This window comes from Gymnodraco acuticeps, unplaced genomic scaffold (assembly GCF_902827175.1).
Source record: "Gymnodraco acuticeps unplaced genomic scaffold, fGymAcu1.1, whole genome shotgun sequence".
Classification (NCBI taxonomy): Eukaryota; Metazoa; Chordata; class Actinopteri; order Perciformes; family Bathydraconidae; genus Gymnodraco; species Gymnodraco acuticeps.
The window spans coordinates 2499901-2614172 of record NW_022990558.1 but is presented as its reverse complement, the minus strand read 5'-3'; the positions used below and the strand labels follow the sequence as shown (position 1 = coordinate 2614172).

Below are 114272 nucleotides of genomic sequence, written 5' to 3'. Positions count from 1 at the left end.
CACATGAAAATACTTTTGGTCCTATAAACATTAAAGTGGGGCAATAGAAAAACAATGGGGTATATTCTTCAACTTTAAGAACGCCATCTGAACTCAGAGCTGTTAAACAGTCAGTTTTCTATGTCCTTCGGGTGCTTAATTCCTGTACTTGAGACCTTTTCTCACCTTTTTTGTTGTGCTCTCTATCTCTGTTTCTTATCCTACATTTTCACCCTGGACTAGAGGGAAAGCCTTTTCAGCTCTGTTTCTTACTATATTCTTCCTACCCCGTTTACCTTGAACTATTCTAGGAGAGTGTGTTGACGTTGACTCGTTGGGCCTTTCCTCCTGTACTTGTTTGTTCCCCAGTTCTTTCCTTTAACTGAATCTAGGAGAGGGCATTTAGGCCTCTCTACTTCCTTCTTTTGATTAGTTTTAGTTTTTCACCCCCTTTCCCTTGAACTAATTTATACGGGAGAGTGCATTTACGTAGTCACGTTGTGCCTCTCGGCGTATACTTTGACTTTCTGTCTCTTTGGAGAGTGCTAGTACGTTGGATACGTTGGGCTTTTTCACTGTTGTCCCTCTTCACTAGTATCCCGTGTCCCGTCTTCATAATTTGGGTCTTCATAATTTCCACCCTATTCTAAGGGGAAGCATGATGGTGCCTTTTCTTTTCAATTTCTGGCTTTGTGTTTCTTCACCTCTTACTCGTTTAATATTTAGGAGAGTGCATTTACGTAGTCACGTTGTGCCTCTCTTCCTCTGTTTCTGGCTGTTCTTTTCATACCCTTGTTTATCTGAGAAGAGAATAAATACTATTCTAAAAGGAGCTGACACATGGTGTCTCTTCACTTGTACACTTGAGGGGTCAGAGTTTATATGGTGAGGGATTCCATGAGCGATATGCGCCGGCCTGTGCCTTTACCTTGAACTTCTAATAAAACTGCTCGGGTCTTGATAGATTGAGTGGGGAAGTTCATGAGATCTTTCTAGAGGGTTATCAAGAATAACTTTTATCCAATGACCTTTTCCCTCTCTGTCTGTGTCTGTGTATTCTCTTGTTCCGATTAACCCAGCCAAATCTTTTTTCTTGTTCTGTATCTATATCTACGCCGGGATCCGGAGTCGAGGCTGATCCTCTTGCTGTAGTCCTGTGTCTTGGATCCTCTATCCTGAGTTCTGGATTAAGTCGTGGAGTTCGGGTCGTGGCTGAACCTGTCTCTGCGGTCCTGCCTTGGGTCTTGTCTTGCTGCTTCCCTGATGGCTTCCTCAGGATTGTAGCTGACATCCTCGTGGATTCATCTTCTTATTACAGACACATGCATTTCCTAACATTCGGTATATATGCTGTAAAATGTATTATCTCTTCGATTTACACACGGCATCTATTGCACGTCTGTCCGTCCTGGGAGAGGGATCCCTCCTCTGTTGCTCTCCCTGAGGTTTCTCCCATTTTTTCCCCTTAAACTGTGGGTTATCTCTGGAAGTTTTTCCTTGTACGATGTGAGGGTCTAAGGACAGAGGGTGTCGTTTTTCTCATACTGATATTCTGAACAATCTGTGCTGTTGTATTTGCTGTAAAATGTCTCTACTGTAGGCTAATTTTATTATATGTACAGCACTTTGGCTCGACCAAAAATCGTTTATAAATGTGCTATATAAATAAAACTTGATTTGATTTGATTCTCATTGTTGTACCAACTTTAAAATGTTAGGATTAGGTTACTTTTAAATCAATCAATCAATGTTTATTGTAGGGCTGTCAAACGATTAAAAATGTTAATCAGATTAATCACAGTTTAAACATTTATTAATCATGATTAATCACCATTCGAACTATGTCCAAAATATGCCATTTATTTATGTATATTGTTGTGGGAATGGAAAGATAAATGAAAGAAGGCGGATATATCCATTTAACACAGTATCTATGTTTATTATAACATTTTTCTGCGTGTCAAAATGAAAGACAACCCACACACCTATCAATCATCAAACCGTGGGGTCTTAATTCATTACGTGTTGATTTCTATCAACGGGGGAGTACTTCAGGAAAGTCGACAGAGGGGGGGGGGGGGGCGGCGGCGGCTAGTGGAGTACTTCGTGACCACAGAGTGTGAACGTTGTGATCAGCTGTTTTAGCTCAGTTCTCCAGTGAAGGGGGGGGGGAGTCTCCCTCCGCAGCCGGTTGGCGTAGTTTTGGCACAATTCCGTTGTACAGACCGACGTTAACAGCAGCCCTGTCTGTGCACACGGAGACCGACTCTGTCGTCCGGTGATCTAACCGCCTTCTGGAAAAGCTTCACAAGTACGTCGGTACGCAAATGCGCTTTGTGACACAAGTGACGGTACGCATTTCAGATTACGCACATAACCTGCGTACCAGTTATGTGCACCCCTGTACTACAGCAAAAGTAACAACACCACGCCGTTATCAAAGATGTTCTATTGAGAAGACGATCACTACGTGACAAAAGTTTTCAAAACCGTGGCTACTGAAATCAATCTTACTAACTGCTGTCTGTGCAATTTACTCCGCGAGTTGGCAGACTTTATTTTGCTTACTTTAACATCATTTTTCATGGTGGGGCTAAGCCATTTCTTGGTATGGCTGTAGCCTACCCCAGCCATACCCTGGCGCTGCCACTGGTGGCACGTATGGGGCGGGCCATTCTGCACATGCGTTAAATGCGTTAAATATTTTAACGCAATTAATTCAAAAAATTAATTACCGCCGTTAACGCGATAATTTTGACAGCACTAGTTTATTGATATAGCCCAATATCACAAATGTTACATTTGTCTCAGCGGACTTCACAGTGTGTACAGAATATCAGTATGACAATACGACACCCTCTGTCCTTAGACCAGGGGTGGGGAACCTCCGGCCCCCGGGCCGTATACGGCCCGCGAGACCATTTGGTGTGGCGGTAATTTATAAACACACGCAAAAAAGAAAAAAATTAAAGAAATCTAGACCGCAAAATAATTAAACATGTGAGTGCCTGTTTTTCCTGGCCAAGCTCAGGGTCCTTGAACACAACACAAGCCTAACGTGTCATCACGTGGTATATGCAGGGCTGCACATAACTGGCGCACCTCCGCCAAAAAAAGAGCACCGGGTCATTTGAAACAAAGCGCATTTGCGTACCAACATTGAGAGAGGGGGAGAGAGAGAAGGGAAAAGAGAAAATAGAGAGAGAGAGATATGAACTCAGGGCCGGCCCATAGCACTGGCAAGATGTTCGCCTAGGGCGCCAGATCTGGGGAGGCGCTGCGCTGGCAGTTCTGGGAGGGAAAACAATATTTTGACCGTTGGGGCTCATCCTAATTTTTGGCCTTGATGTAACAATATTCATAATTAAGTAAATGTAACACCCTTTTCACCCCGGTTACACGTTTCATTTGCCCTGTACGCGCTGTAAGTGATGAAAATGGGGGATGTTGGCTTATCTGGCGCCCGCAGCTCACAGCCAAAGCAAGTGAGCGAGGGAGAGAGGGAGGGTGCACCGGTACCAGCGCTGTTGTTATTAGAATCTGGTGCCGTGCTAGCTGCTCTAACGGATATAAGAAGAAGATGTTTCTACAATAATGTGGAGGGAGAGTCCTCTCCAGTCAGACTGAGAGGCTGATACTACAGCTCAGTGAGGTAAAGGACTCTTGAGTGTTTAGATAGTTCACTTTAGTCTAAGTCAGTGGTTCTCAAACTTTTTCTGTCAGGCCCCCCCTTTGGAGAAAAAAAAAAAGTCGGGCCCCCCCAACACACATAGTCAGGCTCAGTGGCGGCGCCAGAGACTTCTTTTGGGGGTGCTGTGGGGTAGCTTGACGTTTCATAGAGGGTGCTCAAACATTTAGGGTTTCCCATTAATGTACCGGTCGCTACAGTGGAATTTTCTACTGCAACACTCTCCACACGCACATACACAGTGTTCCCGCAACTATTACAACGAAGGCTCGATAATCAGCTCACGGCATATAAGTGTAAGCAGGGGTAAAGTGCTATTTTTATAGGTGGTGTGTGGACACATTGAGAGCAAAATGAAGAGATCTATGGATACCTCTCAACACCCAGATGAAACGGAACTGTAAACAGATGTACTTTTTCTTTATGGATATTTTACAAATCACCCTTTTAAACGTTATTCTTTTTTTAATATCATATAGTATTTCATACCTGTTTTTCATTTATTCTCTTATTTTTGTATAACTATAATGATCATATAAATGTGTGCCTCGGAAATAATTGTTTACATTAATGGTGACCAAAACGTTTGAGACCCACTGAGATAACAATGAAAGAGTCCTTTAGTTCACTGAGTCTCTCAGTCTGACAGGAGAGGACTCTCCTCCACTTTGTTGTTGAAAAAACTCCTTATATCCGTTAGCGTAGCTCGCTAGCACCAGAAGCTAAGAACAACGATCTCCGGTACCGGTGCGCTCTCTCTCTCTCGCGCGCACACAAAATGGCTCTTTCCACACACACAGAGACCCAGACGTAATAGTACAGTACTGTATCATATTATTTTCGAATCAATAATTTTTCAAATTATGATTTTTCTTTTTTTTGTAATCTTTTTTTTTTGTTATATAACCATTTTTCCTCCTGGTCTTTCGCGCCCCCCCTGGCATGCCTCTGCGCCCCCCAGGGGGGACGCGCCCCACACTTTGAGAACCACTGGTCTAAGTTCAAACGGTTTGGTCACAATTTATGTAAACAAATATTTCCAAGGCACTGCTTTATAATTATTGGGATAAACAGGTGTGAAATCATTCCAATGTATACTATAGGACAGTAACCAAAAATATCCTTTAAAACTGGAGAGATCAAAAAAAATGCATAAATAAATAAATGTTAAGGTAAAATAAGATATGAATGAACAACATAAATAAAATAAGTTACATTCATTTGTTATTGGCTATGGTAGGTTATTGGTTATGTTCACATACTTATTTGATTACATCCACTTGTCTAAGATGACAACAGAGACTTTCAACCCAAAACCAGCTGTTGACTTGTGGATGCAAGCAGCTAATCACAGACTCAACCAGAGAGAAAGTAGTAGGCCTACATCATCAGCTACCATGTCTGACAGAGAGGAAGACAGTGAGGAGAACAGTCAGGAGGGTAGTGATGACAGCTTGTAGGATTACTGGTCATGCTAATGTTGTCTTGTGTTCACCTCTGCATGTGTGTTCTGTGTTCCCCTCTGCATGTGTGTTCAGTCAGTGCCGTGTGTCTGGCAAATAAAGACCCCCTCAAAAGTTACGGTTTATTTCATTTTAAGGATGAGCACCAAGCAACATCTCCAGGTGCTCCTTTGAGAACCAGGGCAAAAAAGTGATGTGCTCCCCTGGGTATATGTCTCGTCTGACAGGGGTGTAGTTCTGACGGAGAGCACCAGAACGTCGCTCCGCTCCGGCACTTCCAAAAATTGCAGTACTCATAAGGAGCCGTACACATGCTGCAGTTTTTGCGTGGCTGTGTCTTAGTTGTAAGCCCAGTGGCGATCTGTCATACTGATCATACAGTCAATAACTTTGTTGTTATTAGCATCTGGTTAGCTAGCTATGCTAACGAATATAAGAAGCTTTTTCTACAACCAGTGAGGTAAAGGCACATCTTTATATGATCATTATAGTTATAAAACAAGTAAGAGAATAAAGTAAACAGGTATAAAATACTATATGACAGTAAAAAAAAGTTGTGGAGAGTGATTTGTAAAATACCCATAAAGAAAAATAAAATCTTCTTACAGTTCTGTTTCATCTGGATGTTGAGAGATGTATCCATAGATCTCCTAATGTTGCTCTCAAAGTGCACCAGATTGATGCTTTTAACTTCAACATTTAAAAAAACAAATCTTCCCGGGGAGCATGCCCCCCGGACCCCCCTAGAGGAGGTTAGGAGTGATTTTAGTATTTTTAAGCAGAGGTCAATAATTTGTACGGCCCTCGGAGGATGTTGAAAACATTGAAATGGCCCTTGAGAGGAAAAAGGTTCCCCACCCCTGCCTTAGACCCTCTATCCTTAGACCCTCTGTCCTTAGACCCTCACATCGTACAAGGAAAAACTTCCAGAGAAAACCCACAGTTTAAAGGGAAAAATGGGAGAAACCTCAGGGAGAGCAACAGAGGAGGGATCCCTCTCCCAGGACGGACAGACGTGCAATAGATGCCGTGTGTAAATTGAAAAGATAATACATTTACAATATAGTTTGGAAATGGATGTGTCTATAATAAGAAGATGAATCCACGAGGATGTCAACAATCCTGTGGGAGCCATCAGGGAAGTAGTATGGTGAGAGTCTGGCAGGACCGCAGAGACATGTTCAGCCACGACTCGAAGTCCAGGACTTGTTTTGACTGATGCCTCCCAGTAATGTTCTTGGGTCACTGTGGGTGTTACATAATGCATTGAACCCTTACATATCAAAGTTGTAACTACAGCAGACAACAGCTGGTGAAATTTGACTTGACACCACTCGTCTTTGTCCCTGTGAAATAGATTCTGGAGTTTTACTGTAACTCTCTGTAGCCTATGGCACATGCATTGGCACATGCATTACACATTCTCTATTTCTACTTCCTTCATACCTTATCCTTCCTTCCTTCTACCTCATTTTATTCTTTCCTCCTTCCGCTCCTCCCTGCTACCTACCTTCCTTCCTCCTTCCTTCTGGTTTTACTCCTTCCTTGCTTCCTTCATATCACCTTCCTTTCTTCCTCCTTTTTTAAATTCCTCACTTAGGATTTAAAAATGTGAAATTCCACTCAGGTCTTTATATCTTAAACTATTTATGTCATAGATCACAACCAGTTTTCCATATCTCATATTCTTTTAAAAGTAGGATCTTAGTTGAGTTTTTAATATTATATAAGAAAATTACAGCAGTTTTATTTGAGAATAAAACATGTACAGTTTCTACGGGGTCTACCATTTAGCTCCCATAATTCCTTTCAGTTTCAAAACTGACTGACAACTGTTCCACTGCTGCTCGGTTTGTCAAGCCAGAGTGAGACAGCACACAGGTGAAAGCAATGCCCAGTAATGATGTCAAACCAAGAAAAGGGACAAGTGAGTAGCCTATACATTATTATCTCGGGTTAGTCGGCTTGGTTTAGTTTTACTGAAGCTTTGACACTGTACATGAAACAGCTGGGTCAATGAAAACATATCCTGACTGAATTTAACAATAGTCTTACCTTGAACTAATAACTAAAATAGTTGTGCGTTTATTAATCTCCATCTGGTGTATTTGTATTTCTTCTACCTTTTTATTTCAAATAAAAAAGATAACCACTGAAACGCATCACTTATAGTTTTATTATGAAAGGGTCATCCGGAAGTTTGAGATTATAGTCTAAACAATTTGACACTGCTGGTATCAGAGTAGTGTGTTCCTGGAAAGTGTGTGTAGCTTTATTTAATTTGGAGCTTTGTATCTTCGTAGCCTTATGAGGATGTGTTACAGTACATGGGTTTTTGAAAGAGATGCCGGGTGGGAATAATTCTTAACTGGACGTTTTTCCCTCCCGTCCGGGTAAGTTCCGATCCCAGCACATTACTACCTCCGCTCTGTCTTTGTTTCAGGCAGCCGGCCGGGCCTTACCCTGATGTGTACCGTGCTCGTTAATGGAGAGGACGTGTAGCCAAACCCTACGAATAGTGATCTGCATTTTAATAAAACCTGGCTTATCTTTGTTTTTTTAAATCTATCAGAAAGCAAAACATACTTTTTCAATCAACTAAAATACAATTGTCCGTTCGGCATTAATCTGATACAGCAGAGGACATCATTTAAAACACTATTTTACATTTTATTACATCAGTTTGGCAGTTACATTGTAACAAAGTTACTTCGAGGCGTAGTGTGCAATGACGAACAATGTGGACCACTAAGCTATAAAAGTTGTCATGCTTTCGTAATAAAGAGCTTTATTGGAATAAAGACCTCACCGAAATAAAAAGGTATCGCTATCGATCAGTTGAAAATATAAAGTAAAATTCTGTGGCGTATGACTTCGTTTCTTTAATGGAAATAGCTTTAAGATGTACAATATTGTATGTAGTTCTGCTTACGGCAACGCAGCCGGAGCTAAACCGGGCCTAGCTAGCTAACGCTAGCTGTTGCTAAGCTAACTATGTAGCAACCCTGACCTGTCAACGTTGGTGGTTAAAAAAAAGTCAGCAGTTGGTCTAACAAAGACAATATCCACATAACCTATTCACTTTTATATTATGAACATTCAAAACATTTTATGTAAAATTGGAAATGAGCCAACAACGTTAATAGTCAGTTATTCTATGGTCACCAACGTTATTAAAATTCGAATTTTCAAGCTAATGTAAACGTTATGAATGTGAACGTTAGCTGTAATAGACATTTTTGTTATTGGATGACACAACAACAAAGGGAAACCCAAAGGAGGTCAAAAGTTGTTTAACTATGACCTCAAGTTCCTGAAAAATATCAAATAATCTCATTTCGGTTAAATAAAAATAGTTGTTGACTAAACTGAAAACAGTTATATTTAAATGTTATGCTTCCTCCTAAATCATTCTTATAAGCTGCACCACTTTATTTTCTCCTCTCCATCTATTGCAGTTGTTATGGAGCAGCCACCTGGGAGCATAGATGACCTACAGCCTCAAGACCTCTCCTGGCACCCCAACTTGGCCACCAGCAACCCTGGATTACCCTTCTCAGAGACCGGCTCCTCGGACACCACTCACCAATCAGGGGATCAACTCCAACCAGACAATGCCTTCTCCCACACTACAGTCACCCTCTCCTATGTGAGCAGGTCTCATATGTTCTCCTCTCACAACTCCCTGCCTCTGCATTCAGCGCTCTATGATGTACAGCCTATTAGCAAATTGTCCTTCCACCCTCCTGACACGGATGAAGGGCTTGGGGAGACTGGCTATGCACTCAACCAGCATTATTTGGAGCAGGTGGATGGGCCTGTGGACCTCGCCACTCAGACAGAACTTTTTCAGTCATTGTCTCAGGCACATGTGGGACCAGAGAACAATGGGGGAGTGATTTCAAGCAACTGGGACAAGGATAAGCATGGAAAAGGTGAAAAGGAACACAGCCATTCTGTGGAAATGAGTCGGGGTTCTCACAACGGAAATGGGGATAGCTGTTTTAGTTCAGGAGTTTGTGCTGAGTCACCGGAGACCCTCACCCCTGCCACAGTGGAGGATGAGGAGAGGAGCGACTCTGAGGTGCTCTTTCTTATGTCTAAGAAACAGGACCCAGCTGTGAGACTGTGTTCACTAAGCAAGGAGTACATCAGTCATCTGGAGGACCCAGTCTCCCCGGCTGCTACCTCACTGGACAATGTAGAGGATATGTTCACCCTGCCTCAGGCCTCCAGCTCACCCAGCGGCGATAACTCTTACCCAGACACCAGTGAAGAGGCTGCGTGGGATGTATTGAAGACAGAGGGGGCCATTCAGGAAGGCTTTGGCATCAGCAATAGTACCACAAAGTTAGATTCAAGGGCTGAAAATAGGCAGCCTGTGCACAAACGGAAGGCAGTGCTGGAGCCTGTGATTAACTTGACAGATGACGTTTGTGTGTCAGATGTTTCTGAAAACAAGACTATTCCTCACATGAACGGTAATGCAAAGGCATCACAGAGAACTTTAACAAAAAAGAAACTGCCAGTGCGGCCGGGCAGAGGGACGCGGTTAGAGGCTATAGTAATGGACATTAACTCCAGCAGGTATAAAGTGTCAGGACGCATACGCACCAATAAGAAAGCAAAGGCGAGTCAAGTTTCTGAGGAAACCAATCCTCAGAAAACGGATATCCTGTCAGGAGGGAAAAAGAAAAGCAGAGCAAAAGCGCCTGTCTCGCTGAAAACAATGAAACAAAAAGCAATGAAAAGAGGTAAAACTAATAACATGAAAACTGACAATTGCAATGAATCTACCTCTGATTCTGAAATCAATAATTCTACTAATTCTAACGGCTGCACACCTCCAAAAGGCTCTCGGTTAGCTGTGCAAAATAAGTTGAAGAAGGAGCCAGAGGATGTTTCACACACGGCACATTCACCACAGACTAGCCATATGAATGCAAAGAGGAAACCCTCATCACAATCCAGTCCTCTGCACAGAAAGCTACCAGAGCCAGAGAATGTCTGTCACTCTGACCCCTCAGTGGAAAGATGTTCCCCTGCACTGTCATCCACATCTCCAAAGAAAAGCCAAGGCAAAGCCAAAGGCAAGGCTACAGGTAGCAAAACATCTGCCAAGCCGAAGAGGGCCCGCACTCCCAGGAGGAGGCAAAAGAAACAGACATGGATTCAGTCGACTTCCATGTTCTCCCCCAGAGAGCCAGAGATCAAGTTGAAGTATGTCAACTACAAGGAGGAGAAAAGGCACTTTAGGGTGGACAATTTCTCTCCGTTCGTCCGTGTGGAGAGTAAGTCATTGCCATCACTGTACACCGTGATCAACTACCCCGAGGAGGTGACGACACAACTCAAGAAAGGCTCCCAGCAGCAGGCCCAGAACTGTGGCTTTGTCTCTGCTGTGGTACCGAGCACTTCCTGTCTGCAGCTGGGCCGGGCCTCCCTGCAGAGCCAGCACCAGCGCGCTCTGGTCTGCTGCCTGTGCGGGGGGGCGGCTAACGCCATGGACCTGGGGGACCTCCACGGGCCCTATTATCCAGAAAAGTACCGGCCCAACACCAAAGCAACAGCCAGGGTGTCGGACCTCAAACAGGAAGCAGACAGTGATTCAGACTCCTCATCCTGTGACATCAGAGGCAGGGGGGGGAAGCGGGCCGTTCCATCCAAACCACGGCCCCTCAGGCCAGGAGCCAAGTTAAAGCAGAAGGGCCTCCTGGAGAGCCAGCGGTGGGCAGCGGACGGCCCCGGCAGCCCTGCAGCTAAGCGGGCCCGGACAGACCCTGGCTCTGCTGCTGATGTGGAGGACTGGTACAGCCCCCCTGTGCTCCCTATGGAGCTCTGTGAGTACTGGCTCCACGAAGACTGCGGCATCTGGGCCGCAGGCGTGTTCCTGGTGAAGGGCAGAGTGTACGGGCTGGAGGAGGCTGTGAAGGTGGCGCAGGAGACGGTAGGCTGCACTTAATCTGAATAAATGATTCCACTTTTCCACAGGGAGAGGTGGTTGGTATAGAGCTGTAACTGAACAGATGATTAGGCATGATGATGTTAGCAGTCTGCCTGTTTACTTACTGGTTTTTCCCTTCTCTAGGTATTGAATGTGTTATCAAATAAAAGCTTGATAACTGAGGCCAATGTCAGTTAGGAAATGATTCATGCATGCAAGCAAAACATGTTTACAAGATGTCACATGTTGCATTGCTTGAAGGTCTAGTTTATTGTGCATTTCAATAAGAACTGCTCTTTTAAAGATAATTATAGGACATTATTGTCAATCTCATACCTCACAGCTGATGTAGTTATAGTGCTGCTAACGATTTAAATCACTTGAATAAAAACGTCTGTGGCTTTCTATGGTGATAATGAACCTCTCATGCCAGATGCAGCCCAAAGTGCTTCACAGAGCAAGATACATACACAAATAACAATGGTGAATGCAGCCTTGAGATTTTACCATTAGATTTAAGTAATACATGTCTTATTTTTAAAAAAAATGTGAGTAAAGATGTTGTGTAAGATATATCAGATAAATATTGTAACTAAGCATGTTGTTCGCAGACATGTAGAAGATGTCCTTGTTTGACCTTGTCTCTTGTGTATTGTAGATGTGTTCGGCGTGCAGTGAACCCGGTGCTACTCTGGGCTGCTTCTTCAAAGGCTGTCCCAACAAATACCACTACCGCTGTGCCCTGCAGTCAGGTGAGTGCTGCCCTCCAGCTGCACTCAAAACATGTTATCCCTATTATCTCTCATCTGCAAATAAGCTGACGTGTGCCTGTGGCAGTAGCCGACGTTTAGCTGGGCCATTTGACTTATTACTGTTACTGCAGAGCTCTCATTAGCCACATGTAAATAAATAATAACTGATCAAATCTGGAAGCTGTCATCTTGAAAGACTAGAACACTGACTCAGGGCACTCTACCGTAACTTAAAGGATTGCGGACGCCGGGGTCTCCCCTCCCCTGTGAGGAGCGGCATCACTCTCACATGCTGCAGGATTTTGTTAACCGAAGAATCTGTAAAGACGGTTAATATTCAATACATTCCATTTTTCCCTTAACCAAAAGTGGAATAAAAGACAATGAAATAAACAGAAATCATCAGCATTGGCAAAATTGTTATTTTCAGTTTCGGCTAAGAAATGTGCACTTGGTGCATCCCTAGTGTGGGGGGGGGGAAACTGCTGTGTAGCAATGCAGCAGGAGGAGTCACGGGGAGAGCTGGAGCTCTGATGGCAAACACTCAGGGGTTATTTGGAGCTTCGGCCGGAGGATTCACAAAACAAGTCCAAGAGCCAGAGGTTCTGACTTCACGGTAGAGTTGCCACGTTAATTCTGAAGAACTCTACCCCAGACCCATGTGTTTAGTTCAGAGAGAATCATCCACATGCAAGATAGAATCATAACACCTCTATCAGCTGACGCCAACAGGCAGGAACAGGGAGACAGAACACTGAGAGCACAGCAGCCAAGGCTACAGGTGCCTGTGCTCAGTCAGGACAGCATGAACTCATACACTGGGTCAAAGTTATGGGCCTTGGAAAATATCTCCCCAACACCTAGTCAAATGTTTCTACTGGTAGAGATTCTGCAATAACACACTAGCTATTCCCGTAATTCTCAATATATTTTGACCTTGCATATCCAGCTGCCTCACAAGGTCACCTGATTTGAGCAGAGGAGGACAGGGACATTGTAAGATCAGGACGAGGAAGAGTGGGTGAAGTGTGGCATCTTTAACTCCTGTAATGTTCTCGTTGACAGATGGTGAACTCATTGAAGAAAACCTTTCCATGAAGTGTAAAAAGCACAAGGTGAGCAGAAATAACTACAACAACATGTCTCAATGTGTATGCTATATGAGACCCACCTATCCACTATTTCAAAGATATGTTTGACTGTATCATTAGCCTGATATTTTCCTCCTCCAACCCCAGAACAAAAGATTAAAAGCCCCTCCAGGGAACCGAAGGGATGACAGGTGACAGCGGGAGCAGGAACATCACCAGGTAAGATGATATAGAATATAATCCTTTGTTGACTTTATATAGGTACAATGAGATGAGTAGAGCTTCATGTCTCCTGGAGCAACACGTTTAGGAAACATTACTCAGAGGATCGGAGACCTCAAAGAATCCAGCATTACATTTAACACAGCTTTTTAAGTTCCCAAACTGTATGTAGTACAATACTGAAGTTATTTATTAAGCATATATAATATAAAGAGAAATGTACCATTGGTTTCTATTCAGGGCATTCTGTTACCAAAGTGATGAATCTTTTGATCTGAAACCTCATCCTACGTTTCTTGGAGAACTTCTATGTTGCTGTAAAATAACTGTCCCAAAATGAGCATTTGAACACTTTCCCTCTCTCACCAAATAGCATTAACCTTTACAGCATGTCAGGTTTCATGAAGTGATGTAGTCTTTACAAACAATACTTTTAACCCAATTGTATGGTGCAACTCCAACACTATGTTCAAACTAAGCTTTTATGAATGTCTGTGCAACTATCTGATTGTGATGTCGTTTGTTTATAGCCTAATGTTAGCTTATTACTTCTAGAGATTGCATTTACTGATTACAAATCACAAAGAAGTGCTGATTGTCAAACAAAACATGTGAGCATCATAAATGTTTGTTTGCCAGAGAGATTATTTTCTGCAATATAATCAAATCAACCAAATCCCATTGCATTTTGTGGATAAAGCCCTTGTGATGCTAACTTCCTGGTCGGCCTAATACGAGCACGTCACTGTCACGTCACTGTCACGTCACTGTCACTGTCACGTCACTGTCACGTCACTGTCACGTCACTGTCACGTCACTGTCACGTCACTGTCACGTCACTGTCACGTCACTGTCACGTCACTGTCACGTCACTGTCACTGTCACTGGCACGTCACGTCACGTCACTGTCACGTCACTGTCACTGTCACGTCACTGTCACGTCACTGTCACGTCACTGTCACGTCACTGTCACTGTCACGTCACTGTCACGTCACTGTCACGTCACTGTCACGTCACTGTCACGTCACTGTCACGTCACTGTCACGTCACTGTCACTGTCACTGTCACGTCACTGTCACGTCACTGTCACGTCACTGTCACCACGTCACTGTCACGTCCTGTCACGTCACTGTCACGTCACTGGTCACTGTCACGTCACTGTCCGTCACTGTCACGTCACTGTCACGTCACTGTCACTGTCACTGTCACGTCACTGTCACGTCACTGTCACGTCACTGTCACGTCACTGTCACGTCACTGTCACGTCACTGTCACGTCACTGTCACGTCACTGTCACGTCACTGTCACTCACTGTCACGGTCACTGTCACTGTCACTGTCACGTCACTGTCACGTCACTGTCACGTCACTGTCACGTCACTGTCACTGTCACGTCACGTCACTGTCACGTCACTGTCACGTCACTGTGACGTCACTGTCACGTCACTGTCACGTCACTGTCACTGTCACGTCACTGTCACGTCACTGTCACGTCACTGTCACGTCACTGTCACTGTCACTGTCACGTCACGTCACTGTCACGTCACTGTCACTGTGACGTCACTGTGACGTCACTGTCACGTCACTGTCACGTCACTGTCACGTCACTGTCACGTCACTGTCACGTCACTGTCACGTCACTGTCACGTCACCGTCACGTCACCGTCACGTCACTGCACCACTCTTATCCCCGCATTATTTTCATCAGAACAAGAAAAACATGTCAATTCTTGACTTTGAAATATTTCTTTCTTTTTATTCATGCAGACATTCACACGCAACATCCTGCAGGGCCTCTCCTTCCTGTTCTGCTGGTAACCACGGCAACAGTGGACCAGGGTATCTTCTGACTGACAGCTAGCACCTGTAAACCTTAACTCCACCCTCTGACTGTTGACCCCCAGGAAACAGGAGACAGGAAACCCACCCTTGCATAGAATTTGTCATTTGTGTTCTCAAGCTTTAGCTATTTATATGGATTTGTTCTGTTCTGGACTAAATATGGATACAATCAAAGATATTTCATTTTTTTAAAAGACTTTTTAAGTATCTGCTAATATTTGTTTATATTTATTCCTGGACTTTTCTCTGGTCGAAGAGGTATGATTGTGTGATTTTTAAGTTATTGGTAAGGGAGATGCTGCTCAATCGAGATGAGACACTCTCAGAACAAGGTACCTGATTGGACGCTCTCAAAACAACAGGGTTCCATATTATTTAACGGGAGAGCTTTCTGGATCATAGCACATGGTTTCGTTTCCAACAACACTTGCACTAAACGTTGGGCCCAGATGAAGTTATCCAGGAGACCGAACAGTTAGTGTTTGAATGTATTCTCATGGAGGGTTTATTTAGCAGAAAGCACTTTGTCTGGTCTTCTGCTACGGCTGCAGTACTACCTTAGACGATGCCCCCCCCCCCCCCCCCCACCCCTTACTGTGTCATATATCATTTGCTTCAGGCTCTCTCGTGTGGCTCTTTGAGGTTTAAAGGTTCTTCCAGCCATCAGGATGAGACCTTGTGATTTTTATTTGGCTCAAAGCACTTTGGCCTCCCCCTTCAGACAGGGAGAATGTAAGTCTGCCCGTGTTGTGTTTATAGAAACGGCTAGTAAATCCGTTTCCCAAATCAATGGAACTTCCGTATGATTTGTGAGGGTTTCGTTCATGAAAGCAGGCCTACATTTGTTGCTGGATTTCTTTCAGTTAAAGTCATCCGCTGTTTACTTTGGGGTTTTTGCACTCATGGGGAGGAATCAGTTTCATTTTCTGATTTGTGTAGCACAGCATTCACATAGTGTACCTCAACATTCTTCTGGGATGAAAAGACCATAACTGTATCTGTGTTAAGATGGTGCTGTGCATACTCCTAAACTGACATGCTTGGTGTACATCATTCTTTATTTTAATCTGAATGCATGTGTTAGTGTAAAGGTTCCTGATCCTCTTCTGCAATGTATGTCTTCACTTGGTCCTAAATGGTGAATTCCCACCAGAACCTGAAAAAGCCTTATCTGGACAGGAAGTAGTTTCTCCTATTCTCACTTGCTTGTGGTGCAATGACAAATCAGCGGATGTAAATCACCTCTCTATGGACACGTTGAGGACTAAAGGCAGCGTTCATGCACTTTTCTTCTGCAGACTTCATGTTAGTGATCCCAGAACACGGTAGAGCGGTTCCTAATGAACTCTGGGACACGTTGAACCCATGCACTGTGATGAGTATTATCAGGTGCTGCGAGCCTGCCTCTTCTTTTTAGAGAAACGTCTCCATGTGATCAGTGTTGGTGTTTGTCTATGTACTTCTGCATAGCGCCCATAGGGGGCAGCAGTGTGCTGTCTAAGACAAGTGAGCCCCTTTTTTAAAGCACGACACACCCCAATCTCCTCATCCTGGAACAAGTCTGTTTTATTTGTGCCATCCTTGTGATTTGTGTATTTTATAGGTTTTTTTTTGCAATATTTTTTCAATGACATTAAATTGTTTGCATTGTACCAAATACAGATTTTGGAATATGTTTTACAAAATGTTTGGATTTCAAAAATGATTTTGTGTGTGTGTTAATCTCAGGGCTGAATCTCAGATATTCTAATAATAATTTAATCTTTTCAGTTTTTCTGGGCTCGTTGTGTTGACCCCACATTGACTGAAGCATTAATACATGTAGCAGGATGTGGTCATATGTCCTGGTACACACTTCTCATCACATTCCAGCGCCTCCTCCATGTGTGTGTCTGTGCTGTGTGTTTAAATTCAACATGGGACTAGGACTGCCAACTCGTGTCACTTTTTTCATGCTTTTTATTTTATTGGAATCTTTTGTACCATCTTGCTCACCTCTTGGAGCAGCAGAGGTCATGTAATTGTCCAAAATAAATATTTTGTTTAGCGTTGTGGTTTTATAAGAGATTTTTGTCTTTGGATGACTGGTTTCAAAATGTTACATTTCATAAAACATTTGCTTAAATGCGTTTTTTTGATAATATAGTCCAAATTAACCAATTAACAACATTTTTGAAAGTAAGTAAACATTCATTGTATTAAACATAAGAATGTATGAAACAGTTAATTATTAAATAATTTAATTGCATCTCAGAACTAGAACTCATAAGTTATTTTATACAAAATTAAATAACACTGTATAGGTCCCAAAGGACTGTAGTTAGCTCTGGAGTGGAAGTGTGACCACCAATTAAAAATTAACAAATGTTTTATAATTACAAATGTTATTTATTTAATATTCATCAATTCACAGCTGAATAAATTAAGATTAATTCATTTCGTTTTTTTCCACTTAATTCTTACATTAATACAGACATACAAAAGAAAATATACACAATTAATTCTAAAAGTCTCTGATGTCAACATGCCACTCAATTCATTTTATTCTAACTACTGGGATGTGACAAACTTGTATTAATCAACTGAGCCTGTATGTCTTGCTTTTTCCTTATTCATCGAATGCGAGTCCTGGGGGAAATAACCAGAGACCAAAGATTTAACTCCAACAGCAATTCTCATTTTATTGACTAAATCTCATTTTACAGGAAGACAGTTGTATTGCAAAGACAGAACCGGATACGAGTCCTAGAGCTGTGGTCATCTACTGACTAAAACTCTACCAACACATAAAGCTTCGGAACAGGTCACTGTACAGAAAGACACAGGAGCTCCATTACAACACATGACGATATGATGAAGAGAGGAGGCATCTGCCACGGATGCAGGCGTCCCAGTGAAGAAAAGGATCACGGTTCGAGTTTGGAGTGACTGCAGCGGATACTGGGGCTGATCATAACATTAATAAGTTGTGTAGCTATTCCAAAATATCCATTCCAACCATTTGTGGTCTAATTGTTGCTTCATGCAAACATCTACTAGGGTGAAATTATGCAAACATTTGACTATAATCAAATTTAGCCTGCATTTTCTTCATATAGTCTAAGTCTTTACATTGTGGCCGAGTCAAATACATATTTCAAGTAAATAAATCTGTATTGCACCAAGTGAAGGCAACAGTTTTCCTACTGTAACCAAATACATTTGGCACATATTCAGATTTTCCTGTATGGCTCAGTGTCATAGTCGCTATTTTGGATCATTCTTTTTTTGTTCACACACTCAAAAACCAAACTTACAGTACACCATTAGAGATCATATTTAATAGGCTTTTCAGATGTTTGAAGATTACCCAAATTTGACTAAAATAAGCAGTCTTGTGGGCCTAAACATTGTAAATTCAATTTCAGAACACACTAACATACATTCGATATGCAAACATTTTGTGCTTCCTAATTAAAGGTAACATGTGGAGCATTTGACCATTATCTATGAGCAATGTTTTCTTCAGTCGGTGACCATTTGCCTAGTAGCACAATTCACATCCTGTCATGGTTTTAGCCTCTTCCGCGGACAATAAGTGCCAGTAACACATCAAGAAATGTAGCCATGTACCAACATAACATCATATTTGTTTTCACGAAAACTCCACAGAGCACTTTTAATCTTGGACAACAAAGGAGAATGTAAGCTAGCTATTAGCTTTAAAGGTCCTCTGAAGACAAAAACAAAGAGTGATGGCCTATGGGGCGGCTAGGCTTTAGTCTTCATGTTGGTCCCTGGGTCTGTCACTTTTAATTACAAATTTGAAATGCCATTTGAACACAAAAACAAATGTATATTCAATTTGGAATAATTTGCCTGAATTGAAACTTCTCTGAATTAGCACAGAAGCTAAATACATTCGCTCTGATATTTCGCCTGCCCTGTTTCCCTCAGTGAACTTCACAGTTGTTTGCTACCGTGAAATGAAGAAAACAAAGAGCTGTACACAAGCTAATTTACATAGTAATATGTGGAAGGCTCTTGGATTTGACACCAGTATACTGCCTTTTATACTACATTTTAAAATACAAACAACGTTAGCATACAAATGCCAACATTTAGCATTACAACAGAGTCAAATACTAGCAGTCAAATTTTAGCTTGACTTTAAATAGGGCAATGGAGGCTCAGCATTTTATGATAAAACTACAGCATGTAGGGTATGTTTCATATCATTTTTAAAAAAAAACACATATTCTGATTGGTGCCTGTGACAGACCTAGAGGCCATCTCCGGCCAACCCTTATTAACCCAGACACTGCCAGCTTTACAGGATTTCTCACTTTACTTTTTGGGAAATTAAATAGTTTGCTAGGATGAATGATTCAGTGTAAACATATCTGGGAAGTGCTAAGGAGCCGTACAAGGGGTTTTTAGGGGGGCAATAATGACATTATGAGGTCATGTACAGGCCCATGTAATCTCTTCTTCATACAGTCATGTGATGTGCTGGAGCTCACACAGTAAATGCTGAAGAGCTCGTTCAGCTTGCAGCTGGCTGATGGAGAGCTAAAGAACAGCTCGGCTACAGATTCTGTATCAGGACTGTCCTTTGTTCGGAGTCAGAAGGCTGCCAATGAGGTCAGAGATTGTCACAAGATGTAGTCATCTGCATCATGCTATCTGATCAGCTTCGACGAACATGATCCAAACGATTTCGTTAAACTGAGTTTAGCTGATCCTCGTTCAGGCAGATCCAAGCTGAGGCTACTGACTCACCAGATAAAGAAACATGTTGTTGTTGTTGCAGCAGCTATACTACACCAGCTTGTGACAGGAGAAACACTGAGCCGGTTTTCACAATAGAGCTTTAGCACATACAAGTTCATGCAGAATATATGTCTGGAAAGCAACACACAAAACACCCATTCCTATGCATAATCCAATGTTATTTTTCTTCATTTTTTTTTGTCAAAGAAAGGAATGGATTACTTTTTTTCAGTTCATTTCAACTTGGTAGAAAACCAACGCCGCACTACTTGACTAAAGGTGGCAATTTAGATCTGTGTTTAAATTCTATGTCCTCATGCTTTGTTTTTTTTCTTCGGTTCCTTGATTTGGTGAGATGAGTACACGGCATTTATAGCAATACAAATACAACACACAGAATCAAAACTATTATTGTTCAGATTTTGTAGCCCTAGGATGTCTCAAGAGATCATGACGGCAATATTCACCCGAGGAACATTATGCAAGAAATTGTGCTACGGCAAAAAATCCACATCACAACATTTTACGTTTCTTTTTGTAAATCTTTCAAGTACATTTTCATAAAGCCGCTTCAAATTCTTCATAAAGGTACGTTTGAGCTACTCGTCATGCAATTTATAAAAAGGTAATTTTTTTTTTTTCCTCCTTCAGATTGAATTGAAAATGCTAAGTCATCATAACTCTTTCCTTTTTCAGGCAATTAATTTTGCTTAAAGTTTCAAATAAAATACAAACAATACAAACTGAATTAAAAAGAATCAAAGGAAACGGAAGCTTTACAAATATAGTTTTGGGAGGAAGTAGAAAAAAAGTCTTTCAACAATGAAGAAGATATGTTTGAATTGAAGAACAAAGACATCAGAGGCTTCCGCTCGTGGACGTACTGAATTACAATAGTCAAAACTTATACAGTCGTATTATTCCAATGTGAACAGCAGCCAACCAAATGGATTTGGCACAGCTATGCCAGAATACAACGTGAAGTTAAACATTACAAAAATAACCAAACAATACAAAAAAGTAGTCTATTTAAATTCAAATAAATAATTAAATTCTCAAAGTAAAATAAATCCACAATAATACACACAACAAATTCACTCACACTTTTCCGACACATAAAACATTTAAAACCACTGCTTGCTCCTTTTTTATCTTACATGTATTTCCTTGAACTCTGTTATAGTCTTCTTCAAAAATACAAATCCTTTGTCCCTTGGCTTCGTTCAGAAGCGATCCTACAGCAGTCTGCCACATGGTCTCTATTTGCCTTTTTTTTGCTGGAAGTATTGCTTTTAGAAATACATTTTGGTCTTCTTTTCGGATGGTGAAGGAAGCAATTTTTTATTTTCCTCTGGGCTTAAAAAAAAGGCATTTGCACACTGACATTAAAGAGTAGAGTGGGCTTCTTTTGGAGTCCAAAAAGCCTACCTTATGAGGAATGTATGCATTCTACAAATACTCTCTGTCTTCTGTATGTGCTCTGCCTTTCCCAAGATGTTTAGATCAGGATACGTGTTAGTACATTGTCCGTTTGTTTCCATGCATGTGGTTGGATGAGAGGTATAAATTGGCACCAGTGAGTCTGTGACAACATCAATGTTCTGACGCACTCAGACGCAGATTTCTATGGGCGTGGCCACCAGCATGCGTCCTCCCGGGGAACTGTTTTCCCGCGGCATTCGGTCGTAACTGTTGGTGGACGACACAGAGCTGTTGGTGGAGACGGACACAAAATGGTGGCCTCCGCCTGGCTCCATCCCCCCGCCCTTGGCCCCGCCGCCGCTCCCCCTCTCCACCGCCACCAGAGACGTGGGAGAGAGAGGAGAGAGCGGGGAGAGAGGAGATAAAGTCTGCTGCTTCATCCTCTCCACAAGCAGCTCCTCGTCTTCCTCCCCAGAAGAAGATGAGGAGATGGTGGCGTTCCCCTCTCCCCGCGCACCTCCTCTCTCCCCGCCACCAGCGCCAACCCTCTCTCCACCACTTGCGCTGTTGCTGTTGGTGTTGGTGTTGCTGTTGCCGTTGCTGTTTCCGTTGCTGTTGCCGTTCCCATTGTTGTTGTTGTTCTCCGCGTCCAGCATCCAGGAGTGGCTGAAGTACCCGAACACCTCTTTGACGGAGCAGCGGCGGTCCTGTTCCACGGAGAGCAGGCGGCGGAACATGCGCAGGGCCTGCTCCGTGAAGCGCCTCCACTGGGAGGGGACCGTGTTGGTCCTCCTCCTCTGCCAGCGGATGAACTCCTGGTAGAAGGAGTCGGAGGGCAGCGCTTTCTCCCATGGGAAGTTTCCGGTCAGCATGCAGAAGAGCAGCACCCCGAAGGCCCAGACGTCCGTGCTGTAGTCCACGCAGAAGCCCTCGTGACGGGACACATCGCAGAGCTCCGGGGCCGTGTAGGGGATGGTGCCACTCACCTGCAGGGAAGACAGGTCAACACCACACTGGATAAAGGACTTTGAGTGGTTCAAGACACTAGTACTGGAATACTGTGCTGCAAAACATCAGGCGCTTCCTACATCCACAACACGATTACACCATGCACTCCAGCATATGCACTTCGCTCTGCATCAACCAATCGGCTTGTTACCCCCTTAATGTGAGTTGGACCCACATACCCCTAAAAAAAAACACACCTTTTCACAATCCTGGATCCAAAATGGGGAAACAAGCTTCCTTGATGTCACGACAGCAGAAAGGTTACACATCTTCTGCCACAGACTGAAAACCCTAACCTGTTCCGACTGCACCTTGGACAATAATATATATATTTAATTTCACTTCTGTACGTAGCAATGAATGGTTAGGCCTATTTGAAGTCAATGCAGTTGCACTTGATGAAAGCTAATGTACTTCCGATAAGAGCTTCAGCTAAATGAAATGCATTGGAATGTAAGATCAGACACAGAAACATTACTCACTCGTTTCACTGGTGAGCCAGCTCGGCGGGTCATGCCGAAATCTGACAGCTTGACCTTGCGGCACTCTCGGTCAAAAATGAGGATATTTTCAGGCTTGATGTCCCTGTGGACCAGCTTCTTACAGTGCAGGTAGTCCAGAGCGATGGCTACTTGGTGCACACAGCGCTTTGCCACTGCCTCGGGAAGACCAATCTGAAGAAATGGAAAGAGGGAGATTAGAGTGCTACACACAATACATATGGTATATTCAACAATAAAACGTGGACTAAAAACAAATCTGTCTTCTTAAAATAATACTTCACCCACAAAAATATACGTTGGATATCAATTATTAAACCCACTGTTACGTTGAATTCTTGAAAAACTTGTCATATACCTCCATGGTCAATGAAAAATCGAAATGAGAGAAAAGTCTACATGAATTGAAGTCAATGGGGTCCATATTTAACAGCTGTTTACAAACTATTACATAAATCCTTCCGTATGATACAAGTTTTATTAATCCAGTCTTATGCTCAAAATTGACTTCTCTTCTCAGTTTTTTTAATTCATTGTTTATCTTGGAGGCATTTGAGAACGGTTTTCTTTGAGAATTTAAGACAAAATGGGGTGAGTAAATGACCTACAAATGTTAACTTCGGATGCAAAGTCCTAATTTAAGAACTTGTCAAGATGGATATTTTTTTGCTTAAGTCCTTGACCCAGAAGCAGTGATATGCAGAGTAACCAGAATGAAGATGGAGCACCTGTGGGGGAATGATATCGAAGAGGTCCCCTGCCAGCGCGTACTCCTGGGCGAACACGTAGTAGTCGTCCGTCTCAAAGGCGATGCCGAACATGTTGATGATGAAGGGGCAGGGGGACAGGTACAGAGAGATGCTGTACTCCCGCAGGAACGACTTCAGCTTGGTAGTCTTCTTCTTCAGGAACTTCAGAGCCATTTTTGTACCTTATTGGGCGAAATATGAGAAAAATAGGCATATAAACGTTTTGCCTATTTAGAGCAGCAGGATTTTGTACGTGTGCATTCGTGCCCCCTCACCTCTGATCTTGTGGATGACCAGGTCCACCTTGCCGTACGTGCCCTTGCCCAGCTCCCGGATCACCTCGTAGTATTTGTTGACCTCCAGCCTCTCCAGGTTCTGGGCTGCGATCAGCTGCAGCTCGTCCAGGATGTCCATGTTGGCTCGAGACACCAGCGGAGAGGAACTCATGCTAGGGACTGCTATAGGGGACGGACCACGGGACAGAACTGGGGAGCAGACGCTCAGGTGGGACAGCTAACAGCTGCAGTCACTACGCAGGAATGAGAGAGGAAACACATTTTTACGTTGGAGTTTAAAGTACATTTTTATTCCTATCTTTTTTAAATATTTTAATTATTACGATTAAATATAAGAAGAAGGATTATTGTAGTTATTTAAAAATTGCAGTAGAATATTTGACAATAGACAACACCTTTGTATTAATACAAAGCATATAAGCCTATAAGCATTAAACCTTAATTATACAATATAATTATAAATGATCTGCATTATAACATACTAAACAAATAAAAGTTTTAAATAAAAGTAAATGACTAATATAAATGGATAAAATACATAAATACAATTCAATTAATGGTTGGATGTTAGTATTTTACATCTGAAACATATATTACATCAAAATGTATCCTGTGGAAAACTTCCATGTTCAATTTATTGTGGTATTACATTTGATGTGCATAACAATATAAATATATAAAAATAGTTAAATGCTGATAAATTCACACTTAGCCTTATGTTTTTCCGTAGTATCCCCTTTGCATTAAAACAGTTGTCTCTTAAGGCCCCATGGGAGAAACAGACAACACGGTGTGCTGTTCTACTCTTTTACATCAATAGGAGAGTGTGTTTGTGATATTTTCTGCTGGGTTTCAAGGTCATTAGCGAACAAGACGCGTTTGATTCTGCAGCTCACTGCTGGCTGCTCTGATCTGCAGTGATAGTCACTGAAAATGCTAATTATCTGCAGTGAAGGCTTAAGTCATTCTAAATGCTGCACGCCAAGGGGAAAGCCAAAGCTGGGCTGTGAGCTGAGTCACACACACACACACACACGCGCACACACACGCGCGCACACACACACACACCCACACACACACACACACACACACACACGTGCGTGCGCGCACACACACACACACACACACACCCGCGCACACACACACACACGCGCACACACACACACGCGCACACACGCACACACACACGCGCACACACGCGCGCACACACACACACACGCGCGCACACACACGCGCACACACACACACGTGCACACACACACGCGCACACACACACACACGCGCACACACACACACACACACACACACACACACACACATGCACGCAGCCAAAAGCAGTCCTTTCTAGCAAATCCATTCCTTGCTGCAGTGTGATTATTCTTAGTGATTGCTTTCTCTTTTTCTTCCTGAGCAGCAATACCTGCCAAATCCTGACCCCCACACACACACACACACACACACACACACACACACACCACACACACACACACACACACACACACACACACACACACACACACACACACACACCACACACACACACACACAACATTATATAAGCGCTCTCCATCTGAGTAGTCTTGTGTATCTGCCTTACTGTTATGGCTCTGAGGAAACTAGCAGTATTCTTATGTTTATCTCCTTTGTTACGTCTGCTGTCATCACCTGCTTTATCACCTGTTCGGTCACCAGCTATGTGATAACACACACACACACACACACACACACACACACACACACACACACACACACACACATACACACACACACACACACAACTAGTGTAAGTACCTTGTCACCCCCTACATAGGCCTCTGTGTGTGTCATGTTATTTGTGTGAGAGCATTTGGCACCAGCAGGTGAGGAGGGGTGAGTCAGTTTGGATGATAAATGGCAGTGCAGAGAGGATGTACTGTACCTGTCCCTGCCTAAAAAAAACTTGTACACATGCGATAAAAGCACACACACACACATATACACACATGCACAGGAGGGAGGCTGGGGTGTTGTGAACAGATAAGGCCATGTGTTTCTGTCGAGGTTCAGCAGTGCTTATTTGCAGGATACATGGAGTGTGTGTGTGTGTGTGTGCGTGTGTGTGTGTGGTGTGTGTGTGTGTGGTGTGTGTGGTGTGTGTGTGTGTGTGTGTGTGTGTGTGTGTGTGTGTGTGTGTGGTGTGTGTGTGTGTGTTGCATCTGCAGGGGTATACAGTCAATAGTACAATCCGCAATGTATTGTTGAATTTATGTTCATGTTTCAAAATTAATATTCCTTGGTTTAAAGTGTGAAAATTTCCTTTTAATTTTACATGCATTATTTCAATATTTTTTGTATTGAGCTTATCTTTTTTATCTTTCCAGTGATGTTTAATAAGACCATGCTGTTTTGTTTATATCTACAGTAGTAGCCTTGTCTTGTAGAATTGTATAGTTTTAACAGTTTGAAGGGGTCCTATTATTTATTTTCAGGTGTATATCAGTATGTAGTGTCTCTACTTTAAAGAGTCCTCTCCCTGCTGATGTTCAGGTGTGTATCAGTATGTAGTGTCTCTACTTTAAAGAGTCCTCTCCTCTGATGTCCAGGTGTATATCAGTATGGTAAGTGTCTCTACTTTAAAGGAGTCCTCTCCTGCTGATGTTCAGGTGTATATCAGTATGTAGTGTCTCTACTTTAAAGAGTCCTTCCCTGCTGATGTTCAGGTGTATAGCAGTATGTAGTGTCTCTACTTTAAAGAGTCCTCTCCTGCTGATGTTTCAGGTGTATATCAGTAGTTAGTGGTCTCTTACTTTAAAGAGGTCCTCTCCTGCTGATGTTCAGGTGTATATCAGTATGTAGTGTCTCTACTTTAAAGGAGTCCTCTCCTGCTGATGTTCAGGTGTATATCAGTATGTAGTGTCTCTACTTTAAAGAGTCCTCTCCTGCTGATGTTCAGGTGTATATCATGTATGTAGTGTCTCTGCTTTAAAGAGTCCTCTCCTGCTGATGTTCAGGTGTATATCAGTATGTAGTGTCTCTACTTTAAAGAGTCCTCTCCTGCTGATGTTCAGGTGTATATCAGTATGTAGTGTCTCTACTTTAGAGAGTCCTCTCCTGCTGATGTTCAGGTGTATATCAGTATGTAGTGTCTCTACTTTAAAGAGTCCTCTCCTGCTGATGTTCAGGTGTATATCAGTATGTAGTGTCTCTACTTTAAAGAGTCCTCTCCTGCTGATGTTCAGGTGTATATCAGTATGTAGTGTCTCTACTTTAAAGAGTCCTCTCCTGCTGATGTTCAGGTGTATATCAGTATGTAGTGTCTCTACTTTAAAGAGTCCTCTCCTGCTGATGTTCAGGTGTATATCAGTATGTAGTGTCTCTACTTTAAAGAGTCCTCTCCTGCTGATGTTCAGGTGTATATCAGTATGTAGTGTCTCTGATTTAAAGAGTCCTCTCCTGCTGATGTTCAGGTGTATATCAGTATGTAGTGTCTCTACTTTAAAGAGTCCTCTCCTGCTGATGTTCAGGTGTATATCAGTATGTAGTGTCCTCTACTTTAAAGAGTCCTCTCCTGCTGATGTTCAGGTGTATATCAGTATGTAGTGTCTCGACTTTAAAGAGTCCCTCCTGCTGATGTTCAGGGTGTATATCAGTATGTAGTGTCTCTACTTTAGAAAGAGTCCCTCTCCTGCTGATTGTTCAGGGTGTATATCAGTATGTAGTGTCTCTACTTTAAAGAGTCCTCTCCTGCTGATGTTCAGGTGTGTAATCAGTATGTAGTGTCTCTGCTTTAAAGAGTCTCTCCTGCTGATGTTCAGGTGTATATCAGTATGTAGTGTCGCTACTTAAAGAGTCCTCTCCTGCTGATGTTCAGGGTGTGTATCAGTATGTAGTGTCCTCTACTTTAAAAGAGTCCTCTCCTGCTGATGTTCAGGTGTATATCAGTATGTAGTGTCTCTACTTTAAAGAGTCCTCTCCTGCTGATGTTCAGGTGTAATCAGTATGTTAGTGTCTCTAGCTTTAAAGAGTCCTCTCCTGGCTGATGTTCAGGTGGTTATCAGTAATGTAGGTGTCCTCTACTTTAAAGAGTCCTCTCCTGCTGATGTTCAGGTGTATATCAGTATGTTAGTGTCTCTACTTAAAGAGTCCTCTCCTGCTGATGTTCAGGTTGGGGGGTATATCAGTATGTAGTGTCTCTACTTTAAAGAGTCCTCTCCTGCTGATGTTCAGGTGTATATCAGTATGTAGTGTCTCTGCTTTAAAGAGTCCTCTCCTGCTGATGTTCAGGTGTATATCAGTATGTAGTGTCTCTACTTTAAAGAGTCCTCTCCTGCTGATGTTCAGGTGTATATCAGTATGTAGTGTCTCTACTTATAAAGAGTCCCTCTCCTGCTGATGTTCAGGTGTATATCAGTATGTAGTGTCTCTACTTTAGAGAGACCCTCTCTTGCTGATGTCAGGTGTATATCAGTATGTAGTGTCTCTACTTTAAAGAGTCCTCTCCTGCTGATGTTCAGGTGTATATCAGTATGTAGTGTCTCTACTTTAAAGAGTCCTCTCCTGCTGATGTTCAGGTGTATATCAGTATGTAGTGTCTCTACTTTAAGAGATCCTCTCCTGCTGATGTTCAGGTGTATATCAGTATGTAGGTGTCTCTACTTTAAAGAGGTCCTCTCCTGCTGATGTTCAGGTGTATATCAGTATGTAGTGTCTCTGCTTAAAGAGTCCTCTCCTGCTTGATGTTCAGGTGTATATCAGTATGTAGTGTCTCTACTTTAAAGGAGTCCTCTCCTGCATGATGTTCAGGTGTAATATCAGTATGTAGGTCTCTACTTAAAGAGTCCTCTCCTGCTGATGGTCCAGGTGTATATCAGTAATGTAGTGTCTCTACTTAAAAAGAGTCCTGTCGCTGCTGGCTGATGTTCATGTGTATATCAGTATGTAAGCTGTCTCTACTTAAAGAGTCCTCCTCCCTGCGGATGTTTCAGGGTGTATATCAGGATGTAGTCGTCTCGACTTAAAGAGTCCTCTTCCTGCTGATGTTCAGGTGTTGTATCAGTATGTAAGTGTCTCTGCTTTAAAGAGTCCTCCTCCTCGCTGATGTTCAGGTGTATATCAGTATGTAGTGTCTCTACTTTAAAGAGTCCTCTCCGCTGATGTTCAGGTGTATATCAGTATGTAGTGTCTCTACTTTAAAGAGTCCTCTCTCTGCTGATGTTCAGGTGGTATATCAGTATGTAGTGTCTCTACTTTAAAGAGTCCTCTCCTGCTGATGTTCAGGTGTATATCAGTATGTAGTGTCTCTACTTTAAAGAGTACGCTCCTGCTGATGTTCAGGTGTGTATCAGTATGTAGTGTCTCTGCTTAAAGAGTCCTCTCCTGCTGATGTTCAGGTGTATATCAGTATGTAGTGTCTCTACTTTAAAAGAGTCCTCTCCTGCTGATGTTCAGGTGTATATCAGTATGTAGTGTCATCTACTTTAAAAGAGTCCTCTCCTGCTGATGTTCAGGTGTATATCAGTATGTAGTTGTCTCTACTTTAAAAGAGTCCTCTCCTGCTGAGGTTCAGCTGTATATCAGTATGTAGTGTCTCTGACTTTAAAGAGTCCTCTCCTGCTGATGTTCAGGTGTGTATCAGTATGTAGTGTCTCTGCTTAAAGAGTCCTCTCCTGGATGTTCAGGTGTAATCAGTATGTAGTGTCTCTACTTTAAAGAGTCCTCTCCTGCTGATGTTCAGGTGTATATCTCAGTATGTAGTGTCTCTGCTTTAAAGAGTCCTCTCCTGCTGATTCAGTGTGTATCAGTATGTAGTTCTCTGCTTTAAAGAGTCTCTCCTGCTGATGTTCAGGTGTGTATCAGTATGTAGTGTCTCTGCTTTAAGAGTCCTCTCCTGCTGATGTTCAGGGTATATCAGTATGTATGTCTCTACTTTTAAAGAGTCCTCTCCTGCTGATGTTCAGGTGTATATCAGTATGTAGTGTCTCTACTTTAAAGAGTCCTCTCCTGCTGATGTTCAGGTGTATATCAGTATGTAGTGTCTCTGCTTTAAAGAGTCCTCTCCTGCTGATGTTCATGTGTATATCAGTATATAGTGTCTCTACTTTAAAGAGTCCTCTCCTGCTGATGTTCAGGTGTATATCAGTATGTAGTGTCTCTTCTTTAAAGAGTCCTCTCCTGCTGATGTTCAGGGTGTATATCAGTAATGTAGTGTCTCTAGCTTTAAAGAGTCCTCTCCTGCTGATGTTCAGGTGTATATCAGTATGTAGTGTCTCTACTTTAAAGAGTCCTCTCCTGCTGATGTTCAGGTGTATATCAGTATGTAGTGTCTCTACTTTAAAGAGTCCTCTCCTGCTGATGTTCAGGTGTATATCAGTATGTAGTGTCTCTACTTTAAAGAGTCCTCTCCTGCTGATGTTCAGGTGTATATCAGTAATGTAGTGTCTCTACTTTAAAGAGTCCTCTCCTGCTGATGTTCAGGTGTATATCAGTATGTAGTGTCTCTACTTTAAAGAGTCCTCTCCTGCTGATGTTCAGGTGTTATTCAGTATGTAGTGTCTCTACTTTAAAGAGTCCTCTCCTGCTGATGTTCAGGTGTATATCAGTATGTAGTGTCTCTACTTTAAAGAGTCCTCTCCTGCTGATGTTCAGGTGTATATCAGTATGTAGTGTCTCTACTTTAAAGAGTCCTCTCCTGCTGATGTTCAGGTGTATATCAGTATGTAGTGTCTCTACTTTAAAGAGTCCTCTCCTGCTGATGTTCAGGTGTATATCAGTATGTAGTGTCTCTACTTTAAAGAGTCCCTCTCCTGCTGATGTTCAGGTGTATATCAGTATGTAGTGTCCTCTACTTTAAAGAGTCCTCTCCTGCTGATGTTCAGGTTGTATATCAGTATGTAGTGTCTCTACTTTAAAGAGTCCTCTCCTGCTGATGTTCAGGTGTATATCAGTATGTAGTGTCTCTACTTTAAAGAGTCCTCTCCTGCTGATGTTCAGGTGTATATCAGTATGTAGTGTCTCTACTTTAAGAGTCCTCTCCTGCTGATGTTCAGGTGTATATCAGTATGTAGTGTCTCTACTTTAAAGAGTCCTCTCCTGCTGATGTTCAGGTGTATATCAGTATGTAGTGTCTCTACTTTAAAGAGTCCTCTCCTGCTGATGTTCAGGTGTATATCAGTATGTAGTGTCTCTACTTTAAAGAGTCCTCTCCTGCTGATGTTCAGGTGTATATCAGTATGTAGTGTCTCTGCTTTTAAAGAGTCCTCTCCTGCTGATGTTCAGGTGTATATCAGTATGTAGTGTCTCTACTTTAAAGAGTCCTCTCCTGCTGATGTTCAGGTGTATATCAGTATGTAGTGTCTCTGCTTAAAGAGTCCTCTCCTGCTGATGTTCAGGTGTATATCAGTATGTAGTGTCTCTACTTTAAAGAGTCCTCTCCTGCTGATGTTCAGGTGTATATCAGTATGTAGTGTCTCTACTTTAAAGAGTCCTCTCCTGCATGATGTTCAGGTGTATATCCAGTATGTAGTGTCTCTGCTTTAAAAGAGTCCTCTCCTGCTGATGTAGTTGTTAGCTTCAGCTGGATGTTCAGGTGTAGTATCAGTATGTAGTGTCTCTACTTTAAAGAGTCCTCTCCCTGCTGATGTTCAGGTGTATATCAGTATGTAGTGTCTCTACTTTAAAGAGTCCTCTCCTGCTGATGTTCAGGTGTATATCAGTATGTAGTGTCTCTACTTTAAAGAGGTCCTCTCCTGCTGATGTTCAGGTGTATATCAGTATGTAGTGTCTCTACTTTAAAGAGTCCTCTCCTGCTGATGTTCAGGTGTATATCAGTATGTAGTGTCTCTACTTTAAAGAGTCCTCTCCTGCTGATGTTTCAGGTGTATATCAGTATGTAGTGTCTCTACTTTAAAGAGTCCTCTCCTGCTGATGTTCAGGTGTATATCAGTATGTAGTGTCTCTACTTTAAAGAGTCCTCATCCTGCTGATGTTCAGGTGTATATCAGTATGTAAGTGTCTCTACTTTAAAGAGTCCTCTCCTGCTGATGTTCAGGTGTATATCAGTATGTAGTGTCCTCTACTTTAAAGAGTCCTCTCCTGCTGATGTTCAGGTGTGTATATCAGTATGTAGTGTCTCTACTTTAAAGAGTCCTCTCCTGCTGATGTTCAGGTGTATATCAGTATGTAGTGTCTCTACTTTAAAGAGTCCTCTCCTGCTGATGTTCAGGTGTATATCAGTATGTAGTGTCTCTACTTTAAAGAGTCCTCTCCTGCTGATGTTCAGGTGTATATCAGTATGTAGTGTCTCTACTTTAAAGAGTCCTCTCCTGCTGATGTTCAGGTGTATATCAGTATGTAGTGTCTCTACTTTAAAGAGTCCTCTCCTGCTGATGTTCAGGTGTATATCAGTATGTAGTGTCTCTACTTTAAAGAGTCCTCTCCTGCTGATGTTCAGGTGTATATCAGTATGTAGTGTCTCTACTTTAAAGAGTCCTCTCCTGCTGATGTTCAGGTGTATATCAGTATGTAGTGTCTCTACTTTAAAGAGTCCTCTCCTGCTGATGTTCAGGTGTATATCAGTATGTAGTGTCTCTACTTTAAAGAGTCCTCTCCTGCTGATGTTCAGGTGTATATCAGTATGTAGTGTCTCTACTTTAAAGAGTCCTCTCCTGCTGATGTTCAGGTGTATATCAGTATGTAGTGTCTCTACTTTAAAGAGTCCTCTCCTGCTGATGTTCAGGTGTATATCAGTATGTAGTGTCTCTACTTTAAAGAGTCCTCTCCTGCTGATGTTCAGGTGTATATCAGTATGTAGTGTCTCTACTTTAAAGAGTCCTCTCCTGCTGATGTTCAGGTGTATATCAGTATGTAGTGTCTCTACTTTAAAGAGTCCTCTCCTGCTGATGTTCAGGTGTATATCAGTATGTAGTGTCTCTACTTTAAAGAGTCCTCTCCTGCTGATGTTCAGGTGTATATCAGTATGTAGTGTCTCTACTTTAAAGAGTCCTCTCCTGCTGATGTTCAGGTGTATATCAGTATGTAGTGTCTCTACTTTAAAGAGTCCTCTCCTGCTGATGTTCAGGTGTATATCAGTATGTAGTGTCTCTACTTAAGAGTCCTCTCCTGCTGATGTTCAGGGTGTATATCAGTAGGTAGTGTCTCTACTTTAAAGAGTCCCTCTCCTGCTGATGTTCAGGTGTATATCAGTATGTAGTGATCTCTACTTTAAAGAGTCCTCTCCTGCTGATGTTCAGGTGTATATCAGTATGTAGTGTCTCTACTTTAAAGAGTCCTCTCCTGCTGATGTTCAGGTGTATATCAGTATGTAGTGTCTCTACTTTAAAGAGTCCTCTCCTGCTGATGTTCAGGTGTATATCAGTATGTAGTGTCTCTACTTTAAAGAGTCCTCCTCCCTGCTGATGTTCAGGTGTATATCAGTATGTAGTGTCTCTACTTTAAAGAGTCCTCTCCTGCTGATGTTCAGGTGTATATCAGTATGTAGTGTCTCTACTGGAACATGTCTCCATGCTTTAATGTTCAAAAAGCTCTCTATTGTTCTCATACTGCCTGTGCTGCAGCACCTCTTTTCACCCTCTGTCTGAAACCAGAGCCCAGTCTGCATTTATTGGTTAGCTGGCTGGCTCTGTTTTGATTGGTCAATAGCTTAGAGATGCCCCGCCCCTTAGCATATCACGTACAATGTGTTGGAGTACTAGCCAAAAGACACAAGTGTTACGTTGTGATGTCACTATGTTATGAAAGTAAACAAATTAGTCCAATCGAGGCAACCTTTTTTCTAAGTACGTCTTCAGTAAACAATGTTAGACAAACACAAGGTGCACTGTCATTCTAACCCAGATGTGTTTGTTGTATTACAGTATATGATCATTTGAACTTATGTTAAGTGTCTTGAGTATCATGAAAAGCCCTCTAGAAATAAAAAGTATAATTAATGCAATTTATAAATAATGATATACTTGAAATGGAATTATATGCTGTCTAAGAACAGTTACGATTTTAGGTTTTTTTAAAGTCCAGATTTCAGGTAACAAGTCTACATATGTATGCAAAGTGAAGCTTGGCCATTGATATACTTGATCAATACATCATTCATCTTTTAGATGTGTTCTATTATGCACCAGATGGGAAGTATACTCGAGTGTATTACAATTCAACTAAATTGAATGACACCTTGTCATCATCATCACTTATTCAGCTCATATTGCTGTTGGCATAACCGTATTACTGCTACACACCTCCACTGTGATTTCATTTGCAGACACTCACTAATATAAAAGATCGGATACAATACACTTAATGATTTAACAACATTATTTTCCTGCATTTTGTCAGCTTATAAAAACATATTGAAAGTTTAAACTAGAGAGGGCTGTCAAAGTGAAAAACAACATCTCTGAGGAGTTCTATTTACATCATTATAACTGATGCTTTATGCTTTACAGTGTGTTATGCTCTCAGTTGTATGTTGGCATCTCAGATGAAAATCCATGTGTGTGTGTGTGTGTGTGTGTGTGTGTGTGTGTGTGTGTGTGTGTGTGTGTGTGTGTGTGTGTGTGTGTGTGTGTGTGTGTGTGTGTGTGTGTGTGTGTGTGTGTGTGTGTGTGTGTGTTTACCACAAAGAAAGCTTCATCTGTATTTATATATAGCATTATTAGAGTCATAGCTGAATGAGTCACCAGGTCAGGACAAATGTCGGCTCTCCATGTGGAGAGGAAGTCTGCCATCCCACTCTGTGTGTGTGTGTGTGTGTGTGTGTGTGTGTGTGTGTGTGTGTGTGTGTGTGTGTGTGTGTGTGTGTGTGTGTGTGTGTGTGTGTGTGTGTGTGTGTGTGTGTGTGTGTGTGTGTGTGTGTCCATGTGTGTGTGAGCCTCCGTGTTTTCACTTCAGTCTGTTTTATTGTAAATGTAATATTTCTGCGTTTTAGACACACTTATTTGAAAGACTTTAGATCGTGCCATGGTGGATTGTTCTATACATTTTTACACCGTTTTTGATGTTTTATAGACAACAGATGTAAGTTGAGTAGCACTTGAAATGTTTGGCTCTATGAAACCTGATGTACTTTATGATTCTGTTTTCTTCAAGGTTGTGTCTTCCTGGTCGAATGTACTTATTGTAAGTCGCTTTGGATAAAAGCTTCAGCTAAATGCAATGTAATGTAATGTAATGTAACTGTTTTGGGTTATATACTGGGAGAGGTACAGCTATATAGTAGATCTATATCATTAAAATATACATGTATTAATAATGCATCAACCATCTGGTAACTATATTATATGTATTCATTCTTTTTCGTCACTGTTTTACTCTCTTTTCTTTCTCTTTGTCTGATTTGTGGCTTGTTATTTAGTTATTAAATGGATTGTAACTGTATTTAATTTCGTTTTGCTTACCATATAATTTCTTAAAATGTATATAAATTAATAAAGATATTTAACAGATTACATTTCATATATATATGACACAATAGTTGCAAACCCTAGTAATAAAAAACAGTCTGTCTGAAAATACATGCAATGATTTGCCTGCACCATTTTACAAAACCTACTTTTTTCCTCAGTGATGCACCTGTACACTCACAGGCTTTCAAATGCACCGTACTGGAAACACGAAAAACGCGATGTTCCTTTCAAGTGACATCACCCCCCCCCCCCCCCCCCCCCGCCTCCTCTCTACACTGACACTCTGTGCCATCAGGTTTAACACTCAGCAGCCCAGACTGCTTATGCAACAGAGCCGTTGGGACATTCAGCGGGCCGAGGCCATCAACACAAAAAAAAAAACCCACTCCGCTGATGCAGCAGTTCTGCCCCGAAACAATTAGAGCCAACGCTGTCTTCATCCTTTTGTCAACAACCTTTTTGTGAGGAGCAACCGCAACACACTACATGTTATTCCTGCTTAGGGTTTGTCTGTTTACAAAAGCTGGCATGACACACACACACACACACACACACACACACACACACCACACACACACACACACACACACACACACACACACACACTCACACACACACACACACACACACACACAACACACACACACATACCATGTATACATCACTTCAGGGGACATTACATTGACTTACATGCATTTCCTGGAGACTTATCCTAACCTTAACCATAACCAACACATGCCTAACCCTTAACCTTACCCTAAACCTAAACCTAACCAAGTCTTCACCCTAAAATTAATGATTCCCCTCATGGGGACCTCCAATTTGTCCCCATAAGGGAGGCGAGTCCCCACACGTGACTGTGTAAACAGATGTAGGTCCCCACAAGTATAGTAATGCTAGGCCACACACACACACACCATCAAAGTGTGTGACCGTGTATTGACAAGGAGTGGTGTATGGGAGAGAAAATAATGAGACAGGAGAAGGGACAGCGGCACACAATGACAAGGACCGTTGAGTAGCAAAGTACCAGCTACTGTGTGTGTGTGTGTGTATGTGTGTGTGTGTGTGTGTGTGTGTGTGTGTGTGTGTGTGTGTGTGTGTGTGTGTGTGTGTGTGTGTGTGTGTGGCCAATATCCCTGCACCACTATAGCAACAGCAACTCAAATGTAGCATTTGTAACCATATCTACAGTCAAGATAATACAAATGCAGCTTATTCCTCAGTCTTTTCTCCTGACCCTAGCCCTAACTAAACTGACCCCTGTCCTCTGACCTAATTACACATCTTTGTATACCTAAAAACACATTAAAAACCTTTTTTTTAATAACATGATGACAATAGCACATATTGGCTTTAAAGGGGCATTTACTGATTTGTATGTGTATCCTGTTGTGGTGGGATACCACTCCTTGTGATTTCATGATGTGTTATCACATCTTAGACATGGAAACTACACATTAATCACACATTTTTTTTGTATTATTTGACTTTAACTTTAACTATATATTTATTTGTTGTTCCTTCCTTTTCTTTTCCCTTCACTATATCTGTAAAGCGTCTTTGAGCACCTGTAAAAGCGCTAACAAATTAAATCTATTATTATTATTATTATTAAGTCTCAATAAAGGAAATAAAAGATAGTTTGTTTTAAGCTTAATCTATAAGAAGGACTAATAACACATGCAATACTAACCCATTCTACTCATTTAACCTATACTAGAGTATTCTCGTTTCTTTTAAACAATAATTACATGCAACTAAGTCTGAAAACACTCAGGCTGTTACGAGCCTCCTAGTTGTGATTCTATGTTTTAGTTCTTAATGATGAAATCATTGATCCAATACGGAAATAACTACAAAGAATGATAAAGACTATCTCTTGCAGTTAAATGTAAATTGAAAACAAATTAATAAATATAGAACCAATAGCTACCGTTTGTATTTCCTTAAAATTGAAAATGCTACAAAACTAACTAATTTGACTACAGGGTCAGCACTGTGGTCTAAACTGGCCAAATGATTAAAAAATGTGTGGGTGAATAAAGATAACTACTGTTACAACATATACAGGGTTTCCCACACATAGACTATACTTGGGCGGGCCGCCCAGGTATATTAACGGCCGCCCAAGTATATTTCACGACCCATTTAGGTTTTTTTTTTTTATAATTTTTTTTTTTTATAATTTTTTTTTTATTCGTCCGTGACCACGACGCCATCTGCGATCGATTAACTTGTGGACAATGATCCCTCGCTCCCTTGCACTGATCTCGCCTCCTTCTGGCCTGTTAAGTGGCCTGCCTCACACAGGGTGACTGGCTGTCCACATGATGTGGCCTGCCGACATGGCCACTGTCATACAGATCATAAATCAAAGCCCTTGATTGGTCTCTGTGTGTCATTCAAGCTCGGGATAACCTCAGCTCAGGTGAAGTAAAGGACTCTCTGAGTGTTTAGATAGTTAACTTAGTCTAAGTTCTCAGTGGGTCTCAAACGGTGTGGTCACCATTTATGTAAACACATATTTCCATTTGAGAGGGTAGTGATTGGTCTAATGGATAGTGAGGTGGGCTGAAGATCGGAAGGCTGTGAGTTTAAATCCCGCCAGGAACACCACCACTAGTGTGCCCTTGAGTAAGGCACTTAGCCCTTAGTTACTCCAGGGAGAATGTCCCTGTAATCGGTCATTATAAGTCGCTTTGGATAAAAGCGTCAGCTAAATGAAATGTAATGTGATTAGTAAAATATGCATGAATAAATAAATAAAAAGTTAACTAGGTGAAAAAAGGTAAGATACACTTTTAAAACTTGTTGAGAGAAAACTAGTCTTTGCTGCTGCCTCAAAGAGGAGCAGGGGGGAGAGACAGGAGAGGCTGATTCCAAAAATAAATGAATAAACAAGTTTCAGTGTTTTTTTCATATTGGAAATGGTATGTTGTTGGTTATGGCCATGATTTTATAATTATTGTAATGTATACAGTTCTGTTTAATATAGGTGTTTCCATAGATCTAGTCTCTTTATTTTCCCCTCAAAATGCACCAGATTGATGCGGGGGGGGGGGGGGGGGGGGGGGGACATGCCCCTGGACCCCCATAGAGGATTTGAGGTCGACCCTCACTAAAAATCACATGGATAGGTTCCTAAATACATTTATAAATACATTTTTTTTTTTAAATAGTAACCCATTTCCATATGTTCATGTGTGGGTAGTAGATTTAAACTATTGGGCTATCATTATGGGCCCTGCCTGTACCTGTTCGCTCTGCCATCGCGTGAAGGGTCTGCTAACAAGTGACCAACACCCCCCCCCCCCCAAGTATATTTCAGATCTGTGGGAAACAGATCTGTGGGAAACACTGGCAGTTAATGGACCAGCACCAGAGGTGTTCCCATACACACAGGCGTTGGAGCTGTTCTTCATGAAAGTGCTCTGACAAACAGTGCCATCTTTGCGCAAAATGATTATACAGGAATGAAAAGTCAATAAATAAACATGTTGTTAAAACTTTTTTTTTTTTTCGCGCACCTTCAGAGCACTGGTTCAATCCCCACTGCAGTCAGCATGTTGCTGTGTCCTCGGGCAAGACACTTCACCCCAAATTGCTCCTGTGGGGATTGACCACAGTACTAAGTAAGTTGCTTTGGGTAAAAGCGCCTAACAAGTGACATGTAATGTATAGTAGCCCTATGTCGAAAATATCAGAATAAAGGACATAGTATAGTATGTCGAAAATATGCATCACAGTCATCATAGTTTCTTGACGAGCATCATCAGGACATCTCTCTTTGTCCAACCAGCTGAAGTTACCTCCCTGCCAACCGATGTGACCTACATTGTGATCTGTGACTCATCATGCTGGAGTGTGTGTCTTCTTTTTTTTAATGTTCCAGCAAGAAGCTTAAACCCACTGTGATGTGTCTCAGGCTTAACACACACACAACCAGACATCCTCCCTCAGTGGCTCAGAACAGATGAAGCAATGGAAGATAACTCTAAACGAAGAAACAATTAGAAGTTGGTTCACTACAACAATAATCTAGAATTGTATCAGTATGTTTTCTTTGTGACATTAATGCAACACATGCGGACACTTTGTCACAGCCGTAAGGAAGGTGCAAAAATCCCTGAACCCAGCATGTGGACCAACGTAAACATTATGGTCTGTTAATATTCTCCCATCATCCTCAGCTTCAGAAGTCTGTCGAGCTACGTCATGTTGGTCCCACCTGCAGTGTGTCCCTTAGACTGCACTGACTGAGGAAACCACTGTTTCTGAGTGACAGGTGCACACACACACGCACACACACACACACGCACACACACACACGCACATACACACACACACACACACACACACACACACACCACACACACAGCTGCTGCTGCAGATATACAGGATGCATGGAGGGGTGGGGGTGCAAGAGGTTGCATTGTGATCAATAGCATGAATTCCGCTTCACAGATGTTACATCTAAAATGCAGTATTGTGTTGTTTCCTGGAGATAAATGGCACACAAACACACACGCGCGCGCATTATACAGCATTGTTTTCAGTGCATGGTGCTGCACAGAATAGGCCTGTCATGCTCGGAAAATAAGAAATCAGTGTAATACATCCCTTTATTATAGGGATTCAGAGGATGAGGGTGCAGGTAAGGATAGATGGAGTATTTATTCCGCAGCTCACCCTTCAGTTGTCTCCCATATGGAGGCTGTGGAGTCCGCCCTATCAGTGCAGGCTGCTGGGGAGCACACTTGGGGGTCTGAGCCGGGAGAAAGGCCTGGTCCTGGGCTCCGGGTCCGGTGAGAAGCCTCTGTGAGACGCCGAGCATCCTGCACACTGCTCCGGCTATGCGTCCTATTGTCTCCGCATCGCTCTGTCCTCTAGGAGGGGAGGAGAGGTGAGGGGAGGCGCGGAGGAGAGGAGTGCCTCTGCCAGGAGTGATGCGAGCAGGGGGTGGGGGGAGATCAGCCCTCCCCCTCTTCGTTCTGGCCAATCGCCGCGCTGCTCCGCCGGGAGCCGCCGCTGCTCGCTGTCTCCGTACAGACTATGCTGCATTCAGGGCCAGTCGGAAGTATAATACAAATGCAGATAAATGGAGTTAGGGTGCACTTTAAAATATAACATAGCAGATTTGTTTTATTCTGTTCAATCTGTGTTAAAACATCATGTTGGCCATTTCTGTCAAGCAACATATGGTATTTTTTTGTTTTATATGTTATAATCATTATTAATGTTTCATTCATTTAATGTCCATGTGTTGGAATTATTGTTAACACTTTGTACTTTATAATTATATATACGTATATATTTAAAACAATACACAGAACACAGAAGATGGTGAATACCTAAATGTATGTATTTACAAAATCACAATTACCTCCAACTTTTGCACTGCTTTTTTCATTATTCATATATTCCTTTTTGAATTAGGTTGATAATTTAAAGACCTCCAAGGGAAGGGTGCTAGAACAAAAAGAAGCTCCCTAGTAGTCCTGTAATACAAAATATATACCAAAAAGATTGATGTAGGGGTGTCAGCTAAATAAATGCTACTCTGGTATAGGTGTTTTTTTCCTGCCATTAACCATCATTAGGTTACTTTGATATACAAAAGACCTCTACAAAATGTTACATTTCATATTTGATCAATTAACATCCATAGAAAACATTTAAATATTCCAATTCTTCTAGCTTTTTCCCCCAAAGCAATAACCTTGATGAGATGCAGCTTGACCCACTTTGTTCTATATATTAATAATGTATGTGTTCATGCATATGGAAGTAATAGCCATTGTTATGCTGATGATCGAGTAGTGTAGAGTAGTAGACCTCACACTTCATACAACCATACACCTTTAATATTCTGGGGTTTCAACACAATCAACTAAACTTCATCTTGTGCTAAATGCAGATACATTGATGGTCTTTTCTATGTTAGAAAAATCCCAAATATGTTATGTTGTACAGCTGTTACCTGTCTGTCAAAGAACTGATTTCAAAATACTGCTGCTGGTTTATAAAGCTTTGAATGGTTTAGGGCCAAAACTCATTTCTGACCTCCTGCTAAATGATGAACCATCCAGATCTCTCAGGTCTTCAGGGACTGGTCAGCTTTCTGTCCCCAGAGTCAGAACTAAACATGGAGAAGCAGCGTTCAGTTATTATGCTCCAAATATCTGGAACAAACTCCCAGAATCCTGCAGGTCCGCTGCAACTCTGACTACTCTTAAATCCAGGCTTTTTGCCGCTGCTTTTAATTGAACTATTTATATCTTACAATGCATTGTAACTTTCATTCTTGTATTTGATATACAGTATAAGCTTGTTTTATGTGCATTTGATTCTCTTTGCTTTTTAATGACTGTTTTTAAATGCTATTTATAATAATTTTGTAATGCTCTTAATGTTTTTCATTTTTGTAAATCACTTTGAATTGCCTTGAAATGTAAATAACCTATTTTAAATATTAGCATTAGTAATTACTAAGTATTTTACTTGATGAATCACTTTATTTTAAGCAATATAATAATGAATAACTCCCCTACTTTATCTTGTTATCTTAATTGCCTTATTTAAAAACGATCTACTTTGAAAAATAAGTCTCCAACCTCAATATAACTTGTCAGAGATTCATTTTGTTATTGAATCCAAAATCACTTCTTGACTCTTATTTGAATTTAGTTTTAGTAAAGCCTCATAAATCCAATACAAGGGGGGCATCTTTGAAGTGCAAGAGGAGTCCGCCATCCAATATAAGAACAACACAATCCGTGAATCATCTGTCCTCTCATGACTGGGATGTCTCTAACAAAACATGAACAGTATGTATTCCTGTGGCTCACAACACTGCAGCAAGTTAATAGTGATGTTATCTTTCTTTAGATTTACATGAAATGGCCAGTTTCCATCAGAAATGTGCTGAAATTGTCATTCAGTATGATTCTGGTTATAAGTGGCGCATCACCCATGACTGGTAGAAAGCAGCCCTGGTTACCGGGAGGTTGCATCACAGGATGAACATAGGAGGTGCTGTCCCCAGAGGCTGTTTCTGATCCCTCCACCAACACCCATCACATGGCTAATAAGTGTCCTCTTTGCAACAATTACCCTCCTACAGCGAGAACATAACTGTGGGGGCCACCAGGGGCCAGAGCAATAACAACAAATTATTTTTTCACACCATATGATGAGAAAAAAATGCTGGGCTGCTTTTACTGTATTGCACTGACTCCAGAATGACCAGGACTGATGGAAGCCTGTGAGGGTCATTGATTTGACTGAAGCTGTGATCACTTCATCAGTTCGGGAGGTTACTGTGACAGAACCCCTCATTACTAATGAAGTACTAGAAGCGCCTGTAAGCGTATTTAAAGAGGCCCTATTATGCTTTTGATGGTTTTCCCTCTCCTGTGTTATGTCATATGCGTAGGTTTTAGTGCATGTAAATGGTCTGCAAAGGCTCAAATCCCTGTGTTCCTCCAGAGGGAGTTTCTCTCCCACACTCCCCCCCTGCCTGAAACGCCTCCATTGGACTCCTTTGCTTACTTCCATGACATAGTGACATCATTATGTAACACTTGCGCTTCCAATTGCTAGGACTCAAACACATTGTACCCTTTTAGAGAGAACATCTCTAAGTGGTTAACCAATCCCAACAGAGCTGGCCAGCTAACCAATCAGAGCAGACTGGGCTCTGGTTTCAGACAGAGGGTGAAAAGAGGTGCTGCAGCACAGGCAGTATGAGAGAAATAAAGAGCTTTTTGAACATTGAAGCATGGAGACGTGTCCCAGTTGAGCGAAAACACAAATATGAACCTGAAAATAACCACAATACGTCCTCTTTGAGGAATAAAAACAAAATGAGTCATCATTCAGGTTCCAGAAAAAGGATTTTATTCTTAAGGAATGCTAGAGTAAAGGTGAGGTAATTAAAAAGCATAAAAAACATTCAGTACGTCCACTTTAAAATAGTACATTTTTAAAACAGTTTAAAAAATATTTTGGACAGAAAGAAAAAGGAATGGGCACTTGTTTTTCTCATTAAAAAACCTACAAGAGATAGTGGCATAGGAACATTAAAACAAACACTATCAGTGCAATAAGGATCAACTGTGAGCACACGTTAGCCTGTGCTGGTGGTGTAAGTTGGTATAGTGCAAATATCTCCACAAACATTTTGAGGACTTATACAAACAGGTAAAGGGACAGGTCTTTAGTGTGGAGGTGCTGCGCCAGGTTCTGAATGCGACACAGACGCACGTTGTGAGCGTCCCCGGCGCTGTACACTCTGAAGATGTGATAGCGCTCCTTCTCTTTCAGTGCGAAGTCCAGCTCGTTGGCGGAGAGGTTGATGAACGACTTCTCTTTCTTTATAGTCGACTTCACCTCCACGTACAGCACCCCCGCGCCGCCTTCAGGTCCCAACGTGAGCTTGAAGTCGTAGGGTGTCCCGCTCTCTCCGCTGTCGTTGCACCAGAGGATGTGTGTGGGGCGCCCGGGGTCCGCGCTGTCTCTCCAGTGGCACAGGAAGGAGTTAACCAGCTGCTCCCCCCACTCTCCGATCGCTGACGCGTCCACCGGGTCTTCAGATAACACCACCTACGGGAGCAGAGCACAGATTAGAAAATCAGGTCAACAGTGAGTGTGTGTGTGTGTGTGTGTGTGTGTGTGTGTGTGTGTGTGTGTGTGTGTGTGTGTGTGAGTGTGTGTGTGTGTCAGTGTGAGAAAAGAGGGTTGGTGTTGGGGGGCTGGGTGAGTACGAGTGGGGATGCAATATTATTTGATGACAACCATTTTCATCGACCCTGTTGTTCTTTAACTGCTGATTTATTATCAGTGTTTCAAACACATTTCTTTATGTCTGACATTTCTTTTTTCTTTCTATTGACGATATTCTATCTTATTTTTGGGAGGAAGTGAAATGTTGTGACATGTTGAAATGTTGGATGCAGTGTATTCAAAGCCTACTCATTCAGGAAAAATAGAATCTTGCCAAGACTAAAAGGTGAATAAGCAGCACAGTAACGTGCACAGTAACGTGCACATGGAGTGGATTATTGATTTAGATTAAGGACGATGCAAAAAAGCCTGGCGCGGAGTGTTGGAGATTATATCATTTGTTTTGACTATTTTGAAGGAACTCTATACTGCAAACACACCTTCACTCACGCGGGACTGACTGGTCATTTGAACTGTTGAATATATTATTTTGTTCTGCATTTAAAGAGATGTGTTTGCTCAAATGTGTGAAATGAGAAACAATGAACTGGTTAAGAGGGGCATGTGCTTCAAGGTTCCCCTTTAGGGACCCTTTGGAGGGTTTTTGTCAAACCACCACAAGTGTATATACTGACGGTGGTGGGTCTCTGGCAGGTGAGCTCCATGTCCTCCAGGGTGGCATGAGGAGGCTGCAGTTTGTTCCAGAGGGGGAAGTCCAGGTTCAGAGGGGGACGCTGGGACTCAGCAGCCCCCTGGAACATGCTGGGGAGCACCACAGCGTCAGGGACAGCACTTATTCAGAGAGGAAAGAGGGAAAAGAAGGAGAAGGAGAGATTTGGGATTAACAGCAGGAATCAACATTAGTTTTCTATGTAAACGCTTTGGGACGAGGGTAAGAGGCCTACAGGCTGTTTGGAGCAGGCTGCTGGTTGGCTGTCTCAGCAGGCGGTGCAGATTGAAGACTCGGTGCTGGTCTGGGAGCAGCCAGGCTTGCCTCACTCTGCTGGCTGCGCTCTGTAGGTGACAGACGACACCAAATGGAAGACTTTAACACAGGATAGGCAGAGCGAAGCTGAGCAGACACACCCACACCTCCCACACCTCCCACCCTCATATATTACATCACTCTTTGGCTCTTTAACTTGTGGATCTTGCAAGCATTCTTCCTCTTCAGCTCCACACACAGTGTTCAGTGTTAATCTTTTTCATGTTTGGGGAGGGTACTTTGACCCTTTGTAGAGGAATACAAATATTTCTATCAAATGTTTATTAGTTACCCATACACTTAACTAAATGATCTTTTATAGAAAAGTGAGTGAGAGTTGTGTTTTTATTTCTTGGGAATGTTGTGGTTTGTAACAACTAAAAACACTTGATCCTAAAGATGTATTCCTCCCTGCAGGGACACCATGAGTAACTGACCGATGGAGCATGTGGGCAGCTTGACCCAAGGCTGCACTATTAATCCAAGTGTCCACAATGTGGACTAGTGCAATATACCAATATGTGGACTAGTGCAATATACCAATATGTGGACTAGTGCAATATACCAATATGTGGACTAGTGCAATATACCAATATGTGGACTAGTGCAATATACCAATATGTGGACTAGTGCAATATACCAATATGTGGACTAGTGCAATATACCAATATGTGGACTAGTGCAATATACCAATATGGACATGTGAACATTTCATTCTGTTATTTATTGTCTACAAATGATATTCTAAAGACTTAATAGAAATATCCTTTTCTGGTTTTTGAACAATAATGTTTAAAACAAATTAAAGTTCACTATACTAAATACATATATATAAAATATAACAATTGCAATATTAGTCAAATTATACAATTAGTTAATTGTTCCATATTGTGTCGCCCTAGCCTGAACCCAGTCTAATGGATTGATAAAATGAAAAATAGTAACGTATTACCTATTATGCAATTCATACCTTATTACTTAGTAACTTTTGTTATAACCAATAACAAATGCAACCCACCCAAGATCATTCTCACCAGTTTGATTTTGATCTCGTTATGATGTGATTTAAATCCTTGCCTTTAGATTAGACAGAGTAATAGGATCCATTATAAACAGTGCAGCCTCTGATGATTATATTCGCAGGGTTTCCCAAGTCACTTCAAACAGCATGAATGCTGCCAGTAAGAGACAGAAGGGTGTTTCACCTGAAGGTGGGAGTGTGTTGGGGGTCCCAGCAGCAGGGTGAGGGTGGCCTGATGGGCTGAGGACCCTCTGGGGGCCGGGCTGGTCTGACAGTCTGATCATGCTCCTCTGGGACTGGTTGTCCTCGTAGCTGCTGGGACTCTTGGGGGGGCCATGGCTGCTTCCTCTGTCCAGTTCTGGGTCCCTGTCTTTAGGCCCAGCGGGAGGGGGCCACATCTTCATGACTGCATCCACCACACCGTTGTCTGTCTGACCTGTTGGTGCATACAGGACATTAGAAAGGTGCGTTCCCATTTCAAAGAATGCCTAAACAAGCATATGCTTCTCCCAGTACCAGTGCGGCTGCCTCCAGTGCTCTGCAAAGATGCTCTAGGGGGCCAGCAAGCCAGCGTTGGCTCCCCATCCTCCTGTGGGGGGCGAGGGGGCTCCTCTGTGGAACTCATGGAGGAGTAACTCCTTGATGGCGCTGTAAAAACAACATGTTTAGGGCATTAAAACCTAAGGAGTAGAAGACTAGAAGAAAGTTGTAAGCACTGATCATATTAGCCTGATTCAGTGCCGTAAAAAAGTCCTTTGATCATATTAATCCCTGTGTGTGTGTGTGTGTGTGTGTGTGTGTGTGTGTGTGTGTGTGTGTGTGTGTGTGTGCGTGTGTGTGTGTGTGTGTGCGTGTGGTGTGTGTGTGTGTATGCTCTTTGCTGCAGGGAGGGATCTGCTTCCCTCGCTCTGTGAGCCCCGGCAACAGCTGCTCTTTTATGTCACCGCACACAACAGTGAATAAACCTGAATTAGCATATGTGACGGCGGTTATCTATCTCTGAGAGTGTGTGTGTGTGTGTGTGTGTGTGTGTGTGTGTGTGTGTGTGTGTGTGTGTGTGTGTGTGTGTGTGTGTGTGTGTGTGTGTTTGGGCAGGGCTGCGACTGAGGAGAGAAACACTTTGAATGTTATGAAATGATAATGGGAATTGGGACGCGTGTCACAGAGAGGATTGCAGATGTGAGATTTGACGAACAGAGACAGAGAGGAAGTCTTGTTGGGATTCATCTCATGCTCCAGATATAGCAGAGCAGCTTGATGTTCTGCACCACAAGTATGCATTCTCCTCTTTATCTTCAGAACAAACACTTAATAATGGTCTGTATATATAAATGAGAAATTGAACTCCAACAAAACAATAATCGCCTGTAAATTAAATACATTAATGGATATTTCTGCTTCTACTGAAGACATCCATCTTTCAAATCTCACCCATACAGTTTATATTTCACTAATAGATTTGCAGTGTTATTGAAAGCTTGATATTTCTTATTTCTCTGTGGCAAAGAACCCCTTCATTATCTCCATGCTTTAATGTTCAAAAAGCTCTTTATTTCTCTCATACTACCTGTGCTGCAGCACCTCTGTTCACCCTCTGTCTGAAACCAGAGCCCAGTCTGCTCTGATTGGTTAACTGGCCGGCTCTGTTGTGATTGGTCAACTGCTTAGAGATGTCCCACCCCTTAGCCTATCACGTTCAATGTGTTGGAGCGCTAGCCAATAAAACCCTAGTGTTACATAGTGATGTGATGAGAGAAACTCCCTCTGGAGGGAACACAGGGACTTTAGCCTTTGTAGACCGTTTACATGCACTAAAACCTACGCATATGACACACTACAGGAGAGGGAAAAGCACAAAAAGCATAAAAGCATAAGAATGAACTTGTAATTGGTAATAGAATATTATTTAGTTTATCCTTCCTTGCTTTTAGTGCAGTGATGGCTGTATTGTGAGTGTACCTCTTTCCAGGATAATGTCTGGTTTGGGGGGCTCGGGCACCTCCCACAGCTCCTCCTCACTGGGCAGCTCTCTGATGTCCTCCTTGGCCAAGTATCTCTTCAGAGATCTTTCGTCCTGCAGACACAAACACAATAATGACTGACACTCTCCAGCAACATTTGTATCTTATCTTGATGTAGGACATATCACTGTTTCTGTATTGAAGTCCCTCTTAATGCCGTATAAGAAGAGAGATATATAAAGCATCACACTTCGATGGCGACTTTTAGTCAGACATACAAAAACTGAGGATTAACATGCAGTACGGATCCAGTCAGGATTTACTAAAAGGTCTGCTGAGTTAGGATCAGAGCTGAGCAGATTTTGGTTTCTCGTCTCAGATTCTCTTGCCAATAAACGAAGTGGAAGATGTTGCCAACCCTGATGCTTCAGAGACATCTCTGACCTGATAAACATCTGCTGCCATTAACTGTTTGATCAATTCCCTGGAAAAATATAAGCAGACATATTGAGTGAAGAGGAAGATCTGGACGCAACTTCCCCTACACATACATACATATCAGGAATGCATGATTCAGAATCACATCCAATAGCAGTCAGAAATGCCAGTTTATTTACTTTGGTTAATCCAGACACACTGTTTTATATCTAGAATGTATTATTGATTTTATATTGCAACCCAGTTCTGCTGCTGTACAAAAAAACACACATAAGATGCTCTACACTGCTGAGATGAGAGCAAATGGCCATGTAATGTAAACGTTACTCCCTCCAGGGAAATGGCCGATTTGTTCTAGCTACAGTCAGCTCTGTGGTGCTAGGAGTGTGTGTGTGTGTGTGTGTGTGTGTGTGTGTGTGTGTGTGTGTGTGTGTGTGTGTGTGTGTGTGTGTGTGTGTGTGGCAGGAAAGATGACAGGATGAAAGGCCGTGAGCAAGCGAAGAGCAACATCACTGGCTGTGGATTAGTGATCAATGTGAGGAGGGATCATTTATCACTCACATCGAGAGAGGTTATCAGGCCGCTCAGGAAATGCATCAGCTCTTTTCTGTGGCTGCTCTCTGTGCAGAACAGTTTCACCAGCTCCCTGAAACACACACACACACACACACACACACACACACACACACACACACACACACACACACACACACACACACACACACACACACACACACACACACACACACACACACACACACACACACACACACACACACACACACACACACACACACACACACACACACACACACACACACACACACACACACACACACACACACTGTTATGATTGGCTGTGAATAAGACAATATGAACCATCTATTTCTATTTGTTTAGAGAAAGGGCAGGTAATATACGATGATTCTCTTCTCCCTGCTCCTTGCGGGTATGGTGTGTTTATAGAGACATGTTTTGTAAATCATTGTTATACATTAAGTTGTGCATACCATGAACGGAACAAATCTAAATGAAATGAAAGACTGGGTAACATTTACAAACTAACTTTGTATAGTCTTATACTTCAGTCTGCTGATACTCCTAACTGTCAATGTCATGCATAGAAAGAAACGACCCAGGGTCCGAGGGCTAAGTCAGAAGCTAACGACAATACAGATGTTTATATTGGAAAAAGAAATGATGAATCACATCTGAAAGACATAGACCCGATTTGCTTAATAAGGTTTGTTTGATTGTCTCTCTCATATTTGATCAGCCTTTGTATTGTTTCCATATTGAATGTATTATTATATACTAGTGCCAGCAGGACTTTTGGTACTTAATAAAAGACAAAACTTGCCTCTATCTTAATTTCTTATTTGTCAAATATTGTTTTCTAAGCATTTTACTAATAAAATACATTTTATTTTAGTTAAGAACTTATTTAAAGAAAAGTGAAACGATTGTGAATCACATTTTTATGCTTTTACATTTGTAAAATAATGGTTGATTCAGCGCAACTGTACAAACACTCTGACCTTTACCCCAAACATATGCAGAGAACAGGAATAAGCATTGTATCTGTGTATAGTTGTTGGGAAATATACAATTATATGTAAATACGTTGTAAGTATGTCAGAAGTGGGAATATTGTGAATATTGATGTGCTTATATTGATGTGGGAAAGTGCATTTGTTCGGGAGAGTTGGCATTTCTTTCCACACACACCTGCAGATGTCCAGCTTGGCTGAGAGGTGATCTTTCTGGATGTAGAGCTCCTTCTCGTCCTTCAGCAGACAGATCACATCCACCAGCTCCACCACCGGATCCTCACCGTCAACCACTTCCAGCTGGTAGAGGATGTACAGCTTGCCCACCTGTGGACCGGAAGGCAGGGTTGGGAGGGTTACTGTGTTTAAGTCATCTAACCTTATTACTTTCTGTGGATTCATAAATGGAGTTTAATACATGAATTGAAAAGCAAACACTGTTTTTTTGTTTTTTACAAAAGTAGCCTAAATGAAAACAAAAAGGAAATACAGGAAGCACGCTTACCAATTTTGTAGGGGATTACAAGCATGTGTAATCATAATAAATCGTATAACACACTACAGGAAGGGGTTACCGAATAAAAGCATAATAGGGGCTCCTTTTAGTAAACACACCACATATGGAACCACCTCCAGGTGTAACAGCTCTAAAGCTAGGTGTGACTTTCTCACCTGTCCAAAGGAAAGTCTCTTGATTTTCTGTCCAATGTTGTTGGCGATCAGAGCTGGGTAGAGTTCAGCCAGCTCGTCGTGGTGGTACAGGAACCTCTGGATGTAGGGTATCACAAAATGCACCATGGACTGCATGGGCGGGCAGGGTCTCAGGTTCTCCGTCTGAGGCTCAGTCGTCACACACTCGGACAGCAGACGGATCCCACAGATCTCCAGAAACAAAAATCGGTCCCTCTCGTTGAATGAAGATGTGGTGTTAGCTCGTTCACCCGGAGCTGTCTGACCTGGGAGGCAAACAAATACAACACAAGTCTTATTCTCCAGTCTGGGTTTGGTGAAATGTCATAAAGTACAATGCTAACATTGACAAATATACTCTGAACAGTACCAAACTTCCAGGCCTTGGTCCCGGGAGCCATCTTCTTCTCTGCTGGAGGCAGGTTGAGCAGACAGACCTGCTTGTAAGGTTTGAAGATTTTTTCCACCTCTCGGTTGTCAGCAATCATGGGTTTGCGTGCCAGGCTCACCCAGCTGTTATCCTTGGTGGGGAAGACCCTTTTATCGGAAACCATACCTGAACACGGGTGGAAAGGACAACCAGGGTCAGTTTCATTTCATTTCAAACCTTTATTTAACCAGATTGGTCCCATTGAGATCATAGATCTCTTTTTCAAGGGAGACCTGCAGCATATAGGTTCCACATGAAACATAAAACAATAAAGGACATTATACATTATATTTACAGGATACATTTACATAGTTATAGACATTTACAAGTGCCCATAGTATCAACAAGCATTTCATTTAGCCTAGCTTTAAAGACATGCAGAGGAATGAGATTGCTCAGTTTCAATTATTGCTGAAGATTGTTCAAAGCAAGTGGAGCTGCGCACATAAAAGCTGTCTCACCTAAGACAGTCCTTGCTCTTGGCACATCTAACAATACTACATCATGCGATCTCAGACAGTAGCTGCTTGCAACTCTCTGTGTGATCAGAGAGCAGATATAATACGGGAGTTTACCCAACAAAGCTTTATAAATAAACGTGTACCAATGACTGAGCCTCTTACAGTAAGTGATGGCAGACCTGCCTCGGCATACAGGGTACAGTGAAGGCATTAGTCTCTTAGAGTCTTTTCCAGATTACATCTACTCCTCCAGAATCATCGCAGGTGCACAGTTATGACTTGTTGAATGCCTTTATTTCCTTATGATATTATTTTTCAATATTTGAGAAATATTTAAGGTCAGAAACTTCTACCCAACCATTATCTTGGTAATGACGATGTTATCATACAGTTTAAGTTTATGAATATGGGTATCAATGTTAATGTCAGCCACGGACTAACAAGCAGAGAATGCTTCACCGGAGAATCCTGACTAGTTGTTCACAACCCAAAAGGGTAATCAAAAATGATTTAGCGTATGCTTTTAAGTTGAACATACTATAAGCTGATTGAACCATATGGGCCATTTTAGGTCTATGATTTCTAAGCAGATTTATGGATGTTTCCGACACCTCATGCAGTGTCTTTGCCTCACCATCTGCATCCTCACTTACACACAGTTTGAAAGCCAGTATATACTCAGGCCAATACGATGACACATATAAACAAAGGTACAGGGGTGGATTTGCAACATGAACTTGTATGCATTACTCACCCTTCAACGTGGAGCAGTACCCAGGATTGAGCTGGGACTGAGGGGTGTTTTCCGGGTCACTAGACACTTGAATTTTACAGCTCTGAGCTGTTAAAAGCAGAAAGATATTATATTATAATTTCATTATGAGCTGCAGACAGTTGGGGCATTAAGAGTAAATACATGTGTGAGTCATACAGTGCGAGTCACTGGACAGAGACAGAGATATTTAAAAGTCCTTACCAAGTCTGGCATAGAGCACTGACATGTCCTGTAGCACCTCAGCAGTTGGGATGGGAGATGATGAACAGATCACTTCCAACAGACCCACATACTGCTTCATGTTGGGACTGAGATCCACATTCAGCAGCTGAACATAAGATACAGTATGTCATCAAAGATGATGAAGGTGTATTTTGGTCTTAAATTTGGTTCTAGTGTTTTAATAAACTAGCATAAAAAACATTTATATAATGTAAAAAATATATATAAATAATACATAGCATGTTTTTTTCACATGAGCTGATGTTACCCAGACCCTTGACATCAAATTCTGGGTATAGTATATAGTTAGTAAACATAAGCAAAATACTTGAATCACATAACATTCCCTGGTTCTCTGCAAATAGGGCGCTGAGAACCAGTGGAGTCAACACACATTCTATACATAGGTACATGATGTGAGCTTACCCTGGTGAAGAAGGGTTTCATGCCCTCCAGCGGGTTGTAGAAGGGTCCCAGGACGTTGGGCTGCAGCACAGGGCTGTCTGGCCCCTGAGTCAGCGGTCTGTAGCGCTGGAACATCCCTGTGGGGTCACTCCAGCACACATCCTTCAGGTGGTAGAAACGCCCGGAGCACCAGCCATCATTTCGCCTGGGGACGCAATTTAATGTATGGTTTCAGGTGACAAAATGTTGGCATTAACCTGATAAAGTACGTTGAAACAACTGAGGATTTACTTGTTGTGTTCCATAAATACAGCGGGGTTGTGCTGGAACAGCTCCTTCAGCTTGTTCTGGTTACAGTGCTCATGCAGATAGGAGTAGACGTTGTGGATGTGCTCCACAGTTGAAGTGAAATCCGCCCCCTCCAAGTCCTGGCCATCCTCCTGATCTTTGACACACCATTTCTTCAGGTAGTTTATCAGATCATCCTCTGAGATGCTTTGTCTCATTCCTAAAAGAGAGGAAAAGACAGATATTTTATTAGGTAACTTTCTCAAAATAACCAATTATAGGATAAACAAAAATGTGATGATGAACACATTTTTACCGAGAGTTCTGCTGAACTCGCTGGGGTCCATTTCCACATAACAGACGTGGGTCCCCAGCAGGCCGATGATCTCACGTGAGGCCAAGTAGACAGAGTTTGGACGGAGGTACTTCCTGTCTTTCTGGTCTCCTTCCAGCGGGCGATAGGCTGGAACCCATTCGAGGTTACACAGGAAGTGGTAGAAGGAGGACTTGGTGCTTTTGACTGGGTGTCCGTCACTGTCTAGAACCTGAGCTTTGACGTACTGAGAGTAGCGGTGTCTAGAAGAAAAGTGATTGTAAGTTCAATCTAAAATAGAATAATACATAACTCTCCATCACATTCAGCAAACGATGAGAATGTACATGATAAAGAGGTCATGTCACTCCTGATCCTATGACTACAATGCATGGATTATAGCCTCTTGTGTTGTAGTTCAGTGATCTTGGTGCCACTTGTGACAATTCAACAAAGTGGCAGGACTATGTGACCTACATTCCTGTGCAGATCAAAGAGCCCTCAGCAGCATCTAAATGCACTGAGAAATCCTTATCTGCGCTCCAAAGTACTATCAACTTGTGTCTAACTAACCAGTGTAATAGATGGCTTACAGAGCTGTTTAAAAAAAGGTATTTTATTTTATACAGTATTACCTTTTAAGTAAAAGTAGGAATTAACATGATGGATGTACAGTATAGATCTTTTTTTAACAATACAAGGTTCTTTCAATTTCAAAATAGTTACAAATAATGTTGCTGTAATGTTTGCAGCTTATTTCTCCCTTCTAGTCTCAGTCCTGGGACGAACACCTGAAAGGTCCTATTTTCTTACAACCAGTCTTCTTAAATATATCTAATGACATGTTGGGGAATATTTAGTAATTCTGGCTTATTTTCAGGCAAAACAGACACATTTTCGTAAAAAAGAGTTGCATCTAAAATCAAACATCTTGGAAAAAAAAGCTGTGAAACCTGCAGCTCTGTTTTGTACAACACAAACAAAAAAGAGAAACACAGCCAGGAATAAGTCACTATACAGAAGCCCTCTGTTTAGCACTACAGCCCTACTATTGCAACAACAGTGTTCATCCAAAACAAAAAGGTTGAATAGAAGGGTCTCACAGCCTCATTCATCTCTGACTTCTGTTTACCAGTATGAGTATGCAAGCTTGGTTGACCTCCTTATCTGAATTGCTGTCCTCTACTCACACACATCTGTACTAGTAACTCACAAGAGGGGACAGAGGTGAGAGCAACTCAATTAAGAGAACGCAATCCCCAGACTGATGTCTCTCTCAATGTCAAACAAGTGATGTGTAACATTTCACGGTATAACAATGGCCCCACTTCACGTTACTGTGCTTTTCAGAAAGGATGAAATGTTTTCAAATAAAAAGGGCTTGGAGCATCTGTACAAAAACAGCAACGCTAAGAAATAAGACACAGGGTGCAGGGCCTTTTCTTTTTCCTCATTGAAACAATAGAAAAAAGACACCTGGCTCAGAAAAAGCACTATGTGGACACAGGCCACTAGTCCTAGCAGGACTTATGGGGATTATCACCTGACTAAAGCCAAAGCCATTATCTCTAGCCATTAGGTGTCCTAAAACAAACTACCTGCTTTTCAAATGGGACACTTGACAGAACAAACATAAAGGACTATAGCAGTGAGGGTGTGTGTGTGTGTGTGTGTGTGTGTGTGTGTGTGTGTGTGTGTGTGTGTGTGTGTGTGTGTGTGTGTGTGTTACCCTGTATCCCAGTTTGTCGCCAGCAGCTTCATCAGGGCCATCCTCTGCTGCAGCAGGAGGTGTTCGGGCAGCTGGGCGGTGGCCAGGGCTTGAAACTCCTCACAGGGGTAGTCATCGAGCACAAAGCCCTCTCCTGGCTTCTGGTGCCACATTGCACTTTCCACAGACCATGGACTGGAAGCCTGGTTAAGAGAGGAGAGTTTATCATCATTTGAAATGAATATGAAGTATTACAGTTCATTCCCCATGACACCAGGATAATAAAAACATATTTTATGAAGGATAAGTCACACAATGGTATCGTGACAAATCCACATGCTATCCCTGCTTGCTGTAGCCTGGGCTAAAAGAGGCAGCAGGAATGTGCGATGGGTCCCATCAGTCACCTGCTTTCCCTGCTCATCCTGAAAGCAGCCATTGTCTCTCTAGTCCTAGTGTGACTCACAATGATTCATATCTTCATCCTTTAATCTGTTTCACCATGACGAGTAACAGTTGGTGTCCGTGCAACCAGTAAATATTGTGTCCTTTCGCAACACATGCATTGTCCTTTATCATCTGCTCTCACAGGTGGGGCTGTCAGGACCTCGGCCTGCTCTTTTTGAGCCAATATAATCGCATTTCTGCAGCATGAGTGGATTTAGATTCCTAAATTGGTGAGATAATAGTTCAGGGATGTCCTCCTCACCAGTTCTTTAGCAGTGAGGGTTTGTCGCTCTTTGCGGATGATGAGACCGTCTCTGACCCCCAGTGTGCTGAACAGCTCTTTCCAGCCTGCTACATCGCCGTCTGTCTGCACATAGCAGGGGCTCAGCAACACCCAATCACAGCCTGGTGGAGCAGAAGTAGACGGATAAACAGGAGGACAAAGAAGGGACTATTTTATAGGACACATAATGGCACATAGGAGACAAAAAAGATGGGAAATAAATATGAAAAAGCATTGCAATGTTTATTTTTTTATACCAGTTAATCTTCAAATGAGGCTAACTCTAAGGGTAATAAATCAAATCTCACATAAAATCACACAAAATATAACATATTGGATTTACTTAATGGACTTATATAATGGTTTAGGGCTAAAACACATTTCTGACCTCCTGCAACATTATGAACTATCCAGAACTCTCAGGCCTTCTGGGAAGGGTCTGCTTTCTGTCAGTGATAACTACACATGGAGAAACAGCATTAAGTTCCAACTGTATTTACTGTACGGCTATTTTATTGTCATTTTCGGACACCTTCAAAATACCGCCCGACCGGTGAAGCCATTTTGGCGATCTATAAATGGATCAGGACAAAAAGTGAGAGAATCTTTTTTCCTGAAACTTTCAGAATCTCTTCTGTAGGGGACACATGTTGATGTATAAAATACATGAAAAGTGGATTTTGCATAATAGGTCCCCTTTAAATGTCTGTTATACAATAAACTCTCTTCAATCCTCCAAGGGATATAATGCTCTCTTTGACCCTAACAATAGAAGCAGACCCTCACAACAACGTTTCTCATGAAAACCACTCAACAAACAGGTAATGTCCACATTTCCGAGGAAGAAAAGGAAGAAAAGGCAGCTAGGAACAGTAAGGAACAAGTCTTTTAGCTCGCTTTCTCGGGCCAAGACGAATACAGAACAATAGCTGGAGAAGTACACGCTTCATGCTCTGTTGCCTCCACCTGTGTCAGTATTAAGAACGTTCTCCTTACCAGGCAGGTTCTTGAGCAGGTTGATGTTTCCGTACTCTTCAGAGAAGTGCACCCTCTCATTGGCGGGGCACAGCAGACCCTTGGTGGTGAGGACGGGTACTGCAGTGTCTGAGTACTCCTGGCTGGAGGTGGAATGCAGCTTGATGAAAACCAGGTAACTCACCACCACTGCTTCAGGCTTTGACTGGTGGAGAACAATGAAATAAAGAGGGGGAGATAGAAAGAAACAGAAATGAGATTTGAGCCTAAAGATCCTTGTTTTTAAAGCATAACACTTGTTATGTAAACTGAGCATAAAATAATGATTGTGACAGTTATTTTATACAGTATGGTACCTTCCATTTGTTGCTCTGTATGGTAGGGTAGATGTGCTGCTCCAGTAGCTGTTGAGGCTCCAGGTCGTGAACTCCAAGTCTTCTGAGCAGCTCCCGGACCTGCTGGCTCTCCAGAGGCTCCACACAGCTCAGCAGAGAGGGGTGGACCACATTTACATCCTTGTACAGTGCAGACAGAGGGCCTATGAAAAGACAACAAATGAGAGGAAAGCTTGTTAAACAACAACACAGACATAGCCGTATTTGTTGATTATTTTACAGCAGATTTATGAGAAGCATATAACTGCGTTTTATTATTTTGTGGAAGACTTTTTGAGTAATGATATCCAGTCTCATTTTCATCTGGCTTTGGAAAATGAAGTGCTTGTTCAGGATGTGCTCGTGCTGATGCTGAAATGATGTCCCTAATTTAATTTATGAAACGTTACTGTTGTTAATCAATAACTGCCGGGTAGTCATTTTAAAGGGGAACACCATTAATTAGATAAATTGCACATTCATTAAGTTATTGGGATCGCAAGAGACGGATTAAGATACATTGATTAGATTCAATGCTAGACATTGCTACATTTCCACAGGCCAGGAAGGAGACAAACGCAGACCTCATTTTGAATAATATTAGTTATTTAACTAAAGAGGTCCTATAATGCTTTTTGGTGATCCCTCTCCTGTAGTGTGTTGTATAGGATTGTGTGCATGTAAATGGTCTTCAAAGCATCAAATCCCTGTTCCCTCCTTTTGAAGATGAGGACACATAACAACCTATAATGATCTGTCCTTTCATCCCACTGCTCTGGACATCATTTTTCACACTGAATTCTTTATCATGCACATAAATACATGTAAAGCCACTCATTGGCACATGTACTGCACGTTGCCAAGAATAAAACATTTTTAAAAAACGATTTCTATCGAGGGATAAGAAGAATTCTGTGTCCTTTTTCTGAAAATATTAGTTTAATAACTAATCCAATTTGAATATTGAATATTTGTTGACATGTCACATTTTGTCCTTGCCTCTTAAAAGTGGGATTTATGGCTTCTTCTTTTTTGAACACAGTAGATCTATGGGCGTCGGACTGGTTGACATAAGAACAACAGGCAGTGTGAAGATGTCCCTGTTTTTCCATATTTATTAGACTAAATGAATCCTTGATTATGTACAACACTTTGGCTCGACCAAAAATCGTTTATAAATGTGCTATATAAATAAAACTTGATTTGATTTGATTTATTGACAAATTAATAATTGGTAAGTTAATAACAGAAAATAGAACTGTATATGCCACATCTGTTCAGTAACGTCACCTGATTTTTTAAGGAGATATTCAATTCAGAATGTTCTCTTCCAAGTCCATAATAAGCACTATAAGCTGTTTATAAATACACAGAGCCACTTAAAATACACGACTATTAAAGCAGCATTGTGCAGCGGCAGGATGCTTACATCAGCGTGTGAAAATCAATTATTCATGCTTGGCATTCTAAACCTGTGCTTTGGGTACTGTTTTTAATGTGATGACGCACAACACGGCCTCCGCTTCAGCGTGTTCTGAACTGAGGGGGTTGTACGTCTGCTTATTCTTAGAGACGTGAGAGTCTTAACAACCAGCTCTATTTATAGAACTTCTCAGACACTGGGGAAATATTTTACCTTTAACAGCCAGAATAACAATGTCAGTTTATCACAAGAGAATAATAAGGTGTCATTTGTATTAATCTGTCGTATTCACACCTTCATCTTTCAGTTTCTTCAAGTTTAGTTTTTCACTGCTAAGGTTTATGAGCACAGATGGAAAGTGTTACATGTGCACCTCTCCCCATCGCCAAGGTGATAGATATTTATCTATTTTAGTTTTTCTGCATCGGTTAGCCACATTTTTGTAAACTGAATACCTGTGAAACTGTACCGCACTATATCTGACTGCTTTTCCTGCTCTCTCTGTTTTTTCTTGTTGTTGGCATGGCTGATTTAGCACTGTGTCATCAGTAGGCCCATGCACAGTGATTTATTCTTTGCAGGTGCTGCACAGAAATATACTACACACTCACCTGTCTTGTTCAAAATACACTTTAAATTCTACATGCACCTATACTGTATATGCACACATATACTGTGTACTCGGCCTATTTTAATTATCCAGAGATCTCAGCTAATAGTTTATTGGAAAACCAATGTCCCTCACTTGAAAAATAAAACAGTATATTTAAACGTTTACACACTTACACAAGTATATAGAAGTGTACTCACACACTTAACTGTATCAAGGATAGACCATGTGATTTGTCATATTGTCATGTTGAATAGAAGCAGTGTATCTTTTTTGCGTTTTGGATTTAGCATTATGCCAAATTCAAACTTAAAGCAATCTAATACAATTCTTTCAGAAACAGAGAACACCTGTTCATGTTTATGAGGCTAAATGATTTGCCCTTGCCAGATGGAGCAATGGAAAGGGGGTTCCTGCCAAATTAGCATCTGAGATTTAAAATATCACTGTGAAAACTAACTATTATTAACTGTGGTAACATTCATATACGTTTCAAAAAGAACTGTATTTTAATATAATTTACCAGTCTGAGCTTGACCTTTCTTCTTTTTGGTTGTGGTTTCCTCCATTGGAAAGAACACTCCTTCTCCACTTAGTGCAACCACACGTCCGTCAGCAAGGGGGATTATGGGTAAATCTCTGAGGGTTTTCAGGATGGAGTCTGCCTCTCCGTAGCCATGCTCCAGAGCTCGGTAGTTGCAAACCAGCAGCTTGGCAAGCTGATGCAGGTCACCGTCTAAAAGAAAGGGGGTTGGTGCCAGAAAAACGTATTCATTTTACATCGCATTAAATAGTTTGGATGTTTTATTTAAAATTACAAAATGAATGGGTGTATGTATGTAACAAACGCACATCTACGGTACAAAACCATACACATTAAGTAAAAAGCAACAAGCAGTTGAGCTACAGTACTTAATTGTCGCTCCATTATGGTGGATATGTATCTACACTAACAAGTTCAATAGAGTGGTGCAGGGATTAAGTATTTTTTCAGCACAACTCTTAAGAAATCATCAAAAATAAGATCTGTGGTAAACACACGTTTGTGATATCTTTACATTTTGTTGAGCAGGATCATCTCCACATATTAACACCACTTTTATAACTGAAACAGCATTAATGCAATCGAAAGAAGTAAATAGCTAATGATAGGCTATAGACAAACTATTTAACAGTTGCATGACATATTGCATTCTGTCAGAAGTTATAACTCGGTTTGCTCTGCTATAATTTGAAGTGACATGGATTGACTTTCCAGCACACACACCTGAATGGGTGCCTTCCATCAGCAGCTTGGCCATGGCTGTGGTTACCGAGGTAACATCAGATCCCCGCAGGTATCGGACTCCCAGGTGAGTGAGCAGGGAGGCGGGGGGGGCAGGGCTCAGACCCGGGTGAAGATAGGAGAGAGACAGATGCCTTTCCAGCTCGTCTCCACCAATCACGTCGCGGATCACAGCGTCCTGACAGACGGCCACTTGGGACGGCAGCTTGTACACAATCGTACCATCTGGGGAGGAATCATGGAGGGGAACATTCACAGGGTTAGAGACGATGAGTTCAAAGGCTAGTATACCAACGCAGAGATCACAGCATTGATAGAATATTTATTGTTTTGCCTTGTTTAAAGTAATACCTGAGCTGAGTGTAGGCAGGAAAGCCTTGCCCTTCAGCATTTGAATAATCTGCCCGGCGACAGGCTTGAAGAAGTCCATCACCTCATCAGGCAGGGGGACAAACTGCAGGAACTGGCAGAGGCCCTTTAGACCTTTAAACTCTGGGTGGTCCTGGAAAAAAGAAGCACAATAACCAACGACTAATGAGTGATATTACTTTTTTCATGTTTCACAGTTGAGACACGAAATCTAACTTTTCCTAATCCTCTTTAAATCTCAAGATGTTTTTTCTTTTAAACAATACTGTTGATTGTTGCTTATTAATAAGATAGAAAGAAAATGTCAATATCTAACACCTCGTAAGATTTCAACTCGAATCGTGTGCTGGGTTCCATTAAACAGCCTATGGAGATACTGAATGAACAAAAGCAGTTCAGCACTTTATGCTGAATTTCTTACCTGTTAATCGCAAATCATTTCAACCATCAATATTTTGTCTTTTATTATATATAATGTAACTGTATTAATATACTCAAGCATATCCAGCTTTCCTAAAAGGGATCATTTCAGTGGTATTTCATCTCGTTTGATCTTTTAGTGACATTTCCCAAAGCCCTGTCGATATAGCTTGTTCTTACAGTGAAGACATCCATGGCCTTCAGGAAGAGTTGTGGTATCTCAGATCGGAGCCACTGGTTCCACGAGCTGTCTCTGTCCACATCTTCACGAGAGGAAGGGATGTCAAAGTCCCCTGAAGAAAAGTACCATGAAGAAGAGTTCCAAATGAGTGTTAGATGTATTCTTCTTTATACAAACTGTGTGTCCATTAAAGCTCTATAAATCATACTCCAGTCTCACCTTGGATGATGAAACGGAAGCCGAAACTGCGCAGGGGCAGGTAAGCAAACACAGGTTGTTTCTGCGGCTGACACACAATGTCACCCTCTGTGATGTTGTTGTCGAGCTGGAAAGCCAGAGCAAGCTCGGTGGAGTCAACATTTTCTTTGATCTGAAGGAGAAACAGATCAAAGATCAAATTAAATGCTAATAAAATAAGATATCATAAGCTGAGAAGGGGCTATACATTTGTTTTCTAATTGTCTGTGCCTTATAGATTGTATTTGTGCTTTTGTGTCCGTTTTGTGTTTTTAGGTTCCTATAATGTGCTTTTTTATAATTGGGAATATGTGCTTTAATATATGCTGTAATTGTGCTTTACTGTGCTATTATTGGGCTCGTGTGTGGAGAGAAACTCTCTCAGGGAACCTTTCACATTTACATGCACAACAACCTATAGAACACACTACAGGAAAGGGAACACTCCAGAAAGCAGAATGGGCCCCCTTTAAATAAATGAAGATAACAGTTGAATAGTAAGAGAATGATAAGATAAAGAGTCATTACAGTCTTACGTTGCAAGATAAAAGAGATGAAGCCCTAAGATAACATATAGTACTATAGACATATAAGTGACATTATAACGGGAAAAGGAGGATATATGAGAGTATTGAAGGAGATACATAAATTAAATGGAATGAGATAAATAAATACAAATTGATCATTACACACTCAGCCTACAAAGAAGCATAACTCTTACAGATATTGATATTGATGGCTGGAAAATGGCTGCTGGAAAGCTAAAGTACAGAATGTCTCAACATATGTTCTCTCACTCAGCTGCATTTCTACTCTTTACATAACCTGACTGCCGGTAATATGAAGCTGCCTCTGGGAAACCAAAGAAAAAAGGTAACTGAAGAAGAAAGAGAGGTAGGGTTTATAGCGTTGTTTCAGACTGACAGATCATTAACATGGTTTTCTGTCACACTGCATGACTTGTTTGTCATATATTCCCAAATTGATGTGGTAACATCAACCAAAGCCTGTCTAATGAGTGAGCTTCACGACATGGGGCAGGAAGGGAAATCATTTGACTGAGCGGAATGAGGAACAGTCCTTTCCTCCTAGAAAGAATAAATGTCCTTGAAAATGAAGCAAGAGAATGAGATTTGAACAAAGTGTGTCAGCTTACCTTCTTGGGCTGCACCACAGTTTTGACCACAAGCCAGCGCTCAATTCCCTCCGTGTGCTCCACCTCTAACATGTTGTGACTCAGGTCCTTCCGAGTCATTGTCACAAAGCGCTTCTCACTCTGCAGGTGGTGAAGGTATAGAAAAAAAGGGATTTTTTAAGACTTTCAACAATGATGTTTGTTTTGCATATGTGTGAACAAGTGTAGGCTACCTGGTTGTAGATGGAGATGGAGCGCAGGCGGTGCAGAAAGAGCAGCAGGGAGGGGTGCACGTCATGAAACAGGTTCCTGGTCTGATGGCTCTCGGAGCGCAGAGGAAGGCAGATCTTCGTGGTCCAGCTGATCACAGAACAACACACAGAGGTAGTCGTTAGAAAATATCAAAGCAGCCTTCATTAGGCATTCTGTTTATTCTGAAGCTCAATTAGACCCTCTCTAGAGGATTTTAGAAACGTAAAAGGAAATAAATATTGGCAATATATACTTTATTTTGAAAATGATTTTAAAGCTGCACCTTAACAATGGATCAGATGAATTGTAGTTACACTCAGTTCTTTTAAATATGTCATATTTTAACGGCCCACATCTTCAACTGACTTAACAAATTGCAAGATAGAATAAGTACGCGACTAGCTTGTAAAAATATGGGAACATTTAACATTTAAAGAGGCAGATATTTCACTGTACATTAGTGGTATATAATCATGTTTAACACAAGAGTTGTGGTTCTCAGCCATCGCACAAATGAACAAGTTGTCGCATTGTCACACAGATGCTATGGAAGGAATTTATTTATTAACTTGCTGTATTGTTCATGTTTGTACTACTGTTTTTTTTAAAGTTTTTAAATGTGATAGAGCACAGGGTTCTTTTTTTATTTATTAAGATTTTCCTGATGTCTGTGTTGTTTTAAAACGAGTGTCTAAATGGATCCCTCGTATTTGATCTGCAAACCAAATCCACCTACAGGTACAAACGTATATCGTGTTCTCTTGTGTGACACTATTCACCAGACATTGGAAAGAAACTTGTTTTCTTATATGGATAAACTGTCTTATAAGGATGTATACATTTAAATATCTTGCAAGAGACATTTGAGTCAACGTTCCGTCATTTATAGTGGAAATGTTTTCTTCTTGATTTTCTCTACTCTTTTTTGAATGTTGTCTGAATCCTGTGCTTTAAGTCTCTTTGAGTCATCAGAACATTGCACAGTGTAGTCTGTGTGTGAAGGCGTTTGAGAGAGAAAGGGACAGAGCGATGGAGAAAGTGAGGGAAAGGGAAGGTTGAAAGTAAGCTTTGCGATATCACATGTTGTGCTGTATTGTTCACAAACACACTTCGTCAAAGTTCTCATGAACAAAATGAACACTATTTTGTATATTTCTAAAATCAAATGTGATTCTGTTAAATTAATTAATTTGCTTAAAAGGCCATTAATTTGTTAGACCATTCACTATTTTTCTATTTTTCATAGACAACCAATTTAAACTATGTTTTTCCTTCCATAATTAAGAAGTTTGAGTAACATTGATTGGCATTATGGATGACATTTTTAAGCAGATGAAATCATTTGAAAATTAAAATATGATGTTTGTGTTATGAATACACCTGTATCAGAGAACACACTTTGAAAAGCACAGGCGTAAATACAAAAAATGGCTGAGTTCCATTAAGCATCTGCGGTTTCAGGGTCCTAGTATTGTGGCTGACCATCTCCCCTTCATGTTTTTATTGGGACGCTTGAATAGAAAAGAGCCATCTATAATGTCATTACTTACACTTCTTGCTACAATGACCAATCAAAATGTCTGCTACAACGACACACTGTTTCTCTATCTTCCAACCTGTGCTGATTGCCTAGCAGCTGTGTGTCCAGAGGCCTCTCCTCTTCCATCCAGTGGGGGAGGATGTATCCCATGGGGCCGCAGGACTTGTCGAAGCGCAGGTGGAAGCCATTGGAATGAATCTCTGGGCAATCCGTCACTTTAAACACTGATTTGAAGCCGATGCCCTTTTGACCTGTGATGAGTAGGGCAACCAAGATCATGTTAAAACAAAGTCCCAATTACTATTCTGGTCTCCTTCAAGGCACCACATACGTACTCACCTATGTATCCATATTTGTGTTTGCCCTTGGTGCTGCGACCCACATCACAGATGGCTTTGATGTTCCCGTCCTGGAAGCCGGTCTCGTTGTTGAGCACGGTGATGCAGTCTCTCTCCACCACAAAGGCAAGCGCTGGAACAACACCGACCTCTGATGGGTAACTGTTATCATCAGCATTCTGAAAAACACAAATAAATAACTCAATTAGACCTGATTTCAATTATTTATTCACCCTGAAGAGCCAATTTCAGGGTGAATATAGCGGATTTTAACTTTTACAGCATATAACATGTGACAGGATTATTGCCAAGTAGGTTTACTCATAGAAGGATGGAATAACAAATAAAACAATTAATAAAGAGATAATATTTCACATTAAAAAAGAAAGAGAAATATATAAACTGAATATAAATATATTTTTTTAAAGTACAGTGAATATATGACAAATACAGTTTATTAGATTTTAAAGTTGAGGGTTGTGCAGATTTTAAGAGGTAGTGTTATAATGAATACAATATAAAGGACCATAAAGGAAAAATGTACTTCTAATCAGTTTCAGTTGTAATATAATTCTTTACTTATGTATGTTAAGCTTTTATGACAATATTTAGCTTGATTTTCCCCAGGATAAATAAAGAATTCTGACTCTTATTTCATATCTATAAATGATAAACAATATGAAAGATGCAGAATTATCTTTTATGGTGTAAAAACTAAAAACTCCACCTGAATGAGTTCCAGGACAAAGTGTGTGTCCTTGCTGTAGAGTTCTGTGGAGAGGCGGTCTAAGCTGCGACCCAGCCGCTCCGAATGGACCTGCATCAGCTTCTGGCCCTCGGCGTTCAACTCTACACCGATACCAAACTCACTCTTCCTGTGCGGCAAAACAAGAGATAGAGGGAAAAATAATAGATCAGCCATAGTTTTAAGAAGCTATATTTGGCAGGACAAAATCCGGACATATTTATGTTAATTGTAAAAGGAGACATTATGAGAACAAACCTGATGTCCTCAATGAGAGCTCTTTTGAGATCTGATGTGGTTTCTGATTGGCTGCTGGCAGCATCCTTTTCATTGGAATCAGACATTTCTGTCTGCTGCTCCTCCTCTCCTCCTTCAGCCTCACTGCTGACACCTGATATCTCTCCATTAGGAAGGGAGGCCAACTCATACATCTCCTCATCATCCTCCTCCTCCTCCTCCTCCTCAACCACTAGGACTTCCTCACCATTGACTAGGGGACAACATTGAGCAGATACAAAATGAAAAAAGGGAATAGAAAACGAATTTCTTTTCAGGGAGCATTTTCTTTCCTTGGAACCTAAACTTTCAATCTTTAATCACCTTGTTGTGTGCTCTGGTTGAGAGTGGAGGAGGCGAAGCTGTTGTCCATTACGTTGTCCTCTAGATACTCATCTTCACTCATATTCAGAGCTGACAGACTGCCGCTCTCAGAATCTGTCAAATTACACTGAAGACAAAACAAAATCAAATTAGAAGCAAAACCAATAACAGTAATGATTTTTTACATGAAAATACATGTATCTCACAAAATCAGAATGTCAGAATAAGACAAAGAGAAAAATCTCATTCTAAAATGCATCCCTCACTGTGTTGCCGAGCAAATAACATCTTGGTGCTATTGTGCTATTCGAAAGATATATAAAGTAGGTAATGAGCCAAATCATCCCTTTTCAATGCAAATGAGCCTTTTTGAAAAAACAGTCAGATTTGTCAGATCAGAGCAAAAAGCCACACTCATTTACAGTGACATTATTAACGTCTTCAAAGAGTTAGGGTATTTATTGAAGCTCATCTAAGAGTGGTGGCTCAAATGTATTTCTTTTGGGATGCATCCGGTCACTGCATTGACACAGTGAAAGGATGCAACCAGCTTTGTCATGTAAGAGAAATGGATAAAGCTCCACTACATTTCATTTATAGAAAGAAATGCTAGAGATACGTTCAATAAGTTAAAGAAATTAGATGAGATAGCCCATTGACTTAGGTGCGTATTATTTTTAACTAATTAATTTCTCTAAATAGTTCTAGGTCCTGATTCAGAATGATTAAGCTGATATGGAAAAACTATTGTTATAATATGAATGGAAGTTGACTGGGTTAACGCAACTCCCAGATTACTGTTTTATTCAATTGATGCTGCTGATCAGAAATAAAACAATCCAACTTTGGGATCAAATGATTTTTCTCCGGAGAGAGAACAGTGTATGTTCATAATGAACAATATATGTACAAGGTTCATACATTTTATCAGCAGGACTACACTGATATTTATATCTTTTGGTCTAAACATGATCAAAATATTGATTTTTACAATTTTATTGTCTGACCTTGGCGTGTTTCAGCGGTGCTGTGTACGAGTTTTGGCTCTGTTGTGGGTTCAGTTTTTTCTGATAGTCTTTGACCCAGTCCGTGATGCCCAGGAGGATCCCGAGCCGATGCAGACAGTTCATGTGGCTCGGGTCAGACTGGGCCACGGTGATCAGGATCTGTTTAGACTTGGCCTGGCCCAACACCCGAGAAAAAGGCTCCAAAAACACCTGCATGTCACAATCACAAAAGAACACTCATTATTTCTTAATCTGAGAAACAACGCTTCTTACATCATCGTTACAGGGAACATGACCAAAGAAATTGCTGAAACTATGTTGTAACAGCAATTACAACAATTGGGTTGCAATAAGATGAGAGCTTTATGGCCTGAGTCTAATGGTAAGAAGATTGTTTGGACACATAAATCACTAATAAGCCAGGAAGCTGCTGTATCTATGTGACCAGTTTACTGTAAGAGTTTGTACTAAACCACATCCTCAGCAATTTAGGTTAGCAGAAATCATTTACTGGCTAAAGCGGCCCACTCTTTTTGACAAGGACACGCTCCATCTCACACCACAAAACACTTCCACTGTCCCTCTAGTCCCTCAGGATGTACCAATAAGAGGCTCAGGTGAAGAAACATTACGGCTGGCAGGAGGATCAGCACTGTTGTTGCAAATAAACATACATTTCTATCTCTTCTTGAGCCTACTTAAAGTGGACCTATCATGCTATATTTGAAACACATATTGTAGGGCCATACCTATATAAAACATGTCTGTAAAGTTTTTTTTTCAAAATACCAAACAGATCATGCATTTTATCCATGCTTCATTTCACTCTATTTGCTCTTTTCCAGCCCTGTTTTTGCAAGGGCTGATTCTGCTTTTGTGGCAGACTACAGCGCCACCTACAGGCCTGGCATATGTACTACAGCGTCTCCAGCGCTTTCCAGCGGTCTCTCATTCCCCTGATAGGTGGAGAGTTGCCCATATAGGCGGAGCACCCCTTTTCTGATGTCAGAAACATTCAAATAATAATCAGCTCCGTTGCAGTCCTGTTTTTAGAGATTTGGGTACGGAGGAAAAGAGAGAGGGTTGTGTTTTCTGTCACTTGGTGAGTTCCCTGACACACCGGGGACACATATTCATGTATAAAAGATGTACACAAGTGCATTTTGCATGATAGGTCCCCTTTAAGGAGCCATGGGAGGAATTTAACAACATCCATTTGGACTGTTTGCTTTCACTATCTTTACTCTATAATCCAAACAATACTTCAATGTAACCTTCTCCAGAAACAACATAAAGTATATCACATGATCCTAAAATCTACATGGACAATGCAGTGTGACTGACCTGCTGCAAAAGAGCCCGGCAAGTTCTAGTAGGGATTCGTGTCAAACATGCCAAGAAGAATTTGGCCACTCTGCTGTAACACGACACGTCCTCTTCAGCCTGGGACAAATCTAAGAAACACAAACCTTATCTTAGTAATGATGACTCAATCATGCTGCATTAAGCACATTCAAAAAGACTTGAGGGAATTAAAAGTGAACCTTCTTGTGCCACAGCTGCTGCCAGGGAGCTCTGCATGTGATTGGCCAGGAGGGCTGTGGGAGCGTTGACGATGCCGTCAGCTACTACCATGGACACGAGGTGGCCGGCTGTGCCCACAGGGTCAAGGTTCATGGCGGCGCTGGAGAAAAGCTTGTCTCCTGTGTGAGTGGTGATCCTGAGGAGCAAACCTGGTGTGACCTCTAACGCTGCTAGGCCTGTATTAGCTGTGTGGAAGGTAAAACAGTGGTTACTTGACAATCAAAAAACAAAGACATTTAAATTGTCATGTAATTCAATTTTCAGTGTGATGTACACTGGATTTACATTTCAATGTACATTTATCAAGAAAGCCCATGCACCACAGTTTCCGTTAGCCGGGAATTACCGGACTATGACCGGTAAAATATGCTGAAGACCGGCAAATCTAAATCTCTCCGGTCAAAATAATTTCCCCTTAGCACAATACCGCATCGGTTGCGCCACTTATGTGACAGACAAGTCTGACAGAGTCAATACGCTACATGCACAGTCACTTCCTTTTTAATGTCTGACATTTAATGTGGAGAAAGAGATTTATCCTCCTGAAGGGGACATTTGGACCCCTCATGTAAACAAATGCTTAATGCTGCATAATGCTGCGCTATACTTTTCCCGCCAAACCCCTGTTGCCAAGCAACGCTTATAGGTGTCCTTTGATACGCAGGCAGTCATATCATTAGCTAGAACTAGCTAGATCTGATCGATATGGACATAAATGCGAGTGAAGTATAACCGGACTCGAGTGAGAGAGATCAGAGAGCAGATCAGCTGCTGCTGAAGGAGACACACAGCTCTGCATGATCACAGCTCCGCCCGCTGTGACGGACCGGTGAGCGGAGCAAAACACACACTTCAAGATAGACTTAACACACTTAGCTAGTTTATCTACCTCTGGAACATGGCGAATACAGTCGCTGTTGTATCTATGTCAGTATCATGTTGTGTGTGGACGGAGCAGATACAACGTCAGCTTAGCCTGATCGATCCGATCTCCATTCAGAAAACACGCATTTTAAAAGATTTTTCGCCTGCAGACTCGTCAAAGCATTAATTCATGGTTTTTACTAACCGGTATCAGTATGTTGTTACTTCGGCATCATTTTGAAACGTATATTACAATTAAATCACGGTAAACTATGTTCATTTTGTTGTAGTTGGTTTCTACCACAGTATAGAGGGAGGGAAAGATTATTATTATTATTTATTATGTCCGTGTTATTATCCAAAGTTACTGTACACTTTTGAATAATGTAGTTAATCTACTATAATTAGTTTGTTTAATATAGAGTCGTCATGAATTTGTTTTAAAGCTCAATAAATAACAAAGAAGACCTTTGACCGGCACTTTTCTCATTTTGTCCGGAAGATTTCAACTTTAACGGACATGTTGACCGGCAAAAAAAAATTCTAACGGAAACTCTGCCATGCACAAACTCCTACCTGCGTTTTTTTCGATGAAATCTCTGAGGGAGCCATGAAGGGGTTTGAAGATCAGATCCCACTGGCTCCACTCACTCAGGTCCTCCAACAGAGGGCAGGACAGCAGGCTGGCCAGGGCCTGGGCCTTGGACATCTCCCCAAGACGCCCCACTGCCTCACAGCCAGCTTCAGGACTGCTTACAGAACAGATGTGGGAGACAAGAGAAACCTTGATGTACATGCTACAAAAATCACTTTCGAAATTATGTTTTTTGGCTAATGGAAGCAATTTGTTTCAACAGGTGGCTAAACTATCTCTGCTGATAGTGCTGCTTTACACTGCTAACCTGGAATGGCTCTGTTTGGTAAACAGGGCCGACTCGTAGTAGACCTGGCTCAGTCCTCCTCCAGCTAATGCTCTCTGCCGCTGCACCAGGCCGGCCAGCATCTGCAGAGAGCCGTAGCCCAGCTCCCGACTGTCCCTCAGCCTGTAGTGGGATCTCAGAGCTGACTCAATGTGGTAGAGCTGGGAAACAGAAAGGTGAAATATATTAATGTTCCTATCAATTACTAGAACATTGTACAGGGAAACAGACAAGACAATTATAACACTGACGGAGAAAGTGCTTTGTTTTTAGTAAATTAAAGGGGATATGAATGTATATACCATGGAGAAAATTATAGCCAAATTTGTTAAAAGGTTGTTCCAATTAATACAGGCCGATTAATACAGACAAATTAAGATGTATGTCCTTATGATGTCCAGAAGAGACATGAATGAATGTGTCCAAGGTGAAGCAAGTGTAATTATTTTAGCATCTTCCCATGTACTTTGTGTTAAGTCTGCAAACAAAACGGTGAAAAAAGAAAATAAATGACTCACTGTATCTGGATCAGAAGGGTCAAAGTCCCCACACTGTGAGATGAACTCGAACATGTCTTGTCTGCTGGGTCTGAAACCACTGCCTGCAAGATCCATGCCGCTACTGCCCAGAATCAGAGTAGACCCCAGTGTTTCCTGCAGCAGCTGCACACAACCACAGACAAAACAATGGCATGATTGTGTAGAATATCAATGTATATGTATTTAGAGCTTTGCTAAAAAAAAAGCCTTCTATTAATCTATTTCACAGAACCTGAGCCAAACAACCAGAACAAAGATTTAAGGGAGGAAAAAACGTGTACCTGAATGTGTTTAACCAGGAACTCCAGAAAGTTGCCTTGCTGTAAAGAGAGGAAATCCTTGACCTGGAAATGTTTGATCAACTTCCTCTCCAAAGCAGCCATGCTGGCCAAAGTGGTGGCTGTGCTCTGAGAGGACAGGCTGTCTTTAAGGAACTGCTTCACTTTGTCTGAAAGACACAGGACATAAAGTTCTAGTAATCGTAGACATGATCAGATTAGGTGATATGTGTGTGGTAGAAACACTAAATACTGCATTATACCTTCGCTGGGGAGGTATGTGGTGGTGTGGTTCTCATGATCTTTAGTTTGTTCTGTGGTGTTGGACGTCTTATCTTTGGGCACCAGGTCCTGTGGGACAGCCAGAGAGCCTCCACAGATGGCCAGCTGAAACAGAGCCTTGGCCAGCCGGTTACATGACACCTGCAGCAGGAAGCTCTGGATGTGCTGGATTGGAAATCATACAAAGGTTTGAGTTACAGACGTGGTAATTAATCATTGCGTGAGAACAAGGTGTTCTCTAGTACCTCACCTCTAATTCAAATGTAATTGTTGTAAATGTGTAAACAGAAAACAGAGGGAAAAAAAATAACTTATATAAATGAGGTAATTAGCTAAAGTCTGCCTGTAGGGTTAGTGCAGGAATGAGTCCTAAAACCAGGAAATGTGTAATCATGTTACCACTTCCGGTTCCCTTGTCTGAAACTCTTTTTTTCATTTTCACATTTTGTTCTACGTCATTAAAATAGGTAAGTTAATACCCCACCCTTGGATGGCCAAAGCTTCTATGTGTCTTAAAAACAGCAGTTGCTAACAAGTGACTAAACGTCATCACACTGAACATTAGTAGGCAAGGCAATTTATTTATATAGCACCTTTCAACACAAGGCAATTCAAAGTGCTTTACAAAAATGAAAGACATTAAGAGCATTTAAGAAACATATTATAAAATGACATTTAAAAACACTCATTAGCCGCATTTAGCTTAGTGGTGTTGATGCGACTGGATGTAATTTGTTTGTAGCCTAGCTTTAGCTTTTTACTTCTGGCAATTGAATTTACCCTTAAAAAATCTCAAAGGGGTATTCATATTTGGAGATTATGTTGAACAAAATATGTAAGTAATATAAACGTGATACCCAAAGAGTTTATTTTGTGCAATATTGTAAAATCGAATAGAAAAATCATTTTGTTTTGTCAAGGGAGCCCTTTTGATGCTAACTTCCTGTTCGGGCTACATAATACGTCATCACTGATCCACTCTATTTGGACCTGCTTGTTGTTACTAACTCCCCCTGCTGGCCATGGAAGAAGGATCTGAAAACTGATCTCTGTTGCCATGGTGCTGGTGTTACCCAACCCAGGAAGCCCTTGCCTTTTTTCCAAAAATAAAATATTAGCTTCGACACACGTTTTTACAGTCCACAATTCTCTAGGATAAATATAATCCCAGAACATGTAGGAGTAGGCTGATGTTAAACTGAGTTAAGCCACACATCTAATGTCTCACCAGTTTTCATCAGCAAACTTTTTTCTTACGCCCTCATTAAGCATTAGGAGATTAATCGTGACATTTTGTTAATGAGTTCAGAACGTGAGAGCAGCTCTGTTATCCCGCAATATGGCTCTTGGTGGGAGGCTTAGTGGAATTAACACCCAGCAGATTAAGTAGTTATTTAAGGACTGGGTGTCATAATCATTTTGCTCCAAAAAAAGGGGACACAGAATTCCCAGACTGCCTCTGAGCAAGTTTTTTTGATGTATCAGATCATTAGTAGAAGACAGCTGTCAGTGTTTGAACCCACCTTAGCTATCTTGGAAGTGAACATCCCCTCAGCGTTAGAGAAGACTTCCAGCGTTACCTCTGCAGCAGGCATGGACATGTACTTCTTCCTGAGGTCTAAGCTGCCACAGGAGGAGAAGGAACCTGGCATCTGCTCCATCACGCTCTTCTTTATCTTTCTCAGCCGCTCGTAGGTCTCCTCCTCCATCTCTCTCTGGATCACCTCCCTGGCTTGCTCCAACACGGTGTGCTCACCTCGAGACACCTTGGATAAGGTCTGAACAGGACAGAGAAGGATGTTGACAAAATATTCAAATAGTGCCACTATATGTCCACTAGATAGGCAACTGCAATTTGCTGAGGTGTCACTGCAATGGTAAAAAAGCATTTTGATTCACAGACTGGTCAATCACATTTTATTTTTCTACCAAAATAGTTTTCACCAACAAACTGTTTTCACCTGGGATATGTTGAAGGAAATTGAGCTTTGCATAACTATGCATTTTATTTGTATTTAGAAAATATTTGTGTTCATTTTAACCATGCAACAACATGAAGCAGAGGGGTTAAGAAAGTTGAAAAATAGAAAGAGCAAGTTTCTTCAAACAGTGGGAGAAACTCCCTCTGGGGGGGGACACAGGGATTTTAGCCTTTGCATACCATTTACATGCACACAAACCTATACAACACACTACAGGAGAGGGAACCCCCAACACGGATAATAGGGCCCCTTTACAGTATGAGCAATGTTTTGAGTTGTTTAAAAAAATAAGGCACAAAAAAGCTTATTGTAAAGACAGTCCGGACGGGAGGCTTGAGCATCCCATGTAAATCGCTGTGAGTGAAAGTGAAAGTCTAATCAGTAACTGCAGCTGGTGAAAACATAATGAAATTAAATACAGTAGGAAATGACCTTATTGTTGCCATGATGTTATTCAAAAGTTGTGTGTGTCATAGTGACTCCATATGGGTGGGACTGTAATGACACATGAACCCGTTTTTAAATCCCTCAACTGACATCAGTCTTTCGATTACTGACCAAGAGACATTCTAGATGACTAGGAGCATAGCATGAAAGGTTTTCAAATAAGGGCAGAAGAAATATTATTTGTCTGTATTCTGAATCCACACCTCAGCTATTTTTTTATTTAGTTTTAAGTCTTAGTCCTGGGTTAAATGTCCTTTTTAGTTTTAGTCATATTTAGTCACCTTCATCCTGTTTTTATTTAGTCAAGTTTTAGTCGACTAAAAGTCTGAGCATGTTAGTCTTATTTTAGTCAAAGAAAACTAATTATTTTAGTCTACTTTTTGTCAGTCTGTACACAACTCGTCACTCACTCGCGCTGACGGGGGGGGGTTAAATAAGGTTAGTTAGACCATGAGTTAGACCCGAGTCTTCCTGACAGTTCAGTGTGCCGCTGCCCGGTGTAATTCAAATGTACCGCCGCGCGTAGCACCGACACACAGCTGCTGCCCTGCCGCAGCACCGGAAGTGGAACTGCTGGGAGAAAAACTGACTATCAGAAATGTAACGTTATCTTTGATAATATTTAGTCTCCTCATTTTTCGTCAACGAAAGTAAAGAGAGATTTTGGCATAGTTTTTATTTAGTAAACTACATTTTCGTCTCGTCACTTTTCGTCAACGATATTGCATGATGATTTCGTTACAGTTATTGTTTACTGCCGTCGGTGCCGTCTCGTCATCGTCTCTTTTTAGTCATGGAAAAAAAGGTTGTTGACGAACATATTTCGTCATAGTTTTAGTCAACGAAATTAACACTAGCCTTTACATTAGGGCTGTAGCGATACACTAATCTCACGATACGATACACGATATTCAGCTCACAATACGATATATATCACGATATTCAGCCAACGATTCGATACACTTATATCATTTTCTGAAAGATTTTAAAGGGACAGTGTGATTTTGGTGACATCTTGAGTGTTCCATTGACTTGGATTGAATTAATTCAACTGAAAACATCAATTATACAATATATGGCTCTGACAGAGAGTCTACAGCTTGTAAATGCTGGACAAAATGAATCAAAAGATGTGGTGAGAAAATTAGTTTCATTTATTGAAACAGTGCAAACTGTAGCTTACAAGCCTTTGAAACGTAAGTACATAAAGTGCAGTATCACAATGGAGAATTAAAAGGTGCAGCAGGTGGAGGAACACGGGGGATTTGAATGGGACTTGTTAGAAATTAAAATCAATGTTTTGATGGCATAAAGTAGCTTAAACATACCGTCAGTTTAAATGCTGTTTTATACTGAAAAACCAGAAGTTCTTGTGCACAACCAGTTGTTAAGCTTTTATTCTGAAAATCCTTCATCTCCGGTTAGCATTTAGCATGTGGCTAATATACCATTTACTATAGAGGTGAATTTAGTAGCGATATGACACGGAGTGTTGCACACCGAAACCTACTGATTTCAACACTACAACTATAGACGAGATATTATTATTGCTGAATATTAAATGAAGGTAGTTTATTTGAATACGTTTGTTTACAGACGTGGGTAGCATGAGACAACATCCGGAAATGATACCAGCCGTGAGGTATTTTTGGAGTATTGATTACAGCGTTAAAAATGTATTAAATGAAAAGTCATGAAAGAGATAAGGAGGAGAAAAGGCGTGTTTAGTTATATATTTAATATACAATGTCTGAATCCTCTGTAATGCGCAACAACGAACATTAGAGACGTGGAGGGCCGGCCCCCAGTAGCACCAACCGGCCCACAGGGAGGAGCCAGCAGAGGATATTTAACAGCTGGAAAGGTGGAGCTCGCTCTCTTCCCTTTGCTCGAGAGCCAGAACACAGCTGTTTTTCTGACTGAACTATCTTCTGCTTGTAACATTACCGCGCTTTTTATTAATTAAAGTACCCATTTGAACCTTCTCAGAGACTCAATTAGTCTCCTTTTTAAAGCTTCTCTCCTGGACGCGAGAATAACGAACACAGTTATCAGACTTAATGTATCGATACCCGCAGCTGAAATATCGATACTTTCTCGGAAAACTAAATATCGATATATATCGCAGGATCGATTAAATTGCACAGCCCTACTTTACATCCAAGAATTACAATTTTAAAATCTTGAAAATTGATATTCTGATAAACGTTATGAGAAGCTTTGTTTTAAACATAGTTTTATAAATTAAACTCACCATAATTTAACATTCCATTACTATTGAATGTATTCTGCTGCCACCCTCAGGATAAACTTTCTGTTTTCAGTGTGGAGAATGTTTAAGCTATTTGAACAGCGAAAAATCATCAGTAATTTGTTTATGGTATTAAACTCTGATTGCCAGACGAGATCAACTTATACCGAGAGGAAATGATGGATTTATAAAAATGAAACTAAAAAGTGAAATCTGCTTTTCCCATAAAGTCTAACTTTGGACAATACGAGGAAACTGATCTCAGATTACAAAAGGTAGAGATTGATAAAGGATGTAAATATTAGATATTTGGACCACTGGCCTTTTTTGACCATGTAAGCCCTGTTGGTGAACACTACCGAAAATAGAATCAGTATAATTCACTGTAAAAATATTGTGCGTAAGTAAATAAATAGTACTGTTACATGATTCATGTGTAAACAGCGTTGGATGTTTTCAGTAGGTCATGTCTCTTACCGATATGGGCAGTCCAACGCTCTTTATGACGATGCCCAGCTCGTAGGGAGAGTCACAGCTGTAGTGGTCCGCCAGATACTTCATGAACTCAGCCAGGTCTATTTTTGGCTTGGTCTGCTGCTTCCTAAAGACACGCAGTTGCTAAAGAATAGAACAAGAGAAGACACATTCAGGAAAAACTATCAAAGCGGAAAAGTTCTGAAAAGACAAAATGATTTTTAACAGCTCATCAGCGGTCAGCACAAACTACATACAGTCTGTGGCTTTGGGATTCTTCTGTCATTGTCCAGCTGCACTTTATGGTTCTCACATTGGCAAATAAACCTCAGCTACATGGATGTTATCCAGTGTGGCCCCTTGAGATCATTTGCATTATTTTGATTGGCCTTCCTGAGTTAATTTTCCTCTAATACAAAAACTAGCATCTGTACTTTCTCATATTTTCTATAAATTAGTTAATTTTTTGTTTAACTTCAGATGTTTTGCACTGTACATTACAGTCATCTTCCATTATATGCAAACATGAGTGTAAATCATGGTGTTGGAGCTATTTGTTTATTTGTATTATTAGTTAAATATGTTTAAGAGAGAGAGAGACAGAGAGAGAGAGACAGAGAGAGAGACAGAGACAGAGACAGAGACAGAGACAGAGAGAGAGAGAGAGAGAGAGAGAGAGAGAGAGAGAGAGAGAGAGAGAGAGAGAGAGAGAGAGAGAGAGATTCCAGGTTGTTGTGTTGAGAATATTCAGGAGAATATTTGTCATTGTTCCAATGATAATAAACAAACATTTGCATAAAGCATATTTGTCCACTCATATGTTGATAAGAGTATTAAAAACGTATCAAATATATTCCTCTAAGGTACATTTAGAACAGATAAAAAAATTGCGATTCATTTGCGATTAATCGCGATTAACTATGGACATCATGCGATTAATCGCGATTAAATATTTTAATCGACTGACAGCCCTAATAATTATATTAGTTTAATAAAGTAGTGGTTTATGCTTTTATTTTGAAGGCATCTTTTGGCACCTGGTGATTTGGGCACAGAATGATTAAGCATTTATCGGAGACAGGTAAAGGTGGCATATGGTTTTTAAACAGGGGAAAGCCACAGGAAAGGCAGCAATGCAATATGGGTAAAACCATTGTCCTTGTACTAGTGGATTATTAGAATAAAATCCACAAATCCACTGAGTAAGATTAGCTATCTGGTGCCTCAGCGATAGTTTTCATTTTGGTCCATCAAATAAATTCTAAAGCGATTTGTCAGGTGAGTGGTACCTTTAAGATGTCGACCGTCTCGATCTGGTGAATATCATCGTCCTTAGTGTTACTGTCAATCTTGAACAGGCGGTGGATGAGGGGCAACTTGCAGAGGGGCCCCAGGTGCAGCTCCTCATAGTGCTTCTTGTTCTTCAGGCCGGCCAGCGACTGGCCCAGCTCGTAGAGGGTACAGATGGATGCTGCTGCCTCACTGCACTGATAGAGGGAAAATAATTCAGTAGCTAGTACACATCCAGATTATAACAAGTATTGTTAAATAAATGTACCAACCTCTATGAACATGTGGATCTCTCTTATGATGTATTGAAGGTCTTTTAAAGCTTGAATATTCCGGGGATAAATACTTCCTGCCTCCAAAGACGGAATCTGCATCAGCACACACACCCTGGATACCACCTAGATATAGATAAAGAGACAATGAGAAAATTAAATGCATTAGATACAAAAACACATTTATGGTACGATTAACCTTTGGGCTAACAGTAAATATACATGTGTGAGGAGTTGGACTGCATTGAAGTATTTTAGTGAGTGTTGTCAACATTAACGCGTCAGCGCTTATCATTTATTTTAGCCAAATTATTCACATTACCAAGTTTGACCCAAACGTCCTCCCGTAATTCCAATGCAGATTTTTACCCGTGTGATTGTGGAACACAGATTACAATTTTTTTTTACAGTTTGTCATTCTATTTATAATACAACACCACATGTGTATTTGCCGTAAAGTAAATACTAGTATTTTAGTATCATAATTTATCAAATATTACCATTGTGATTAACTGATTACATTTTTTCTCCTATCGACACCATTATTTATTTGTGAACTCCCCCTACTCTAATACTTTGTAATTTTAATTTCCAACATTCCTCAAAAAAGGTTACTACAATAGGCGCTTTCACACCGGAGTACTTTTCCCAGGAATAGTTCCGATAGTTCCTGGGATTTAGCGTTCACACCAAAAAGATCTGGAACTATAACTTTTTTTTGCGAACCTTTTCACCACTTTTCAGTTCCTCCCTGCTAGAGAGGTGGTACTTTCCTGGGAGAAAAAGGTTCCCATTTCTGATTGGCTGGGCGAATTGCAAACCACGCCCCGTAAAACTCCGAAAGGTTTTGTGAAGCCGCCATTGTATTTGCTAGCATTATTAGAATTAGCCCCGCGCACCGGAGAGAGAATAACTTATGGCATCACAAAAAAAAACATGGGAGCAGTGGAGATGAGGAGGTGTCGCAAGCCCCCAGGAAGTGCGCCGGACTCAGATGAAAATATTTGTGGTGGCCAAACGGCGGTACTACACTTCCGTTTGGTTGCCAGGCCCGGAAACACCTTTTCCCATTGACTTACATGGGGAAAGAGTGGTCTGTAACTCGTTGGATAATTTTTTTTAAACTAAATAAACAACCCAGTATGAACACTTGTATAGCCCTTATTAAAAACATTTGTTCCTTAAGTTGTGAAAATGTGCTAATAACGTTATTCTGAGAGTTATTTCCCTCTGCATTATGAACGCGCATCTAACCCACGGGACCGCGCCGCCCGGCACGTTCATGTTACGTGTTCAGCACTACATGCGTTTATCTTTGTCACTGTCACTACCCGATCTGCAGAGTGTGCATGTGCGAGATGGTCCGCCATATTGGTGATGTGTGTTGTTCTGCGAGACCAGAGATGTAGTTCATTGAGCGTTTCACACAAACAAATGTGTATAAACCAATAAAAAAACACTCGCGGACCACCTAACTCCACAAATATCAAAAAACACATTGTTTTTCTAGAACAGATTACAAATCGCCTGAAAATGCTACAAACAAGTGGCAACATGTGTGATGAAGGTGTTGCGCTGGGCTATATCATGCAATCGAAAGTTAAACTTAACCTCGCTCCAGTGCGGAGATATTCCCGCGAGAGTGCGGAAAACTGAAATGTATTTATTTATTTCAAATGTGAAATGTTACCAATATACTCACGGACCACTAGGGGGCGCTCACGGACCACCAGTGGTCCGCGGACCACACTTTGAGAAGCACTGTGCTAGATAGTTCTGGGACCTAAAGAGTTCCGATGAACTAAGTACTGGGAACTAAAGAGTTCCGATGAACTAAGTACTGGGAACTAAGTACGGCAAAGTACTTGGTGTGAAAGCGCCTAATAATAAACTTGTCCGGCATTGGCTCAGTCTGTCGGGACTTGGCCTGTTCCAAGTCCCGACAGACCTAAATATGGAGTGTGGACTGGTACTTGCAGAGGTCCTAGTTCACCTCTTGGGCACTGTCGGGCGCTGTATAATAGCTGCCCTCTTTATTTGTCACACATGTACATGTACATGCACACAGCACAGCACACACAGTGAGCAGTGGCTCCTAGTACTAGGATGGGTTAAATGCAGAGGTCCAATCTCACTGTGTGTGCTGTGCTGTGCTGTGTGCATGTACATGTACATGTATGACAAATAAAGAGGGTTTCATCCTCCGATTCTAAGTTCTAAAGTAAATTTGATGCCGGAGTGAAAGACCGTTAGTGGCTGAAAGGGCAGCTAGTCGGACCTGAGACCCATGAGGAGTTTCATCAATAAAATGGTTTCCTCTTCCACCTCACCTTCTCTTTGGTGACCAGCTCTCCCTCTGCAGCGATGTCTCGTATCACATCTTCCATCAGACTGTTGATCGAGTCGTGATCCAGGACTCTTTTCCTCTTCGAGCCTGTGAACTCCTCCCCGTCCACCTGCAACGCCTCTACTGCCCGCATGTTAGCTCCATGGACCTCCCTCAGCTGGGCATGATAAGCTTCTCTAAAGATGGAGCCTCTGCCCTCTTTCTTGGTCACATCTTTAGTTTTGCTCTTCTTCTGTCTGGTCACATCTTCTCCCAGCGCTGGAAAGTCAGAGAGGAAGTTGGACGCGATGGGCTGCTGCTGCTGCTGTTCTTTCTCAGGCTCTTTTTTAATATCCCACGCTACTGTGGAAGATATGGCATCACATATGTGTTTAAAAGGCATAGGAAAAAAATGTTTTATGCATTAAAGAAAATGTTGTCATGATTGTCTACCTGCAGTTGTCTTCGGCTCTGCTATTGGTTCTGATTGAGAAGGTACATTCCCAGTGCCAGATGCTAGCCGGCTGTCATACAGAGACATGTACAGGGTGAATGGAAGCTGTTCACCATAATCCTGAAAATAGCCCGTTTGGAGCTGGTCCATTGACGGAGCAGTCAGCTGGTACTTGCTCATAACCTGGAACACATCAATAAACTTGATTTACATACAGCACAAAGTATAATTATTTTGCAATAGTTAAAGGTCAGTTTTTATGTTAGATAAGCTCAATGAAGAAACGTACAGCTCTATACAAGTTATTTTCTGTAGCTTTATATCTGTTAATGCTTTTATAGGTTTGTTTGCACCAGTATAAGCTTATAAAATATGATTGGTTGGTTTACCCTCAAATACCTTTTTTTTCTATCCATAACTTAAACTCTTTAATCACATTTGTTTACAAAGGCAAAATATACCTTTTTAAGATGAAACACCATGCCTCCAGTTTCAGTAATCGGCCTGGATCTGCACTGTGTTTTCACTTGAGACGTTTAAAGTTTTTGTTTCCAAATGTTTTGCATGTTTCAGGGCACAACACTACTTCCCTCTGCATCAGAACACAAGTAAATGACTGTTTCTCATGTGTCTTATTATAGCCTTAGTAGATGAATTAGGGTGTTGCCCTGTTGCATAACAAGTGACATGTAATGAATTAACTCTTTCCAAGCTTCTATGCTCACATTGTCTAACAGCCAAATGAACATATGAGTGGGGGCCCTGGCCCCAGAAAACGGTGCTATTGATCCCCAATTGACCCCCATTCCTCCTATTCTCTCAGTGTAGTTTCCTTCTTTGCTTGCTTGGTATTGCTAGAGTTGATTTAGATTCAGTCCTCAATCCAACAGATGTTACTGCTGCATTACATACTTACAGTACCATGTGTGTTAATCCAGAACTGAGAAATAGTAAAAGTCCATACAAATACAGAACTTTTCCACTTGAAGTAATAGAAACAATAGTGCCCATCTAATTTGGAATATTGCTGAATCTTTTTTAATTCTTTTTTTTACGTTTTGGGTTTTTCATATGGATTGTTACTGTGCCTTGCTAACAAGCTAGCTGCATCCTCAGAAGCATTGTGACTTGCGAAACTATTTCTCACCAATGTGAAATGTCTACATGTTCACCTCCCTTCTGTCACGGTGCATTGGTTTATGTCGAGTTTTGTGAAACGAATGTTTTTAATAACTTTGCTTTTGTATCAGCACTTTCCCTTTGCTGTAGGGACAGGGGACCATTGAAGGAAAAATACTATGTGGTCAATTTGTGAATGTGTCTTCATAACTCACCTCCTTGACTCTCTGGAAGAGCTGCTCCTGGGTCAATTTCACCAATGGCTGGGTCGCAGTAAAGAGTGGGTTAACAGGGAGACAAGGAATCAGAGGAGGACCTAAAAGATTAACTGCTGTCTGAGTGGTAGGTACATAGTAAGAGCTGACATCCACCTGTGGTACTGTGACACGTGGAGAAGGGCTTCTCTTCCCAAAAGTTGTTTCAGGTCTCTGTGTTTCAGGTCTCTGTGTTTCAGGTCTCTGAGTTTCAGGTCTCTGAGTTTCAGGTCTCTGTGTTTCAGGTCTCTGTGTTTCAGGTCTCTGAGTTTCAGGTCTCTGAGTTTCAGGTCTCTGAGTTTCAGGTCTCTGTGGTGTTGCAGGTCTGCTGTCCTCTCTGGCTTTTGCTGTCTTCCCGGCTACCGGCTGATTTTGAGGCTGGAACATCTTATGGAACACCATGTCCCCTTTTACGACTAAATCTTCTTTTAAAGATTCTACCAAGCAGGAAATCGTTTTGAAGCCCAAAGAGGATAGGGCCATGTTGTGGTGGTATTTCTGGCTGTAGAATATAGCCACCATCCGCAGAAGAATCCCATGTGGGTGTTCTGTCATCATGGTCACGATATTTTCCAACGCTCTCTCTTTATTCTCCTTATCATCTGACGCATTTGCTGATGGCCCAGCTGCTGCCAGACGACTACTGGGATGGTTCTTGTAATGCACTACATCCCCCTCCAAAACCAGATTCCTGTGCATAGAGGCAACCAGGTTTGCGATAGAATCGAAGCCCAGGGAGGATAAAGTCAGGTTCTTGTGGTATGTCTGGTTGTAGGTTACAGCTAGCTTTTTAAGCGGGATGCCAGCTGGGTGCTGCTTCACCATGGCCACTATATCCTCCAAAACCTCCTCTATATTCTTGCTGTCTTCTGTAGCTTTTGTTAAAGCCCCAGCTCGCTTGGAACGCCTGTGAGTTTTGTGAAGCACTAGTTCCCCCTCCACAACTAGATCCCTATCTAAATAAGCTACCAGGCTAGCCACAGAGTCAAAGCCCAGGGTGGATAAGGTCAGGTTGTTGTGGTATGTCTGGTTGTAGGTCACAGCAAGCTTTTTCAGGGGGATCCCAGCTGGGTGCTGCTTCACCATCGCCACTATATTCTCCAGGACCTCCATTATGAGTGATGCTGTCGGGAAATAACAACACTATCAATAACAGATAAACACAATCAAAACCAAATTTGTATTTGATAAATATCTTATTTGAAATTATACCTTTTTTTATATTTCACATTATATATATAATTATTTATTTTCTTTATATTTCTTTATTCACTTATGTATATATTTTTTGTAATTGTTAATTATACCTATGTACCCCTGATGTCAAAAAAAAATTGTATATAAATATATGTCGTATTTTACATTTTCTTGAATAAAGAAAAACAATACATATACACTGCAAATAAGTTTAGCAGTAGTCTGTATTTTAATTATTAAATTATATTAAAAGTAATGAGTTTTAAAATGCGCACACACCACACAAACGTATCCAGGGATGGGGAGCAACAGATTTCATGTAATGGGATTATCAGGATACCAAATAAATGTAAATGTATTGCCTGGTACTCAAATGATCATTTAAAAATGGAGATTACTAGCAGGTTTACCATACAACAATTGATTTTAAAATAAAGATCGATATATTATAGGTAGAAGTACTGCCTGAATTTTCATTTTGGTTTTCCTTTAGGCTACTTTCATCGTTCTTTGTTTGAAATATCTTTTTTTAATCCAACCTGATCCATTAAACAAAGATACTGTGTTTACTTTAAAATCAGGTATTAAACTAAAACAGCATTTGTAAGCAATACTGTTCTGAAGGCATAGACTATAATTTAAGGTGACTAATTTATACTAAATATCTGGGTTTCTTCTTTGTTAAGGTTACATTGTTCTGTTGTCTTACATAATACACCTTATTGTTAGCCATCCTATTGTTATTTATTTGACATAAATGAAATAATGCGTTCTTTTATATGACATAAACCAAAAGTAATGGAAAGTAATCAGGTTGCATTACTTTTATCAGAACCTTTATTACATTAGGTTTCTGATTACATTCTTCTTACATGTTACTAGTCATTGTAAAGGAATACATTTTAAAAGTCACGTTCACAACCCTGTACATATCCAACAGAGAATGATCCTTAAAATAAAATAATACAAATAATAATTAAAAAAAATATATATATATATATATGTATTTCAATATAAGGAATTTGTATTGTTTGAAATTTGGTGGCGATTTAGAGAAATTGTGCAAATATATCAGCCAATTTTAGCTTAGCATCAACATATACAATATACTATTTACTAACTGACTACTACAAATAAGTTACAACACAATAAATGGCAAAATGTATGTTTGTACATTTAAGTAACAAACCACATGTGTTTTTTTCCCGTTGTATAAAGTTAAACAGTAATATGGATAACTTTTGTACTTCCCTTGTTTTAAAGGCTGCATTATAGTGAAGTGGTGACATTTGAGCCAGATAACCAGACAGTGTCAGAGGCACACCCAATGAACCATGAATGTTTTAGCCTTGAAATGCAAAGCTGACAGACAGCATAACAAACAATGTTGTCACTGATACCAAAATGTTTAAAAGGTTAACACATATCTACACATCTTTGATATGACCCAAACTTAGTATACTGTATTTTCTTAATTTGTTAATTCATGGCATTGAAGGAAAGGTAGTTGTTGTCCTAAAATGTAAAAACAGAAACTCTTACGGATAGCATTCCTGACATATAGAAACACATGGATAGACTAAAGTGAACAGCACAAATTTGCATGAAAAATAATAAAAAGATTGGCTCCATCTTACCTATTCTTTCAAATGCCAAGATATGTGGTTCATCTCCCTCAGAAGCTGAACTACTGTGTACAAACTAAAGCAGCAACCTTCCTGTTTGGGCTTATATACTCTACCCCCCCCCCCCTCCCCTGCTTTCCTTTCTGAGCAGTTACAGAGAAAGGAAACTGAAAGTAAGATCAGTCATACAAGTCTATGGCTGTTAGTTACCAAAGGCAACACTCTCATATTCCTGGAAATGGTTACGCATCATAATAGGTGTAATAAAAGGCACCAACAGCTGGGGTTGCGACAGAGCCCCAGATATTACATGCAGTAAATAATTAGTCCATGGCAATCAGTCATTCAGGTTTTTATGGTAAATGGATATGTGCACAGACCAGATATTAAAGGGATTAAGTAAAGTAAAACCGGTTGTACGGGGACAACAATAACAAACAGAAGGGGAAAAAACACAGAATGTGAAGGAGTTAAGTCACTGAGGAAGGAAGAGGAGATAAATGACTTTAAGTTTCGCATTCCTGACAGCCAATTCCCGTAAACAGTTGTGTAAAACGTGCACCTTAGGAAACGAAACTGAGCCAAAGAATGCCACTTGGGCACTGTGAACTCCTGAAAAACTGTCACATGCTAGCTTATCATCTCCTTCAGGTCCATAATGACAGATTCATGAACAACCTGTTCACAATCAAATGACAACCAGCAGAATGAATGTAGCCTTCCAGTTTCCCTTGTTAAATCAAAGATTCAGCTGTCTTGTTCTTTAACTGGCCAATGGGATCAGGATACAGAAGTCTGTGTAGCAGGTTACACAGGGCTAACACCCACATATATTTTTCCCCTGAGGCATTGTACCAGATTTTCTATAACTCTGTCTGGAGGAACAACAGGCTTAGTACTACTTTTTCAAATTAGCAGCATTACTCCCTAAAACCCTACAGATTTTCACGTGTATAATCAGCCAGAGATGGGGACTCGAGTCTGTGACTCGGACTCGAGTCGCACTTAAGTCGCACACACAGAGACTTCAGACTTGACTTGGACTCCTGCTCAAAAGACTTCGGACTCGACTTGGACTCGTGTTTTGGGACTCGTGAACAATCATTGTGTTTTCTATTTTTGGCGTATTAAAGGTGGGGTAGGTAAGTTTGAGAAACCGGCTCGAGATCGCTAGAATTTGAAAATACACAACCGGAGAAAATCTGCCACTTCCTCACAGAGCCCCTCCTCCAACACACACGAACGCGCACATGACCAATGAGGGCACGAGATAAGTTTGTGCCCAGATGGAAGGCTGACAGGCAGGTAGGCCATCCAGTTACTTTAGCCGGGCCGGATATCGGGATGTTAAGAGCATTCCATGGAATATAACAAAAAGTGCATCTCGAGCCGGTTTCTCAAACGTACCTACCCCACCTTTAACATTAACATTAACATCATGGTAACACCATGGCGACCGGCCGCACACCTGCAGCTGTACCGCTTGTAATTAGGTTCAACTATAAAAACTTCGAACAAAACGCCGGCGGCACCAACAAAAGGAGCGCACACTGCAAAGTCTGCAATATTAAAATCAAGGATGCTGGTGCAACAACGTCAAATGTCATCAGGCACTTGAAAACTCACACGGAGAGGTCAGTCACATTAACGCATATGGACGGTTAGCAAACATGTTTAGCTCAGCATCAGCTATGTAATGTTAACTTAGCTTGCTACTAGCTTTGTAACTGAATATTTGAAAAGATGAGTGAATGTTTGCTTGTCACACTTGTTTGCATTGAGTGGCGTTGACATCCAACTCTTGACATGACATAAAAAAGGTCGGTAACGTTAATCATTACGTTCCGCTGCCACCATCTACTGGCTAACGTTAAACGTAGAAAAATACATAGTTACATACATAAATACATCTGTCGGTTTATAGGCAGGTTACAGGTTTATTGTTGACCACGTAACGTTAATGTTACAGGTTTATCAGGTTACCATTACACTGGGTTTGAGTGAGAGGATAGAGGAATATGTTTATTTATAGTAGACTTAAAATATGTCATTAGAGACCCAGTGTAATTAAACAATACGGTTGCAGAGGTCAAATTTTAACATTTTTGTCCACTGGCCAAATGGCTAGCCTAGTGAATGTTGACATGTTACCAGCCACTCAATAGATTGCCATTGTTATTTGTGGCTGGTGCGTGCAACATACAGTACCAGCCACTTGCATGATTTACCAGCATTTGGCTGGTAAATGGTGTTAATGGTAGATATCTCTTTTGGAACAGGTCATGTTTTAATATCACCAGTTCAGTATATTTCAGCTAATATTGCAGCAATAGTTTTTTAGTTGCAAATGGCACAGAACAAATGTTTACTTTGAAGTACTTTTAACACAGTTTCCCTGCGGGGGATTAATAAAGTATTTGTGATACTGATTTCTGATTCTGAAGTGTTTTGCTTATAAGTTGTTTGCATTTAGCTAAAGTGTGATGTTTTTCCTCATATTGCATTGCAATAGCCTGTTTAAAGTGATCATATAACAAACAACTAATCAGTACTGATACTGTATGCTAATAGATATAGGAGTGATAATAATACAGTAAATGCTTTGAATTTCTTAGATATAGCTGTGCAGTATTCTTAACAGACTGGATAGCAGCAGACAATAGAAGGCTTATTACAACCAGAAGAGACATGAGACTTTTATTTTTTAGAGACTTGAGACTTGACTTGGACTCGTGACCAAAGACTTGAGACTTGACTTGGACTTGCAAAAAAAGACTTGTGAACATCTCTGTAATCAGCAATTATCAGTGAAAACCTTGGTGTGCATTTAAAGGCACTATTATGGTCCTTTTCACCTTGAGTTTTGTATTTTGTGCCTTAACTGTGACATGTTTTCATGCTTTAATGTTGAATGTGTTTTCTAATAATGCCTGTGCTGCAGCACCTCCTTTCACCCTCTGTCTGTTATGTCTTACATTGTGATGTCACTATCCAATCAAGGCGTATCAGGCAGGGGGGAGTGAGTGGGAGACAAACTCCCTCTGGAGGGAACTTTGGAACTTTAGCCTTTGCAGACCATATACATGCACAAACAGGAAATGGAATACCACAACAAGCATAATAGGGCCCCTTTAAGGAAAATCTATAATACAAATGGGAGAAGTCCACATACCTTGCTTTGGTCAATCTGAGACTTGTTTGTTAGTGTAGTCCTTTCCTCACAGTTAGGCCTGTTGTAGCTTACATCATGTGGAGAGCACATCAACTGATGATGAAGACACAAATATAAGAGTGTAAATAGAGATTATGACATCTTGTATTTCGGTAAATCTTATTTAAGTGTTGATTATATTTCATATCATTAATCCCAATCTGCAAAGTAACTAAAAGTATAAATGTAAAAGTACACTATTAACCTCTACATTTGTAGCGGGGTATAATGACAAAATAGCAAATAAAGTATTAGTATTTTAAGATTGTGTACTTGAGTAAATGTATTCAGGCAGTAGACACCACTGTAGATTAAGGGGGGAAACAATGACGCTCTGCCCCTCCCCTTCAGGCGGTAACGTATTTACCAGTCTATGGTATTTACACTTTATGTCAGAACGCGCGGGCAACCAGACAAAACGTATGGTTAAGGTTCACCAACTAAGTTAATATACGTGTTGACAATACGAAAAACTTAATAGCAACAATTATATTATCGAAAATACACGGTTAAGCACGAGTGACTCTCCAGCTACCTGTTATGGTGCCCTTTAGCTGCAGTTGTCGAGTGTACATCTTCGCTTTCATTCAACATCCTCCGTCTCTGTGCTGAAGAAAATTACCATGGCAATACAAAGCTAATGGGTTGATTTACTTTAGTTAGCGGAGCTGCTATTCCGGCTAACGTTAGTAAATAATACCAGAAGTAGTACTTAGCTCCAAGTCAAACTAATCGATAAAAATATCCAATTTCACATTATAGTTAATTTGGTTTTGTACCACTGCTGCAATTAAGTGTCGCATGGTACGAAATTAAGGAGCTAAAATCAAATGATGCTTGTGTTGTTTTCAACATTAGCCTCAATAGCCTGAGACCGAGCTAATGTATGCTGCGTTCAGGTTGTAGGAAGAAAGTCGTAAATAAATTTCGACTATTGTTGAAAATGTTTTTTAGAAACATTCTCAGAAATATAAATTATTTCAAAAACAAAGAATGTTTATCGCAGCTTTATTCTAGTGCACGCTTCCTGATGATTGGGATGTTGTATTGTGATGTATTTTTGTTCGTGAAAGTTTGTCATAATTAGTAATCAAATGATATCTAAGGCTGTAATCTGCTAAAGTCAATTCGTATCACCCCTTTCATATTTCTAATATTTCAAGTGTGAACGGCAGTTTTGTTGCACACAAATTGATGAATAAACTAATATTAAACTATCGAGTTGATAGGTTTAATGGAGCGCTAAACTGAAGATGGTTTTTTCCCACCGGTAGCCTGAATGCAGCATTAGGTTAAAAGTGACATCAATGTTTGACTGGATTCTACATTGTAAACTGCATTGTTAATAATAACTAACTGGAAATAGAGGTGCAATTATTCAATAAAGTAGAATGAAATACATTTGATTGCATATTAATATAACAAACTTAAATATATATTATATGTATTTTCTAAGTTGGTCATTATAGTATATTTCAACTTGCAGGGAAAGGCTTATATTTGTCTAAAGCATATTGTTTACATGTTAGGTTTTTTTTAAAGCATAAAACAGACTCACCAATACAAAGAGAAAACGAAAGAGAATGGTAAGCTAACTGCAGCTTAGGAAACAAACTCAGAGCCTTAAGAGAAATATTTATTTATTAATCAATATACATGATTGGTATTTAAAGATGCTATAATAAAGAAATGTCTGAAAGAAAGAAAAATGTAAAAAGCTAAAAAATATTTCGCAAAGATAAAAATAATACTGCTTACTTCAGTCAAATGTGGTTTACCTGTTATTTTTGAGATAATGAATTGTCAGCTCAAGAGTGCAGAGTATATAACATACAAAGGGGCTAATACACACTCATAACAATATAGAGGCATCATTATTGAATTGAGACTATTTCAAAACCAGTTTAAACTCATTGTCTAGACTTTTCCATTACTAGATGCATCACTCTAGTTTCATTTAATACACAGAAGCATTCTCTCTTAATGCACTCTCAAATTACACCTTGGGGATATAAGATCCTCATCAAGACTGTTTTTTCTCTTGTGATGGTGTGTGTGAGCACCGCCGGGATAAACTCAAATACCACTTGACCAACCAGCCTAATATCTGTTGTGCTCAATTATGACTGCATGTTCAAGGACCTCTCCTTGCTGTGGTTGTGTACTAGTTTAAAACATGTTTGACTGTTAATGGGTGACTCCTGATTTACCCATCCCTAACTCGCCAGTAGAGGCCGCTGCTTCATTGTTATGGAGAGATTGGTGACTAACAGCTAAATTGATTAGATACTGTATATCAGACTGTTGTCTTTTCATTAAACTAATAATGAAGTGATGTGCCTCTGAAGAACAAAACAATGTTAGTTTATTTGGATGTGGTTAACTGAGATATAATCTGGATTTTATTTAAATGTATTATTTTTTCTCGAGGCTTACAAACAAAAAAAGCCTATTCATTTCCTTAACATTTTTATGTTGTGTATTTGGCCACCGACAACACACAACCAATAACAATAGTAGAGTAACAGTATGTGAGACGATATGTCGGTTTTGGTCAACAATGTAAACTATCAAGAATTCTATTTTGATTTACTTTTGTAAAAAAAAATGTATCCAACATTTACTCGTTAAAGTCTCAATTGATGTAGTTGTTAATCCAAAAAATCTGTATTGCTCGAGCATACTATAATAGCATACTCTATTGTTAATTGCCCAGTCAGTATGAAGTAAATATAGATTGAGTAGGCAGTACGTTAGAAAGCACTTTGAAAAACACATTTTACCAGCCATGACAGTGACTTGCTTTTTTGTGCAATGCAAAATGTTCTCCTGGAGGTACCTACTGGAGTGTGAACACAAAGAGGGTTTAGAGTATCATTACAGAGAGGAATGACTTAATTATTTCCATTAAGTGTTTTTAAATCCCATACAAATGTACATTTCACATCTTTCATTTTGTCTTTGTAAACAGAATCAAAGTACTCTGCTTCTGCCACTGTTAGTTGGTTTTCCCAGTCTCCAGCAATGCCTGAAACACAGCATGGGAAAAAAAAGGAATCAGATCATTTGAAGGAAAGGTATGTGAAACTGTTGAAACAAGTTGTCCTCGTGTCTTTCAGCGGAATGCCTCTGAATCATAAGGGAATAGAAAGGAACTGGAGCACATGACTGAACTGCAGCCTTTTTATTATGTAACTGTGTCTTCATCAGTGTTGGGACTAACGCGTTACACAGTAACGCGTTACTGTAACGCCGTTATTTTGCCACTAACTAGCACTCTAACGCATTACTTTTTTAATTCAGTAACTCAGCTACCGTTACTACATGGTGCGTTACTCCGTTAGTTTTTTTTATATAGTCAACAGCCAGGCGAACAGAGATGAGAACTGTACTTAAGTACAGTACTTGAGTAAATGTACTTAGATACTTCCTGTGTCACATGCGGAGACGGGCAGTGGGCGTGTTTGTGTTGTTTACTAACAAGACTATCATGGCGGCGGCGGAGCTCAAGTCTAGTTTCTCCACCTGGAGATATTCTCACTATTTCACTTTTGTCGAGCACAAAGAAAATAACGTTTCTGTTAAATGTAAGTTGTGTCTTGGCGGGTCAAAGATCCTATCTACTGCCCAAACCAGTCATTCAAATCTCTTAAAACATCTGCAAAAACAACATGCTGGGACGAAGCTAGTAGCTAAGACCACAGAGACTCAGCCGACGCCACTCCACCTCCACCTAAGCAACAGCGGCTGGATTTTAACCAAAGGACTGCTATCCAGGGAAAAGTCGATAAAGCCATTGCACGGTATGTTGTAGAACACATGCAGGCTATTGCTACAGTGGAGTCACCCGCTTTCAGGGAGCTAGTTAGCATGATAGCATGTCCGGGCGGCACACGGCATATGGGACGGAAAACTTTTTCCAACTACCTGGAGAAAGAATATACAAAAATGGAAAGCCAGCTAATATCGATGCAATCCAGATTGCATATAATGCATGTCAAGTTGATCAACAGATTGTATTATTCTCCAATGCAATAACAGTACTGAAATGAAGGCTATAAGGGCATTAATGGGAGCCATTTTTTAAGTAACTAAAACATTACTTTTCACAGTAACGCATTACTTTTTTGTGTACGTAACTTGTAAAGTAACTGAGTTACTTTTGAAATGAAGTAACTAGTAATGGTAACTAGTTACTGGTTTTCAGTAACTAGCACAACACTGGTCTTCATCAGAGTTTAAATAGACAAAGACAAACATATCAACCACTGTTTTTTTTGTATTTATTTGTATTCATAAAAAAAAGGGAATTGCACCTATCGATGTTTTCTATCCAAATACAGATAATACCAGGCTGAAGGCATTGCTGTATAAGTATTTGTCATTATAAACATGTTTTGGAGGAACATTTCACCTTGTTGAAGAAATTAGTTTAAATTGTCTAAAAAATGTAAATGAATGCCACGAGTAATGCGTTTGAGTTATATCAGGGTATAAGCAGGAATCCTGAAGTCAAATGTAAAACCTTTTTAAGACCCTTTCCATACATTTTAAGACCTCATCGCCACTTGGAGTTTTAACCGGTTACCTTGGCGACACACTTGACCTCACATTGACTATATACAGTATTGATTGTCCTTCCTCCTTATCTTCCAACCATTTGGACGCAGACTTGCATTTCCCCATAACGATGTTGTTCAACAACCGGCGTAAACGGTCCTTCGCGCGCTATCAAGCAGTGAGTGTGCGATGTCCTGTTCAGATGACGTCACATCCAACGGGATGCCATAAATAAACTGCACAGAATCACACTACACACCTACGCAATGATTACATTCAGGCAGACTGTAGAATACAACCTCTTTGGACAATTTATATACTTATTGAAAACAAGCTACAAAATGTAATACCTTGGAAAATGCCGTTTAATACTTTTTAATAGCCTTAATCTTCGCTAAATTGATTTATCAACTTTTAATACTTTTTAAGACCCCGCGGACACCCTGTATATTCTATTTGGTTGTCATTTCGATTATGTGATAATACAGACAAAACAACATTAGTTTGGCTCTTCTCTTTATAGATCAAAATTGATAATACTGGAATTAAATGCGTGCTGTATGTATTAATTATTAACACTCACCTTTCCTGAGAAACTCAGACTTTGTCTGGTCCATGAATTCACGAGGAACCGCAGAGTAGTTTGACATGTTGTTCTTCTTCATGTTCTTGAACAAACATCGGTCGGCTATCTTCTCTATCGCTTCATAGTCCAGAGATTTCTGCAGGAACTGAGCGATTCTGCCCACAGAGTCCTTCAGGTCCTGCAGAGAAACACAGATAAGCTCATAGTCCTGCAGTGGCTCTCCCAGTATATAGACTGTATTCTTGTAAGGATTTGAGGATTGTTCCGGAGTCTCACCAATATCATCTCTTCATAGGAGATGTGCATGATGTTATCCTCAGCATTCAGCCAACTCTTCACATGGTCAAACCATGAGCCAAACATAACTGTAAAGCAAAGAAGACACAAGTATTCAATTATTATGAATAATTATAACCAGAACTATAATTATAACTCTCCAATAAATAAGGGTCAGCATTTCATCTCTACTACTGATATCAAAGTAATAATACTAACTAACAGCAGTAAAAGATTATATAAACGTGCTGAAATTCTGAGAGCTGGTAAGAAATAATATTTGTATAATTGAATTATAATATTTCTCATTCAGTATTATTCAGTGCCAAATGTTATGTGCTAGGTGCCTGGCCCTATGAGGCTAAATGTAGAAGTTATAATTATTGTTTACATTGTCAATGTTAATTATCTTCATGTTAATTTCAAAAGGTGTTATGTCAAATGGCATGCTAATGATGGTATATTGATGATATTGTTTTGACTATGTTTTTCTGTTTATTTTAAGACCTTTGTCCCTTTTCTAGCATTCAGATATCTTATTTCAATCATTCTTATTTCAAGATGTTTCATTAAGTTGAATTATTTCATTGTACTGACAGATTATCACACTTGTTTCAAATCTGTATCTACTCAAATAATATCTTCACGTGTGGCATCAGCCCATTTGAGCACTTTTGACCAAAAAATAATCAAACTGAACATGGACCATAGGTGTATTGTAGCCACTCAAAGCAGCTCTCTTTCTTTGTCCCCCTCATGTTCAAAACTATAATTCTTGCCTTATCTTACACATTGCATCTTTAATAAATATGAAGAGCATAGGTGACAAGTGACAACAACCTTTTCCATCAAGGAACTTGTGGAGGAAGTCGGTCTGTGGGCCTGGGTTTACCAGGAAGGAAGCTGTCCTATGATAAAAAAAGGAAGATACAAACACATCTTTGGGGTTCCTCGTCACATAGATGACCTGCAGGGATAATACAACATCCATTAATTAAATGATGGATCTATGCAGACACTTTTCTTCAAACAAACTGTGTGTGAAATTTGAATCTGTTCTTTTAAGAATTTCCTCATAGCATTCATGGCTCATTTACTGCCTAGACAAAAAGTACATGATCTTTGACGGCTGTGTCAAAAAAGACGACGCTGTCTGTTGGAGCTATATATTATTTAATAATTTAACATTTGTTTTCTTATTGTTTTTGTGTATAGTAAATGTTCTATTATTTAGAGATATTATTGTAGTTAGTTAAAGTAGTTTTATGCTTTTATTTTGAAGGCATCTTTGGGCACTGGGTGATTAGGGAACCTGGTGTAATTGTATATATTGGAGACAGGTGGTGGTGGGAGCCAGAGCACTAGTAGAGCATAACATTTTCTATCAGGGTGATTCAAGAAAGCAAGCAAGCCATAGGGAAAGCTTAAGGAAAGTAAACCTGTTCATTGTACCTTTGTAATAGGAATAAAATGCACAGAACTGACGATCTTGTCTGGATTTGGATCATTCCCTGCGTAAGATTCGCTATCTGGTGCCTCAGCGGCAATCATACTTTTAAACTAAAAGTTATTTCAGCCGCTACACTATCCAAGGTACGGATCATTTTAGACTATGGATGCATCTCACTTCGGTTAAATGGATTCCTTGCGTCCCTCACTTGTGTCGTTTCCCTGCGACTAGTCCCTCCCACCAGGGAAGCATGGAGAGACGCAAGGAAAGCACGAAAAGCAGGGAAATTAGTTTTAAGAGCAATGGGACGTCCTTTCCTCCGGAGCGTCACGTGAAGCGACGTCCGTTTGTGATGACGCCGCACAGCTGATCGTCAGACGGGGGGGGGCGAGTGTCTGAGGATTTCACCGGAGGATGGTCTTGTAGGTCCTCGATTATCGCTCCTCCGTTATCGCTCCTCGATCCACCGGCACAAATAAGGCCACTGGGACGGTACTCAAGATGGCGCAGACAAATCAACTTCCGGTGATACCGAGACCGAGGAGATGAAAATTAAGAGAGGTGAAACGCACCCTATGTGTCCCACCCACTCCATGACTGGTCAGGCAAACCTAAGTTAAGTCATTCGAGTCATTTCACGAAGATGCACCACAGAGCGCCACAGGAAGTCCATCAGACTGAGCGTCAGGCCCTCTGAGTCAATCTGGCACCTGACTTTTTATCTTTAATTGGACATTTCACTTTAATTCTGATGATTATATATCTTGTTTATTTGTAATTGGACATTTCACTTTAATTCTGATGATTATATATCTTGTTTATTTGTAATTGGACATTTCACTTTAATTCTGATGATTATATATCTTGTTTATTTGTAATTGGACATTTTAGTAATTCTTAAATATCATATTTGATCTTTTATTGGACATTTAACTTTGGTTCTTATGTGCTATTTTATCTTTTATTGGACATTTTACTTACATGTTTTGTGTTTATATACTGTATCTTATTTGATCTTTTATTAGACATTTAACTTTCATTAATATCCTATTTTATCTTTTAAAACCAATGTCGCCCTGAGATGATATAAGTATTTCTGATTCTGATACCTTGGGCTTCACTTCAAAGAAGGATGGAGGCATCATGTTGTACGGGGAGTGTGTGGTTAACATTCGTGGAGACGCCCTCTGTTCAAGGTTAAATGTGCAGGCCTGAATTTCCTCCAGCCAGGGAACACGTTCCCAGTTAGGAAGAGTCTCCACAGATGCTGGATCTCCTCCACTCATGATCAGAGGGACAATCTCCTGCGTCCATGTCGTACCTAAACAAAGAAAACAAGAGGTAAATTCACAGCTATAGTTACATTAATGAAAAGTTAATCATCCTTTTTTTATTTAACATTGTTTTTTGGGCTATAATGCTTGATTTGACAGTGGAGATAGACAGAAAATGTAGAAGAGGGTAAAAGAATGACACGGCGAATTCTCAGACAAGCCAGCACTTGAACTGTGGATGATTATGTTGGCCTTCTGAAATAAGTGCTCCGGAGATGTAATGTTACAATAATAACTGGGGAATGAAATGAAATGCATGAACTGTACATGAAAGTTCATGAAAATGATAAAGCACATAAAGGAAAACAAAGAAGGGTGTTTGAGGGCAACATTTTCTGTCTTTTTCTTAGAATCACGTTAAGTTTAAAAGTTCATTTTGTCCTCTTACTTTCATGAGCAATAAGAAAGATAATAATATTCCCATTTTAAAACTGACATATAGGGAAACTAACATTGGATACATATTTATATGTTTTGTTTTTTACAAATTAAGTTTTTTTTTTATCAAGTCTTGATCTTGTAATTGTGTGATTGAATCCGTGTATCTACCGGCCAATTGTTTTTTTTTATTAAACACGTAAACGGAAGAGCGTTCGAGAGGCCTTTTTGCTTTTTACCTTACTAAATGGTCATTGGAGCGAGGGGCAGGGCGGAATTTAAATGAGAGGAAAGGAAAAAAATGAATTAATACACAAACAGGGTGTTTTGCATCACAATGTAAAACTAAATATATATTTTATTTTTTTTTAAAGATAATTGGTTGTCTTTGTAGTAGACAACAAACATATTTGCATGTCCTCATGTGCACCATAGAGAGTATCCTGACTGGCTGCATCACCGCCTCGTACGGCAGCTGCACCGCCCTCAATCGTAAGGCTTTACAGAGGGTGGTGAAAACTGCACAGAACATCACCAGGACGGAGCTGCCATCCATGGAGGACCTTTACTCCTAGCGGCTCAGGAAGAAAGCCCTCAGAATTACAAAAGACCCCTGAACTTTTCAAACAACATCCACAAAATGTATCTGGCTGCAATTTAGAAATTATTTATCTAATATATCATATTCAATCACTTGCATATAGACTTTTATTGCACTTTTTTTCTTTTTGTATTTACTTTTTTCAGTTTTTTCTGTTTTATTGTGTTGCACTGTTGGAGGAGCCTGTGACCTAAGATTTTCATCGTCATAAAAATGGCCAATTATACCAAAACGTTATCATAAAACGGCCTCTAGGTTAAAGAGCAACTTGCAGGTTAGAGACCCCAGTGAATAAATGTGTAGGAAAATGATGTACTAGATTTTTTTTTTTTAAATATACACTACAGTGACATCTGGCGTCGTTTTTGTATGACATTTTTACTTCAGCATAAAAAAAGACCACCCGCGTGTGACGTCACATCAGGCAGAGCGGCCGGTCTAACGTATTAATAAACATGGATCACAATGCTAGTTTTGACACGGAAGAGGTTGAAAATGTATATTCGTATGCATATTCAGGGCCGTCCCTCCCTACAGGCATGCAGACTGCGTGGGGCCTCACCTTGCGGACGGGGCCTCATCTTGCGGAGGGACCGGGAGGGTGCCTCAACTGAGCCAAAAAAATTGGCGCAATTAGTGTGGCGCGGCACGGTTTCGCCGCTGCAAGGCTCCACTAGCACAAACACAATAGCTCACCATGATTAAAAATGGTAAATTGCAATGTAAAATTATCGAAAAAATACCAGCTCACTAAATCACAACCACTCAAACCAACTACCAACTACTACTGTGAATTGGGCAGAGAAGGAGTTCGAGAAAGTTGCTCCCCTATGTGACGTAATATGGCGCGTTTGACGTATGACGCAAAGTTTTTAGTAGCAGAGCTCAAAATGGCTACTTTCCCCTCTGAATTCCTGCCCTTATGTCTCGTAAAACATATGAAATCCTGCATTAACTTTTTTTAATTGTAATTTTCAGGCAAGGTTAAGCATAAATGTAGTAAAAAAAAAAAACCTGCAAGTTGCTCTATAACTTATTTTCTACATGTTAACACTGTGGACCTTCATGTTTCCTACCTATTGTAAGGTGCTTAGAGCAGACAGTAGCTAGCAGATTTCGACAGATACAGCCCACTCAAAAATATATTGTTTTATATAAAATGAATTGATATATATATATTAGCTGTACACTTTACGAATATAATAGTTTTTTATGGACAACTTCACCAATAAATCTCATCCAACTAATCTTGCTGCTGTCACTCCTCGGCTCTTGGTAGTTCAGGCAATGATCAAACCTGGCAACTCCGGGCTTCTTGGCAGCTGTTAATCAAAGTCCAGTGGCTCCGCCCCAAAGTGTCAGAAAGTTTTCACGCGTGCGCAGACAGACTCTCGCGAGCGAGCGCATAGCCGCTCGCGGGGGTTTAATCTGCGTGCCAGGGTCATTTTATGCGCGTGTAAAAGCACATTTTTCGCTCGTGAGTAGCTTGTTTTGCGCGCTAGAATATTGACCCAATTCTGGCTGCATACCTTTCAACACGCTCTACAAATTAATATTATATTCGTCAAATGTATTATTATTATTTATAATACATTGTGAGTTTCTGTAAAAAATCAGTAGCTATTAGCAACAATGTGTCAGTTGGATGGGATTATGATTTATTTAAAGAGCCTGTGACAGCCTCCCAACAACTGTTGTGCAATGAAATATTGGGCTACTAGTAATCTCGAACCGTCAGTTTAAAAAAGAAAAAGCGATACCGTTCCGATAAATATCAATAATTTCGAACATCGCGGGGAAATTCCTTCGACTCATTTTGAAGTTTTGGGGGAAGCCAGAAGTGACGTCAATGCGGGAATGCTTCACTGTGCGGCGAGAGAGCCAAACACGGACAAAGTGTGTTGTCATGCGTAGAAATGGTGAATTTAGGTTCATTAATAACGTTTTAATGAAGTTGACTAAAGTATTTTTGTAGTTGTAAACTCAAGTGGATTAAACTACATTTATTAGTGCTTTCATGTCAATTCGGCGAACATATGATACATGAAATGATCGTGAGGATGATGATTAAAAATCGTTTGTTTGAGCCGGTCTGCATTTCCTGATGAAAAAACAAACCGATGCTTTTTGTAGTTGTAGTACACCAACATGGATTAAACGTGTGTTTTTTTTTACCACAATGTTGGGGAAATTAATGGATAAAATGCACGGATTATGATTATTATTATTATTATTCCCACTCCGATCGGGACACTAGGGCCCTTTCTCATTTCATCAAATCCCCCTCCTCGACTCCTCGGTCCTCCGGTAGTGACCCGGAAATGAATTTCAGCGCGCCATGTTGAAGGACATCTCATTTCTCTAAATGCACTTCAAGGACCGAGGATCGAGCGTCGAGGAGGCTCTCTGGAGGAGCTCTAACCGAGGATACACTGATGGGTCCTCCACGGCTCCTTTGTGGATGCATTTCTGGGAACAGAGATGTTTCAAAGAGTTGTGACGCACGGCCGGATTTATCTCAGCCAATGACAGCTCTGCATGCATCCCCTGGATATTATTCTATTAACTGCTTTCATCGCGTCGATGTTTCCAGAGAGAACAGCTGTGAGGTCCGTGCAGAAAGCAGAGCAGTGTGTATAATATATATCACTCAGTATAACAGGCCTACTCTCTTTATTTGCTTTAGTTTAGTAGATATCTACAAAGAGTCGATATTTTTCTAAGACCATTTTGTGCTTCACATAATAAAATACACAACGGCTGTAGCCTGTTTTAGGAACTGTAGGTGCGTATGTGTGGTGTAGGTGTGTGTGGTACAGTGTGTAGATGCAGCGGACAGACAGGTCTCAGTTGGTTTGGTGTCCTCTGCTTACTTAATACTTGTAAATAAAACTTTTGGCCCGTAATTTATTTTCCTCATTGTAGCGACCAGAGAGGAGAGGGGGATATATCCAGTCTCCGATAGTGTTACGTTATTATGAGAGTGCTCTGTTTGATTCTGAAATTGTATATATTTATATAAATATATGCATATATATATGTGTGTGTCTGCATCTGTAGCCTGTTATTGTCTCATTATACCGCACTGTAAATGAATCAAAGTAAATATATAAGTCATCATGAACACATCTGTCCATCAGACAGAGGGCTGCTGTGCCTCCTGTCATCATTAATGGACGTCTCTTTAAAATGACCGGTCAGAGGAGAGGAGTTCTCATTTCTCTAACCGCCTGCTGCTTCCCCTCCTCTCTCCTCGGCTCGGCTCCTCCGCTCGCATCTCCTGTGGGCGGGACTAAGTCTTGAGGATAGGAGTCGAGGAGGGGAGTTAGAGAAATGAGAAAGGGCCAAGATCCACCGTTTCCCCGCAGCGAGGCTCCCCCCGTTGACAGTTTACGTGGGCTGGGCTGGGTGCAGTGGCGGACTGGCCATCGGGACGAATCCCGATGAGCCGGTACCGAAGTGGGCCGGTCGGATAAGTCACTAGCACATCCCCGACTCCCCCCGTTGACAAATGTAGCTCAGCGTAAGTTCAATCAGGAAGACAATATCATCGGGTGTCACACGTTATCTCAATAAGTGATCAGGGGCGTTACGCCCCGGCTAGCCAATCATCGCACCTGCTAACCCCTTTAAATCTGCTCTCCCCTCCCTGTCAGTTGTCATTTCAGGTGTCAACGCACAAGCAGCAGCAGGGGTTCGTTCCAGCTCCAGGCATTATTCATCAGCTCCGCAGTCTTGCGGATTAAGCTACAGGCGGCGTTCCCCAGTCGGCTAGCGGGTCCAGCCGGCCGCCCCGCAAACCCGGACGCGGGAGGAAAAGACAAGGAAATCGGGCTCCACGGAAGTTCCTCCGGCTTAATGGGAATGGCTACTTCACACAAACAATTGACGCACGCCTTCAGTCTCTCGAGAAGGCATCACTGGCATCAGGGCCGCCTAATGCGACGCTTCCGGCTTCACGCGGAACGGGTCCTCATCGCATGCAGAGTTTTACCCATTCTGGCTTCAACCACAACCCCTCCTGCAGGCAGGCAGGGCTTAAGCTACATCCCATTGAAGCTACTTCCTCCTGCGCTCACTTTAAAACAGGCGTCAGGGTAGCGCTGGCAAAAGGCAGTTGCAACAAATTCACGAGATGTTTCGTTATATTGTTATGACATTGGGTCATGCAGAGTGAGATCGCTACCCCTTTAAGCATTCACTGTCCGACTGTCATATAAGCAGCTATAAATATTTCCCATCTGTTAGCGATGTGTTTCAGTATGAATTTACGCCGTCGGCATCACAACAACGTCATTAAGGTTCTCTGGCATCCTACAGGTGATGTTGCTTAGCAACCTAGGTAATCAGTCATCTTGACTACTGTCACTATCATTGCAGCATTAAACCATTTCCTACACAATAACAGATTCTTAGTGCTGCCCGACTGTATAAATATTTATGTGCGCAGCTCCACTTGCTTTGAACAATCTTCAGCAAGAATTGAAACTGAGCAATCTCATTCCTCTGCATGTTTTTAAAGCTAGGCTAAATGAAATGCTTGTTGATACTATGGGCACTTGTAAATGTCTATAACTAGGTAAATGTATCCTGTAAATATAATGTATGATGTCCTTTATTGTTTTATGTTTCATGTGGAACCTATATGCAGGTCTCCCTTGAAAAAGAGATCTATGATCTCAATGGGACCAATCTCGTTAAATAAGGTTTGAAATTAAATGAAATGAAAATCCTCATCCCTGCAACAACTCGGACGATGGTCCTCCTCTGCCTTCACATCCTACATCCGCCCCGACATCAGTGCCGTGCTGGCTATCCAAAGGTCCCTCAAACACTAAAAATGGTAATTATGCCTATAACTGGTGGTGGTAACACGTCAGCATGTATACGTGTCTACTGTTCTCGTAACTGTCAGGCTATGACTCCGGGTCTGCGTTCGCTAATCCTGCAAGTGCAGGTTGCGGACGTGGGTCCGCGTCGCGTTTAACCCTGCGAGTGCAGGTTGCGGACATGGGTCCGCGGTAGGTTTAACCCTGCGAATGCAGGTTGCGGACGTGGGTCCGCGTCACGTTTAACCCTGCGAATGCAGGTTGCGGACGTGGGTCCGCGTTAGGTTTAACCCTGCGAATGCAGGTTGCGGACGTGGGTCCGCGTCACGTTTAACCCTGCGGGTGCAGGTTGCGGACGTGGGTCCGCGTCACGTTTAACCCTGCGAGTGCAGGTTGCGGACATGGGTCCGCGGTAGGTTTAACCCTGCGGGTGCAGGTTGCGGACACAGGTCCGCGGTAGGTTTAACCCTGCGGGTGCAGGTTGCGGCTAGTGGGTCTGCGTCATGTTAACCCTGCAGTGCAGGTTGCGGCCAGTGGGTCCGCGCATGTCTAACCCCGCAGCCCGGAAGTGATTTCGGTGCTCATCACGTCCCCATGTTAATCTCTCATTTCATCCATAGATCTCCACAGCCAGCCGCAAGGTAAGAATTGCTCACAGCTCCGTACTTCACTTCTTTTGGGGGTTCATCAGAGCGGTTCTTTCCCTCCTGAATGATCATCCTGCAAACCCGGGGCCTAATCGCCAAAACATCATTACAGTTACTGCTCTCCCCTCCCTGTCAGTTGTCATTTCAGGTGTCAACGCACAACCCTCCTCCACCCCTTCGCCTCCTGTCTCCTAATACAGGGCCAAGCTAAAACCTTCTCAATTCAGATCGGACCGAACTACTATCACCACCACCAGTGTCTAGACCCCGGGGGGTTCATCAGAGCGGTTCTTTCCCTCCTGAATGATCATCCTGCAAACCCGGGGCCTAATCGCCAAAACATCATTACAGTTACTTGTTGTAATACGTCAATCACTATTCCTGCATATCATGTGTCCCGATAATAAACATGTACTCATACATCACGTCTCTCCTGATTGAACTTACTAGCGGTACCGAAGTGGGCCGGTCGAGAGTCCCGGGCTGATTTTTAGTCCCAGTCCACCACTGGCTACATGACCGTATTATCGCCCATATTGACGCACCTAATTCCTAAACTTCTAACAGATACAACATAAACCGATCCTTCAGCCTCATATGAGCTCTCAGACACGTTCAACATTAAACTCTCATCGCTGTCTGAGCTTGCTGCTGTGTGCACCATCGTGCGTTTACATGCAGATGCTGGGATCCGGAACGGTGCAGCTGGAGCGCTTGGCCCGCAATGACGTCACACATAATTTGGCGGGATTTGAAGAATCCCCAAGAAGATCCAGAATATGGTCAACATTGAAGGGGAGATTAATGGTTATCAAAGTACAAATATCCAAAATCAGTTTCAAGGGGACAATATTTACTCAAATTGATGGGTTTGGATGATGGGTGAAACCCGTGTCACAGGCTCTTTAAAGCAGAAAATATAAAATCTAGTTAAGTACAGTAGATAGAGGCATATTGTATAATTGAATCTTTCAATATATTTTGAGTAAAAGTATGTTACACACAATAGATCATTCTTTTGACACTTTTAGTCATATTTACATTCAGTTTTTCCTTAATATTTTTTGGCTAATATAAGTTGGCTCCCCTTTTATTTCTTGGCAGTCAGGCTGCACCTTTTTGTTCCCCTCAGGCCAGCAGTAGAGACAGAGGAAGCAGAAAAATAATACTACTCAAATAGTGAGGAACAAAGTACACACAATATGTAGCTTAAAGCACAGCAGACGTTATGTGTTATGTGCTGATAGTTGATTTGTTTTTTTAAAGCTACCTTTTTCCACATACTGCCATTATGCACTGGTGTAAGAAGCTTAGTACATTTACTCAAGTACTGTACTTAGGTACAGTTTTGAGGCTTTACTTGAGTATTTCAATTTTTTGCCACTTTGTACTTCTACCTCACTACAATTCAGATGTAAATAGTGTACTTTTCCTCGACTACATGTATTTATTATTACCTTTAGTTACTTTGCCGATTTGGATCAAAAACAACTCTTAAATCAGACTTTAGTTCCACCTGGAGTAAATTCACAAGCTACCCTGCAGTATACAAAGTCATTAAGCTGCACCTTTACCAGCTTTGCTAACACTTTAATGATCAATAATGATAAAACATATATTATTCTGAAATGGACCAATCTGCACAATGACTACTTCTACTTTTGGTACTTTAACTATGTTTTGATTCTTGTACTTTTGTACTTTTACTTGAGTAATTTTTTGAAATCACAACTTTTATCTCTGGTTCTTCCTCTTTGACTCAAGTACAAGGTCTGAGTATTTCTCCCTCCTCTGCCTTTATGTAACTAGACTTTTATGATCAAATGGGTAAAACGAGAAAGTTAGTCCAAACAATTCAAGTAGCCTAGAGTAAGCGACTTACAAAGTGTAATGTTCTAGTTACATGTGCGAGTCGAACACACCGTTAACTATGTTTCGGGAGCCGACAATGTGACGTCTTTAAACTGAAATACATTCCAAACGGTAGTATTGAAGACGTGACAACTGACCTGACTTGGGATACGTTGCAATGATGATATCGTCAGGGCGAAAAACAAAATCTTCAAAGTATTTCAGACTCTCTGGCGTATGCAGCAAGGAGGGCACGAGGAGCCCCTTGTACACCGAGTACATCTCTGCCTCAGTCATACTCCTAGAAAGTAGAAACTTCTTAAAAAAGGGCAGATGTATATTACCAAATACAGTCTATAAAGGCTTCTCAATTCTCTAATTTCCCCTCCTCGACTCCCACCCTCGTGTCTTAGTCCCGCCCATAGGAGATGCGAGCGGAGGAGTCGAGGAGGGGAACAGAGGAGAGAGGAGTGAAAGCAGCAGGCGGTGAGACCCAATATGGTCGAGCTGCGGCCGCGGACAGTACACGACGGTACACGACACGCCCACCTGACACGACAATACGGTGGCTGAGAGGCATGGCAGAGGCATGGCAGATGAAAAGCGAATTGACGACACTACACGACACGCCCCCTACTACGCCGCCCAAGGTGGCTGAGAGACCGTACATGGCATGTTATTGTAGCATTTTAAGCAACTATTAGGCAAATAAATTAATAACCTATCCGTTTGAGAACCCCTTGGAACCCCTTATCCCATTTTGATGGTTGACATCTCATTTGAACAGTGAAAGCCAGAATGACAGCAGGGGTGAATTTCATTTTATAATTTTGCAACAAGTCAAAGATATGTTTACTGTATATTATAAAAATGCTTGTCATGTAGGCATACTGGAGGTGCCGTTCCAATGATGTATTAATAATAATATATATATAGCGCCTATATATATATATATATATATATATATATATATATATATATATAATAGCAAAATAAACACAATTACACTGCGCTAAACAGCCACATCGACAAACAAACGAGAACCTAAATAGTATGTAATTATATCTAAAACCACAATACGTTTAATAATTACCTGTACTCGGTGCGCCATATTGTTTGTTGTCTGTTGTCTGTAAACCTCCATGGTTGCTTCTCAGGTCGACTATTTTCATTTCCTCGCTCCTCGGTCTCACCGGAAGTTGATTTGCCTGCGCCATCTTGAGTACCGTCCCATGGCTCTTATTTCTGCCGGAGGACCGAGGATCGAGGAGCGAGGAGCGATAATGGAGGAGCGATAACCGAGGAACCACCAGACCATCCTCCGATGAAATCCTCAGATACTCGCCCCGCCCCCTTACTGTGTATCGCTCACTGATTGGACGATGCAGTGCATGCACTGATCTCATGCTTCTTGACATGAGAGCCGTTTCCCAGCGGAGTGAAGAAAATACATGAACCTCACGGGAGTCACTCCTCAGTTTATACCGTGTTTTGTTTCCATTTCTGTTTCATTTAGTTACAAATATGTGATCTATCTGAACAACAAAGTGGTCAAAAATCATTTTAGTCATTTGTTGGAAACATTTTCATGATCGCTTTTTTCGTTTTACATTTTCATTTATTGTCATTTCCATTCAGTCAGTCATTAAGTGCTATTAAAATGTTAATGTACTACATATCCAAACAAACAAACAAACAAACAAAGTGTGCAATCCAATGAATGTTAATCTAACTGGGTTTTGATAGATAACATATCTATTTTTCTTCTCTCAATTATTTTATTTATTTTGTGCACTCTAATCAATATGAATCAAACTATTGTTCGTTTATACATTTTAAGGCAAGGCAAGGCAAGGCAAGTTTATTTATATAGCACTTTCCAACACAAGGCAATTCAAAGTGCTTTACAAAAAATGAAAGAGATTAAGAAAATGGCATTTAAAATCAGTCATTAAAAAGAAAAGCTAATAAAATAAACATTAAAAGAAAAAATACATGGATAAAAGTTACAGTGCAATTAAACATTAAAAGAAAAAGTACATGGATAAAAGTTACAGTGCAGTCTAAGATATGAATAGTTCAATTAAAAGCAGCGACAAAAAGAAAAGTCTTTAGTCTGGATTTAAAAGTAGTCAGAGTTGCAGCGGACCTGCAGGTTTCTGGGAGTTTGTTCCAGATATTTGGAGCATAATAACTGAACGCTGCTTTACCATGTTTAGTTCTGACTCTGGGGACAGAAAGCTGACCAGTCCCTGAAGACCTGAGAGATCTGGATGGTTCATAATTTAGCAGGAGGTCAGAAATGTATTTTGGGCCTAAACCATTCAGTGCTTTATAAACCAGCAGCAATATTTTGAAATCTATTCTTTGACACACAGGAAGCCAGTGTAAAGACTTCAGAACTGGAGTGATGTGATCCACTTTCTTAGTGTTAGTGAGGACTCGAGCAGCAGCGTTCTGAATTAGCTGCAGCTTCCTAATAGATTTTTTAGTGAGACCTGTGAAGACACCATTGCAGTAGTCGAGTCTACTGAAGATAAAAGCATGGACAAGTTTTTCCAAATCCTGCTGTGACATTAGTCTTTTAATCCTAGATATATTCTTTAGGTGATAGTAGGCTGATTTAGTAACAGTTTTAATGTGACTGTTGAAACTCAGGTCAGAGTCCATGACTACACCTAGATTTCTGGCTTTATCTGTTGTTTTGAACATTGCACACTGAAGCTCAGCGCTAACTTTTATACGTTCTGCCTTGGCTCCAAAAACCATTACCTCTGTTTTATCTTTGTTTAATTGGAGAAAGTTCTGACACATCCAGTCATTGATTTGTTCAATGCACTTACTCAGTGTTTGAATTGGAGCATAGTCTCCTGGTGAAATTGTTACGTAAATTTGTGTGTCATCTGCATAGCTATGGTAACTTATTTTGTTGTTCTTCATTATCTGAGCCAGTGGTAGCATGTAGATGTTAAAGAGAAGAGGCCCCAAGATGGAGCCTTGAGGAACCCCACATGTCATATTTGTCAACTCAGATGTGTATTTACCTATAGAAACAAAGTTGTTTCTGTCCTTTAAGTAGGATTCAAACCAATTCAGAACTGTTTCCGAAAGTCCCACCCAGTTCTCCAGTCGGTCTAGTAATATGCTGTGGTCAACAGTGTCAAACGCAGCACTGAGATCTAATAATACTAACACTGAAGTTCTGCCACTGTCTGTGTTTAAGTGGATGTCATTAAAGACCTTTACAAGAGCAGTCTCAGTGCTGTGGTTTGGACGAAAGCCTGACTGGAACACATCAAAACAGTTATTTAAATGCAAGAAATTACTCAACTGTTGAAAAACAACTTTTTCAATGATTTTACCTAGAAATGGGAGGTTTGATATGGGCCTGTAATTGTTCATTACTGAAGCATCTAGATTATTCTTTTTTAAGAGCGGTTTAATGACTGCAGTTTTCAGGGCCTGTGGAAAAATACCTGAGTGAAGAGATTTGTTTACTATATGAAGTAGATCTGAGGCCATGCAAGGCAAAACATCTTTGAAAAATCCTGTTGGAATAATATCAAGGCAGCAAGAGGAGGATTTCAGAAGTTGAATAATGTCCTCTAGGTTTTTATCATTAATCTGATGGAATTGTGTCATGATGTCTGAATTGATGTTAAGTGGAGATAGGGACAACACATTTGCTGTTCCTGATGCAGAGGCACTGACTGCTTGTCTGATTTTCTGAATTTTGTCAGTGAAAAAGGAGGCAAAATCATTGCACGCCCTGGTGGATAGAAATTCAGAGGCTACTGACACTGGGGGGTTAGTTAGTCTGTCGACGGTAGCAAACAAGGCACGTGCGTTGTTTTTGTTTTTGGTAATGATGTCAGAGAAGAACGATTGTCGTGCGTTTTTCAATTCCAAATTATAAAGGCCAAGTCTCTCTTTATAGATTTCAAAGTGAACCTGGAGATTTGTTTTTCGCCACCTGCGTTCAGCTTTTCGACATTCTCTTTTTTCTGTTTTCACGGTCATGGCCTTTCTCCATGGAGATATTTTCTTGCCAGACACTTCCTTTACCTTAGTTGGAGCAATGGCATCTATAACATTTTTAATTTTTTTATTAAAATGATCTACTAGCTCATTTACTGAGATGTTGGCAGGGGCAAGTGTGGAAGAGAAATTCTGAGTAAACATTTCCCTAGTATTTTCAGTTAAATATCGCTTTGTGGTTACCTCTTTTTGAACATTTTTGTGAACAGAAATAGAGCTCTCAAAGAAAACACAGGAATGGTCAGAGAGTGCAACATCAGTCACCACAACCTTAGAGATATTCAGACCCTTTGAGATAATTAAGTCCAGAGTGTGCCCCTTATTGTGCGTGGGCTCCGTCACATGCTGAGTCAGTCCATAGCTATCAAGAACACAAAACAGTTCTTTAGCCCCTCTGTCCTGGGGGTTGTCAACATGGATGTTAAAATCACCAACAATGACTAGACGGTCAAAGTCAATACACACTATAGACAGCAGTTCAGTAAAGTCATCAAAAAAGCTTGCACAGTATTTGGGTGGTCTATAGATATTTAGGAACAGAGCTCGAGAGGAGCATTTCAGCCGAAGGGCCACATATTCAAAAGAATCAAAGTTTCCATACGATGTCTTCCTGCATTGAAGGGAATCATTGAACAGAATAGCAACTCCACCCCCTTTCTTATGCATTCTTTCCTGACTCATAAAACTAAAGTTGGGAGGGGTTGATTCGATAAGAACAGCTGCACTGTTATTTTGTTCAATCCAAGTTTCTGTTAAAAACATAAAATCGAGATTGTGCTCAGTGATTAAATCATTGATTAAAAATGTTTTTCCTGCCAAAGACCTGACATTTAATAAAGCTAGTTTAAGTTTGTTAAACACACTATCAGTAATGTTTTTTGTAACAAGCTGTGGCTGACATGGAATCACTGCTAAATTAGATACACTCACACAAACGTTTGAGCGCTTCCTGTTTCTATGATTCACCGCTCTTAATCTATTACCTATCAACACAGATATCGGCAAAGCTACTGGCAGGCAGGGCCCCGACATGTCCTGGAAAGAGTTGAGAGTGCCATACGCCCTTGAGCCTGGACCCATCACATATCAGTAAGAGTTTGTTGTGTTTTGTACACACACATCCTTATCAGGCTTCGGAGACTGCAGAAGCCCCCTCGAAGGGAGGGGAGGTGGTCGACGTAGGCACGGTGATGGAGACGGGCTAGATGGTGCGGGGGTAGAGGACATGCTGCCAGGGGGGGGAGGTGGTTGACGTAGGCGCGGTGATGAGGACGGGGGAGATGGTGCGCGTCTCCGCGGTGATTTTGGTGGGCGTCGTTGAGGAGCGGGGGTAAAGGACAGGGTGCCAGCCCTGCGTATCGCCTTCGTTTGGTCTTTGAACTCCAGGAAGGAATCGGTGCCAACCCTCTGTATCTCCTTTGTGTGTTCATCGATCTCCAGGAGGGTGGGCGAGGGTGAAAGGGTGAACGGAGTATCCTCAAAGGCGTTGACAGGGGGGGGGGGGGGGGGCAGTGGAGACTCCTCCATGTGTCTCATATGTCTCCCATAATCAGAACATTCCTCAGGCGGGTGCAGTGATAATTCTTCAGGGTTTTCTGCGTGATGTGTTGTGTCTTTCTCGTGTTTTGATTCCTCTTGCCGCTTGTCCTTGGCAGAGGGAACAGATTGATGACGCAGGCAGTTGAATATGTTAGAGATAAACAATTTCACTCCTGGCTTGTTCAGGCAAACTCCATTTGCCTTGAAAAGATGTCTGCGATCCCAGAAAAAGTTACAATTGTCAATAAAATGAACAGAATGGTCAGTACAGGCCGTTGAAAGCCAGGTGTTCAGTGCAAACAATCTGCTGAATCTCTCCACTCCTCTTCTGACTGGCGGTAGAGGGCCACTGATGAACACATCTGCATTTAGAGAGCTGGCAGTTTCCAACAAACATTTAAAGTCTTCTTTCAGCACTTCTGACTGTTGTTTCACAACATCATTTGTTCCAATGTGCAGTACCACATTCTTCACAATCGGATGTTCAGCCCCAATATGCAGGATCTTCTCAGCCAAGTCAGAGACCACATCCTTGGGAAAACAGAGTACTTTGGTGTTGTTCTTATTACACAGACCTTTTACATCTCTTACAGCAGAGTCACCCACAATCAGAGTTTCAGGCCCAGTCGTTAGCTTAAGAATGGCGTTTATCTTTTTTGAGAATGAGTTCTTATTTTATTTTATTTATTGGGATCTACAACAGATGATACAAATGTTTGTGTCAGTAAATAGGCTTGTTTGAGACGCGTTGCGGTTCGCCTCGAAAGTAGACGAGAGTAGCCGATCGCAGCCGGGGGAGGTCTCAAAAAGCTCGCCTGAAGTCGGACAGCTCGGAGTTGGCTTCGTCTTCTCTCGGTTTTTTGGCGGATTGCAAACAACTTTAAGGTGCATACCGCCACCTCCGGAGTCGGCTTGACTCGGTTTGCATTTATAAAGAATGCACACATGTGTTTAATCGTTAATGTCAGATATGTACTAAGTAAATACATTTGTTCCTGCTCAAGATTAGATTCAACTTTATTGTTATTGCACATATTACAGGTACTGAGACAACGAAATGCAGTTTAGCTTCTAACCAGGTGCAACAAGCAGTAAAGTGAAAAGTAATGTACACAATCTACAGAATAAAATATAGAATGAATTGAATGACGAATAAACTGTGAGGGGTATGAATACACTAGATATACACAGCAGCCTGAGAGCAGTATGAACAGTGTGTATGATGAATATGCTAAGATATATAAAGTATGAAAACGGTAAGCAGTGCAAGTGTTTAACAAACTTAAACTAGCTTTATTAAATGTCAGGTCTTTGGCAGGAAAAACATTTTTAATCAATGATTTTATCACTGAGCACAATCTCGATTTTATGTTTTTAACAGAAACTTGGATTGAACAAAATAACAGTGCAGCTGTTCTTATCGAATCAACCCCTCCCAACTTTAGTTTTATGAGTCAGGAAAGAATGCATAAGAAAGGGGGTGGAGTTGCTATTCTGTTCAATGATTCCCTTCAATGCAGGAAGACAGCGTATGGAAACTTTGATTCTTTTGAATATGTGGCCCTTCGGCTGAAATGCTCCTCTCGAGCTCTGTTCCTAAATATCTATAGACCACCCAAATACTGTGCAAGCTTTTTTGATGACTTTACTGAACTGCTGTCTATAGTGTGTATTGACTTTGACCGTCTAGTCATTGTTGGTGATTTTAACATCCATGTTGACAACCCCCAGGACAGAGGGGCTAAAGAACTGTTTTGTGTTCTTGATAGCTATGGACTGACTCAGCATGTGACGGAGCCCACGCACAATAAGGGGCACACTCTGGACTTAATTATCTCAAAGGGTGTGAATATCTCTAAGGTTGTGGTGACTGATGTTGCACTCTCTGACCATTCCTGTGTTTTCTTTGAGAGCTCTATTTCTGTTCACAAAAATGTTCAAAAAGAGGTAACCACAAAGCGATATTTAACTGAAAATACTAGGGAAATGTTTACTCAGAATTTCTCTTCCACACTTGCCCCTGCCAACATCTCAGTAAATGAGCTAGTAGATCATTTTAATAAAAAAATTAAAAATGTTATAGATGCCATTGCTCCAACTAAGGTAAAGGAAGTGACTGGCAAGAAAATATCTCCATGGAGAAAGGCCATGAGCGTGAAAACAGAAAAAAGAGAATGTCGAAAAGCTGAACGCAGGTGGCGAAAAACAAAACTCCAGGTTCACTTTGAAATCTATAAAGAGAGACTTGGCCTTTATAATTTGGAATTGAAAAACGCACGACAATCGTTCTTCTCTGACATCATTACCAAAAACAAAAACAACGCACGTGCCTTGTTTGCTACCGTCGACAGACTAACTAACCCCCCAGTGTCAGTAGCCTCTGAATTTCTATCCACCAGGGCGTGCAATGATTTTGCCTCCTTTTTCACTGACAAAATTCAGAAAATCAGACAAGCAGTCAGTGCCTCTGCATCAGGAACAGCAAATGTGTTGTCCCTATCTCCACTTAACATCAATTCAGACATCATGACACAATTCCATCAGATTAATGATAAAAACCTAGAGGACATTATTCAACTTCTGAAATCCTCCTCTTGCTGCCTTGATATTATTCCAACAGGATTTTTCAAAGATGTTTTGCCTTGCATGGCCTCAGATCTACTTCATATAGTAAACAAATCTCTTCACTCAGGTATTTTTCCACAGGCCCTGAAAACTGCAGTCATTAAACCGCTCTTAAAAAAGAATAATCTAGATGCTTCAGTAATGAACAATTACAGGCCCATATCAAACCTCCCATTTCTAGGTAAAATCATTGAAAAAGTTGTTTTTCAACAGTTGAGTAATTTCTTGCATTTAAATAACTGTTTTGATGTGTTCCAGTCAGGCTTTCGTCCAAACCACAGCACTGAGACTGCTCTTGTAAAGGTCTTTAATGACATCCACTTAAACACAGACAGTGGCAGAACTTCAGTGTTAGTATTATTAGATCTCAGTGCTGCGTTTGACACTGTTGACCACAGCATATTACTAGACCGACTGGAAAACTGGGTGGGACTTTCGGAAACAGTTCTGAATTGGTTTGAATCCTACTTAAAGGACAGAAACAACTTTGTTTCTATAGGTAAATACACATCTGAGTTGACAAATATGACATGTGGGGTTCCTCAAGGCTCCATCTTGGGGCCTCTTCTCTTTAACATCTACATGCTACCACTGGCTCAGATAATGAAGAACAACAAAATAAGTTACCATAGCTATGCAGATGACACACAAATTTACGTGACAATTTCACCAGGAGACTATGCTCCAATTCAAACACTGAGTAAGTGCATTGAACAAATCAATGACTGGATGTGTCAGAACTTTCTCCAATTAAACAAAGATAAAACTGAGGTAATGGTTTTTGGAGCCAAGTCAGAACGTATAAAAGTTAGCACTGAGCTTCAGTGTGCAATGTTCAAAACAACAGATAAAGCCAGAAATCTAGGTGTAGTCATGGACTCTGACCTGAGT

The 114272-nt window shown here is 41.0% G+C and overlaps 4 protein-coding genes across 11 annotated transcripts; 1 reads left to right on the top strand and 3 right to left on the bottom strand.

The window, feature by feature from the left end:
- The first annotated feature begins 7320 nt into the window (after positions 1 to 7320).
- Positions 7321 to 17031, top strand: si:dkey-94l16.4 (transcription factor 20). The gene is made up of 6 exons (XM_034227586.1): positions 7321 to 7523; positions 8589 to 11077; positions 11733 to 11826; positions 12892 to 12941; positions 13065 to 13136; positions 14906 to 17031. The coding sequence occupies exons 2-5, from the start codon at positions 8594 to 8596 to the stop codon at positions 13110 to 13112; spliced, it is 2676 nt and encodes an 891-aa protein (XP_034083477.1). The 5' UTR covers positions 7321 to 7523; positions 8589 to 8593; the 3' UTR covers positions 13113 to 13136; positions 14906 to 17031.
- A 604-nt stretch (positions 17032 to 17635) lies between these two features.
- Positions 17636 to 40136, bottom strand: bsk146 (brain specific kinase 146). The gene is made up of 5 exons (XM_034227574.1): positions 39796 to 40136; positions 23687 to 23940; positions 23391 to 23593; positions 22645 to 22836; positions 17636 to 22140 (listed from the first exon to the last, which is right to left on the bottom strand). Exons 2-5 carry the CDS (start codon positions 23856 to 23858, stop codon positions 21343 to 21345), a joined length of 1365 nt encoding a protein of 454 aa, XP_034083465.1. The 5' UTR covers positions 23859 to 23940; positions 39796 to 40136; the 3' UTR covers positions 17636 to 21342.
- A 2846-nt stretch (positions 40137 to 42982) lies between these two features.
- wu:fj29h11 (protein NO VEIN) lies at positions 42983 to 89556 on the bottom strand. Of its 8 annotated transcripts, XM_034227456.1 has the most exons (50): positions 89203 to 89555; positions 88629 to 88721; positions 82933 to 83758; positions 82752 to 82815; positions 82596 to 82643; positions 81261 to 81444; positions 80812 to 81170; positions 78482 to 78607; positions 78209 to 78406; positions 76923 to 77063; positions 73289 to 73543; positions 71747 to 71930; positions 71487 to 71653; positions 71185 to 71328; positions 70649 to 70827; positions 70323 to 70498; positions 68843 to 69067; positions 68643 to 68752; positions 67299 to 67508; positions 66292 to 66418; positions 65950 to 66181; positions 65674 to 65821; positions 64948 to 65125; positions 64685 to 64859; positions 63050 to 63176; positions 62838 to 62957; positions 61664 to 61814; positions 61444 to 61556; positions 60826 to 60976; positions 60457 to 60699; positions 59713 to 59925; positions 57139 to 57320; positions 56804 to 56987; positions 55787 to 55929; positions 55099 to 55280; positions 53373 to 53632; positions 53060 to 53276; positions 52790 to 52973; positions 52343 to 52469; positions 52121 to 52207; positions 50846 to 51031; positions 50458 to 50741; positions 49964 to 50112; positions 48797 to 48881; positions 47796 to 47910; positions 46353 to 46484; positions 46021 to 46272; positions 44736 to 44844; positions 44466 to 44622; positions 42983 to 43710 (listed from the first exon to the last, which is right to left on the bottom strand). In XM_034227456.1, the coding sequence occupies exons 3-50, from the start codon at positions 83745 to 83747 to the stop codon at positions 43297 to 43299; spliced, it is 9012 nt and encodes a 3003-aa protein (XP_034083347.1). In that variant the 5' UTR covers positions 83748 to 83758; positions 88629 to 88721; positions 89203 to 89555; the 3' UTR covers positions 42983 to 43296. The 8 variants fall into 8 exon arrangements, with proteins under 8 accessions (XP_034083347.1, XP_034083345.1, XP_034083344.1 ...); XM_034227454.1 differs by having other exon boundaries at positions 80812 to 81167; positions 82752 to 83758; positions 89203 to 89556; XM_034227453.1 differs by having other exon boundaries at positions 82752 to 83758.
- Positions 89557 to 91041: 1485 nt separating this feature from the next.
- LOC117553498 (sulfotransferase 2B1-like) lies at positions 91042 to 105697 on the bottom strand. Its single transcript, XM_034227458.1, has 6 exons — positions 105338 to 105697; positions 96649 to 96860; positions 94930 to 95056; positions 94090 to 94178; positions 93811 to 93991; positions 91042 to 91695 (listed from the first exon to the last, which is right to left on the bottom strand). Exons 1-6 carry the CDS (start codon positions 105474 to 105476, stop codon positions 91562 to 91564), a joined length of 882 nt encoding a protein of 293 aa, XP_034083349.1. The 5' UTR covers positions 105477 to 105697; the 3' UTR covers positions 91042 to 91561.
- Between the last annotated feature and the right edge of the window lie 8575 nt (positions 105698 to 114272).

Coding starts and splice junctions, on each gene's coding strand:
- bsk146 (XM_034227574.1), bottom strand. CDS start 23,858: ATGAGTTCCTCTCCGCTGGTGTCTCGAGCCAACATGGACATCCTGGAC. Junction 22,837..23,390: donor TCGATATCATTCCCCCACAG/GTGCTCCATCTT, acceptor CCATTTCTTCAG/ATTGGTCTTCCCGAGGCAGT. Junction 22,141..22,644: donor CTGGCTCACCAGTGAAACGA/GTGAGTAATGTT, acceptor TCTTCCCTGCAG/GTGAGTGGCACCATCCCCTA.
- wu:fj29h11 (XM_034227449.1), bottom strand. CDS start 83,747: ATGGAGGTCCTGGAGAATATAGTGGCGATGGTGAAGCAGCACCCAGCT. Junction 71,654..71,746: donor CACATACCTCCCCAGCGAAG/GTATAATGCAGT, acceptor TGTGTCTTTCAG/ACAAAGTGAAGCAGTTCCTT. Junction 61,815..62,837: donor CTGTGGTGCAGCCCAAGAAG/GTAAGCTGACAC, acceptor TTTCTCCTTCAG/ATCAAAGAAAATGTTGACTC.
- si:dkey-94l16.4 (XM_034227586.1), top strand. CDS start 8,594: ATGGAGCAGCCACCTGGGAGCATAGATGACCTACAGCCTCAAGACCTC. Junction 11,078..11,732: donor TGAAGGTGGCGCAGGAGACG/GTAGGCTGCACT, acceptor TGTGTATTGTAG/ATGTGTTCGGCGTGCAGTGA. Junction 12,942..13,064: donor TGAAGTGTAAAAAGCACAAG/GTGAGCAGAAAT, acceptor CTCCAACCCCAG/AACAAAAGATTAAAAGCCCC.
- LOC117553498 (XM_034227458.1), bottom strand. CDS start 105,476: ATGACTGAGGCAGAGATGTACTCGGTGTACAAGGGGCTCCTCGTGCCC. Junction 96,861..105,337: donor TGCAACGTATCCCAAGTCAG/GTCAGTTGTCAC, acceptor TTCTTTGTTTAG/GTACGACATGGACGCAGGAG. Junction 93,992..94,089: donor CCTATGAAGAGATGATATTG/GTGAGACTCCGG, acceptor GTTTCTCTGCAG/GACCTGAAGGACTCTGTGGG.